This window comes from Glandiceps talaboti, chromosome 15 (genome assembly GCF_964340395.1).
Source record: "Glandiceps talaboti chromosome 15, keGlaTala1.1, whole genome shotgun sequence".
Taxonomy (NCBI): domain Eukaryota; kingdom Metazoa; phylum Hemichordata; class Enteropneusta; family Spengelidae; genus Glandiceps; species Glandiceps talaboti.
The window spans coordinates 7,984,568-8,123,654 of NC_135563.1; the positions used below are offsets into that span (position 1 = coordinate 7,984,568).

Consider the following 139,087-nt stretch of genomic DNA (forward strand, 5'->3'; position numbering starts at 1 on the left):
ATTGGTAGGTTTATCGTCTTTTGTCTGTATATAATCCTATTGATCAATACAATGGAAGTTAACCATAAAAAGGAAGAAACAAGATCACCACATCACTTTAAATTTGCATTTTTCGTTGAGTGAGAAATACAATATTTTTCCTTGGCCTTAGTAAGCACATGACGAAAGATATATAGATTTTGTGCAAAACAATTCTTTGAAAGGTGTCTATTGATACTTGCTATTACCCAAAAAACTTTGTGTCAAATTAGTAAATATTCATGTTAAAACCAAGTCCAGAAAACCTTTGCTTTTTGTTATTCATTTGAACAAAATCGAACATCAAAAGGTATAAAAGACAATACCCAACACTATAACTGAGAGACTTCAACAGTTTTAATATTATCTGAAGCGGTGAAGAGAGAGATTGTGTACAGAAATTCAGTCCAGTTTCAATTATCAATGACATATTGCATGGGGTTTTTTAAATTGAAAGAACATCATATGTAAAGTCAGTTCATTTCATATTTGATTTATGATACATAGACTAATGTGAAATATGAAAATATGAAAACGTGAAAACATAATCATTTCTACATTTCGAATAAACTTGTGATGTACAATTTAAGTGTATTTATGTAAAATGAGATGCTCAAACTCTTACACAGATCTACAATTCTAATCAACAAAAAATTAAAAAATACACTGTATTAATATGTATTATATTTGAGGTGGACCGTCCCACTCTGAGTAGGTGTACTACCAGCATTATCATTACCATTGAAAACATTATTAACATGCAGCATATGTTACAAAGACTAGTAAAAACCTGCTTAGTGTACCCTTGTCTTTTCAGAGATCGAAAATACTGTAATAACAATGAAAGCCGTCATTAGAACAGCATTACATTGAATTGGAGTGATAGAAACTTTTGATAAGTATCGCTGTGATGAATACGTGCTATTTTTCCATGAAAATGTCTAATCCTGCCCAGATGGTGAGATAATCCTTGTGATGGCAGGTCGATCTACTTTCAATCCCGGTCGGTTTACTTTCAACCCCAAATATATTGTGTATGTATGAAACCTTTTGAGTTTGATACCGCTTTGTGCTGAAGAGGTTTAGTGAGTTTTGTCATATAGGAAAAAAAAGGACTTTACTATGACTTTGCATTTCATTGGTGAATACTATGTACCAGTACACTACGCTGTACTGCCATCTGCATTGCGATCTGAACCAGTACACTACATGTATGTTGTCCTGCCATCTGCGTTGCAAACTGAACTAAAAGCAATGTGATACTTTTGTAAATGTATATGACAGTGAAGACCGGGATATGGTATGAATTGTTCAATATTACTTACATGTAGCTTTAACTCGTTGTGCAGTTTGAGATACTGTTCTATCAGTAACCTTCAAATGTTCTGGTGTGTATTTAGTATTAGAAATTCTATCACTTTCATTGGAGAGACAAGTAGAATCTAACACATGTCTGTTGTAGAGTAGACTTATTATAAACCTCTTTACAATCAATTATGATGTTTTCTTGTTTGATTATCAGAACAACTTAAGGAATTATAGTAGCTCTGTGTATGGGGTGGGATGGGGTGTGTGGGTATTCATGTATGTGTGTGTAGGTAGATGAGTTTGTATGTATGTATTGTATATATGTATGTATGTATGTATGTATGTATGTATGTATGTATGTATGTATGTAGGTACGTACGTACATACATACGTACGTACGTACGTACGTACGTACGTACGTACGTACATGTAATGTACAAGTATGTACCGGTCAAAGGACAAATTTCTTCTCACAATTAACCCAGCTCAACATACTTATGGAAAACGTGCGTTTGTTACTGCTGCACCAGAACTATGGAATAAATTACCACAGGAAATCAAACAATGTCAAACAGTGTCATCTTTTAAAGGGAGTATCAAGACTTACCTTTTTAGAGAAGCGTATTTCTAAGCGTATTATCTGAACTTAAACTTATTTTTGATATTTTTAGACATAAGGAACATTTTTGGAACATTTTCTTTTCCATTGCATAATTTAGACTTTGTGTATTTTATGGAAAGTTTCTTTTTTTTAAAAATATATTTTGTGAAGCGCCTCTGAACAATTTTTATTTTTGGATTTTGGTGCTATACAAATGTTTACTTTATCTTTTATCTTTATGTTTATTTGTGTGTGTATTTGTTTTGGGTTGTGCATGCACAGGGATATGTGTTTGTGTGAGGGATATTCAAAGTAAAAACAAAAACAAAACAGCTGTTCCAATTGCAATAATATTTAATATAAAGATGTTTTTTTGGATGTCTAGTTGGAAAATTGTTGAAGGCACGTAGAACCAACAGATCAGTGATTTGAAATTAGGTTATAAAAGTGATTTTTGATCGCAATATTATTCAAATGTTTGGCTGATTAGAGAATACATGTGGTGAGAGTGTTTTCAAAATTCAAGAAGTCAATATGAACTACAGTTAAAGGCAAGGTGCTCTGATCCATGTTATTATTATATTAATAAGTTTTTCAAATTGGATTTTTGGTCAAAAGAGGTGAATGAAGTCAGAAACAAGTTGACAAAGTGCAAAGTTATAATTTGTGCTAGGGATCTTGTTTTTAATGTGTGGTACAGGTATTGATTATTACTTGACCAGTTTCATGATATGGAAATTAGCTATGTTAGATTAAAACTGTTATTCCTGATTGGGAGAGTTAAATTTAGAAACTGCTAGGCAGATTGGTCTGTTGTGGGATGTTACTTTGAGTGTATAGATTTTCAATTTTTCCAAAACATTGTGTGAGTCAGATTGATTGTTTTACAAATTTTGGTAAAAAATTATCAAAGTTTTGCAAATTGGTACAATTTGTTTGTTCCTGATTATGAATACCTTGGGATGTTATTTACAATGTTATTATAAACTAAAGTATTAAACAAGCAGATAAAGTCTATGTATATATGTAGTTGAAATTTTAGGATGTGACACAGTCTTACTGCCCATTTCATTTAGTGTTCACTGTCTCTGTTTGATACAACCACACAGAAACCAATAAGAAACTGCAGATATGCTACACTTTAAGATAGCAAGATTGAATGAATACCGTTTCTTGCAACATTTTGTCTAAATGAAATAAAGTAATGTGCTACCATGCAGATATCAAATGCAGACATCAAAACCTTGGTGTCCAAGTGTCTGCAGCTAGTTGGAGTGCGTTGAAATGGTTTGTTTCATTTAGACAAAATGTAGCAAGCAATTGCAATCTTGCTATCCTAAAATTTAGAATGTGCAGTTTCTTATTGTTGGTTGTGTCAAACAGAGCCAGTGAACACTAACCTGAAGTGGGCTGTATGTACTGATGATAGGTAGTTTAAAAGACAAATAGAAAGTCTATAAAATGCAGAGATAACAAACACTTTCAGATATGATAAATAGATCTGTTTTTCACTTTGATCCGTCATGTCAGATGTTTAATGTGTAAATGTGATTTAGAGATTAGAATTGACTGGTACACTAGTGAGGATTAGCTTGCTAATATTGGAAACAGAAGGTGTACGTCATAGCAGGATTTCAAACAGTGTGCTGTGTAAAATGAGAATAAATCACCTGTATTTCACAAGGGTGTAATTTACAGTGTGATTTTGGATGACATTGATATGAGTTTTGGGCTTCATTAAATGAAAACGGATCGTGGCCCCGTTGAATGTACCGACTTATTATGGTCCATATGGATTTAGAAATCACACGTTTCATATTTCTTAATGATCTTCTGGATAGTGTACTGTTGTGTATGTCAGGGTAGCGAAATGATGTATGGCTGTGATTTGGGTATTCTTAAGCTGGCACCAAAATATGCATGTGCGAGAAAGAGAAGACACTGATTATTTAAGCTCCCATTGCTTGTACAACTGTCGCCTACATTTGTCTACCATCCTGTGTATCACTTGTGTAAACATTGCATTCATTACTTCAACAGATTTGTTTCCAGAGATCAAGCTGCAGAGTTTTAATACTGGGTATCATCAAACTGATTTTAAGGAATCCACAGATTTTAAAAAGCATCCTAACTGGAAGTCGCAGAAGCCCACAAAAATAATTTTTGATGTCAAGTCCTGTATGAATTTATACTTAACAGAATCATCTCACTTATTTGTTGATGATACTAAGTTCTGGCCATACAGATTGTAGGAATCCACAAAATAGAGTTGATTACCAACTTCTGTAAAAGTGATTGGTGGGGAAATCTGCAAACTAAATGACACAATATTTATGTTGTTTTTCCACTACCAGGAATCCTTGGCCAGGCACAAACAATATATTGACAACATGAGGGTCGCCAATAACAACCAGAAACCCTTTGTTTACTTGGAGTACATGCACCCTGATATCCTAAGAGGTGAGTACATGTTGTCTTGTTGTATAATAATAGTAACAGGATTTTAGCACAGCAGACCTATTGAGACTAAGGCATGGTAAATTGTCAGCCTGTCTGTCTGTCTATAGATAGGCGTGGATCTGGAAATGTGTGTGTGTGTGTGTGTGTGTGTGTGTGTGTGTGTGTGTGTGTGTGTGTGTGTGTGTGTTTTGGGGGGGGGGGGTGTATGTGTATGTGTATATGTCTTGTCTGTGTCTGTGTCTGTGTGTATATGTATATATGTATGTATATATATGTGTCTGTGTGTAAGTGTCTGTGTGACTGTCTTGTGTCTCTGTCTCTGTCTGTGTGTAATGTGTCTGTATATATATATGTGTGTAATGTGTAATTACTACATGTTACGATGTCTATATGTCTGTCTGTGTGTCTGTATGTATGTGTGAATGACTCAGTCAAACATTTTTGGGCCAGCTCAAGTGACATTTGATAGAGATATTATGTGTGTCTTGGTGGAGAATTGTACAAGGAAACCTGACTGAATAATTGATATTTTTTAAATATGATATCTGATTAAAAACTTCACAACTTTGAATTAAAACTATTTGTCTTATTACCTGATGTTCAGTCAGCATATTCATCGTAGAAATGAACTTATTTATGCTGTAATACAATTCAACTTTATTTTTAGTACTACCAAATGGGTATTTGTACAACAACAACACCCACCAAATACACAGGCAACTATTTTAAGCATATATTACTAACCTTGCTGGCATCCATCATCTATGCCTCAACAGGAAGTGAAAATTGGAGAGAAAAAAATCCAAATTCAATTTGTAAAGTCAGATATTGAATAGAGGATTTTGCATGTAGTTTTTGACAGACTCCTGAACTGGTGATTCATAATTTTTAGTTTTTTATGATAGATAATATACATATAGTTTACCAAGCGAAGCTGAAAGTTTCACTTCCAAAAAAAAATGCATATGCAAACACGTTTGCATGATATCTGATTATACCACACGCAAGCCAAGATGAACATATTTGAACAAAAAGTATGGGATTTATACCCTTGTCGTCCTGTGTGTATGTTCAAAACTAAAATGTGTTTTCCTTTACGTACATGTATACCATTTGATGTTAAACTACTTTTCATCAAACAGCCAAGGAAAATATGAATTACCTAAGGGGTTGTGTTACTTCGAGTCAAAGTTGACTGTTTTTACTGCACTGCGAAAGAAAAGCAATGCTTATCAGTGTTCAATGTGATTGGGCAAAGGATTCTGGTGTGTTTGTTGTGTCTCTATCATTGTTAGTCTAGAGTCGAAGTATGTCTATCTTTGTGTCAAAAACGTAATGTCCTATAAAGTGAAACACCACGCCTACATCATTTTAGCTGTAATGTCCCATGAGTGAAACACCAAGCCAACATCATTTTAGCTGTGATGTCCCATGAGTGAAACACCAAGCCTACACCATTTTAGCTATAAAATGTGAGAGACCAGTTTATCTGCCTCCAAAAGTCGAGTAAAATGTGTTTGATGTCTGAGGCTAAGGGGTCGGCTTCCATTGAAGTACCTCTGGCTTTAATTCAGAATTTTCTGTTGTGATAATTACCAGCTGGAAAGTAGACAAATTCATTTTATTTTAGGCTTTGTTAGGCCCCAAAGTAAAAATAAGCAGATGTTAGTATCTTGATAAAAAATATTACATAAAGCCTCAGTTACCCTAGTTACCCGACCCCATCTAAGTTTTTCCCTGCTGACCCTAAACTTTTTTTTTATGTATTCGAGAAAAAAATTAAAATAAAATCGCGAAAATTGTGAAACCTTCCGAGAAATAGTGGATGTAGAAACTGACATCAACTTGAAAAGACAATATAAAACTGTCCTTCCAATCTGTAATGGCTGTACATCTGATGAGAAGAAACCAATAACATGTTAAGAGACCATATGGAAAACAACTGAAAACATAACTACCTGAACTAGAAATGCACAAATGAAAAAATAAAAAAATGTTAAGATAAAAAATCTACCTATTCTAAAACTGGGCGTAATCGAAACCACACAAATGTTTTGTTTTTAGGCCTAAATAGTTCCTAAACATCTTTCAGACCAACTTTTGAAATGTTGAACATTTATTATAAGGAAGTTTCTAACTGTCAATCAGATGTACAATTTTGACATGTAGTTAATTCAGTGATATGAGACACGGTTTTCTACTTTACTAGCATCGGATTAATACTCAGTATTGTCCCCGTGATGCCATTATGTGTATTATCAGCAGTCGGAATTGTACCAAAACTCAATATGTACCAACAGATGGTGAAACAAAAAGTAAGACAGGCAGACTTGAGGGACAATAACATCCACACTATACAAACATATTTGCTATGAAATCCTAGCCAGCATTTTTAGATATTACATTCTTAACTGAAAAAGAGAGTCTGACATGCAATATCCTTGTTGTAATACGCCAAATTGAAAAACAGATTTGGGTTTTCTTCAGTGGTTAGTTTGAAATGATGTCAACGGCATTGATTTTGGTTCACGTTTTATTTCAAATTTCATATTTCATATCTTTCATATTTCATGAAACAGACGGAAATCAATAACAATGAGTTGGAAATCATTTCAGACACTGGAAATGCATATTTTTATTGATGAAATTGTCATGGATTTAGCACTTTCAATTTGTGGTTTTAAACATTTGGTCTTAGGCCAAAGAAAAAAAATTCTGTGGTTCCGATAACGCTCAATTTCAAAACAGGGTGGGTAGGTCTCGGAATTTTTTATTTTTTGTCTGGTTCAGGTTGTTACACTGTACATAGAGGTCAACAGAGATTTCTCATCAATGTGTTCACACTTTCCGTATGATACATGTATGTAGAAGACGTTATGTGCCACACTATACTGCAATGTTGTTTTAATCACAAGAAGATTACATCATGAAATCTCACTATTTCTCTTATATTACAAGTTTGAAGAAAAAAATTGATTTTTTTATTTTTTTATTTTTTTATTTTTTTTTAAATTTAATACCAAAAAACAAGTTTAGGGTCGGAAGTGAAAATCTAGTTTTGGTCAGGTTACTCTAAGACTCATTTTATTTTTGGCCTTAGCAACACAACTTTACAATCATTTATATGATATTCATGACATGGACAGAAATGTTTAGATTGATCAGCATGATTGTTTTACAAACCTAATACAGACAATAATTGCCAAAGTACACAATTTTTGTGTTGAAAGTACATTAGATTGTTATATTTTGAGTGCGTCAATAACTAATTTGTCATAAGTTATACAAGATTAAACTTATTTTTGTTCATGTAGTCTACAATCAAAATTGCACTTTTTTTCAGTAGATTTAAAGTATTTTCTAATTGCCATTGGTCTTACATGTAGCTACATGTATACAACATGTAGCCTTAAAGTGGCCATATGGATTTGGCATTTATTTTGGATTTTTTATTATAAAACATTTTTATCATGGCTTCCTACTTGAAAAACCTAAGTGAAACAACATTGACAACGCCTGTGTTTGTCACTCAATACATTGCAAAAAAGCTAATAAAAAAAGCATATGAAAAGTTTGTTATTGTACATATTAATAACAAACATTTTACACATTTATTAATCTTTTACAATTTATTGAGTTACAAACAAGGACTTGGCATATATTGTTTTACATAGATTTTTTAACTAGAAAACCATGATAAAATTGTTTCATAAGTTAAAAATCCACAATAAATACCCAATCCTCATCCATATGGCCACTTTTGATTTTTGCATATATTTTCTCATATATCGATTTCTTGGAATCTAAACTATACTTCAGTACATGATGTCTTTGAAAGAGGGGGTAAGTGAAATGATAAGCCTTTGCAATTATGACTTTACCCTTGATGGTATGTGCTAAATCTTTTCTGTCTTCAATACGTGGCCAGCATATAACATACAGAGCTATTTTCCTATAAGTGGCACATGCTCAAGTTTATATGCTATTTATTATTTATAATCAGACTATACCAATTCTGTCTCTTCACATTTCAAGGCTTACTACCGCCATCAATCCACAACTGCTAGCAGTAAAATTAGCTAGCTAGAATAAATCTAACATGAAAAAAAAATTTCGTTGTTGACTGCAATGTTGTTTGTTTCAACGTCAGAAACATGACCAATCGGCAATCAGACTATACTAGTATAATGTTATAATGAGAAAAAAACAAGAATGTTGAGATGCATGTCTTTGATGGCACTGAAATTGTATTCTGGCATTGTTTACCAATTGCACGTGATAGTTCATATGCGCATCAGTAATAGGAATACAACAAGTGTCTTTTGAACTTCAGCAAAATGTATGTCTCCCCCCCCCAAAAAAAAATAAATAAATAAATGAATAAAAAATATTGAACAACATAAATAGATAAAATAAATAAACTCGGTTTGTGCCCTTTCACTGTATATTGTTAAAACAAAATATGTATGCTAATGAGGCTCTATTGCATGAGAAGGAACAAAAGAAATGACACCAGGTATGCAAATGAAGCACCAACTGACCGGGGGGGGGGGGGGGGGGGGGTGGCTACTGACTACCTTCTGCCAAAAAAAACCAAATTTATGTATCTTTGTGCATCTTTGGCCAAAAACAAAGTTGGCAGAGCAATTGCTGTGTAATGACATGTATGTTATTTCTATTCTGTCATAGAACGTTGTGCTGACTTAAGTTACTAGGATGTACATGCTGTTTGTTATAATAATATTAATAATCTTTATTTGTCCAAATAAATGTAGACCAGAAATTATCGAATGAGAAACCATTGAACAAGACAAGTTGTATTTTGTACATTGACAGGCGAACTTTGAGTTTTTGTAGTGCACTAAAAATCATTGAATGAAATATTTTTATTTTGTACATTGACAGAAGCAGATTTCTTCATATCAGATTTTTTGTAGTGTACCAGAAATCATTGAATGAAATATTTTCATTTTGTACTTTGACAGAAGCAGATTTGTTCATATCAGATTTTTTGTAGTGTACCAGAAATCATTGAATGAAATATTTTCATTTTGTACATTGACAGAAGCGGATTTGTTCATATCAGAGAGTGCATCACAACCATCATCTCATCCACCAACTCCACTGCCAACACAAGTCTCCTTAGAATCAGGATCTCCACAACCACTAGATCTGAGTAAGAGATCGTCTTCACCTGATATTATCCAGAATGGCAAGAAGGATGGTAATTCCTTCCTTAGAGTTCCCTCTGTCAAATCAGCTGGGTAAGTAGACAAATACTACATGATTTCTTAAGCTCCATTTCTTATAAAGCGTGTTGCATTAAAATAATCACAACGTGGTTTACAAACGACAACAATAAAAAAGACAAAAATATACATTATTCGAAACTTTTAAAATGTCAAGATACCAGCAAAAACACAAGTAAAAAGGCATACATACACAAAGGTAAAACATACAAAGTGCCTAATGATAAGAGACGTAAAAAAGTATGTTTTCAAACCACTTTTAAAAGTGTCGAATGAAGGAACAGCTCAGAGCTGTGATGGCAAGGCATTACACAGAGGAGGGACACAGACTTAAAATGCTTGATTTGCCATTAACAAATGGTATTGCCACTAGGCTGGTGTAAATTTATGATTAACATTTAACCTGAAAATGAAGTGTATGACCAGTGGCTCATCTTGCCAGCAGTTCTCAGTGTGTCAAAGGCAAGTTAAAACTGAAAGATCCATCGATGTTCTATTCACCATAGCTGAACAAGTGATTGCCATGGCCACTGTCTTTTACATGAACATGAACATGAACTTGACCTGAACAACGATGAATATATCAGTGTAAAGTCAGATGTGTACTGTAAAAAATGAACTGCAAAGTAGCATTGCACTAACACCAGGCCATATAATCTCCAATTAAAACATAAATAGTGACTGGTTACATTTATAGGCTTAGAAGGCATGGTAAAAAACTAAGAAAGTGACGTGTTTTGTTTTAAAACGTATCCCCTCTAGTGTTATACATGTACGTAAAGATACATTTTGTAAGAATGTAAGTGATAGTTGATTTCATTATTGAGAGGCTGCAATGTAAGTTTGAAAATATTAAAGTAACTCTGAGAAGAAATTTGAAATGTTTGTTTGTATCTTTTTCTCCCACTGTCACATTGATGTTGACTGATGGATTTTTATTCTATTTATAGACATCCTGGTGAGGTCAGAAGAGGACGCCCTCCTTTCAAAAGTTCCTACAATAGCACCTATACGGAGTCTGACTTGCGACAAGCCATACGTGATGTACGCAGTGGTAAACTTGGAACACGGAGAGCAGCGATCTTGTATGGTATTCCAAGATCCACCATAAGAAACCATCTAAACAAGCCTAGTGTGTGGAAAGATGAAGTTCGAGCCAGCTCGCCGAGGGAGACCACCAACACCAACACCAACACCACCACCACCACCACCACCACCAGCAATTCTTCACTTGGTGATCTTTTGGATAAGCAGTCGACAGTCTCTAATGATGATAGTGTTGAAAGTGCAAGAACTGACGAAAAGGAATGGAATGGTGTAGCCAAAGATCTAGAGGATACAGAGGATTCTGAGTCGGGTATACATCCTATGGAAGTAAATGATCAGAAAGATGTAGATTCTAGATCGAAATTGACCGACAACTCATCAATACAGGACATGGAGGACGTTGATCCAGTAACTAAACTTAGAAACTTCCTGAAAGAAAAGCCAGATCCCGAAGCAATCTGCAAACGTAGACTGACCATGGGAGAGTTAATGAACGATAGTATTTATGCAGGAGTGACGGAAGCACTGTCTGAAAGTGACAGTGGTCTCAAGAATAAAAGAGGCTCTCTTACTTATGCAAATGAGATCAAGTTTCCATTCCCTCCTAATGTTTTCCGTCAGCTGATTGAGCAGAGAGTGTCAGAGAAACAAGAAATACAGCGTTCAGAACGAGGCAGTAATTCATCCACGCCTTTGAAAGTTCCAACTTACAAACCATTGAATCCACTCGCTAGCCAGTCAGAATCTGCAGAGAAGTCCAAACCAAGTTTATTAAAGGATTTTGGTGTGCGGAAAAATTCGTATGGCAGTGATATTGCATCTAATTCATCTAAAATGCACAGCCATTGTCTTAGTTCTGACGAGTGTTTTAAAAGAAGACACGATGAAGGAGACAGACCAAGCAAGCAATCTCGGCCAAAACGTGGCCGTTATAGGTGCTATGATAGGGATAACTTGGTTCAAGCTGTTGAAGCCGTACAGAGAGGTGAGATGACGGTTACGAGGGCAGGAAATGTCTTTGGGGTTCCCCATTCTACTCTGGAGTACAAAGTCAAAGAAAGACACCTTCAAAGACCAAGCAAAAGAGCCACCAGGCGACATAGAGATTTTTCAATGGATGGGTCGTCATCATCATCATCACCACCACCATCACTGACATCCAAGTCCTTATCCTCAGCATTGTCAGCCTCATCAGCGTTGTCAGCTTCAACATCTCTCGCGTCGTCCATGTCACCTTCTTCATTGATGGATAGAAATCTATCTGCGTGGTCATCATCTGACAGACCACGTTTGGTTCCAAGCATCCTGCGCAAAAACCGATCACAATCCATGGGTGGTATGTCATCTGGCATGTTTGCTTCACTGCTGGACAGGCCTCCATTGGTGACAGTTGCCAATATGGATGAAGCAAGGCGATTTCAGGAAGTCATGAGTGCTCTTCGTACTTCTGGACCTTCAGCAAGAGGTCTTGACTCTGCAACCGGACGTAGCACTGATCCTTCTGATTGTTACATTGTTGGGGAAATCAACCCAACTCCTGATGTCCAACCACGAAGTCTACGGGACCTGTTTGACAGACATTCATTCAGGCATGAAAAGTATCTCGCAGATTATGGACCTTTGAGTACAGTTTCCTTTGATAATGCTTTCAAAACTGGTTCGAATCTCTCTTCTGAGGGGTCACTGAGTAGTTTCCTACAAAAAGATAGTGCAACAGAAATTCCTGCAGCAAGGTCAGATGCAGACAAAGCTTTACAAGAAAGTGCAATAAAAACAGACACAAGTGCAATATATCAACAGAGCCTGAGTACAACTATTGACACAGCATTGCGGAATATTATGAACGCTTTCCACAAAGGTACATCACAGGAACAGGATGAAAAAGAAGACGCAGATGTTGATGACACTGAAGCCAACAAAAGAGAAGTTGAAGATGATGATGACAAGAAAGAAGCCAGTGGGTCAGGCAACAATAAGATTGTGCCAAAAGAAGAAGGTGAACTGAAATCTCAAGAATTCAAAGCTAAACTGAGACGCTCCTTTGCGAAGACAGCTCAAGACATTGGACATGACATGGTGTTGTTTGATGACAACCAAACCACTGGTGACAGCCATAGCCAGGATGACGAATCATCAGAGTACAACAGACTCCACAAACGACTGAAATCAAGTGACAAGTTCATGAATTAGACTGCCCTCTATAGTTGTAGACAAGGGCTGCTTTTGTTTTTTCATTGTTATCAGAGATTTACACATACTGGTTTGAGAAGTTCAACTCAGAGTCTGATACACAATCCAGAAACATGGCAGAGATAACCTGAACACAAAATCAAATGTGTGGTTCATCTTTCAAGGCCGTTTATCCTATTAACTGGACAGAAAAACTGCAAAGAAAAGTTGGAAACGTAAGATGCAACTCGATATCTCAACAACTTGGTGTGTGATGTAATTTTCCAGAAGGTCTTGTCACTAGTAGTTAAAAATTTAGAGTTTAGACAAGTTGTCTTCTGAATATCAGGACTTCACTAATTCAGTTAGAATTGCAAATGTACATTGATTTTAAAATTTAGTGAAACCTGGTATTTTTTCGGGTGTGATAAAAATGGACATTTTTCTTTGTATTTTATAAACTGTGCCTGAATAATTATAATGTATTGTGGTTGCATGTTGGATTGCAGGAATAGAGACGTAGTCGATTAACCTTTACATTGGGAAAAAGACAAAGATCAGCTTTACTAAATGCTAAAACCAAAGAGCTTAAACTTTGGCTTGTTGCAGATTTAGAGTATGGGTAGGTTTCATTTAGGAAGTGATGCTCAGGGTACTAAATCTTATACTGGTCTTGGTAGATTGGTTAGTAATCTTAAGTAGATTAGATCAGATCAGATTAGATTAGATCAGAATAGATGAGACATTCAGGAGAAATCTTTGTCAAATAAGGTTTGGATTAACCATGCACTTAGGAAAGTTGACCTACAAGGTAGATTTTTTAGTCAAATCAGTTCTGTTTTCTCTTTTCTTTTCATTAGCTCCCGAAAGGGAGCTTATGAAATGTCGGGTGTCTATCTATCTGTCTGTCTGTCCATCTGTCATGTGTCTGTATCATCAATATCTCAAAAAACACTGGCTGCTTTGAAATAACATTGAGTATAGAGATTCCAAGAGCTAATACAGAGAACTGATTACGTTTTGGTAAGCATCCTATGAATATTAATTTTGAATTTGCATAAATAGCGATTTCTTTTTTGGTAATTAGGCAATATCTTCAGAATGCAAGCTTTGAACTTCTTATAATGTAGTACAAATGCTAATGATAAACTACATGTCGTGTACAAACCTTGTTGTTGTAGCACTTAATTTATTAATTATTTGCAGGTAATTAGGCAATATTGTAAGTGTGCAAACTTCAAATATCAAACATTTTAAAGTTGAAAATAATAGCCAAAAGACATTCTGATATGCAAGTGAAAAATGTATTTGAGCTCGGTATGGTTATCGAGAAAAATACATAGTTATCAAAATGCTGCTTGTTTTTGACTGTTAAGACCTTTGTTAAAGTTTGCTAGCCTTAAAAATGTTTGCCAACAACGTATGTATCGGTATAATTCTGTTAGTCCTAAAGTCAGACAAATTTTGAGAAACAAACCCAAAGGGAGCACTTTCAGTTTACATCTTGTTCATGTAGAGAAATAAGTCATTGCTTTGTATGTTTATAGTAAATACATTCAGATATGCACGTGTCTTTTGAATTTGGTGATATCCAGTCAGACAGATTCTGGGAACATTTTTACAATTTTTTATTGCCTTGATGTTACACTCTCTCTCTTTCTCTCACTTTTGTGCAGTATGTATGTGTGTCTTGTGGTAGCTATGGAAACGCGTGACTTTTGTGATTATTACAGACTGTACGTATGTATGTATGTATGTATGTATGTATGTATGTATGTATGTATGTGTGTGTGTGTGTGTGTGGGTATGTGGAAAGATAAGTTTTAATTGGTAGCAACTTGCAATGCCATTGATCTCTTGCAACTCTGTATGTATGTATGTATGTGTGTGTGTGTGTGTGTGTGGGTATGTGGAAAGATAAGTTTTAATTGGTAGCAACTTGCAATGCCATTGATCTCTTGCAACTCTGGCAAACCAGCCTTCAGTATACTAAGAGAGGCGCAGACTAAGTCTGTTGTTCTTCAATATGGCAGATCACACAAGTGGGTGATATCAGTTCCTCTGAGGTGTGATTCTAATCAGCCTGTGATCAAGTTAGTGTAAACATTAGATGCACACTAAATTCTATTGTTCTTCAATGTGGTAGATCACACAAGTGGGTGATAGCGGTTCTTCTGTTGTGTGATTCTAATCACCCTGTGATCAACATAGTATAAACATTGGAAGTCCCAAAACACCACTGCTAGTTCATGTAACTCTCTACTGAGACTATAAATAAACCAGTCCATTCAATAGCTTATCACTGTTGTATCACGATATTGCGACAATAGTGTTAGTTTGTATCGATCTTAGAAAACTGAAGGCTCAACTTCCAGGGTAATAATTTCCTTGCATTCATCAAGCATTGGTATCAAGATTTTATTTCTTCAGCTAATTCAATGCAGAGCAAAGTCTGTAAACTTAAAACTGCCATTTTTACGGAATGAAAAGTGATAGAGCGGTGAGGTGCCGGCTGAATATCATCTCATCCGTATTAAAATATGGCGCTTGTTCAGTGAAAAGTGAACAGAATACAACATTTTACGCATATTTATTGCAAAAGAGTACAAAATAGAGATTTGATTGTCCTTTGAAAAACTTTTATTTGCCATAGATAATTTGAAAGTGAAGATATAAAAAAAAGCAGTCCATGACAAAACGTTGCCATGGAAATTTAACTTTTTTTTGTAATACATAAAGTACATTATGCATTTGATTAGTTTAATAATTGTTTCAGTATTGCTGTTCTATAGTATTGCTTTCTCATATGATATTGAGTTCTGGTGACTTCATGACAATTGTATATTCCGTGCATTGCGTGCAATCCTCAGCAAAACACATGCAAAATGGTTGTCGACAACTCTCCATTGACTTGAAATGTACCAGTATATAAGACGATGTGAAAATTAGTTGATGTTGTTGCTTAAAAGGGAGGGGGGAAGAAATAACTGGATTGACTGTATCACAGAAGGGGGTATTGCTAGAGGAAGAAATTACTTGAATGTTGTATGGGTTGGGGAGGAAGGCTTGAATGTTGCATTATGGGAGAAAGGGACTTCCGGGAATGTTGCATTATGGGTGGAAGTATATACATTGAATGTTGCACTATTGGAGGACATACCTTAAATGTTACACTGTGGAGGGAAATCATACAGTGAATATTGCATTGTGGGAGGAAGTTGATGTTGCATTGTGGGAGGGACGAACTAAATTTTTGGAGGTACTGAGCATTATGAGAGGAAGATGCAAAGCACAGGAGATAAGTCATCTGATATGTAGCAGAATGACATTTATAACTGTAACCACACTTCAGTGATACACAAGTTCAGTGACATTGTGTAGCAAAGAGACATTAAGTTGCGTCGACAAAATTTGCACATCCGTTCACATGGTTGTTTGGTTTGTACAGAACCACGTTAAGTGATGTGTATTAAATAAACAGCCTTTGAAATAGGTCTATTTTTTGACAAACATGATCATTACAGTAGAGTAGGGGTTGCCATGGTAACCTGTTGTCAATTCCAAACACTAATGCATCGCAAAGATTGTTCAAATACGGAGAAATGAACTGTTTGATATCATTCTTTATAAAATGTCTACCTTAAAAGATGATTTTATCTTTGTTTAGTACTTTGTAGAACCTTTTTTTTCACATTTCTTACTTAAAGATTTTAGTTTATGATTGAACACTTCAAGGTCTGTAAGTTTTTATCTTCTCATTTCTAGTTTCATCCCTGCTTCCTGAGAAATTTGGACCCTATGGTTACAAACTGCCATACCCATAGCTTTTATTTTGAAAAGATGTTTATTTTTGTGTTTTATGCATTTTATCGCATTTTGTGTATTTGCTTGGGCTGAGCAAAAATCCGTTACCGTTTTCACCTAGTTGGTATAGACTGCAAACAGAAAATTTAAACAAGTTTCGATGAAATATAATGCAATTTTTGAAAACTTAAATTAGTATATATGCTTAGACAAGTGTTGTGTATATAATGTTTTTAGTTAAATTGTGGTCTAAGAAGTCAGGTGAATTTGAATAAGGGTTGTGTTCACAAACAAAGTGCAGATGATTTTCTGTTGCCTTTTTCTTTTGCATTTGTTTTGTGCTCATTTCTGAATCACACTGGTACAGCACACAAAAAAGAAAGCTACTTAGTAGAAGGCAAAGGTGGCAACCCTCAAACTGTTAACATGTGTCTCCCTTTTTGGGTACCCTGGGTAAACATTTGAAACACTTTTTTCCAACTCAACAATAATAGAATGAGTGCTTGGGTCCTTGGGGTCAAAGGTTGAAGGCCACCAGTCAGTCATACATACATGATTGGTCAGCTACCAGGATGAAATTCTGAGATAGCACCTTGAAGAGTGAACACTCCCCTTGCATTTTGTAGGATAATTTTTTACCTCTCTATCCTCCTGTAATGGAATAACCCATTGATATACAATGAAATGGTTGACTACATTGCAAGGATATGGGTAGGGTGGTTTCATTTCACAGCAATGATGAAATGTTGGTTAGACTTAGTATTAGTAAGTTCCACTATGTACAGTATAAGTAGATTACTGCTGAGAAAGCACGAAAGTGGTCGTAATGTCATGTCTAAGTCTAAAGTTCCACTTGATAGTCCGTAGGCGATAGCAATTTAACGTTGAAGACCATGACAACTGTCACCTACGTAATCATGTATATGTAATCTCAATGAATTTCACTCTTTGCAATGTGTAAATTATGACGAAAGGCAAGATAGTCGAAATGAAAACCTGTAAACTATGGGTGTTGTGCTATCAAGGTAGTCAATTTCATACCATTACCTGGATTGTATTAATATAAATGCAATTTTTTTTGAGCGAGAAGATTGTAATATTTGATAGGAGAATGGAAGCAAAAATGAAGAAATGAAATATTTTGAAAATGGCTGACATTTTACTAGTAGAGATAATCATGTGATTAATAAATTGTGTGTGTGTGATATAGTCAAATCACAAGTAGTCATGACAACGATTATGGATGGCACATTTCTACACAGTTATTGTCCATTTCATAAACAGTCTGTGTAAAACTCACAAGCCAAATTGAACATGTTGGAACAAAAAACATGGTATTCGTACCCAGGTTATTTCGACAATGTGTATTTGCATCACTTCCTGAAATGCTCAAGATATGAGTCAGAAAGTTCAAACACACAAACCAAATTGCACACGTTTGAAAATATATATGGGATTTATACCCTTGTCACAAGAATGTGTGTCTACACCATTTGTTCTGTGTTTACTCAGAACACGAGTCCAAACATTCAGTCATTACTCCTGATTTTTTTTCTAATTTTACACATGCCCAGGTGGCTGTGGAACAGACTTAGACAAGACATACATGTTACTTGGTAGGGTAGGTCTCAGTGAATCTAAAACACAACTATCACAGACTACAGGGAGATGTATTTATCACTCATGACAAGAATTAGTATATGGTTAAGAAGTCGTAGTATTGTAAACTACATGTAGGGAACCGTTAGGTTTAGCTTAATGTGTTTTTTTAACAGTATGAACATCAAGTTTGTTTTTTTCTCCCTAAAACAATGCCAGCTGATGTAGGAATTTTATTTACAAAAGAAAAAAAGTATTGACAAATATAATAGCATTATTTGTTTTTTTTCCGCATTTTTTTTTTTTTTTTTTTTTCCCCTTTTCTGATCCATAAGTTGAAACATAGGGAAAGTAAAGCCATTTGGTAAAAGTCGTAATATAGTGGAGCTGACAGATTGTAGTATAGATATGGACTTTCATTGATCAACTGGTCTAGAAATACAGTGATTTCATTTTTATATGTGTACACTTTTTGCTGCCTGTGCAAAAAAAAAAAAAAAATTGTCTCCTGGCTTTGTTAACTTTAATGTAAGTTTGAACAGTGAAAAGAGCACAGAATGTTTTAGAAAAAGATTAGTGATATGAAAGTGATACGAAACGAAACGAAAAAGAAAAAAAATTAAAAAGTATAAACTATATGTATCCAGTGTTACAGTGTTAACCATGTGTAGCTGTATATTTCAATTAATTAAATTAATTAATTATGCTATTGTTTTTATTATTATATCTGGAAAAAATAAGAAAATATATTGTATGCTTCTATTTAATATTGTCACAGAATTAAAAAAAAAAACGGTGCTTGCTGAGGGCTTCGTAGTTAGCAACAGTAACCCCTGGCGGAGCTGTGTGGCCAACGAAAAGACAACTCTTCAAGTCTTTTGGTTATTTTAGAGAACTGACTTCTCAACTGAGTAAAGCATTTAAAGAATACAGTTTTTCTTAACAGAAACTTTTGTTTGTCATGTATGTGTGTATTTGCATAAAATATTTATTTCTCTCCTGTTTTACTATTGTATAATCTGTATTGACAGAAGTTGTATTAAGAATTGACTGCCTAATAAATTTGGTTTTGGATTGCAAGTAAATGGATGCCTGATAAGTGTATTGTTATTATTTACTGTCCACAGTATGAGTGTTTGTACATGAGGATTGGTGCCCGACATAACATGCATGTTAAACTTGTGTGTGGCTCTGGTATGTATGGCGCCCTCACAGTGGTGTTATTTTATGCCTTTGTTTTTATTTGAACTATGTATACATTGTACATTTTCTTCAGACTAGTGTCTGCCTTGGGGTACTTTGGTCTAAAATGAGGTCTGGGTTTTTTCGAGCTGGAGTCTAAAACGAGGCCCACCTAGCATTATTTTTCATTTTGCTTGGTCTTAAATGTGGTCCATTGTCTTTTACCAAATCATAACTGCCATTAATTATCTAAAATTGTTGCCTCCTAAGGAAAATGTATTTAGGTCTAAACTTTCATCTTTTAGAAACCTGTAATGGTCTAAAATGGGCTATTGACTTTTTGGTCAAAGTGGGTCTAAAATGAGGCCTGAAGTTTCCAGCACTGGCCACATGTCCCCACCAGAGCTGGCCACTAGTACTGTACAGACACACACACATTAATACATACATACATACGTATGTACGTACATACGTACGTACGTATGTACATACATACGTGCATACATACATACATACATACATACATACATACATACATACATACTTACATACATACATACATACATACATACATACATACATACATACATACGAGCACATTAATGCAGATATCATGCCTGCTAATCTTTGTGGTACCAGTCATGATTATCTTCCAGTAACCATGGTAATCAAGACTCCAGTGTCTTCCACTGCTTCCAAGACAGTCTGGGGATATCCTGTGAAAATGATTGAACATAAGATGGCGACGTCACTGGACTCTGATAATTTATCACACTGGATGAAAATGACTCCTAATTTTGATTTTCATCACCTCTATATATTTCATGGAAATAGTTAGAAAATGTAATTACTTTTCGAAAGTGTTGCCACAGTATGATTTACTACTACACAGGTCATGTTGTGGTTCAGTCCTTCTAAGCAGTCAACTTGTTCAAATCACTTGTGTAGCATTCTCCAAGACTTTCTGGCAATAGCAGAAGGCAGAAGAGTGTGGGCAAAGTGAGATTACATTGCCAAGTGACAAGGAATTCACCCAGTAACTCTTATTACCGGTCAAAAAGTAGTACGGAGGAATGTGTGTAACTCAAGCAAACACACAACTTATGTAAATGACCCAATTAATATGCATGTCACACAAAATATGTAAATTACCAAATTAACATGCATGTCACACAAAAACTCAAGCACACAATGTCATCACCTGTAGTGGACAACACAGAAAGAAGATATTCATTCGCCTCTTGTTGGGTTAAGGTACAAATAAATCGTCGACAAAGGAATCAGTGAATCTAACAATCATGGACACACAGTTCTTCAACAAGTGCTTTTATTGTCATTTCAAATATTCCATATATCTTGTTATATATACAAAAATATCTCCATGTACATTCGGCAGATGAAAAAATTACACAAAACTGATGTTCATCATTCCAAAAATTACAAGCAGACAATGATTATGTACATGTATAGTATATTATATACACTCAACACTAAAAGTTGAAACATCTTTCTATAGAATTATATTAATATTTCATAAACCTTTACACCACCAAAGTTTGAATATCTTTATATTGCTTTCATTCATTTGCATCCAATTATTTTTCAAGTTTTTTAATAACAATATATATGTGATATAAATTAAGGAGATGTGTACTCCTTAGCGTACATATTTTTAAGGATGAAAATATGGTAGGTAACTATAAAATACCTGGTTAGCAAACTTGAAACCAACTTTTTGTCAGGGATATTTTACATCACATAATAACAAATAGAGTGTATAATTTCATTCTTTCGTCAGCAAAATAAACATGCTGTCCTCTGCATAGGGTTTCCAGTAGTTTTGGAGAACTTCAAGTTTGAGATATCACAACACTGTGTAGGCCTGCTTTATTCTGTAAGGTAAGCTATGGTAGGGCGCCCTCGCACATCGTCACAAACCCCTTAGCTAGAGCAGGCTGGAGAGGGCGAGATGTCACAATGTATCTAACAGTCCAGCAAGGCCTTACTGTAGGCAGTAAAATGCCCACTGACCACTTCTGTTTCTATAAACCATTCATTATTTTTCTTAAAAGTAGCACTTGAAGTGATGACTTTTTGGTGGTTTTCTAGGTTTGAATTACTTTATTAGAGCATGAAAATAAATCTCTAAATTTTACACAGATATAAAATGATAGTTTCAATTTGCCGTAAAACGTAGCAATACTACCTCTAGACTAGAGTTGAAGTAAAAATTATAGCAGAATTCATTGAAAGATCTGAAAGCACAAATCCGTGTCCATAACTACAGATAGAACCATGATTGTAAATACATTTCCATTAACTGAATCTAAGTAACACTTGTCTAAGACAGACAAAACAGTCTATTATACAAGAATAACTTCCTTATACTAACAGTAAACAGGATATGCAAAATACGAAATTATCAGTGCACCACACATATTATTTCTATAGTGTGACCAGAGATAGGGATGAACATTGTGGCTCGCGGACACCGGCCTGGATGGGGTGGTAGTGCCTCCAGCTCATGTTCAGGAAATACTGGGTTCTTGTTCCTGACCCTACCAACCCTGGGGTCCCTACCCACTATGTCTCACTCCTCACTTTGCTACCCAGCTGGTAAAAAAATTGAGTTTCCTGGCCATTTTCTAAGCAAATTATGGTAGGACGCATTTTCCAAACTTCCCCCTTTCTGAAATTTTGATTTTGACACTGGCCAAGTCAATATACTGAACCAAAGTTAGTATAGTGCGACAAACCCTTTCACTGCTGTTGGTAAACCAATTCCGAACCACTCTCTTGATTAATATAGTAAACACAAAACATGTGCGAAAATAAACACCAAAACAACATGTACTTTTTCAAATCAAAACACATTCCTAACTTCCGTTTAAAGAAAATGTCTTTGATGGATGGCTGCAGGGATAATTGAGTTGTTTTGTCTAAAACAATAATAAAACTGGTACATAGTTGATTGTCTTCTATGAATCAGGTGAAATCTAACAAATTTCTTCAGGCCTTTTACTAGGGTTCCACACCAAAAGTAAGGTGTATGGTATGGTAATCCTACGCACAAGTACATTTCTCTTACCAGGGTTCCCAAATCTATCAGCACCAAACATTAGACTAGCATTTGAGATTTATAAAAGTATTTTCTTTAATACACTGGTACATAATATCCGTGAGGAAATGCACAAATATGCATACGACAGGTTTATGGTTGGTATCTGGACTGTGAATAGATATTTGTTTACATCTGAAATTGTGCTGTATGACCAATCAGAGCCTTCCACATGTATGTGTGTGGACAATCACATGCCCTAATCTACATATACTTGACCAATGACAGCCTTCTGTATATATGTGTTTGGCCAATCATAGGCTCTAATCCATTAATACTTGACCAACCAGACCCTTCCATATACATGTGTTTGGCCAATCATAGGGCTCTCACCTACATATACTTGACCAATCAGAGCCTTCCACATACATGCCCTTGACCAATCATAGGCTCTCATCTACATGTATTTGACCAATTAGAGCCTTCCATATACATGCACTTGACCAATCACAGGCTCTTATCTACAAATATGTACTTGATTGACCAATCAAATGCACCGCAAACACAATATGTCACATATCTAGTATCGTACACAACATAGAGCAGGATTTCCCTGAGACATCCAAACCAGAATTGAATACTATAGAAGTCATCTGTAATCTTTGATATGGTACCTGTGTATTGCAAATCTCTGCACGTATGCATAAAAATATCAACAGTCAACAGAATCATTGGTCTCTATAACTCCGAATCCCTGATAATATATTTCGCCGTGACTCATATAAACTCAACTGTTGGAAAAACAACTAGAACATATTTCTTGTTTCAAAACTTTTGTCTTTTGTAAATAGTTTCAATACATACATATCAATCATAAGCATGTTAAGAAAATATGAACGTTGTAAATTTTTTTTGGTCTTGAATTCATAAAATCTCTGTATATTATAAAATTTAGATACAGTATTATACCAGTTCATACTATGCAGACACTGTTGTTCCGTTTTGCATTTCGTTTATGTTTGCATGGGTGGTGCTGTGTTGGTGGTGTGCATGGGTGGTAGGATGCTGGTTACCATGGGTGGTAGTACCGTTTGCCGCTTCCATTTGACTTGCACAAGTGTTAGCACCATTAGGAGGGGCTTGTTGGTTTGTCGTCGTAGTAGTGGTACCTCTTAAAGATCCGCGCTGGTTCTGCTGTTTTCTTCTCCTGATACTGCCCCCTTTGTCTTTATTTTCTGGTATTTTCTTTGAATTGACTTGTACCAAGGCACTGCCGATTGCCATTCCATTGTATTCATCCGGCGAAAATCCTTTTTCTGTACAGGGTAACCGGATTATTAAATTGAGGACGGCTGCTTTGTCACCAGTGCATGGTTCTATTGCCACAGCGGAGGCTTTACCCTGAAGGAGAAAATATAAGATATGTTGGGGGTTTTCTTTCATTTTTTTTTTTAAAATTCAAACAAACAAAAATTTTGTGCTGGGAATTGCTCTCGGCGATTTTCTGTTATGCAGACATATACACATAATCACTTAATGTTATAGTACACAACTTCTTAGGATTTAGAAACAGACATGTTTTCCAACAAATCACCTAGACCTGTCTTTCTTCAGTGTCCACACTACGTAAGATATGTAAGATATGCCATGATGTCATTCCGCTCTCACCAGCCTGCTCTGAAAGGCGTTGTTGATGTGTGAGGGCGTCCTGTCATGGTGTACCTTACAGACTAACAGCTCTGAAAGGTGTTGTTGATGTGTGAGGGCGCCCTGTCATGGTGTACCTTACAGACTGACAGCTCTGAAAGGTGTTGTTGATGTGTGAGGGCGCCCTGTTATGGTGTACCTACAGACTAACACTAGATCTAATAGAATGAGCCAAATATGGTTATAATGTCATAAAGCTGCACTATCTGTAATTGGAACATTTTTAAAAAACTATTTTATTAGAGATAATGATTTATTCGTAATATTGTACATCCTGAACAGTACTGAATCACCTTTTGGGGTAAATGCAGCTGTAACCATAATATAATACAATAAATCCAATCAAAATTTATCTTTGAGTCCGTACCCTCAGTGTGACCACCATTTCAAACATATTACTGTACTACTTCTGGGTACAATTGACCTCTGAGTACAATTGACCTCTGAATACAATTTACCTCTGGGTACAATTGACCTCTGAATACAATTGACCTTTGAATACAATAGACCTCTGAATACAATTGACCTCTGGGTACAATTGACCTCTGAGTACAATTGACCTCTGAATACAATTGACCTCTGGGTACAATCGACCTCTGGGTACAATTGACTTCTGGGTGCACTCGACCTCTAAAAATATGTAGTATGTTGTTATTAATTCGTACAATAAGCTTTGCTCACATCTTACCTGAGTTTGATTGGGAGGCACATACGGTGAATTGACTTCTTTTTCTACATGTAGTCGCATCACTGCAAAAGGTCTGCTAGCCATTTGTTTCATCTCAACCACGCGGGCCTGTCGACAACAAACATTTCAACAAGGTTTTTAGTACTGGAAAAAAAAAATCCTGACACTATTTGGTATTGAACACTAGAGCCTTTCCCTGAAAATCAATAATCTTTTACCTTTCAATAGAGTTAATAGCACTCCTAGTGGTCATAATGTACAATCTTTTGTTTTTCTGATGAATGGAATATGGCATACTTAGCGTTATTCATTTGGCAGCCATATTGGATTCTAAAAATAGCAGCATTTTGACATCATTTTGACCTGTATTTAAAAAGTTTGTACAATGACCCCTAATTTTTGTTTTCTTTGAGAGATTTCAACTGAATATGACTGGATTTTCATAAATCTAAGTAAAAGCCAAAGTTTAAGATTTGAATTTCCAAGGGACATACAACCCACCTGTCTACGTCTGTAGCCATCATACCTCTGTTTGACTTTCCACACAATACCAGCTATTATCAGTAGACCAAGGAAACAGGTGAAGAAGGTGACAAAAAATAAGAGCAGATCTACCAGGTGTACGATACGCCATGAGAACGATATCTAGAGGAAAACACAGGAAGTGGACGCATGTAATCAGATTTCATTGTAAAATGTATATTGAAAACTGAGGTGTGATTACTTTTACATAGTACATATACCAGTATTTGGGTGACCTTTGACATTGAAATAGAATAAAAATTGGAAATGAAATCCTTGTCTGTTCTACAGGGATGTGTGATTCTAGGAAACATAGAAGTGTCATTGTCAATTCTACAGGACTGTGTGACTCTAGGAAAAATTTGTTGACTGGCTCCCAGTTCTACAGGGTTGTGTGATTCTAGGTTGACTGGCTCCCAGTTCTACAGGGTTGTGTGATTCTAGGAAAAATTGTTGACTGGCTCCCAGTTCTACAGGGTTGTGTGATTCTAGGTTGACTGGCTCCCAGTTCTACAGGGTTGTGTGATTCTAGGTTGACTGGCTCCCAGTACTACAGGGTTGTGTGATTCTAGGTTGACTGGCTCCCAGTTCTACAGGGTTGTGATTCTAGGAAACACTGTAGATTGACCGTCACTTCTACAGGACTGTATGAATATATGAAACACTGTAGACTGGCTCAGTCCAACATAAATCTAGGAAAAATTCTGGCCATGCAGCTCACCGCCAAACTGTTTCCACCTGCTCTAATCATGTGCAAACATATCAACAACTATTCAAAAAGTAATATGCAATAACAGATCAAATATCCAGAAAACTGTTGCCTTAAAGGTGATTCAAAATGCTCACATTCACTATCGCTAATTTGCTAGACGACATGTTTGTGAAATGCATTCTGGTTTTAAAACTTTTCAAAAGCGTCTGCAAACACCTTAAAATGACCCTTTTTCAGTCACTTCCCTTCAGATTTACCTCGAGAGTTTTCGGGTATTTCCGGTCCCACCTAGACCACGGGATTTTATGACGTCATAAGAGGTACACGTTAGCACTAAGACTATCACGAGCGTAGTCACTAGGTGAATAAAACTCAACAGCATTGAGAAAAAATACATTGCTAGTGGTTGTAACAGACATCAGTAAACAAAAACTACACTCTACATGTCTTATTAACCAACATTTACGATATTTACTCACATTTTCTCACTAATTGTGAGCATTTTGAATCACCTTTAATTAAAAGTGGTAACTTAAAGATATTTCATTGTTAATAGCACAGTGAGTATTTTGAACACATTCACTTTATATTTAGCAGGAACTAAGCAACTTTTACTTACATCAAATCCAAATGGCGTTGTAAAATTGTTAATGTAGGCATAAAAAGTAAAATTTTGTGACGGATTGAAATTGTATTCATTCCTGGAAAAGATAACTCTTTGGTTTTGCACTATTGATTCTTGAAAAGCTACACTCTCTGTCGGGCTTGATGCTGCAAGAAACAGAACTTCAAAGTTATTCCATATTTGAAGGGCAATGCCACGCCAGTAAAAATGAGACATTTTCATAAACTTTGTTTTCCGGCGAGTCACTTCATGATTTTACATCACCTACAACTACGTACGTGTGATTTCAGAGAAACATCAAGCTGATCTTGTGCCTTTAAAGGGTATCTCTGCTATGGACTATTGCATCATGGGAATCAGCAGAAATAAATATATTCAAATCACACAATGAATATTCATGAGTCCTCAGTGCTTATACCATATCACACTAAAAGTTACTTCATAGCAACTGGAATAAATCAAATTTATCTTTAACAGTTATATTTTTGCAGGTGTTTCTTTTTAGTTGAAACTAAAATTTTACAGAAAAAAAATTATACTACGCCGTAAAATCAACAAGGAGGATATGTGTACAGTTTACTTCCTAATAATCATAGTGTTTTCAACATGCCTACTTGCAGGATATCTGAAAATGGTGATCTATAATCAGGCTGGAGGAGGAGGAAATAAACCCCCCCCCCCCCTCCCCATCCTCACCCATCCCCCTCATATTATCATTATCTTATCAGTGGAGCCATAAGTATTACACAGGATTATTCTTTTTGTTCTGGACTAACTTTTTCTAAAGTTTTCGTTTTAATCCAAGCTGGGCCTTTAACTGTATCATTCACTTTGTCTTTCCTCTATGTCTTGTAAACTCAGTCACCTTGCCTCTACCTTGTAATGTCATCTTTTTTACTCAAAAGTCAGCTATTTCATTTTCTTAGGAACTATTTGTATAAACATCAACTTCTGCACCTTTTCATTATTGTACTATGCACTTACTAGATGTATAGGTAATTTTCAGTAGACATGGGTCATCTGTATAACTCACTAACTCTATACACTTATCTGATATATAACTCACTAACTCTATACTTATCTGATGTATAACTCACTAACTCTATACACTTATCTGATGTATAACTCACTAACTCTATACACTTACCTGATTATAACTCACTAACTCTATACACTTACCTGATGTATAACTCACTAACGCTATACATACATGTATCTGATGTATAACTCACTATAAACTCTATACACTTATCTGATGTATAACTCACTAACTCTATACACTTAACCTGATTATAACTCACTAACGCTATACATACACATATCTGATGTATAACTCACTCTATACACTTACCTGACGTATAGGTAATTTTCAGTAGACATGGGTAGTCTGCGTTAAGATTAAACTCGACATCTCGACTACTGCCATCAATGTGACATTTAAAGTTAATTGCCGTCACAAGTTCATCCTCGCTTTTACTTAGATTAAAGAGATACCTGTAATTCATTAACAGTTCATCTACAAAAGAAAACAGCGATAAATGATTACACTCGATCCACCCAGACTTTGAACGACCAACTTCATGTGAATATTGCGCAAGTCCATGAACTCATCATTGATAAGAAATGTTCATGAGTTGATACAAAAATACTTCCATTTTTCTCAAAAAAATTCCGCATTCAGGGGTACAAAACAGATCTGTTCAGAGTAAAATCATTTCTGTAGAATGAGAAACTAAAATGGTTCAAACCTCACCGCCTCACATCCCAAAAATAAAAGAATTTAGTTTTTTATGCTACGGTGATCTACTGATCTTGCCCCTTATTCATATGGAATGGGTAGAAAATTGGTTCACATATTTATGCTGTAATAGCTATGATTTGAACATTGAGCTATCGATTGATGAATCAGTAAGTTTTCAAGAGAAGAACATTTCTGAAAAGAAACATACACATACTTTTTGTGTGAAAAAAAGAACATTTTAGTTTATTAAATTTTCAGATTACAAAAAAGTATCAGTACTTACAGTAGCAAGTTCCGTTGGTGGGATCGCCGTAATATTTCCTAGTTTCATCACATCTACAAATAAACGTAAACAAATGAATTATTTGTCACAAAGTTATGACTTCACTGAATGTAAAATATCATAATTGTAAAAGTACTTGCAGAGGTGACACCTCCTAAAGTTGCCTGCTGTAGCAAGGAAATACAAAATGTAGCGCTTGGAGGTTGGTGGCAGGTTTCATATAAGTTGCCCACATTTTCATTTTTATCAGAATGTTTTCAGAGATTACAAGAGGGTACTCTCATTACTTTCATGGTTTCAGAAATTACAAGAGGGCGCCCTCTTACTTTCATTTCCAGGAAGGTTTCAGAAATTACAAAAGAATGCCTCACACCATTCAGGGTTCAAAAATTACAGAGGGCGCCCTCACTACTTTGTTCACAGAGAGCACAAGCAATGGTACAAAGATGGACACACAGACAAAGCCAACATTCTTGTAACCCTTCTGCATTACTTGCTGGGCTTGATCATACAATTAGATATATGACAACAGACCAATGTAGTAACAGTATATCCCTGATGAGTCATCATCGAAATCTGAAATTTGCTTCCAAAATATTATTTAACTCTGGATTTGTAGAATTTTGTTTGTAATATCTTGATAAGCTTTTCAGCTAAACAAACTATGACAGTATAGTCAGTCACCTTTCACATTCATTTCCTGTCATACCCTTGGTTGTACAAGAACACTCTCCAGACTTGTTATCGCAAATGTCAGCATTGCCATTACAGAAACACTTTGTACAGTTTCCACCATTCCTTGGGTCACCGTAGTAACTAGCTGAACATTCCTCACACTGCTCACCTGTACAGGCATGATGGAAAACAAAGGATTATTGCATGATACAGTGGTGACAAGCTAAGCATAGCATTTGCACTGTAGTCAAACACATTTCATTTCTACATTTCTACAGAAACAAAGAAATCACAGTTACTTCCATGTTTATTGTTGATTGTAGCGTGCACCCTATTGAGGTTCTCACGATATATATATATCTTTGATGCTAAGCACACAGCATCTACATCAGGCAATAACGTTCACCTTGTACATAGGATGTCATGTTTTAATTTTTATATCATGTACATATTGTATATAACACATGTACCCTATTTGTATTAAGTGGATCATGTACATTACAAAGTCCATTTCATGTTAACATTCACTGGGTCTGTTTGATACAACTGTGCAGAAACTAATAAGAAGCTACACATCCTACACTTTTCAGATAGCAAGATTGAATGACTACAGGTTACACAGGTTCTTCTGATGTTTTAACTATAAATGAAATGAACTAACATGCCACCATGCAGACATCAAATGCACACATCAAAACACCAGATATCTGTGTGTCTGTGTCTAGTTGCAGTATGGTTACATGGCTTTTATTTCATTTTAGACAAAACCTAGCAAATTGAAATCTTGCTATCTTGAAGTACAGAATGTGTAGTTTGTAACTCAGGTTTCTGCATGGTTGTATCAAATTGAGCTCATGAATACTTACATGAAATGGGCTGTACATATACATAGACACACACATAGGTATGGCAATGCATGCAAATACATACACATGTGCACAGACAGACAGACAGACAGACAGAGACAGACAGACAGACAGACAGACAGACAGACAGACAGACAGACACACATACATACATACATACATACATACATACATACATACATACATACATGCATGCATGCATACATACTTGTACATATATACACACATACACGCGTGCACTCACACACACACACACACACACACACACACACACACACACACACACACACACTATTCCTCACCTTCTGTATTGTGTTGACAATCTTCACATATAGTCTCATTAATACAATAACTATGTCCATTACACTGACAAGCTATCAAATAAAAAGACAGAATCTCATTTTTTAACAGACAACTTTGATCAACGTCATCACCAGAGGTTTTTGCCATAACCTCGAACATGAAATGCTGTGAAAAAGATGCTATTTTATCATCCAAAATCATATTGTTGATAGCAGTAATCAATACAAGTGTACTAAAGGCAGAAATAAGTCTGACTGGACTTTTACTTTAAGTTGATAGCAGTAATCAATACAAGTGTACTAAAGGCAGAAATAAGTCTGACTGGACTTTTACTTTAAGTTGATAGCAGTAATCAATACAAGTGTACTAAAGGTAGAAATAAGTCTGACTGGACTTTTACTTTAAGTTGATAGCAGTAATCAATACAAGTGTACTAAAGGTAGAAATAAATCTGACTGAACTTTTCCTTTAAGTTGATAGCAGTAATCAATACAAGTGTACTAAAGGTATAGAAATAAGTCTGACTGGACTTTTACTTTAAGTTGATAGCAGTAATCAATACAAGTGTACTAAAGGTAGAAATAAGTCTGACTGGACTTTTACTTTAAGTTGATAGCAGTAATCAATACAAGTGTACTAAAGGTAGAAATAAGTCTGACTGAACTTTTACTTTAAGTTGATAGCAGTAATCAATACAAGTGTACTAAAGGTATAGAAATAAGTCTGACTGGACTTTTCCTTTTAAAATAGTAAAATAAATACCTGGACATTCGATGAAGTACCACTGTTCGTTCGGACAACTGTTGCCTTGCTCTGGTTGTGAGTATGATCCTTCCATACATGTCCCTAGTCCTGTGTTACTTCCATCATCACACCAACCACAGCTTGGATTGTCATGGCATTCATCACAAGTATCATAATGAGAACAGTCAACACCTACAACATATCATTCAAAATATTCAATGTCAGCTACTACAGACAATATCAATATCTTATCGACCTATCATGGAGTCAATATGAGATTTATCAACCTTTACCGAATTCAATATGTGATTTATGAACCTGTACAAATAAAGTCAATATGTGATTTTAATATTAACATAAAATAATGGAGTCAATACGGAATTTATTGACATATACGAAGGAAGTCAATATGTGATTTATTACCTGAACAAATAGTTAATATTTGATTTACCAACTTTTACAAATGAAGTCTATATGTGATTTATCAACATTTATGAATGGAGCCAATACGAGATTTATGAACCTGTACAAAGAAAGTCAATACATGATTTATGAACCTGTACAAATGAAGTCAATATATGTGTGATTTATCAACCTTTACTGATTTGATGTGATTTATGGACCTGTACAAATGAAGTCAATATGTGATTTATCAACCATTAATGAATTCAACATGATATGAACCTGAACGAGCAGCGTCAATATGTGATTTATTCACCTTTACAAATGAAGTCAACATTTCATATATTGACCTAAACAACTTAGGGTAATAATGGATTTAATGACCCTTAACAAAATCAATCAATGGTTACTGACATGAAGTCATTATTATGATTTATTGACCGGTTACATGAATCTACTAGTTACTTATCAACCTGTAATAATTCAATGTGATATGTTGAGTTAGATGTACTTACCTGGACATCTGTCTCTACTGGTATACCAACCCATACATTGTCCGTAAGGAAATGATGTAGTGTATGAGTTGCTGTCTACACATCGTTGTGTACTACCACACCACATACAGTTATTATCAGTACAAGAACCACAATCTAACTGGTCTGAACAGGTCAAGTCACACGTAGAATTACGAGCAACTGTTTGGAGAAAATATGACATTTTCATTTTTAAAATTGTAATTATAGTATAACTTGTTTCAATTTTGTTATCATAACTAAAGGTATTTATGTAAGACAACACCAACAAAAATTAATTGATTGTGACATACAAACAGAGAGAGGGGCAGACAGACAGACAGACAGACACACCCACACACACACACCCACAGACAAATAGACTCATCAACAGATAGACACAGTGATGTGTGATTCTACATAGAAATACGAACATAAGTACAGACACAGACAGACAGAGACAGACAGACAGACAGACAGACAGACACAGACAAATACGGACACATGGAGACAGACTGTGACACATGATTCGGCACAGAAATACATACATACAGAAAGACAGACAGATGGCAGGTTGGGTGGACAGCTGGCCAGACAGACAGACAGACAGACAGACAGACAGACAGACAGACATACAGACAGACAGACAGTTGTATACACCTACATGCCGTATATCTGCAACTACTACCACTCCAATAACACTCTGGTTGTAAGGCACATGAACTACAAGTGTAGAATTTACTACATGGGTAATTACTTCCACTACAGGAATCACTACCATTCTGAAACAAAACAGAACAAAAAAATATTATCAAAAACACAAAGAAGAATTTGTAAATTGAAAATGTCTGCCATGTTATCTTTTTTGATAGACAATAATCACATCAATTTTTTTCATACATGGTAATCACTTCGAAAATAATATAAAATTTGCATAAAAGCCATTGTCGTGCAGAAATACAGTGAAACAATGGAACAGACACACAACAGACTCACACGTTATCAAGATTGTTAACATTTTTTTTTTTTTTTTTGAAAATGTTCGTTTTTGAAAATATCAAATAGTCAGACAGTAAACACTGGAAGTACGGCATATAAAACTTACATTAGTTGATGTGTAGTTAGAGGTACAGACACCGTCACTCCAAGTACAACCATAGGTCAACTCACAGTCATTACAGGTATTCATTGTGTCACATTTTGACGTAGAGTTCTCTGTTGACAAAAAAAAGAATGATGTAAGTTAGTTGCATTTTATGTTTCTTCTCACCAGATGTACAACCATTACAGAGATTGGAAGAACAGTTTTATATTGTCTTTTTAAGTTGATGTCAGTTTCCGAATCCACTATTTCTCGTGAGACTTCACAATTTTCATGATTTTATGATTTTTTTTGTCGACTACATTAAACAAATTTGGGGCTGGCAGTAAAAACACTAGGTGGGGGTTGACTCCAATAACCAGAACCAAGTAATTATTTTCAAGGCCTGTTACATCATCAGTGGAACCATGAGCATAAGTTTACAAATTGGGATTATTCTTTCGTGCTCAATAATATAACATTTACGTTACAGCTTTGAGGTTTTTTTTTCAATTTTGGTCAATTTGTCAAAAAAAAACACAGAAAACATGAACTTCAAAAAAATAGCCTGATACCCATTTCACATCCATAATGGTTCCATATAAGCATTCTGATTACCTGGTTTCTACAAATATTTTGAATACATCTTATTACCATTTTGGGTCACATGACTACTGGACATAAGCGATAATTAGTATGATGGATTGGGCATACTAAGACAGGTCTGCAAAGCCTGGACGAAAATTCTTGGCCAGAAACACTTTTGTGTTTATTCTATATGTTCAAGCTTAATGTTTCTATAAGCAGATACAGTATTTTTCACAGCACTACGATGATGACAAGTGAATGAGTTGATATATTTACCATCCGATTCTGGGCATTCTACCATTCCAATGACTTCAGCCACGTTATCACATCTGCCTTCTGAGGATATCCACGTACATGAAATACCAGAGCTTCCTGCTAGGCAGGGATCTTCCTGGTCAAAGGCAGAACAATTTCCTAGGAGAGAAGAAAAACGACACTGATCACTTTCTTGGATTTTAAAATGAATCAACTTGCTTGCCCTTTTGCTATCAGCCTGTTTCAAACACCATGTTCTATTTCTTTGAACCAAAGTAACAACGTTACTTCGCCCTGAATATTGTCAAGCCCTTTTGTAATTTCTCAGCGTCCTTTAGTATAGCTACAAACTCCTTCATTTTATGGGAAAATTGTGCCAAAACAGTTTTTGGACTCAAGATTCTCACTTCCTTGTATGTAACCGAAAAATATGAAAGACAATGTTACTGGTCTCAGAGCTCTCTTAGGAAAAGAAATTCTAAGAACATTCAATTAAAAGTTTGTGATTATGTCTAGTAGTGTACATAAGGGTAAATGTGTATTTCACAAGACATCCCCTCCTCTCATCCCACCCCCTCCCCTCCCCCTCTCCCACCCTATTTTATTCATGAATCCTTCTGTCAATGTTATTCACAAACAAACAAAGCATGGGTGAAATTCTTACCGGGTGTATAGACTGGGATATCCGTTACCATGACATTATTATATCCACTTATAACGTACATTTTTCCATCGTAACTGACAGCTCTGTGTCCATATCTACTAATGTCAGTGTAAATTTCATTTTCTAAAGGAACAAATGACCAAGTTTCACATCCTGTTGAAGGAAATGAAAAACACAGTGAATTACTAGGAAAGTTTAAGTATCACACAATATCGCATTCCAGCTTAAAGGAAAAAAGACAAAAGATTGTCTAATTTGGCCACTGGGGGCGCAATTCCATTGCATGCTTTGATCAGAATTAGAAATGTGTGCTCAAATCATTCAACACTACACAGTCCCTCCATGTGATAGAGGGATTGTGAGCATACTATGACTACTCAGAAAATCATGGAGTATGTATTGTTGTATAAAGTCAGCAGACATGAATTTGTTACTCACTTCTGCTATTCTCTCTCTACTGTTTATTTGCATTTACCAGTAATCAAACACATGCCCAAACCAATTTCCTCTTTTATGGAATGTTCTTACACACTCATTTTATTCCCTGCTTCAAGAATTGCGGCCATTTCCAGGGGCCCGGATGAACATTTTAACCCTCATTTTAGCAAAGATGGGGCACCATCTTGCAATACTTGCCTGTGAAGTGACCACAACTTTTGGGTTTAAACATGAACATAGCATACCAAAAACACAGTGTAGAATGACACCATTTCCTTCTGACTTTGCATGATAGTCAAAGCTCTGATACGTCACCTGAAATCATTAACTTATGATTCAATTCTGACTTACTTGTGTCGTACGCCAGCAAGTTTGAAGAAAAACACAAAGCACCAAAAGCCCCATACGTATCATTATGTGGATTTCCACCAAATGTATACATCATTCCATCAATCATTACTGAACTATGTAAATAGACGTGATGACCACCAGATGTTGGCAAAACAGACCTATATTGAAGTACAAAGATACACAGAGTGTCACATGGATGGCTAAAGTGTTCAATTCTTGCATATTCAAGCTGCAATAATAACAAGTGAAACAGTTGACTGTCATAACTGAATCTGAATGATTTTCAAAAACAGTTTTGCGTGAAATATTTTTTTCCTAACATTGACGATATTTGCAAAATAGAAATACAGTCTAAATTACATATTATGACAGAAGTCACATGATACACGAGTGCAAGTATGGCATACTCCGAGTATTTCCATGAGTGCTTGTAGCGTGCTCTTTGATTATAGTTTCACAAGCGTAGCAAGTGAAACTACAGCAGAAAAACACTGCGCAGCACACACAAGTGCAAATATCCCCGAGTATGTACACAGGCACTCGTGCAGCATGGGGTCCTATGATTACTACGTATGTTAAACCTAAACGACAAATTTTCATAAAATAAAAAACAACAACCATACAGCGCAACCACAAATGTACAACAAATGACCATGACCTAATTTGCATATCATTTGCATATCACTCACTTGCATAAAGGTATGCAATAATAATTTTTAGTGTTGGACTGCAGTGCAAATACCACTAGTATGCACACATGTAGACTGTAAGATACGTCATGTCATTCTGCCCTCACAGGCCTCCTTCTTGACCGATGTGTGAGGGCGCCCTGTCACGGCGTACCGTACCTTACAGACTAGCACACATATACACCAGTGCAAGTAATCTCTGGTACATAATTATACATTATACTTTACCAGTGTTGAAGTACAGGGTCATAGGTGTACAGTTCATCTGATAGATACGTAGCTCTTGACTTTGGTTTAATTCCACCATAGACATAGATCAAACCATAATTTTCATCATACACACTACTGTGTCCATATCCTCCGTTTACATTCACTCCATTAGTTTTCACAACTGACCACACTCCACTCACTGAAATATTGAACACAAATAACATTTAGCACTCTCATTGCATTATATAATGTGTTTATGTGGAAACTAAAAGCCTAGAAAATAATCATTTCGGAAGTGATATCACCAGTAAGGCCAAGAACACAGACTTAGTTCTTCTAGAAGATACGATATTCTACAAGGTATTCTCTCAAGGCTAGTATATGGATTATAATATCTTGAGATTTGTTTGGTGAAACCAGAATACTACAAACTATCTTAACATACTTGTATCAAACTCCTGTACTATGTTAGTGTAGCCATGTACAGGACACATAACATACCTGTATCAAACTCCTGTACTATGTTATTACAGCCATGTACAGGACACACAACATACCTGTATCAAACTCCTGTACTATGTTAGTGTAGCCATGTACAGGACACATAACATACCTGTATCAAACTCCTGTACTATATTAATACAGCCATGTACAGGACACATAACATACCTGTATCAAACTCCTGTACTATGTTAGTACAGCCATGTACAGGACACATAACATACCTGTATCAAACTCCTGTACTATGTTGGTACAGCCATGTACAGGACTCACAACATACCTGTATCAAACTCCTGTACTATGTTAGTATTGTTAGTATTGTTAGTATGGCCATATACAGGAACCACAACATACCTGTATCAAACTCCTGTACTATGATAGTACAGCCATGTACAGGACTCACAACATACCTGTATCAAACTCCTGTACCACATTAGTATACCCATGTTTTGGACTATAACCAAATATCACTATCATAGTTTTATACACCATATGTGCAGTATGGCCATCCACAGCAATTCTACTTTCAGTTGCAATATCATAAAACTCCCAGGATTCCATTGTGATATTAAAGAACCACAATTCATTGACCACTTTATTTTTGTTTGTTGTGACGGTCCCACCATACATGATAAGTCTATCCTGAAAATACAATAAAACAAACAGAGAGAAAGACTTATTGCATGTGGATCAATAGGCTGTAAGATACATTTGTACGTCGTGTTGTTCAGCCCTATCAGGCTTCTTAACCATGAGTGGTGCTGGCTGATAGCGTGGTATGAATGTTGGTATCTTACAGACTAGTGGGCAGTTTTTTGTAAGTTCACGATTGTTGGCTCACCAAATGTATAACAACCAACTGTAGAAAATATGTAATACATATAGGATGTCAAAATAATGCATACTGGGCTAAGATAGATTATGGCTGACTAACAGATTGAATTCATATATTAAATTTATCGACTACTAAAATTCACAAAAAGTAACCCAAAAAAGTGTTGTAAAATTGTTACTCCCATTACATTACATTATTTTGACACATACTTCCAGTTCTAAGCCTACCTGCCATCAACTGCATTAAAGGGGCACAAGCTGAGTTTATACAACTGTATGTTTCTGGGATGTCATTTTTTCTACATATTAAAAGGTACTCACAGTATTCTACTTACTGATGTATACTTAACTATCACTTGCAATTGACTGAACTCAAACCTGGTATTAAGATATGACATATAAACAATCCGATGACATAATTTTTCATATGCATAAAAAATGTACAGGAACTCCCTACTATGCAATTAACAGTTCTAACAATGCAAGAACACATATTGCAATGTCAACAAAGGCATACATTAACATTAACATTATACTAGAATAGTTTAATCAAAGATTTTTGCAAATATTTTTGCTTGAGTAAAAAGCTTACAAACTCAGCTTGTGCCACTTTAATTACACAGCAATATCATCCTATCAGGTACCCATTTGTATGTCTTGGGTAAAACAATACAGATTGGAACATATTTTGCCAAAGGACTTTACATACAGATGGCAACAGGAACAAATATTAGAACAGATTACGAATGAATAACTCTAACCATTCTACAAGTATTATGCAACAAAGTTATTCTGGGGAACTTTTGAGAATGTTCACTCCTTCAAGCACTATATACATAGCCTTACAAGCACTACGGCTATGATAAATACCCTGTTCTAGTAAAGTCATATACTGAATTACAATTCATGATTTTTATGACCAATCTTTTTCATTTTTTTTTGCTCCTATGAGGAAACCATTATAGGAGAAAACAGTACCTCTGTATGTTTACAAAAAAAATTGACAGATTTTTCTTCGACCCAGTATAAACCTGTGACATGTTTGTTTGCATTCTTTACGTCATTGAAGTACAAACATTCATACATTTGGAAAACACACTTGACATTCCATAACTGTCAGAACGTTCAACATATTTTGTAAACAAGAGATTTCATTGATTCATTTTAAACATCAAACTATGAAACTCAGCTGACCACTTTGGAATTGGCTTCAATAAAGTTGGCCCTATTTTCTGAGACAAGAAATGAGATGGCATCTACTTACCCTATCCAGAACTAAGGAGTGTCCATATCTTGGGTCAGGATTGATAGATGACTTGGGTACGACGGGTACCTCTGTACCTGATTCTATATCATATCTAAAAGAGAACATAATGGAGAAAATATACATGTAAACAAAATATAGTCACTTATTCACATAACATGCAAACCAAACTGTGCATGGTCAGATGATATTAGCTCACGCAGCGGCCGCAAAACGGCCGCGTAGTGGCTCAATGACTAGTACACATGCGCATCCTATATACTATGCAATGTTTTTTGGTGGTTTTACCCAAGAATGCATTGCGGTGCAATGACTTCGCATATGTGTTCGATATACTATGCACATTCTCCAAACAGAGGGCGCTATCTACAATATCATGAGGCAGCCACAAATGAATCTACCCTGCGCGAGCTTATGGGCTTTGCCTACCAGTAGTTATGATATTACAATATTTATGATACCCTTAGTCTAGAGGCTATCTGTGACTTCAAAAACCTCTCTTCACCCCATCTAGCTAAATGAGAAATCATGAACCAAAAGTTGTGCAAATGAGTAAATTCCTAACTGCAGTGGTGTAAACAATGTATAAGTACCATACTCCATAGTGATCTGACAAACATGAGGAGAGATTCATGCCAGGGGTAACAATTGTGAGCATCTTGAGCTCTCAGGAGGAAAGGTGAATCATAAATTTGCATAATTCGAAATTCGCATAATTATTAAATTCGCATTACTATATCACTTCAACATACAGACCCAAACTCCTTACTATTAACACATATTACAATAATCACTGCAAGTACAAGATCGATTATTTCAAATCTATGTTTTAAAACTACCAGCATAACATGACTTTGATCTTTATGTCTACAGAATTAGAGGTAAACGCACCTAATGATGTCATCATAGTTGGCCTGATTTGTAAATGGATAGCCACCAACAATCCATACAACGCTATCTTGTAGTACTGTAGCATGGGAAGCTCTGCCCTGATTGACCTTATCAACGTACACTTCCCAACTTCCACTGGTTGGTGGAACTTCACACCCATGACCTATATGCAAATATAGACATTTAAATATTACTAGCAGAGATAGACAACGTCCACTGGTTGGTGGAACTTCACACTCATGACCTATATGCAAATTTAGACATTTAAATATTACTAGCAGAGATAGACAACTTCCATTGGTTGGTGGAACTTCACACCCATGACCTATATGTAAATATAGACATTTAAATATCGACAACTTTCATTGGCTAAATAATTTAAACATTGATATAGAAGATATTGGTGAACATACAAAACTGAAGTTTTTTCTCATAACATGCAAACTACAGTGTAGTCTGGTTGATAGTAATCAGTTGAAAAGGTGGTAAATTTGAAAATACTGAATACATTACAATTAAATATATAAAGAACATGTACCTTATGTAGTATAGAGGTTCTAGTTGAAAGCTCTTGGGTAAAAAAGCTTGACGTGTAATTCTACTTGTAATGGAATTAATTTGAACAATTTTCAGCAAGTATTTTACCTCTAGGCTAGACATTCTACGAGTCAAGAGCTCCAAGTACTGTTTTCATAAATTTAGACAAAAACAGGCTTCACAATTTACCGCAAGTACTCACCTTTGTAATCATCTGTACATTGGCACAATTGAGAAGCACAGTTACCATGGTTACCACAGTCACTCTCACTAAGACACGCTGGAATGTTGCATCCTTCACCGGTCCATTCCGGATCACAGTCACACTGTGTACTGTTTAAACATATTCCATTATCTGAACAGTCTAGGGGACATGTATCAATACTGAAATAATAAAAAAACATAAAATATTAGGGATAAAATGTCCTTGTCCAAAGAAAGTTGAAAAATAGGTGACATTTCTAGAGTTATCCTTCACTCAGAGCCTAACACTTCTGAAATAATAATATCATTGGATAAGAATTATGGTACAAGATTTCACTGATAACCAAATGATTGTTCACAACATGTGAGAGATGAAGTTTTTCATTTTTTTGCCATTAAAGGGGCACAAGCCGAGTTTATATTTTTGGGGCGAGATTTATGCTGTATATTTAAAAGTCACTCACAGTATTCTACTTACTGATGTATACTTAAGTATCACTTGCAATTGACTGAATTCAAACTTGGTATTAAGATATAACATTAAACGATCCGATGACATAATTTATTATATGTATCAAAAAATGTCGTACAATACATACTAGGCAATCAACAATTCTAACAATGTCAGAACACAAATTGTAATGTGATAGAAACATGCATCGTCATTAACATTATACTAGAATTGTTTAATCGTGAGTTTTATGTAAATATTTTTCACATGAGTAAAAGGTTGATAAACTCAGCTTGTGCCACTTTAACATAACAGAAAGGAGCGTAGTAAACCCGACACTACTGATCTTTCGCAAGAGAACAAATAAGTCTATGTTATCTTTGTATACTACCACCCTCACCTCAGGTGGTGTCAGATGATGTAGAGTTTACAATGAAATGCAATTGACCAGCGTCAAAGGAATAGACACAACTGTGATTTTCAAGTTAAACTCAATTGATAAGACCCCTGTATATAAACAATCACACTCTTTTGGAAAGTTCAATTGCTTTCACGCTGGTCATGTGAATTTCATCGTATCAGTTCAGAGTGGCATATTTTACTTTTTTTTAAAAGCTTACCTATACGAGATATTAAAACCTGACATTGCGTATTCTGCATCACTGTAAAAATGAAGGTAGGCATAACCCGAAGATGTCGTCACTTCTGGATATGTCACATTTTCTTCATTTTCTGATAACATAGCACCACTGCAAGCAAAACAATGTACAAGACAGCATATTAGTCACTCCAACTTAATTCTGCATTTATGTTTTCCAGCGAATACGCAAAAATAAGTCTTAATGAAAATTTCCAGTTTTAGACGACATGACCTTTTCCATATTTTTTGAGGTCAGTGCACAGCGTTGTACAAAGTAGTCTTTATTTTCAATGACTCACTTAAATGTCCTTTGCAGGTGACAAGACAATGAGAACCCTGTCAATAATCCAATTATGGGTGTGTCCCAAAAGGTAGCCATTATTTCTAGGAGTCTAATTTAGTTGTAGCTAGAGCTCCCCTGATGTCTGTCTGTACAAGGCTAAAATCGGATAATTCAATTGATTGATTGACGACACAATATTTTAGAAAGAAATGATCGGTTTGAGGATAGCTCTGCTGTTTGGTTTACTTAATACAATAGAGAGGTTTAGATACATGTTAGAGCGCGTACATGTATACGAGCATTATCGTGCAGTGCCTGTAAGTGTACGGGAGCATTATCGTGCAGGCATACACGTCATTACGAGGACAGAGTTGTGTTTAGCTATGCATTCAGAGTACTAACTTGAAAGACAGTGGAATGCGTACACTTGCGTTGGCATCTTCTGTCTGGAAGGCCAAACACACATGACTTCGTTTTTAGGATCGTCTGATACAGAACATGTGGGTTGCTGCGAATCATGTGACTATATAACGTTACACGTAGCGAGTACACATACATGTCAATACATGCATCTGTTGTCCACTGATAAAGATTACACTAACACAAGAACTTGGGATTGAATCATGGGCCTTTAAGTAATATGGTTACATAATAAGATAAAAATAGACTTACCTAAATGTAGCTATCAGAGGATCATATACACTATCCCCATCATAAATATATAAATAATCCCACGCACACTCTGTTTCAAAATGCTCAAATTTTAGTCTAATAAGAGAACCTGATCTGAAAAGGGAACAGAACAACAAGAATAGCGTGAAATGAATGAATTAATACATTTATAATGTCTTATAAACAAACAAATACAACCCATGAAAAAACACCGATGTGTTTGCTTGAATGAAGTGCGCCAGGGAAAGACTTCGCGCAAAGACAAAATTATGTAAAGACAACAATATAACTGATACAAAAAGAATAGGGGGTGCCTTTGATGTAGGTTCACATGACACTTTTATCAATTTGTTTATATCTGTGGAAGTTATAAAGTATGTTTTAACGCGTAATGTTCTAGTATCAGTAAACAGAGTCATGGGATACAGGCTCCTAGTCTAGCAGTGGTGTTTATGTTTTGAAAAAATTCCCACACTTTATATTACATTGTATGTCTTTGCATGAATCTTGTCTCATTCCTGCTTACTACATTATCATGAATTTACCATGAATTTACTGGGAATTTTCATGGGGTAGGAAGCCACTGAGGCTTTTAAATACCCCTTTCTGTTCTCAGGTGGTTATCAACACATGCCTTTAAAATGATTAATTGACATACATGTAGCAGCAAAAATCCTTTCTGGTAAACTGTTCCAAATGTCTACAACATGTTGATTGAAAAATTATACACACATATCCAATCTGGATCTGTACTTAAAATAATTTCAAATAATTGCACGCAAGTGAACACACCAACGTTTTTTCATGGGTTGTATGGATATGGTCAGTTCACTGTTCAGAGGTTAAAAGGGATATAAACACTTTCAAAAGAGATTCTTTCAAAGATCCTCTTTGGTTTTATTACAATATTTGCTCTATACCTTAACCAACTAATCGCCAGACAGACTAAAAAGGAAAACAAAAGAAGTCAGCTACATGTATTATACATTGTACTTTTAATTCTATTTAGTGAAGGTTTTCATTTGATGCTGGGATTTAAATACACTAAATACAGTTGCAATGCAAACACTTTCTATTTTCATTGTTGCTGGGTGTGTACATGTATCTGCAATAAAGAAGCTGTCATTGCTACGGACTAAGGGTGCTAGTCGAGAGGCTGCAATCTCTCTTCTCAGTTCTTAAGATTCAAAGCCATGAATAGCCTTAAATTAGACCAGGGGTGTTCACCACAACACTTGTTTTGTCAGCTTGTCAGAAGTGGTGAACATGTCGTCTCTATTTTCTTACACCTACTAATTTTATCAACATATTACATGTATATACAAGGTGGATTCAGAGAAACAAGTCTCCATGCTGTGTCTGCTCAAACTTTTTGTTGTTCATCCATATTTTTGTAGATTTAGTTGTATGCAATTTCACTCCAAATGTATATAAATTATCATCAGATTATAATAATAATAATAATAATAATAATAATAATAATAATTTATTCCCACGTACAAAAAAAATGTGATACAGAGCAGAACTAAATATCCTTATGTATATACATAAACGTGTTATTCGGGAAAAGGGTGTGGAAGTAGTTGTTACACAACTAATCGAGTCCTCCCCTCACAAAACATATGACACTCATCATTTAATTTTGCCCTGTTTCAATCAAGACTATTTAACGTGGTAGATGATACATGGAAATACACTGAAATTACAAAATAAATTAAACATGAGCTCTAGATCCCGAAACAACCAGACTGTAACTCATTTCCAAATCCACTAGATTTCTATTTTTCAATTCAATAAACTATCATTGGACTCACGGTGTAAATAGTAACAGAAATACCACTGTTTGAAAACAAAATTATTACATCTGTACCTGTCATTACTTACACACCACTGCATGCACATACTAGTGGTATTTGCACTACAGTGCAATATGCAAATAAGGGCACAGTTGTTCGTGGTACATGAAAACATGTGACTGCTCAGTGTATTTTTTTCCTGAAATATGCTGTTTAGGATAAACAGAGCCCCATTCTGCGTGAGTTCTACTCGTATTTGTAGTGTTCCCTGCTGCACTTCATTTACTACGCTGGTGAAAGTACTGCAGCAGAGGACAGAGCAAGCACTGTATGCCACACTTGCACTCGTGCATCATGGTGTTCTTCCATATTATTCTATGTATATATACTTACAGTCCACTTTCTATTAACCAAGTACAGGAGTGAGACTTTTTGTATTCACTTGGACCATCTGCTATATAACCTGTGGGTGTGTCCAACCTGTAAGATAGAAAATGAGAATTGACTATATATGTACATTTGAACATGTAGCTGGAACCAGAGTTGACTCCATAGATGGAGACTAGGCCAACTGACAAGCTGGTTTTTGGTCACGTTCACACTAGATTTGCCAAATGTGTTACCTGACTTAATACTTTTATAGCCCTGTAATGGATGTCCAATTGCAAAGAATTATGATGTCATCATGATCAACTGGGACCAGACTCAGCCTAAATGTATTCACACTCAAAAGTTAATACCTCAACTTAAAACTAGTCTCGACCACCCTCCCACACTGTAATCTGACTGTGGGCCAACTTAAACTGTTCACATTTGAAGTTGGGCCAACTTAAACTGTTCATATTTGAAGTCGGCTTAAAACTAGAGTTAACTAGATGAGTCGGCATAAAGTGCCCAGTGTTGACTCCTTGTTTTCTACATGTATACTTGTACATATGTACATGTATGTATACTAGATTCACATCTACATGTACACAAAGTCTTGTATCAGTCTTTGAAATATTTTTATTTGGGTTTTATTCAGATCTTCTCACTTTAACCTGTATACTGTATAGATACGGCTAACCTGTAACATACAAGTTTGGAAGTAAACTTTAGTGCACATCGTCTCTAACCTGTGTGTCTGTGTGTCATCGGATCTATGACTATGTATTGTATGTTAACAAGTGCTAGCAAAGTCACCAATCCAGTGACACAGACAGACTTATCATTTTCAATACTGTATTCATACCAGTCCAAATCTTAAAAGCCTATCTATAAAATATTTTGAGTTTGGTTTTGTTGAGACCATTCAGTTTCTCCCTCTTTGTTCTTGAAATATGTACTTTGAAATATAGGAAGTCTAGTCTGGATGCCAACGTGGGGGTCACTTTGTTGTAAATGGTAACGATACTGTATACAATGTAGGAACTTGACTACAGGAAGTCATGTTTCATAAGATTGTACATTGTACATTGTACATTTCAAACTCTATGCATACATGTAGATTTCTTTTTCCTTGTTATACTCATATCGATAAATACATTACTATCAAACTTATTATGTGTATTATAAGGCATGTCGTTATCAATACATGTAGCTTACAGGGAAGCCTGACTACAATTTTTACAAGAATCCCCAGTTTTCAGGGACACAACTAACAAAATGTAATTATAACGCATCAATATTTTGTGAAAAACAATATTTTTTTTGAGTTATGGTATTAAACAAATTCTTTCTTTCCTTTCTGAGTGTGAGGGAAATATAAAATAATGCCAATGGCGTTGTAGCACAAATGTTACTGAAATCATAGAGTGTGGAGAAGCCACTGTCTATGTTGTTATTACAAATGTATAATAACAGGATGTTTCTTTCAGTATGTATAGATCTACCAAGTAGTTTTTTTAGTTTAAACTTTAAATAATCTGTGATTATATAAATGATAACATACAAATGTAATACATGCAGTTTACACTACTGAACACTTATTGATCTGATAGAAAATCACTCCTTTTGGACTTAACTTGTATTTCACCGTGATCTGATCACTTTCCTTTGGGCCTTGAACAAATTTACATCTACACAAAACTAGTGATATCCTCACCAAATATGGTAATTGGTCAAAAGATTTTTGACTAAAATTGTTCACATTTACATAGATTGCACAAGTACAATGTGCACACACACACACACACACACACACACACACACACACACACACACACACCCCCACACATACACACACAGCACACACACACTCACACACAGACATACACACAGCGCGCGCACACACACACACTCACACACACACACACTCACACACGCGCACGCACACGCACACACACACACACACACACACACACACACACACACACACACACATAAACACACACACACACACACATCACCACGCTTACAGGTACATGTATAGTACAACTTTGAGTACAACAAAAAAGATCGGTTTACAAGTCAACTGGAGAACTGTATTTATCATACTTGGTATAATGCATCATCATAAACCACAGCATCTTTTATGGCACCATCCAAGACACACTAACAGTTGCTTCAACAGACTAGAAATATGTGCTGTGGCTTGCCAGAATGGGTACAATGCTGTCAGACTATATCTGGGCAAATCATAAGGAGTAGGACTATAGTACAACATTGGAGAGATTTATTGAATATTCAATCATATTCTGAGTCTGGCTCTTGATTGCAGAGGTATCAAACTACCGGTACATGTAATGATGTATATTGACAGAGAGAAAAATATTGCTGTAACATTCACAGGACTGACACATGTAAAGGTCTTTGTTGTTGACTGAAGTATAACTTTAAACAAACAAAAGTGTTACATATAGTTGTACAAACAATGGAATCCTTGACAAGTAAGATATGTCAGATTAGAACACTGATCAGACAAAATGTCATAACATCATACTGTACTTATTAAAGATTATACGTAAGATTCATTTTTTTTTCTTCCATAAGGAAGAGATGTATTTAGTGGGTGGAAGTCTGTGTGTGTCTGTCTGTGTGTCTGTCTGTCTGTCTGTGTCATCGTTTTCTCCGTAACGGCTTGCTCAATTCAAACGAAATTTTGAAGACGTATTCCGTAGAGTAATGGCAAGACTTGATTAGGTTTTGGTAAAATTGTCGTGAATATTAATGAGCAATTGACGTAATTAATGGTTTTGGTAATTAGGCTATATCTCAAGAATGCTCGCTTCAAATTCATTATAACTTGGTACACACATTTGCGATACCAAAGCGCACCTGTCCTGAAAATATTACTGATGTGGCTTTTAGTTTTAATAAGTTATTCTTATTGGCATATTTTCGGTAGGCCACAAAAAGAAAAAAATAGTTTCTGGTCAGGAAATGTTGTCTAAAGTGGTGCGGCTTTATCACCATTTTCTAAAACACGACTGGCTCAATTCAAAACGAAATTTATTGCATGTGTTCTGTAGGGTAGTGACAAGAACTGATTAGGTGTCAGTAAACATCCATGAATATTAACAAGTAATTGACATAATTAATGGTTTTCGGTACTTAGGCTATATCTCAAGAATGCACGCTTTAAATTCAATATAATTTGATACATATGTATATTTGCAATACCAAAGCGCACATGTCCTAAAAATGTTATTGATGTAGCTTTTAGTTTTAATAAGTTATTGGCATATTTTTGTAGGCCACTAAAAAGGAAAAAATTGTTTCTTGTCAGGAAATGTTGTCTAAAGTGGTGCGACAATGCGTTTATTTTTTTTTTTACATCCACAACAAACGTTAATCAATCTACTTTAATATCATTACAGTTACTGTTCTTTTTATTTAGTACTTTACAGCAAGTGTGTATGTGGGGCAGATGTCAGGCTAGTTCATGATTAGTTTTCAGTTGTCTTCACTGGTGGCAATTAATGTAGGGTGAGTTACTTTTGTGTTTTCCCTTTCATCTGCAGACTGAATTGGCTTACGGAAGAAAAAATTAACGCAGGAAGGGGTGGGCGCTGACCAGAAACAATTTTTTTTGGCCTTTAAAACTCTTTCTACGGGTTTTTATGAATCATGACTTCTAGTGAATTGAGAGTGATGTATTGAAACTGAAAGTCAATGTATCAAAGCCATGGAGGACATATCAGTGTTTTGCTTAAGGGGTATTAAACTTTGTGAAATGTCCGCATTACACATATGCAACTAGGAAATTAGTTGCATACTGCATGTCCGTTTTTTCAAATTTTCAGGCTACAGACAACAGAAGAGTTTCAGACAACAATCCATTCTTGTCATACATAAATGCTATACAGCCATACAATGTATAGATGATGTAGGCTTGGTGTTTCACTCATGGGACATTATGCTTTTGACACAGAGCTAGACATATTTCGACTCTAGACTAACAATAACAGAGACACAATAAACATAGCAGGATCCTTTGCCCAATCACATCGAAACTGATTCTAATGAAAACATTTCACATGGACTTGATGATTTTGAATGGCTGCAATAGTTTATTTTCTAACTGATAATCACCATTTCAACTTTCCCCACTGTGCATGGCACCTATGCAATTGTTTCTTTTGCATTAGAAGTTGTCTGAGGGTGTGTAATAAATGTCATGCTGTATGAGTGAAAAACCAAGCCTACATCATTTTAGCTGTAAATGTCATGTTGTATGAGTGAAACACCAAGCCTACATCATTTTCGCTGTAAATGTCATGTTGTATGAGTGAAACACCAAGCCTACATCATTTTCGCTGTAAGAACTTACTGATTCATTCATTGCCATGACTCAAGCCTTTTCAAGTAAATATTTACTTCATGACTTAGCACACACCTTTCTTCTTGAAACACTTCAAAGAGGAAGTTATGTCAAACACTAAATACTTTACCTTCATAATCAATTACATAGTGATGTCATCGCAGCTAATTTGCATATCTGTGATGTCATCACTGTCATTTAACATATCAATTATAGAGTTATTTGTGATCATTTACATTTTTTTGTATTTCCATGTGCAGATGTGACATCGCTTTCCAGTCAGTATGTAGTTTTTATTTATAGAGTTACTATACAAGTTTGTTATTATTTACACTACTTTCAAAATTTTGGATTCTGTGTACTTTGGTGTCCAGTATGGAAACGGCCAACTTTGTGCGACTAAATATGTTATCAATGAAATAGAAACAAAAATACACACACAGAAAGACCAATAGTTTTTTTTGAAGTAGAGGATACCCTGATGGTTCTATGCAATTATTTTTACTGTTTTGACTAATTATTGCTTTTATAGTTTTTTCATTTGTCCAGAAACAGTGAAGGGAGTGTCCTCATGAATATTCTTCATTGATTGGTTTGTTTTTTTAATTATGCAATATTTTTCTGAGGTGTTATAAATTATTCATTTGCTTGCTATGCTTTGTTGAGCTTTGTTTCTATCAATTCCTTGCAACCTGCCTACCTCGCTATGTTTAAGCTTTGTTTTATATATATATATCAATCCATGCTATAATCGATTGCAGCAACACATCTGTAATGGAAATTAGAACCCAAGAACAATCTAAATTTATGAACGAAGATTTTCAAAATTACCTCAAAAAGAATATTTACAGTGAGTTCAAATGATGATTTTATTACTAATAGCTTTGGAAAATTCACTTAGACTAATTATCATCTTTGTATTCAATACAGTTTTTTTTACTGTAGTTTTGTGTTTTATATCTGATAGTTTTGTTTTCATTGTTTCTGTATGTTGTTTTTGATCCTAGATAATGAATTTTTGACATTATTTACCATGTCAAATAAAATATACTACATGTACGAATATATGCTATGCTATATGTATCTGCTATGCTATGCTATGACATGCTAGTGTAGTATAGTGTAGTGTAGTGTAGTGTAGTATGGTGTGGTGTGGCGTAGCATAGCAAAGCATACATGCTACGCTATGCCACACCACACCCCACCATGCCACACCACACCACACTACACTACCACTACACTACACTACACTACTACTACACTACACTAAACTAGCTACACTACACTACACTACACTAAACTACACTACACTACACTACACCATACCATACATGTACTATACAAAATGTACTACTATACTATTGTACATGTACATCATGTAATATTTTACTGTACTGTTCTGTACTGTACTAAACTGCACTATACTATACTTGCAACCTGTCATTATAGTAGATTCATATCTATAAATATTAATAAACCTGAACAGTTCATGACACATAGTCCTTCCTACATGTACCTCCATGCTGACACACACTGGTACACACACCTTTATCATTACTTCCTTGTCTAACCTTCTACATACATATACAGTACACTTTACAATCGTTTGTCTCTAACTCAACAGAATGTAATGATAACATTAGATAATACAATGTATATGATAACATCTTCCAAATAGCATAGATTTCACATTATCCCTACCCGTCAATATCAAATTTGAACACAGATATTATCACACATGTACTGCCATGAGAAAATCTCCCCACCTATGATTGCACTGGTGATGACGTACCATTGTACCAATACAATAAACAGACAGACACCTTGGTTTGTTTTGCCCAACATTATTAATCTCTAAGGTGCCAGTCACAGGTGTGTAAAAGTTCAAAGGTCAATCTTTTATAACAGGATTTGGTCTGACAGGTTTTAATGAGTGAAGGATATACACAGCATACATAGTGACAAAACATAAACATACCAGTACCATGCCCAGACTGGTGACTGAAAGGGCTGTACATTTTTAGGAAGGAACTACAGTTACTAATAAATAGAGCTTAAGTACAAATGTACTGGTAATGAATAAATGAAGTCATGTGAACAGAAATTCAAAAAATAATGATCTGAGAGACATGTGACAAATACAGAGTCTGTTTCTGAAATATTTAGACAGCCATGTTGTAATGATTTAAAACATTCTCCTTGGTATAAATAGATTTGGCATGACGTCAGGGATCTTCAAACGAGTACCGGTACACCCATACAGTGCCCGATCTTGTTCAATCCTATCTGGACATGTCAAATACCAAATATTAAACTTCAACAGTTCGCTGCAGCTATTCTGATATTCATGGGTTTTCATAACATTGACAGAATTATACACAAGGTTATTACCACGATTTTACTTATTTTTCTTTAAATCAAAGAAAACTTTCATATTTATAAGTTTTCATTTTTTCACTGACAAAACAGGCTGGCTGTTTTCTTAGGAGAAATATTTCAATGACTTTTACGGAGATGTAAGAATGTCATGCTCCACTTCATTTCAACTGAATGAGGGCTATCAACGACACTATTAAAGACAGTGAACAATTTAGTAAAGTACTGTTATACAATGTATTTACAGTATGGAGCCAATACTCTCCTGTTACATAAAATAAAACAATCAGGTTTCCGATAACCTGACTGATGCTAGTTTTAAGCCATGGATGATAAGGCAAAAAAGAAAGAAAAAGAATTGTTTCTGGTCATGACATTCGGTCTAAATTTGTGCAACGACACAATTTTTTTTTTAATTCTCAACAAACCTGTCTCTCAATCTACTATTTATGGCAGTTACTATTCTTTTTATTTAGACGTACAATGTACATGTACTTTGTAGCAAGTGTGTATGTGGGGCAGATGTCATTTGCTTGTTCATTTAATAATACATGTATCTCTGCGGTTGTCTTCACTCAGTGAAGTAGCAATTAATGTAGATTATGGGGGGGGGGGGGGGGGGGGGGGAGTGTATTTTTGTGTTTCCCCCTGGATCTGCAGACTGCATGGGCTAGACAAACACAAAACACACTACACAGAAGAAAAATTCTCTTTTTTGGGGCTATACATTTTTTAAACATTTGAAACAAAAAGTTCAGAAATTCTTTGTCTTCTTGACCTTCATGTATGTCTGTTTTCTTTCCTCTGCCATGTCTGTACATACATGTACATGTATACTATCACAGAAGGGGTATTCTGACCGACATTTCATTTGTTTTTGGGTCAAAGCAATATTTTCTAAAAATGAAAACAATTAAAAAGGTAAAGTTAAAGAAAATTTTAAAAATACAATCCCGACCTACTTACCCTATATCCTGAGGCCATGTTTTATTTCAGGAACACATAATTATTTTTTTCTTTTGCCTTTTGATACAGTTCTACAATATATATGAAGTACGTGTATACTAATATTGAGGACCCTGGCAACTGACAAGGGGAAGTCGGACAAAACTGGTACAGTTTCCCCGCACAACCTACATTTGTACAATAATACTGTTTTGGCAACCTGGTGACTGGGAAACTCCACAGGTTAATCCTTTCTCCCAAAGTGGTATTATTTTTAAAACTACACATGTACTACATTGGGAGAAAGAGGATTATATTTTACCTGTACGTGTACTGGAATACTGCCCTTGGAAAAGACAAAATTTAACACAGTACATATATATAGTACATATACATGCATTTTGTGGAAATTACTGGAATACAGGTAAATACTGTACTATCATTCGTAAGGAGGAAATATAAAAAAAAAAATATTTCACGGTCATATGCTAGTACACTTCCTTATTCATGAGACTGACAAACCTGACGACAGTACTTACAATAACTGAATTATGCCAATATATACAGACAGTGACTCCCATCGCCACCTTCTTCATTATAATTCCTATGATACATTCAAATCCCAGACTGTTTCTATTTTGCAGTCAGAATGAATCCTATTGAGTTCACGGCCAGTCTCTTAATTACTTCTGACTAACATCATTTTTGTAGACTTCTCATTAAAGCTTTTATGAATAGCAGGAATTACATAATAAAACGTACAAACCACAAAGGTGTTTCTAAAGTTAGACTATTGGCTTTGTTATATAAAAACGTTCGTGAGACTGCACTATTTATATCACAACGACACACGCTGCCTTTTATTTCTTCATAATGTTTATCAAGTATTTTTTTATAATGAGTCATTTTACAGAAAAAATATGTAGCTTTTTGTTTGTTAGTGTTCACAAACTTCGCATACTCCTCAAGTACATAACACACCTACCTGAAACACTGACATACAGCAAAACAAATATCTCTTTACTTCGAAGAGTTTGACTGCTGTATTTACATATATTTCAAAACTCACACTCATGTGATATTAAAATTAGAATTACGTGAAATAAAGTGTGTACTTACTTCACTCTGCCACCACAGTGTTCACAATTGTCCCCAGCCCAGCCTGGTTCACATTCACATAAATTATCAATACACTCCCCTTCATAGCAGTCCCAATCCCCTACACACTCCTCGGAATACACAATATTTACAATAGTAAACAACACAACTAAAACTGCTAATATTTTGGTCCAATTTATCCAATTTCTTGGTGTAATCCTCCGTAAAGTGTGATCAGATCTCAAGAAATGTAAGTTCGTCATGTCCGCCATGTCTGCTTTATCTCTGCTTTGAGGTTATCAGCTGTCCAATCTCATGCTCCACCAATAGAGGTCTCCGTAAAATACCATTATCGTCCAGTTCATGTACACCTTTTGTTTTGATGCTACGACCTTGAGAAGTTAATAAAATTAAAATAATATTAAAATTCACAATCCTCTCCAAAAAAAAAAATTCCTTCAATAAAACAAATTTAATAAAAGATAATTTCCTGATTGCAAGTCACACCAAAAAAAAAAAAAAAAAATATCAAAGAATAAAAACATAAAACATTAACTTAAGTTATGAGGAAGTTTTAACATTTTTTTTCTTACAGGTACTAAAAACATACTCAAAATCTAAAATGTCCGAATCTTGACTAATTTTTAAATGAACTAATTTCATCATTCCAAATCTATTAATAATTTTTTGACAATATGAATTCATAATCATAGAACGTAATGTGTGGAAATGTGCTCATGAGGAATCAACCATGAATGGTACAAAAGTTTCATGGAAAAAGTGAAAATAACAGTAAAAAATGTGACTGGCCATCTCTGAAAGGAGGTGTATCAGTGCAATATACTTAGTATTGATTATTAGTTGTACATGACATCAACAGAATTCAATCTATCATTCTATGGTTAATATTTAATCTAAGTTACATATAACTGTAATCCATTGATAGAGCTATGTCACCATGATTAGTATATACCAAAGTAGCATACAACATACATGTCACAGACCCTCTAATAAAGTAGTCTGTCAGGTACACTATGACGGCACGCCCTCAAACACCGGTCAACCGACTGGTGAAAGACAGAGCAACACAATATATCTTATGTACAGTCTATCTATAAAGGTATTCAGACTGTGTAACATTGGACTGTAAATTAATATATATATCAATTTGTGTCATTCTGTCCTCACTGGTCTGTTGCTGATGTCACAGGACAGCACAACACCCAAACATGTCTGACTAAAAATATCATTTGTTGTGACAGTACATATAGCTTAGACTGAACGATTTGTGTCATTGTTGGCACGCCTGGTAAACTGAAATGCTTACAAGTATGTACACAACGATGGGGGGGGGGGGGCAACAGGCTGGGGGCCATGGGCCTGCTCCTCTTGTACATACATGTAGCTACCACCGAACTAGATCTGAGCATGGAAATATAATGGCTGATACTTCCATGATCTAAGGTATGTGGTACATGTCAGTTTGGTGTCCTGTACCCCATAATCATTTGCCAAGCCATTGCAAAAATCTAACATTCTTGGGGGTGGGGTGGGGGGTGGGGTGTTCAAATTTTTGCATCACTATTTTATCATAGTGTATACTTTCATGAACCTGAGCCTGTACATGTACATGTATAACCACATAAAATATCATAATTTCTGTGTTTGGGATGTGATTTCTATTTTCACTTTAAAATAGTTGGATTTTGCACATATTAATAGTATTTGTTATTTGAAGAAAGTTTAAGTTCAAAGGTCACGTTGATCATCATCATCATATGACTTTGCTAGAGGCAGTAAGTACTTAAAATCTACCCAAATTCCTTAGTCATCCCCTCCACCTCCCCACAGAGGAGACAGTAGTAGACTGTATGTCAGCTTCTAATGCCTGATTTCCTGGAGGGTCTATGGTCAACTCTAGCAAAAACACAGATCATCATCATTAGTATTGTCATTGCCAATACCACCACCACCATCACCAAATCATGGATGTATTTGGTGAGATCAAATTCAACACAACACACAGTTGTCATCACCACTATTATTGTGACCGGTCTTTGTTGACACCATCATTATATAATCACTTTACCGTGGTCTGTGTCGAACTGTTGTTACACATCAGATCAGACTTCAGTACATATTCCCTCTACCATATTCACACAGAGTGACTGTACGTACATCATGTACATGTACCTCTGGTTTTAAACTCACCTTTACCACTGATGTGTTATGTACAACAACCATATAATACACCAGCAAAAGAGAGAGAGAGCACTCACACTCACGCCAAATATAACCACGATCACACAGTCAGTTACAGTCGCACTATATTGATTACGAACCATTGCCAGATATGGCACAGATGGTACCACTGTGTATCACCCCAGGAAATGTTTCCTGGAATATTTATAACCTATAAATAACACCTTTGAAAATGACTCGCAAATTTGAGTCCACTTCCGCGAGACAAACGCACGGAAAAACTACGATATCGTTGACTCTGGAACCGCGTACATTGTACATTGACACTGACATTGTCGTTTCTGACGGGCGGCGACGACGACAATGTCATTTCTCTTTAGACACTGGGGCTAATTTGTACCAAGTTTCAACAGGCACTCACAAATTTGTCGTAAAAATATTCCCAAGATATACGAGAGCGATTCGATTCATAATTATCTGTTGTGATGAGGTATAACATGGACAATCAGACGACTAACCCTCCCTAAACACCTTAATAGCAACAATCGATACTTACCTATCAGTGTCACAGTCACTGGCTATCACATCAACCTTACCGTCTAATAGTTCAACACGTGTTAAAAACGCGTTTTATCCTCGATCCTTCACAGCGGCTGCTATATACGATATACTACAATAACAATCAACTTCTCTCACGTGGCATTTTTCGCGGATTTCGACCTAAGTGTAATCAAAACATCGTAAACCCGACAGTCACTGGTCAACTGGCTAAACAAATTGCGTCTAAAATTGAAAGTAGCGCCCTCTTTAGCTAGCTTAACAACATTCACTTCCGGGTAATAAATTTATTGAAAGAGAATTTTTTTATGGTCTATAAATTCTATTGTGCTATCAGAATTTGAAGTACAAGATTTATTTGAATGATGTAGTCTTTATATAGAATAAGTATAAAGGTGAAAAGTTTATAGCAATGCTTATTAATTTTCCTAACAAGCTTTGATATTCAAGAACTGTAAGAAATTATGCATTTTGTTTACTAATATAAATGTACAATTTTAAACTCAGATTCTGTCTATAAATATATCTAATCGCAATTAAATAAATAGTCATGATAATATTGTTTAGTGATAATTTATATTTCAATATTAGGTAAATATTGAAGGAATCTACTAGTATCTGTTTCTTCAGAAAGGATGTCTGTTTTTATTTACATAAACCCCTACCACATATTCCGATTCCATACTTTCTATTCTTTTAAAATAGTTAATTTAACTTCTCCCATGCCACAGTACAGCATCTCTCTTTTGCCATGTACAGTGTTTTGAACAAAGCAGGTGATTGAAAACTGCGTGATGAAGTCATTTCATATCTAAAGTGCATTCTATAATTAAACCTTACAATAATACATCCTTGTTATGTGCCTAATCATAGGGCTATTTTGGGGTTCTGTGCATGACAGGTCGCGTCTTCCTCTGCACTGATGTACATCATTACACTTTGGCAATGATAGATCGTGCATGTATAGGTACCAAAAAAATAAAAGTAAAAATAAAAACGAAATTTGTAAATATGTGATCAGTACAGGCAAAATACAAAAGATTTAAGATGGTGAACCGTTCTGAAAATCAATCTAAATGTATAAATGATCATGATGGCAGTTTTTTGTAAACTTTCGAAAGTTATTCTGAGGTTATCGGAAGGTTTCGATAACGATCGGTTACTTTCGGATATGCAAATCGTGTAGGTAATATCCAACATGGCGGACGTGATGTACCTTGATTTCTTTCTAGCCAAGTCGAAATTTAGGCGAACACTAATAGAATTTAAAAGAATTTTTACAGTTTTAGTCATTTTTATCGTAGTTATAGACTCAACCTCTGCTAGTTCGTGTTCGAAAGACTCAGACTGTGACCGGGGAACGTGTGAATCAAGATCGTGTGTATGCGATCATGGATGGGGAGGCGACAAATGTGATCACTGTGGTGGCCGAGTCAAGTAAGTGATGAAACTCAAAATATAACGAAAAAAATGATGAAAAAAAATTGTACTTTGATCTTAAAAGTCGAAAAGAAATCAATATTACCTAAATTATTTTTGAGCAATTTATCATATGGAAAACTGTTCTGAAATTCATATATTTGTTTGTTATTGATGTTTTGTGCGACAAAATATTTTTTGAATGAATGTGATCGGAATATAATCAATAACAACACGATGCTAAAATCGCAAGTTAAAGTTACAGATTAATTCTGTGTATCTCTCTCCTGATAGTTTCATTGTTGCAGATCTTGACACATAGTTATGACATACTTTGTATATATTAACGCATTTCTTCACCGTGAAATCGTTATCTCGTACAGATCATTGTATATGCCATACTTTTGGTTACTTCCGGATTGAATTTGAGCGACAGAGCAATGTTTATTTACTTGTTGTAACATACTTTTTCACTTGACATGAATTTGTTTTTGAAAGAGTGTTATTTTATACGCCTCCACGTAATGATTATGTCTAGATAATTCTTGATTTATTTTCCCTACGATGAAATCATTATGTGTTGTTGTGTTTTTTTTTGAAACTTGTAAGTCACCAAAATATTCGGGTAACAGTACACTAGTCCTCCTTGCAGACGATGCACTCGCTCAAAAGGGACGACTTGCTCCGTTTACGTCTGCAAGCAGAACTAGGAGCAGGGTAACAGCAATTTTGTGTGTGCATCACTAGAAGTTGTTGTGCGTCATTGCCACATCAAATTACATGTAGTTAGTAGGTCACACTGATCTTGCTACCTTTTCCATGTCCTCAAAATCTGTGTCCATACCTGCGATAAATATTTCACAATATTATCAAATATTCATGCTCTTGTCCAAGTTGCAGCAATTTATGCTTCATAAATTCAATGCCACGATAATGTAATTTTCCATTATTAGCCCCACTTTATTGTTGTTACTTCCATGGTAATGCAAGTAAATACGTCATACTTGTCATTGCAAAGGCCCAATTGAGGTAGATAAAAGTATGTACACACCATCAGCAAATAGGGCTAAAATGTTATTATTAAAGTCTATCTGAAAAGGGAAGACATTTTATTGCTCTGTGTTAGTTTTTTTTAGTCCATTTAGTGATTTGTTAGAAAGTGTACCTGAGGTCCTTATATATTTTACTAAAGTTTCCCCCCCCCCCCCCAGTACAAGGAATATAAATCTACATGTATGCAAGTGTTACGAGAGACAATAATCTCTCTATTGTCAGTGTTTTTGCTAACATACATGTATTCAGGAACCCCAGTAACAGAAAAGGGGAAAAGTTGGTCTCAGATTCATCATCTTTATACTCATAAAGGGAAACAGGTAAATGTAGCATAGTTTCCCATAGGATCTACCATACCGTAACTCTTTGGGGAGTCAGGTAAAATGACTGGAGGTATACTCTTGTAGATTTTACCTATTTACCCCCTTAGCAAAAATACTGATTGTCTTTGGTTTTACCACAACAGTAGATTCCCTCTCAACTGTGTTTTAGTTTTCTGTGATTTCCTTAACTATATATGGTTCTAGCATTCCCCAAACTCTTGTTAAAACATTGTAATTTCATTCAAAGAAGGCTGATGACATTTGATTTGCTAATTACTAGTTGACAGTGGCATATCTTGAACAACTGATTGATGAATAAGATCAAAGTATTCAAAGATTACCTGAGTTTCAGTGATTTGGAACAGGTCACAGGTGTGAGTTTTATAGCAGGTATGAACTCCTACATTTACCTGTGTGTAAAGGATAATGTATGAGGAATAATCCCTTGAGCTCTAATGCATGCATGCTAGGTTGTGAACAGAATGAAGTGACATTATACAAAGAAATATAGATATTACCGGAATATACACATGAACTTATTAATGATGTATATAGTTCACAAAGTGTAATCCTTGTCTAACACTAATAGTAATATAGAAGGATGTCCTTGTCAAATATAGAAGTATGTATTAAATTGTATTGCCAGTTTCATACATATGTAAATACATATAAGTAAAACTTTAAAGCTACCCATTGTTATTGATGATCAAATCTAAATAAACACTTTAGATGGCATTATAAGTGTTAAGTTGCCACTCTAAAATATTCCTTTTAAGATGTATCATTAGTACATACCTGTTGGAGAGTGTTGCCTAATGCAGTATTTGACATCAAATTTAGAAGTCTGTCTACGAAAACCGACACGTTCAAATACTATTAGTATTTTCAAGGGATTTAAAGGAAAAGAGAATTCAGCTGTATTTCCTAGATCTAATTTTCACTGATTTAGGAAGCTATAGTTGCATTGTATGAATAAGAGTATTTTCAAGGGATTTTTTAAAGTTGAAAACCACGTCAATGAAAACAGTGTAATTAAGTATTTCACATTATGTAATTATAAATTATCTGTATTTTCATCCAGTATCAAATATGTGTTGTCATGTCATCAATATTCGACAAATACATAAATGTATATTACACAGGAGTAAAATGCTTTACAATATGTAAATTGTACAAATCTATGTTATCTAACAGTTTCTTGAGAAAAATAGTCATACATGTACATGATGTAGTCTTAGCATACACTGCCATCAGTATAATTATATTATTTCATTCACCAATGCCGTCAAATTAAATTTACTCACCAGTTTCATTCATGTCGATAAATATGTATATAAAGGCTATGTATTGATCATGATCAAACGCACATAAATCTATTGAGCAATATTTAAGTTTCCTTTCTAAAAATAAATCTGTTGAATGTATTATTACTTACATGTAGTTTTTGAGAGTGTATACATTTGTATCTGACAAAAATTGTAATATTCTATCATAGAAAATAGTTTGTTTTAATATTGTACTCTTATCTGATTAAAATCCGATGTAGTGGACACGGCACAATTTCTTTTGGCTGTTATGTTTACTGTCATTTGTTCTTTTGTGAGTGCTCATTACATACATCTGACAGTAAATTTGTACCATCGTTTTTTCCAAGCCACACGAGAGCTCTGAGTGAATTCACGCAATGAAAACTCTTAATGTACCAAAACATACAGGTACAGTACATGTACTTCACAGTGTTCTGTTCAAAAAGAGCACGGGTACAAAGTGCAGACAACGATGTTATCGTTATTGTTTGGTGGATCTTTTTCTTTCAATTTCAAATGTTGAGTGGTATAATTACTGTAAGATGGATTCTGGTTGGCTACTCGTAAGTATGAGATTGAGTGCGGGAAAACCTATGGTATCGTGTCAGATGTACATTGTAACGAGTGCTCACAAATGAACAAACGACAGTAAACACACCTGCCAAAAAGAAAGCGTGCCATGTACATTGTACACTACATCGGATTGTAATCAGATTGATACTGTAATGTGCAGTGTACTATGTGTTCCTATATCAACTGTTACATGTACAGTATGTGTCTGTGTCATCAGTACAACTTGGCACCACTGCCATTACAAATTAGCAATAGTTATAATGCACTGCAAAGTAAGTCTACAGAGCTAATCTCAAAATCTACCTATTATAACATTTTGTTAGATAAATCATAACACACACTTCATGGCTATAGTAACATTAATTTATTCAGCGTTGTATCTTTTTTCATTATCATATCTTTTTGTCCATGATATGAATTGGTTATTTTATCTATTTATTGCATCTTTTGGTCATGACCCTCATAAATATGATGGGAAAGCAGAGTCTTCGAAATTAAAGATGCACACGTCCAGAATTAGAAAAATATGAATAAACGTTACTGTGCGAGACAGGACTAAACATGTGAAGTGCAAAATTAGATGAGAAAAACACAATGAAGGGCACAGTTACACGGTTGCCCCTAGTAACAATTTGTAAATGGACTAACTGTGGTTATCCCAAGGTCTAGTATATAATGTGTCTTTAGAGTCTGTGCGATTTGCAATTGTAATGAACCAGCGGTACTTGTCTCCAACTACACACTGTATAAAAAATGACAAGGCCACTTGAGTGTCTTGAGATTTCCCGTGATGACTGAAGGAATAAAAACATTATAGATAATATCCTGCTGTGTCACTTCTGATGTGGGAAGTCGTTTTAACAATTTACCTCAGTCAAATTATTAATTAAGGCAAGGAGATAATGAGAAATGTACAGGAAGGAAGAAATGGAAATTTCAATTCCAATTATTTTTCAGAAGCTAATCTCAAATTTTCTGCCAATGTCTCATCATGAGCGTTGTCAGGAGGTGTACCACAATGCCAACAGGCTTCTGTTATGTTTTATTTGCACCCACGATGATGCTGATGAGATGTCAATGAAAGTTTGGGATTTGTTTCAAATGAGGTTAAATTTTCATTTGGATTGATGAACGATGAATGACAATATTCACGAACATTCAACAGTCATTCATTCATTCATTCATTCATTCATTTATTCATTCAACATTCATTCTCACAAGAAAGGAAGAAGCTAAAGTTCAAATTATTACTACAATTTACATACTGCCATCATGGAACCATGCATTTCTAACCCAAATATATATTTTGTGACGATCAGATACATATATTGTAGACAGAATCTGAGTAATAACAGTTTTATGCATTATTTACATAAACCATGTCTAAAAGTAAAAATATTACAATATTGATAAACTTTATTTTAATATTGGGTCTCACTGACTAGCAAAGCTGGAAAATGTCCAAAATGTACAGATCATTTTAAATTAACAAATGACTTTATTTTTAGAATAGCCCTTAGATTTATATTAGCTTTCCAAAGAGAGTGGTGATGTCAGGTATATCAGAAGTCAGATGTCAGATATTGCCATGCAGACATTGTTAGCATCCATTGTGCTACATACATGTATATCTGTTAGGGTTACCCTATTTTTATATTTCTCATTACTTTTTCATGGCAACTATGGGTCGGTCTGTCCTGCTAACAAGCCCTTACCCAGCTTCTCTACACAATTGTCATGTTTTCAGCCCCTCCCCTTCCCCCTCCCCCCTCCCACTTGAATACACATGTAACTTCCATCATGACAAAATTGCTCTGTTTTTGAACAAGTGTCGTCATCGCCACCATAACTGTACATGTAGATGTCAACCATAGTCCAGGCACTTGCTAAATTCTTGCTGTATCACAAAATATTAAGGGCGGACGCAAATAAAAAATTTTTTTTTGGTTTGATGTTGGAGCTGGAAATTTGGGTTGGTCGGGTAATGAGAAACAAGGAAAAAAATAGGGTCGCCCTTAGACGGCACTGACCTAATAGAACTTGCAACATCTGTTGCATAAAAATATCCTTTTGATATGTGTCTATTGTATTTTTCATTCATTGACACAGCCATCATATTTAGATTTATTTGTATATTTTGTAAAAAGTTCCATATTTGTGAATTCATTTTTCCTCAACACCTATCACCATCCTCAATACCTTTCCATACGTACATGTACCATACATGCACCCCAGATTCTTTGGTAATAGTAATATGTCTACTTCGTACTATAAATTCTGAAGTTTGGAAGCTTCATTACAATTTGTAGGTTTGATGGTAAAGAATAGAGAAATGTGACTTTTTTTATAATTATTTTTTCTTAGCCCTAACAAAAAAATGTGTGATTTCAGTTACCCAACCCCCACCTAATTTTTCACTGCCGACCCTAAAGTTTTTTTTATGTGTTCAGAAAAAATAAATAAAATCGCGAAAATTGTGAAGTTTCACGAGAAATAGTACAAATGTAGATGCAGAAACTGACATCAACTTAAGAGGACAGTATAAAACTGTTCTTCCAATCTGTAATGGCTGTATATCTGATGAGAAGAAACCAATAACACAGTGACCATATGGAAAACAATGGAAAACATAATTACCTGAACTAGACGTTCACATACAAAAAAAAAATAACTACATAAATAAAAAAAATCTACCTACCCCCACCTACATGTATTCTAAAATTGACCGTAATCGGAACCATATATTTTTTTAAGCCTTAGCAGTGATATGCGTATATTGATAGAGCAGACAACTCCTTTCCTCTGTATGATGTAGCTTTGTAGGTACATATACTGAATTGTTGTGTAGTGATTTTATTCTTTATTTTTAGTGGTGTTTTTAACTGCCATAAAAATTAGCTATGTCAATACTGAATGTTGTATTTGTTTATTAAAAAGTGACAGTCTGTTATGGTACACCCCTGACAATGATCAGCAAAAATTTGGCGATTCACCTTCCAAGAAATTTTTTAACTTGCTTCACCATTCCTCTTTGGAAAGCTGACATAAATATTTAAGGGTTACTCTAAGAATGAAATTTGTAGAGATAAATATTAAATAGTATTTGAATGCTAAGTTGATATTTTATTTGTATTTCAACCAAAGCAGAAAATATGTGGTTTTCCTTGCTTGAAATTATTTTCAGAGAGTCTGAGAGAAATGAAGAATTGGCACGTATCCATACCAACCAATATATTATTATATAGTACCAATCATAAAATAATATTGAATATGTATTATTAGCATTATCCATTATTATATTCTAGGCCTAATGAGGGGAAAGTATAATGCTACATCATGATATCGTGAGCTGCAATGATGACAGTGAGAATAAATTGTATAAGAACTAATCAGCAATTGTAATCTGGCATATAGCCAACGAAAGAAGTACTTGTTGTCGTAATCAGCCATTTTTCGAGTTGATGAAATGACATTTATTATTACATTTTCTGGTCATGAAATACTTACCAGCAATTGATCTGTGGTATGTGGGAGATCACTGCGTGTAAAAGCCTCACCAACATATCTCATACTTGTTGAAATTATATTATAGGAATATGATTTATGCATTTTATTTTTTTAAATAAAGAATTTGAAGGAAAGTTAATTCATAGCACCTGCTTGAACACAGGTATTACTGATATAGTTAATGGCTGACATACAAGGACATGATTTACAAGAATCAAGTGGGTAAATGTTTAGTACAAAATGTATGTACAAAATGTATATGAGAGCATACATCTACATATTTATATGCATGATTGTACAGATCTTTTTTTATGGTGATAAATACTGTAGGTGAAATATTTTCAAGTTCCCCCGGTATTTTACCTGCTTTCCCAATCAAATCATAGTACAAGGTACATGTATGTACATTTGTACATGTATGTAAATTTATGCAAGTTTTTGCCAGTTTGCCACACTCTGTTCCTAAGGTTCCGAAACCTTGACAGATATTGATGCATGTGTATACATGTACATGTACATCTAATTTCTTATTTCCAAACACTGAGTCTGTAGGTAAAATCTTTCAAGAGTTCCTGAGCAGAGGTATTGTATATTTACATATACCTACAATGTACATGTATCAGTGTTTTTGCTAAGGTTTGGGAACCCCGGTAACAGAAAGGGGGAAAGAGGTAAAACTGGTAGTGCTTCCGATGCAATGTATCATAGTTTAGGTGGGGAACCCCGGTAAAATGATGTGGGAACCCCGGTAGATTTTACCTACTTACCGCCCTTAAATAAAACACTGCATGTATGTTCCCCATCAAAATCGTTGTACAACTACTACAAGGCTCTCAAGGTATCATATATGCAAATCTATGCAGGTTTACGAGCTTTCTCAACCTCTGTTCCAAAGGTTCTGAAAACCATAGCAAAGACATAGTTGCATACAATGTATTTACATTTTAGAATACAAATGTACATACATTTGTACATGTACATGTATGTGCATGTACATCGGTACACTAATAATGTCATGTTTTCATATCTGCATGGATTTGTTTTCAAATCTGCACAGAATTTTCAGGATATCAGTGAAACTAAATATAGCAGAGACACGAATGAGTAGGCTACCATCTGGTCCAATTGCTAAGTTTGCACACATGAAATTTCTTGCCTAGACATGTTTACATGTAGCCTAGTTCCTGAAGACCGTGTTCTGATTTTACACTACGTTATCTTCACACATTATGTCTAGTCAATGTCGTTACTCTCACACAGAATTCTGTGCTCCCCCTCCTACAGCGTTCATATAAACATGATGGCGTTGTCATGTCCCCACATGATTTTACTTTCAGCAGATGGAGTTTGGTATTTACATTTTTACAGTTCACAGTAAACTGTTGATAGTACTTTTGGTGCCGAGATCATTTCATTACTTCATTTCCTATGGATATCGTTTCAAATGTTTTGATAAAAAACTAAAAGAATACCTGAAAGTCAAGGGGAATGAAGGAGAGTGGCATGTGCTGATGTTGCGCATGTCAAAAAACAACAACAACATCCAGCAACCCATCACATTTTAGAGACCTACAGTTGAAAATTTTCTATCTACCTCAGTATGCCTATTACTGTAATGGGATGTGTTGGTAAAAGTTGCATCCCCTCCAAGATCATCAATATTCTATATAGCGCGTTATTCCAATGAAAACATGAACAACAACTTGTTAAATTCCCACGATAGTCAAACAGCTGTACCAAATGAATATCAAATAGCACTGAAGACAGCCTGGTAATTTGTGAGGTATTACTACTGACATGCACCATTTGCGCTTTGCCCAGCATGGGGTTTAACCACATTCAACACCTAGAGTAACGACAATGACTATGCTTAATGTGTGAAGATAACATAGTGTAAAATCGGAACAAGGTCGTCAGGAACTAGACAAAAGACATGTACAATATATATCTACATTAGGGTATGTCATATCATACCATACCATTACGCCTGTGTGAATTTTCTATTTCAGCTCTCATAAGAATAATTAATAATTTTAATTAATGTGGACAAATATAGATTTTTGTGCATGATGTTTATTAATAAGTACTATTATTAAATATGTAAAATTCTGTAAAAGTATAGGAACTTATAAATATACTGTCGTTTGTTAGGATTTCAATTCCATCTTACATGTACTCTTGTTAAGAATTTCTTTTGCATACAAACTCTATATAACATGAACAGAATTAAAATTTTGTTAATACTGTATGTCTTGTTTCATTAAATTATATTAGGTAGATATTACTAGGTGGACAAAAATATATTTGTCTTCACTGAACTGGTCATGTTATGATGTACAGTGGTTTAATGTTTACGGTATGAACAAGTTTACAATTTCTTTTCTTAAAAATGTTTATAGATGAATTGCGAAAATATCTTTACATGTTTTCTATAAAAAAAAAAGATTTAAAAAAACACCCTGACTTATGATTATTGTCCTCAAAGTTAAAAGCAAAATTTGGCTGAGAAAAGAACCCAGTTATATTATTCTAATGTCTTAATTTACATAACATTACTCGTGCCATGAATTCATAATTCATAAATATTTTACAGTTTTCTATGTAGAACAGAAAAGCAGGGACATATGATTCCATATGTATGTATGTTTAGTTGCAAAGGAAGTTTGTAAGTTTGCTTGCAGGGCTGAAAGCACTCTATTTGCAAGTACCTGTTTTTGCTGCTGTGAGATGGTGAACAAAATATAACTGCTAAGTTGTATATCATGTATTTTAAGTAATAAAACAGTTTGCTTACTCGTATTTCAATACAGTCTTGTATATCTTAATAATATAAATGTGATATCTTGCCATTGTTTCAGACAGGAAAATCATGGGATCGTTTAATATATACATATACATTACATGTACGTGTACAGTATCCATTTGTTTTGAATCTGAAGATCTCACCACTCACATCTAGTCATGGCTCCAATCATTAAAGTGAAAATCTATCTTGACCACATGCTAACAAAAGTGTGAACCATCACACATTGCTAAGTGTTAAGTGCTTGTATTAAATTAGGAATTTTATTGAAAACACGATCTGATATACATGTACACATTACATCATAACACTACCTTCAAGTTTGAATGTACATGTAAGCCATGTATGGATGTGATAACACCAATTGGTTTCAATTGTTGGGCTTAAATATACACCTTTTTGTAATTTAAAATTTCGTATGGAATGTCATTCAGTATACAAATGTATATCCATTTGACTAGACGTGAGTGGTGAAATCTTCAGATTTAAAAGAAACATATAGCATCTATAGATACCTTAAGACATGTATGGTCCATCAGCAATATGCATGAACAAATGAATAAATGTAATACCGTGCTGAAATTATTATTTTTCTTAAGTTGCTTGGTGATCAGAGAGATGGCTGAATGAATGAATGAAGAAATATATTCAGGAATAAGTATACTCAGTCAAATAATATCTATTCAGGCCATGAGCAATGACTGTCGTCTGATAACTTTCACACCTCGCTTGTGGTTTAATAGTTTGTGTAACAGTTACACTCTTTGCATGCTGAAGTCAACGATAAATTGGTCAGCTGTGGCTAGTAGAACGGCAATCATACCAAAACGAAGTATTGATATTTTGCTCACAGCTTTATCAAAATACGATGTATGCTTGAACAAACATCAGTGTCACCTCTCATGGCACCATACAGTCTTTAGCCGAACCATCTCAATTATGTATGATTTCCTGTCAACCGTAATTGAATATTATATTCAGCTTTGCTATGTTTTAAGTTAGTCCCGTCCTTTTAAGAGGGTCGCTCTCGAATTTGTCAAATGATACCCTTTCGTGACTTTCGTTCTTATATTGATGGTGAAGGGATCAAGCTATGACTACACACCCATGCATTATGATTAACATGTACATTTTTTGTACACCCTGCTTTTGCCCTCACCTATGATATCTATCCATTTTGAAACCTTGGTCATGTCATACATATTAATCACTGCATCAATTTAAAATATGCCAGCATCAAATGATTATAAAATCTAATGTATGCACATGCTCAGATGGCTGGATAAATAGACCAATATGATACAAGTCACTAACAAGGTGGTTGTACATGTAGCTACTTTAATAGCCTTTTTATCTTTGCCAAAAAATTTAATTTTAAGCTGTTATGATTTTCTGGGGTGGATATTGTAATTGTGATTTGATGGATGATTTTGTTACAAACCAAGGTACTTGCACGTATGAGTCATTCATAGATCAGCAACGATCCCAAATTTTTTTGATGATCCATATTTAATAATAATATACATGTACTCCCTGTGAGGGGTGGGGGAGGTGTGGCATTTGATTCTGTACTCAAATTGACTGAATCAGTTGAGGGTCCAAAACTGCCAAACGGTTTCTGACGAGGCTTGTTTGATTAGGTTGTAAATTTGACAGTATATGCAGTCTATGTAGAGGCCTGGGGATGTGTGTTCTTGTACAATAGATAAAATAGGCATACATTTGTACATGTATAAATGTACACGTAGCGCCTTATGTGTGTAAGTGAGGCCTCTGGATATTTGTGTCAGAATAAGACAGGTTTGCAGTAAAATGATTTGTAGTATTGGATAAACAGCGTGTCAGAGTCTGATACTGTAATATATAAAGTATGAGGTGAAATCTACCTACTAGGCGTTTTAGTTTTAATACCAAAACTCCTCACGAAATTTTGTTCATCAAGGTGTGGAAATATTTGGATGCCTTTGACCTGGCTTTGTTACTATACATGTTTCAAAGCCTCAGTACATACATTTGTACAGGTACGTCACCAGGGTTCACAAGCCTTTAGAAGAAAAAGTGCTGTGTTAAAAGAATCTATTTCAGTTCATTTATGGGAAGTAATACTATGAAGCCGTAGTTTTTGTCATAGAAGTTACTAATTTTGTTCCATGTGAGTCACTTCGTTATTTTTCCTACATGGTACATTATACACTTCACATGTAATGTATGGAGATACATGTTACATGTAGTCGCCAGATGTTTGCCATATTTACATACATCTACCTGTCTCTGTAACTAGCCTAGAGTCCTAAATCTATAATAATCCTACAACACAAAAATGTTGTTCCAGGGAAATACGATGTAAAATATCAAGTGAAGCAAATTACAGGGAAGGTAATATTGAAATAAACATTTAGAAATCTTGTGTTCACCTCACGCAGCCCTTGCACTAAACTGATAATTCTCTTGATGGATGTTCTATCATGTTCTAATATTCATGAAATTGTTTCTTTTGCATGCCAGGGCTAGAATTTAGCCAAGTTGAACTGTTTCAGATTTAGCTCTATATTGATATTCTTCAGCCTAAAAATTGAAATAAAAAAGACTAATATCCTGTTCAGACATGCACGGTTACATTGGTGCTGCACCATTGTCGCATTGCCTGTCATATGCGAAATGTTAAAAGTATGTATAGTATGTGACAGGCAAACTTGGTAGCTTGCAAAAATTCAGTTGTAAACTTACATCGTGCAGCACCCAGTGTATATGTAACTGTGCATGTCTGAACAGGATATAAGTAACATGTAGATTTGTTAGTCTTGATGCAATGTTTAGTAGTCTAGACGTCTGTGCCTGAACTAGACGCATGTGCCTGAACTAGATGTCTGTGCCTGAACTAGACGTATGTGCCTAGACTACATGTACCACTAACTTCAAGCCCTGCATGCTGAAATGTTTCAGCTAAGCTGTGTTTTGTATAGGTGAAATAAAACTTTGTGTTATAGAGAGTATTGACGCCTGTACACATTAGAATTCTCATAAAGTAGTTATGTAATTTGTCACTAATTGAAGTGCTGACGACTGAAATCAAGGATTAGAAAGTAAATTGTAATTACTGCAACTTCTCTTGGTATGCACTTAAAACATAGAAGAGGCAATTTATATAATTGATTGAGTTTAGAGGAGCTAAAGATGGCAAGATTAAGAGATAACACTTTGTCCAGTTCAAAGAAGATTATTTTGTTGTTGCAAAAAGTATGGGTTACATGTATGTAACAAGCAATAGAACTCTGACACTGTAAATAGTATACAGGAAGAAACCCCATTTCTGTTTTTCTTTTTTTCAATTATATTACATTATATATAAACTTTATTTATTTTGTTTGTTTTTAGACTTGTTATAAACAATTAAAGTACTCATTTAAAATTTATAGGTGCAATGTGGTTGCTAAAATACACAGTTACTGTATCTTCTGTGTCTGTGCACTGATAATACTGTAATTTGAAGATGTGGCATAGACATCAAACTGTGACAAGTACATTATACATTTATTGTAATATATTTATTACTGTCAGTCTACTAAATATTCGGGCTGCAGAGTCTGAATGACTTCATTAATACATTTGTTGACTATGTTTTTGATTCAATCAGAGGTTTTTGTTAATGTAGGTGCATGTAAAATCTATGTGAGTTTGTACATTGTATTTTATCTGGGTTCTCACCAAAATCATTTTATTGTCGGTTACAGTTTGGCACCAGTTTCATTAGCACATAATTATTTTGCAATAGATGGGCAATTGCTGACATCAATTAATACCATAATGAAGATATTAGCACTTAATTGCTGGAATTGTTCTATCATAGAATGTAATTAAGTTCTCAACAATACAAATTATGATTTATAGCCGTCAAGGCTTCGTCAAGGTAACTTAGGTTATATACATCACTGTTGATTATTGACAAAATGGAGTCAAACTCAAGTATAGAGCTGTTAACATAATGATACCATGCTATTATAAATATGAAATAGCGATAATAGCAAAAATACATAGATCTATAATGCCACAACGGCCCCACATAACAGTAAAAATGTTCAGTGAATCATTGTAATACATGTTAGAATTCACTATGTTCCTTCAAGGACATTTAGCCTTCATAAAAAAGTCCAATTGATATCAAAACAATTATTTTCAGTCCAGTTGCAATCATTGATATTTTTTATGATTATCAAACAAAGAATATTCATACACAGTTATTGTTACTATTAAACAAGTTCTATTGTCAGTCCAACAACCTTTAAGTATATCATATATGAAACATAAATTACATTTTGTATTTTCATTCTGTTGGCTGCCTTGTATGTGTATCTGAAGCAGTTTTGTCCATTAGTAGAACAGTAACAGGTTGAAATTTTGATTCTGTTGAGAGCACTGATTTTGGGGTGTGGACTCAAAAATTAATTTCAGATTTATGAACCTATAGTGTGTACAATTTACACAAATATGTTTACCCACAGGTGAGTCTGATCATTAAAGTTCAGGGTGTCTATATTATGAGTAAATCATTATATTCTTATGAAGCAGTTTCAAAAAACACATTCCAGTTGCAGCTAGTGCAGCGTTAATGTTATTAGGCCAAAAAATGAAGAAGAGTTGTTTCTGGTCATCATGCGCATAACTTAAATACCCCCATCGATCTTTTCTTTTTACTTGTTCTTCCAGCCCATGCAGTCTGCAGATCCAGGGGGAAAACACAAGCATTACCCTCCGTACATGAATTGCTGCTTAAGTGAAGACAACTGCAGAGCTAATTGTGAACAAGCAAATGACATCAGCTCCACACTTGCTCTAAAATACTAAATAAAAAGAACAGTAAACAGCCATAAATACGGTACATGTAAATTAGATTGAGTGACTGGTTTGACAATTAAAAAAAAAATCGCATAATCACACCACTTTAGACAAAATGTCCTGACCAGAAACAATTCTTTCTTTCTTTCTTTCTTTTTGGCCTTATACTAGTATAATACAGAGAGATTTTTAAGATATATGTAGTGTATTCAATATAATTATTTCTGTAACGTTAATCAATATGAGGCCCATAAAAATAAGAATTGTTCCTGGTCAGGACAGTTTGTCTAAAATGGTGCGATGGTGTGATTTTTTTTTTAATATTCTTGACAAACTAATCAATCAATCTACTATTTATGGCAGTTACTGTTCTTTTTATTTAGTTCTTTAGAGCAAGTGTGTATGTGGGGCAGGTGTCATTTGCTTGTTCATGTTCAGTTGTCTCTGCAGTTGTCTTCACTGAAGTAGGGAGAGTTATCTTTGTGTTTCCCCCATGGATCTGCAGACTGCATGGGCTGGAGAAACACACACACACAAAAAAAAAAAAAAAGACTGATGCAGGGGGTATTTAAGTGATGTGTGCACTGACCAGAAACTATTCTCTCTTTTTTTTGGCCTACATTTGTAAGTATAGATGTAACACTACTGATAACTGTAAAGGTTAGTTGTACAGTAGTATATTCAATACATACATGACTGTACATTCTAACTGGTAATATAACATTATGGCAGAATGCATGTAATCTTTCAGCAATTTCCCCAATGGCTTGATGAGTTACCACAAAATCCTTTTATTTTCTAGCCAAGGGAAATGGTGTACAGTGTTATGGTAAAACTAACAAGCTGGATTGGGAAATAATCATGAAGGGATGTGCATGTACATGTACTATTGTAGTGTCTATAGAACATTTACATACTTAAAAGAGGCAATATAATCATTTCGTCTTTGAAAGTGCACTACACATGTATAAAAGTTGTTGATTTGGTTAACATGTATATCCAAAGAGATCGTTCATTGGAAAAAATGAATTTGTATGTTTGAATTGCTTATATCAGACATTAGCCTAGAATTTAGTGCAGGGATTTTATGCTTTTGCCTTTCCCCTAAATCCCAGCACAGCTGAATTCTAAGCTAATCAGACATTACAGTTCGCAGTAAGTGTAGGTTGTATATTTCTTGCATCCAAATTATGTAAAGGTACATCATTGCAGTCATGTTACAGAAGTGTATTTTCATTGTTGAAATCAGATATAAAATTATTATATGTGCATGTAGGTAACATGCATTTGTTCCATACAAATGAAATAGTGAATTTTTCATAGTTGAAATCTGACATAAAATTTTCAGTATTATATGTGCATGTACATGTAGGTATTAAACATGCATTTGTGCTATACAAATGGCAAAGCCGCATCAGTTGCAGTCAGGTCAAAGAAAATAGATTGACATGTACATGTAAATTTTCACCATTGAAATCACTATCAGACATTAAAGTTTGCATTACTGTTACATGCACATGTACTGGTAGGTTGCATATATTTTCTACGACAAAAGCTATGTCAGTTGCAGTCATGACAAAGAAATATATTGACATGTACAAAATATACAATGTATACACCTTATTTTCATCATAGACATAAAGTTTGTAGGTTGCATATATTTCTTCAATGCAAATGGCAGAGCGGTATCAATCACAATCATGTACAGTAAAGATTAGATTGGATATATTGAAGTACAATGTAAATGTATATGATTGTGTATATTTCATCGTTAAAATCAGACATTAAAGTTATATATATTCTTCCATGAAATGACAAGTTACAGTTGTACATATATACATGTACGTGTTCATCATGCCCAGACACAGCATGCGTATTTCTCCCCAGCAAAAGACATTAAAAAAAGTTGTCAATTTGAATTGACTTGTGAGTCATCTGATGGCTCAAAGGCATTCATTATGTTATTTCCCATATTAGCATACCCAGCCTATGAAACAGCATGACACATGAGGGCCTTTCGGCTATGGAAGGACTAATGCTATACTTTGACGTCACTTTATGGTGTATTATAATCTACTTTTGATAACGACATACTATTTTTGCATGCAATATTACTGCATCCTGTTCAATAGATGTTATAATATTGCTTGATGAGTTCACAATGACTAGTGCCAAATTTATGTCATTTTGGAATATTCAATATGCAAGAATCTAGTGAGTTTTATAAAATTTATATATTTATGTACCTGACTACATTTCAGGCCTTATTTGATATCAAGATTGCATACTTGTTATGTTAATTTCTTCTCACATTGTATGCCAACTAATAGGTATTAATCATTTCATGTCATTTCTGACTAACAAAAATATAAAATGTAATATTAACTTTTCAGCTTAAGCTGCTACATGTACATGTACGTATGTGCTGCGTATGTGCTGATGTTATATACTTACAGTGTGCCCTAACAAATTATTATATTATAACATCGATAGAAAAGTGTAGACAGGAGTTTTAATGTTGTGTTGTACATGTACATTGCTTAGTTATCAATACAGGTCTGTGAGTCGTGAACAATATTTTCGTTGTCATTTCATTTCCATCTCTAATGTGTGTGTGTGGGGGGGGGGGGGTCATTACATGAAATAAATGCACTTCTTAAGTTCTTATACACTGAATTCACTTTTGACATTGAAATCTGTAATTTGTACAATACCTCAGGAACCAATACATGTATCAAGTTGGCCTTTCCCTTGGCAATATTCAACATGACCTTGACCTCGATTTTCAAGGTCAAATGTCAAAATGAAGCCTTTCTTATCGAGTCATATCATACATAAGGAAAAAGATGAAATCAAGCAGAAAAGGTCTTTTTTATTTATGATAGTTGAAATGATAACGTATATATAGAAGAAAAAATGAGTGATTTCCAAGCAAAAAAATTATATCTACATAGTATGTGTATATATAGTAGAGACATGAGTTGTTCATTTATATCTACATGTATTAAAGTGGCCATATGGATGAGAATTTGGTATTTATTTTGGATTTTTATTTGATAAAACAGCTTCACCATGTTTTTCTACTTGAAAAAATAATGTGAAATAACATATACTAAGTCTATGTTCAAAACTCAATAAACGGCAAAACATTAAACAATGTGTAAAATGTTTGTTATTGTACGTACAATAACAAACTTTTTGCACTTTTTGCATCTTTTTGCAATGTATTGAGTTATGAACATGGACTTGGTATATGTTATTTCACATTATTTTTTCAAGTAGAAAAACTTAGTGAAGCTGTTTTATCAAATAAAAATCCAAAATAAATACCAAATTCTCATCCATATGGCCACTTTAATGGACATCAGTTCAATTAAAGGAATTCATTGAAACTCTGTTCAAATAGTACAGGAAAACTCATTTGAACCAAACGTACGTGTGCATTAACTATAATTAATAAGGCTGTCAGTTCCAGATGTTTCTAGTCAGTAGCATATCATGACAGAGGGTACTTTTACAGATCAACTACAGGTATATACTTACAGGAATATTCAAAGACTTACCAGTGAAATCTGAACAATGTCGTCAAACGTTGTTCTATATATGTTCTATTTGAACATTCAGTACAATACAAAGTTACATTTACGAACTTAATCTTCAAAGTAATAGTCTTCAAAGGTAACACATCTGGTTACATGTACATGTACAGATGTAGGTACTTACAACGAGAAAGTGGTTCCAATCTTGTATTTGCCAAAGCTGTAGCTTGTACAGATACATCATTTACATGTACTACATGTTGTACAAGTACAAGAAAATTGTTCTTATGTTCTTCAACATTTACAATTACATTCTTGAACACTTAAATGTCTAGATACATTTACTACATGTACATACATGTATACAAACAAGAAAATGGTTTGTGCATTCTTGAACACTTAAATGTCTAGATACACTATTACAAGAAAATGGGTCTTATATTCTTGAGTACTTAAATGTCTAGATACATTTACTACAAGAAAGTAGTTCTTATATTCTTCATCACTTATAAGTGTCTACATTGTAGATAAACAATAAGAAAATGGTTCATGTATTCTTCAACACTTACATCTCTATTATACTTGTATATTTATTACAAAAAAAATGGTTTGTGCATTCTTCAACACGTACATGTCTAGAGCCATTTTCTTGTAGAACAAGACTTCAAAAAAAATGGTTTATGTATTCTTCAATACTACACAATAAGAAAATGGTTTGTGTATTCTTCAACACTTTCAACTCTATTATACATTTACAATGTATTACAAGAAAATGGTTCTACTCTTATTATTCAACATTTAAATGTCTAGGTACATTTATATTTACTACAACAAAAATTGTTCATGTATTCTTCAACACTTAAATGTCTAGATCCATTTCCTACAAGAAAATGTGTATTAGTCATGTGTTAAGATGCATTACTACAGGTACAAGAAAGTTGTCTTTTTCAAATCAAGTCTGTAATTTATCACAGGAAAGAAAGGTCATGCAGATCTGACATTGAATGATCAAATCTAAAACAGTAATGTACATAAAATATACATGCAGTCATGCTTTCATGTGTCCTCTTGGGAAAATGAAACTGTCTTTATGTAGATTTATCTACCCTTTCTGACATTAAGAATGCAGATTTCCATCTAAAGTCATTGCTGTATTTTGATAAAGTGTTTTTCGCTACACATATACTAAAATGTGAAAGACCTGTACTTCAGTATACATTTCGATCGGCGCTAATTTAATAATGCTACCAACAGCCGTAGAAAATCAGTTTGGTGTTAGTTTCAATCTCATTATCGTGGATTGCCCGCAATCTATGCTGTGTCGTGTTCTTTGAGGAAATGAAATGCCTTAAAGTCAGAGTAGATTCCGTGATACGTTATGCTCTATTTAAAGCAGTGTATGAATAAATAAATACCAATCTCATCACAAATTGTGTGATTTTTTTTTCTATTTTTAAACTTTGATAAGTACTAGGGCACGTTAGTACTTCAAAATGTTTCTGAATCATATTTTTTCATTTTCATGCATTGTCTGTCGTATTCTTTAGGAAATGAAATGACCCTAAGACAAAATGGATTCCTGGATTCCGTGCTCTGTTGAAAGCTTATCGCATTGAACTAGTATGTGATTCTTCTATTTTTAGACAGCTACACACACTACATTTTAGGGCCAAGTTGAAACAGAAATTATTCCTCTAATCCACTATATTTTCTCCATTCAAGTGAGAAAATACACAATTATTATTCAGTAATCGTGTCATTTTTGCATTAAAACCAAGCACTGACAAGATCGTAATTCTGTTCCTCCCAAATGACAGAAAAAATGAGAATTATGTTGATTTGCATGATATGTACATGTATGTATGTAGCACAAACCATATTCTGATGTTTAAATAAAGATTTTCAAAGATATAACATAACTTATACCGTGCATACGTGAAAAATATTGAATTTATTATCTGGTTGTTCTATGTCACAACAACGCGCGTCTACGTCACTGGTTCTGTAGTAACCGAAATATTAGTCAAAATGTTCAAAATTGCCATTTTTATACATTCCCCACTTTTTCTTTGATATTACTGGCGCTGGCATAATTATGTTATTCTCCGATATTTTTCTTCATTCAGCCAGAAAATACTCATGAACTGGTTGTCACTACGAGTCTAGCGACTCGTAATGACGAAGGTCTCTTAGGCCACTCGTATATACCTTGACTGAACAAAGAGAAACATTGGGAAACAACATCTAATTATGTGATGTATATGGGGATTGTTACTGAACAGTTACATTACAAAAATAATGACAGAGATGTATTTTCAGGTCTGGGTACTTGTACAGCCAGAAACCATAATAAGATATTAATTATTATTCACAAATATCTTTTTGTAAGACGCGTACTGATAAACCCTTTGGTCATGCACATTTGCTGGCTGAACGAAGAAAAAGTATCCAAGCATAATTCATGAACTTTAAATTTGGAGGAAAATAATGGCATTTTGGAGCATAATTCAAGCACTACAGAATAAGTGACATGAACATGGGTTGTCGTGACGTAGAACCGCGACGATATATACATGACATAATCCATATTTTCTGTTCAGAGACAATATCTTGGCATGTACATTGTATAATATAATTCCTTTCATTAAAATGTACATTTATTCATGATTTGAATATTGCAATTTGAATTTGGTACATTCATGGTACATTTATATATAATTCTAATAACATCACAGAATAACAACAAAATGAAAAAAAAATAATCAAATAATCTCTATTTCTCCTATCTGTAATCTCATTTCTGATAAATTAACTGCATGACAGATTTCCAATTTAGTGTCGCTTTGGTTTTGAATAACAAATTTGTTACTGTGTAACATTTCTATTTTTGATAGCATGTATGTAATTGTATATGATAGTCATAATTCCCACATGCTTCTGTTTGAAAAAAATGTCTTGTGGTTGTGTCCTACTGATTCAATGATTGAATAATAAAGGTCCAAGGAGAAATCAGTTTATTGATTTTTTTCTAAATCCACATGTATGCGTTCATTCAACTATTAAAATAGACAAACACTATGAAAATTCATAGTAAAATTTTCATAGCGAGATGTTGACGTTGAATAATTAAATCATTGCGTAATCAATATCCGTAGTAGACAGATCGAAACGTCGCGTTCATTTCCAATTTACCGTCCCCCAAAGTAACTATTATACCATCCTATTGATTTTTGGAACCATGAACAATATATTCTCCATCACTAAATTCTAAATATCTAAATTCTGATTTTATAGAGAATATACATGTAATGTACATCTCATACCTATATAAGTAAAACATACCGGTGTATGTAAAGACATGGATTTCGACACTTTTTTGGATAAATTTTTGAATTCATTTATGTCATGAAATAATAAAATAAGAACACAGATTAAAATAGATTTCAAGTTTTTCAAATTTTTGGTTTACGTATCATATATTGTGTGCCATATTAATTTACTTAAGAAAAGGAAAATATTAGGATTAATATTTCACAGAATATTTTTGAAAAAATAGATGTGGGAATCAAAAATTGAAAAGCATGTTTCATGTAATCTTTTTTTTATCGTAAATTTAATGAGATAGAACTACATGTATTTAGGCCCCAGTCAAACAGGTAGCTTTTGCAGATTTACAATTTTAAACATGATCTCCGGAGGTGAACAGGCTTTGATATCAGATTACATCAATCTTGACTGCGTTGACTAGCTTTTACTTTTAAAATGCATGGTGTTTTATATACTATAATACTAGATTAGATCTTCAAAGGTTTGCATTTCATCATACCCAGACAATGTATTTGGTACAGTTGGGATTAGGATTTTAGAATATTTTTAGTGAATGCAAGTTGCACTGTGACAACTACACAACAAATTTTCATTTATATTATATTATATTATCTAAATCTGTGAATTTCTTTTTACGATATATTGTGTAATAATTGCATAAAAATACTAGAAAAATGATATTACTAAATTTTTGCATCATATGACACTTCAGATGAATGCACTGGGACAACTACAAGAAGCTGTGGTTTTAATATTTGCAATTTCTATATCTATGAATTGCATAAATTGTTTCATATATTGTGTAATAATTGAGTTTAAATATAGTGATATTTTTATAAAATTTTATACTATATGACACAAATGTACTTAAGATGAATGCACTACAACAACTACATTAGTACATGAAGCTTTTATTTACATTTTCCAAATCAGTGATTTTCATTGTACCATTAACATGTGTATGCATGTATACAGTGTACTGTGTCATAATTGAGCGTAAATACTATGACGATAGTATTTATACAATTTTACGCCATATGACACATCATTTCAGAGACCACAGCTGTAATTGTCATAATTATTAAAGTACATTATACTTTTACTCTGCTAACCAGATTTCACACAAGAGAACAAGATTTAAGCCGGTTTTGACTTAATATATAATTCCACTCTGGAAAGTTCAGAGTGTGAATTGTATAAGAAGCCGAAATGGTTCACTTAGTACACTGTGAAATTTGTCTTGATGTTATTCATTTAAACACTTTGCATTTATTTTAGTAATACTCCTTATTTGACATTTTAGAGTTTTGCCATTTGACTATATTTGTGTCTAAATCATGTTCTGATCTAAATTATAATTTAGAATAATTTTCAATTATCTGTATGGTCACAGGTTCTATCTCGATATTCATTTTTAATCACAAACACCACGAGGGAATATTTTTAATGAAAAATTGAAAGATTTGCATAAGTATGAATTATTCATTCAGATATATGTAAATTTGTTAGTTTGTCTGATAAACAAGAACAAGTACAGTGTTAAAAAAATGGTGTGATATTGAACAAATGTATATTTAACATTTGATGATAAAACAGGCACTTTTTGTCATTTTCTTCGTAAATACTTTAAATAAAGGACATGACCCATGGTCATACAATGTAATTCTCAGACTAACAATTTTAGATCTTTATAGTTATAAGCAAGATATGGTAATGAAGCACCAACATGCATAACAAGCAAAAGAAATGCCACTAAATATGTAAATTAAGCACCAACTGACAGAACTCCATTGAATGTCATCGACCAAAAAAAAGTCAGAAATTCACTTCTCGTCATAGGAAAGACATGCATCACAAAGTGAAAAACAACATTTTTCCTCAAGTTTATAACCTCATTTGTGTATTTAGTTCAAGCTACATTTTGTACAATGGTGTTAGTTACAATCAGTACTTGCAACTAGATAGTCTGTGGCATTTCAATTCCCCTTAAGAGTGGGCGTTGGGGTTAACATTGTCATTTCAGTGCTAATAATATTCCCATTTGACCTCATGACTTCATTAAACCGAATTCAGTTCAGGTAAATTTAACAGATTGCTATACACATGGGGATACCTGTAGGAAATCAATATATTTAGTGTATCAGGTGGAAAGTGATAGCCACCCACTCCTTGTATCTTATCTTACACCTATGTGTATTTTTTTCATTAACCATGTACATGTATGTCTGTTTATCTTGCCACTGAATGATATATGTAATGTGCGCATTGCATGTACTTATGTGTGCATATTCTAATTCTCAGTACCTGATATTGCTACCTACATGTAGCAGTGTGCCCTCTAATGATAGCCAAAATTTCATTGTTGTGGGTCAGTATGATAAAAACTGGCATTTCTTGTGAGTCACCACATAGTTAGTAAGAGATAGAAGAACACCAAATTTTGGTACATCACCAGGAATTGTATGCGTCAGTTGTATATCAAATTGGCTTAATGGGCACATTGCTACCTAGGCACATCATAAAAATAACAAACATTCAATTTCTTTATGGTCCACTCCGAAACATTTGCTGTTCATATGCATTATAGGGAATAAGTCGACCTTCTGGTTCTATTTTATGACCCTCTAGCATAATGTGAAAATTATAATGGTATAATGCAGGTACATGTACTCAGAAAAAGTCGACTTTCTTGTTCTATTTTGATCCTCTAGCATGAAATATGATGCTATTGCAGGTATTGAGAATACAATAAGTCAACCTTCTTGTTCTATTTTGACCCTCTAGCATGAGGTAATATGCTATTGCAGGTACTGAGAATAAGTCAACCTTCTTGTTCTATTTTGACCCTCTAGCATGAGGTAATATGCTATTGCAGGTACTGAGAATAAGTCAACCTTCTTGTTCTATTTTGACCCTCTAGCATGAGGTAATATGCTATTGCAGGTACTGAGAATAAGTCAACCTTCTTGTTCTATTTTGACCCTCTAGCATGAGGTAATATGCTATTGCAGGTACTGAGAATAAGTCAACCTTCTTGTTCTATTTTGACCCTCTAGCATGAGGTAATATGCTATTGCAGGTACTGAGAATAAGTCAACCTTCTTGTTCTATTTTGACCCTCTAGCATGAGGTAAACTGCTATTGCAGGTACTGAGAATTACCCATGGCATACGTTAGTAATTACCCTGTAACTTCATTAATGCCACTTTGCCCACGACAACTACCTGTGAATGTGACTGTGAGTGTATGTGTGAAATAAGAGATGGGGATATTGTTGTACAATGAATGTCACCTTTAAGTCATCACCTTAAGGAGATCGAGGCATGGTAGAAAATGCAACTGATCGGCGTGTTATCTCTGCACTAATGCACCTTAGTGTGTTTGTTTAAATTAATTTCAGTTTTACTACACATTATATGCTACATTTTGTTTCTGTAACTGTGTGTATTTAGGGATATTTCCAAAATGTACATCTGTAATTACTGACATAACTTCATTAATTTCAGTTTTAATAGTGTGTGTGTGTGCTTGTTTCTCTAGTAACAGCACTAGCTTGCATCCTGTAATTACTGCATAGCTTCTGATCATCAATTTCAGATTTAATAATATATGTGTTTGTATTACAAAGTTCGGACTGACAGGTTGTTGTGCACACAGCGATACATCAAGATATGTAACTGTAGAGTCAATCTGTGCTCTAGATACACATGTAGCCACCCACTGTACACTGTATTATTAACGATATATCCATAAACGTCAGATCAGTGTAGACGTCATCATTGTTCAAATCATAATGTCTTAATACACTGGGAATGTATGAGGGATAATGTTGGAGATTAATCCCGGAATTTATCCAATAATGTACTGTATTATCTCAATAAATGCTGGAAAGCTAGGATTTCTCATCATTTTACTTGAAATATGGACAATGAATGTTGACAATAAAAATATGAAGATATATGGAAGTAATTTATGGGTGTATTTTTTACATTGTACACAATTAATGATGTATAGAAGTGTATGAAGGTGGTGGACACGTTTCTCTTTCCATCTATAAATCACAGTTTTCAATAAGTATATTTGACAACTTTTTGCAATTTATGGATGTAGTTATTGTGACATTAGTTTACATTTTCATGACCAAAATACATTGAGTTCCTAGATGGGTACAGGTATACATTACATTTTATACACATATCAAACAAACAAACAAACAAATAAACAACAAAAAATATGAACACGAATTTATATTTTTTTGAAAAATAATTCTCATGCAACCATTCTTGTACATGTATGACTCTACAGTAGAATACATGCAATATATATACATTGTATGTAGAGAATTTGTTCATGGTCCCAAGAATAGGACAGTAAAAATATACATTGTAGAATGGTGAATTAGATTTTGAAATGAATATGATGTTTTCAATCCATTGTTTTGGAGAGACACATTAATTAACACTGAAGAACATAATCACGGAGCCCACAGGTGCTATGCTTGCCGGACCTAGGTGACTCTAGGATAGCCTGTGGACTGTCTGGGAAAGCCTTGACAGTTCTACAGCAGCAAATTTTAAAAATAGAGCATGCCACATACATTCTAGCCCTGTCCCAAACCTGAATAGATATCTGTAGCGTTATGTGTGTTTGTGTTTATATATGTCTGCGTAACAGAAAATTGCTGGGAGCAATTCCCAATGCAAAAAGAACAAAAACATAATCATTGCCCAATCAAGATCCATAGTTGACGGATTGAAACATGAAATTGTTTTCATTATATTTTACTGTCTTTGTATATTTATAATACATCATGAACTTCTGCTATTCTCACCAAATTATCGTTCTTTGAAGTGACCATAGTGATAAGAATTAGGTATTTATTTTGGATTTTTAATTTATAAAACAACTTTACTATGTTTTTCTACTTGAAAAAACAATGTGAAATAACATATACCAACTCTTTGTTAAATGACTCAGTAAATTGCAAAACATTAAAAATATCCGTAAAATGTTTGTTATTGTACGTACAATAACAAACTTTTTACACAGTTTGTATCTTTTATCATCTTACTATTAAATATGCATGTTACTATCATCATTTTATCATGGAAAAAAAGCAAAAGTTGAAAATCAATAGTCAAAAACCCACATGGCACCTTTTGATACTTTTTAAAAAAGGAAAATAATACATGCTATATACATTGTATATGACATCTGAAGTAGACAGTGATGTGTGCCAGCAGGTATGCATTTATTGAGAGCTGCTCATTATAATCTATAACAGGTAACACTTTACATTGCTCATTCAAGACACATAACTTCCACTTAAAGTTAAGTTTTATTGTCAGTTCTCTTTAACAACCAGCAGTAGCTGCAACTGGGACATTATTTTCATCAAATATCAACATGTTTACGAAAAATTAATGAATTATCTATAAAAAAAAACAACACTGTTAATCAGTGGTCAATATTATCTGTAGGTATACATGTAGTATAGTGGCAAGTTTGAATCTTGAGCGAAAGCTCGGTTTTGAATTCATCACCATGTTGAAACTATTATTTGTAATTGAAGTATCATTTTTTGATCCGACAACCAAAATATATTCACTGAATATTGTTAAAATATAAATAATTAGACATTGTACACGTTAACCAGTGGTCAATATTGTCCATAAGTAGTACAGAAACAGGTTGAAATCGTGATCACGATAGAGGGCGCTGTTTTTTGGGTGTGGACCTAAAAATTAATTTGATTTGATTTATCATGTAAAATGTATACAGCTACATAAAATATGTTTACTCACAGGTAATGCAATACAGTTCACGGTGTACAATATTATGAGCAAGTTGTTGTACCTACAAATTTAACCCCCCAAAAAATAATTTTTTAATGTTCCAGCCAGTCCAGCTTTCAGCACTTCTAATGTGTATTTTCGACAACACAGTGGTAATTCAACACTGTCAAACAGTATAGATTCCTAGTATGTGAGTCCGACAGTAAAATAAGAATTCAATTTAAATCGTACTTTTAACATTACATGTGTACTCCCCAGGTACTAAGAAATGTAGGCAAGGCAAGACAATTATCATTGGTGACAGTATACGTGTTGTAATCTGAAATTGACTTCTTTTGATGTAGGTTGTACTTACAATGAATAATGTATTTGTTGTTAATTTGTTGCTCTCATCAGATACTAAGTTAATTAATTTTTTTGAAAGAAGACGAATGTTGTATTGTCTACGTGCCCTACTTCTTATATTTAGAAATGTGATTAAGTAATATTTTAGACTTGAATCTATGTTGTGATAATCTACTATTAAAGTACATGTAGGAAAGAAAGTGAAATTATCTGAAGTAAGTGTGGGTTCCAAACTGCAATCTATACTGTATCTTTTCTACTAAATATGAAAGAAAATGAAATACCCTGAAGTAAGTGTGAGTTCCAGACTGACTGCAATCTATACTGTATCTTTTTTCTACTAAATATGAAAGAAAGTGAAATACCCTGAAGTAAGTGTGAGTTCCAGACTGCAATCTATACTGTATCTTTTTTCTACTAAATATGAAAGAAAGTGAAATACCCTGAAGTAAGTGTGAGTTCCAGACTGACTGCAATCCATACTGTATCTTTTCTCCTAAATATGAAAGAAAATGAAATACCCTGAAGTAAGTGTGAGTTCCAGACTGCTATCTACAGTCATGTATACTGTCTTGATGTACCATCATGAACGGGTTTGAAATGTACCTAATATATACTTAATATGAATTGAATGCCAGAAAGCCAGATTCTTTCAAGGTTTTGAGAAACTAACAGGTTGTTTATGTTAACCCCTACAAAACACTCTTACGTATTTCATGTTGTTGTTTTTTGTACTAAATTGTAGGGAAGGATGACATATAACCATGTTGTAAATCAATTCAATTTGTTTCAATATACAATCCCAACTGGGCAGTTCATTTTCGTGGAAGTAAACCTACACAAAGAGATAATGCCTCAAAAAACAACGATATTTAATACAGGAAATAAAAAAAACTAGGTACAAAGACAGCGCCGTGTTTGTATGTGTATGAATCAAAGAAGTGATTGAAATACTACGCCAGGTGTCCACAGTACATACATACTATTAAACTTTATGTTTTGTAACTTGGAGGCACGTATCCACTCTCTAAGTCGAAAGGTTTTTGCTATTTATAATTCTTAAACTTATGTGCTCAACAAGTGATATGTCACTGTGGAATTAAAATCTCCAGATAGTCTTTGTAATGGAAGAATTATAACAAAATCATAGGATACTTGAAAGAAAGTACTGGCCATCCTCAGAGACAACAAGTAAGAAAACGCCATTGATGGTGTTATTAACGGTACATATAGAATGTTCGTCATGGATGATTTTTGCTGAAAAATCAAACGTCTTGAATTTTCTGAAAATGTGGCTACATGTATATAGATGCTTGCTTCTGGTACCTTTGAAATAAGAATAGAAATTTAAGGATCTATCATCTTCTTTTTAAGGAAACCCGTCTCTCTTTCATTTAATACATTTAACACAGTAGTCAGCGGCCATATTGGATTCTAGAACGGCTTAATTTTGTGATATTGTTTTGACCTCTATGTATAATATTTGCATGGTGACCTTATTGTCTTTCATGATTTTGAATGAGAATGGGTTGGCGTTTTCTTGAGTAAAGTAACAGCGAACGTTTAAATAGTTTTTTTCTTGAGATACATTTCACGTTATGAATTATATACGTATACATATGATATAATAATACCTAAGATATATATATTTCTTTTCTAGCTTTGTTTCAGTACATTCTGTATGTTTTATCCACTGTATCTATCAAACACATTCTGTCACTAATGCATACAGTGCAGTGCTACAGTTGCCTTTCAGCTACACTGACGCCAAGCTATAAACGTAGTGTTAAATGCTATGCTGGCATCAACGCTTACATTTGTACATGCTTACATTAGCTACAGTTGCCTTTCAGCTACACTAACGCCAAGCTATAAATGTAGTTTTAAATATGCTATGCTGGCATCAACGCTTACATTTGTACGTGCTTACAATTACATTAGCTACAGTTGCCTTTCAGCTACACTGACGCCAAGCTATAAACGTAGTGTTAAATGCTATGCTGGCATCAACGCTTACATTTGTATGTGCTTACATTAGTTCAGCGTTAACTTAACACCACATTAATGCTGGAGACTAGCATATGGGAAGGTGACTCAAGTGCCGAACTGTATGAATGTGCAACCACATATATATACATTGTACATCTTGTTGACCGATGGCGCTCAATCATCGACAATGAAAGATAGTGTATTGTCACAATCAGTATCACATGTATTAAATGTAACAAACCAAAAATTACACGTAATATAAGAATTTGTAAAGATTGCTATCATGTAATTCTGAGAATTGACTCTTAATTATCCCATTCATGTTTGTATTTCAATTTCGTAATGTCCTCCTTTTTGAAGCATTCGAAGTACTCAAATATCAAATTCTTTCAGGACATGCAAACGTTTTGAATATCACAACAAAGACTTGATTTTTTTTTAAAAGTTCATACAAATCAAAAACATGAACACTAAATGGATAATATGATATGCAAACTGATTTATGCAAAGAAAGAACATTTATAAAATTAAGAATGTTCAGGATGACAGTCAGAATAAATTTGATAAATTTTTTTCGAATCATACAACAATTTCACATCAACTGTCAGTCCTGTTTTTCATCTGCCTGTATCATTATTTGAATGTTGAGGCTTCACAAAGAAATATCTGTCTAGACAGAGATTATAAAATGTCTCCAATGAAATCCCCACTAATGTTCATAAAAAGTCCAGTGACATTTTTTTGTTGGTTTCTGAACCACTCACCTTATCATTTAAAACCCATTAGTGTGAAGCGAAAAGGGTAAAATGAAAGAGTCAGCTGGTACATGTACATTTGTGTGTATGATGTGCATTTAAAGTTATATGGAAAGGTTCACCTACAGTCGTTTAACAAATACGCAATGTAATAGTTCACACGTCTGATTCAGGAAATATATTAAAATTAATGTACACATTATGGATACCAGTACTACAGTACAGATCACTAAAGATATCAAAATGAAACTGTATCTGAAGCTCATGGTTTGATATGAAATTGTTTTGCATTTTCAAGTAGAAATAGTTTGCACTGGTTGCATGAAATCAATCAGTTGAGTTGATTGACTTTAGAAATTAATATCGGCTGAAAAAAAAGTGCTATGGTGCGCACAAAATGAATAAAAACATACACATACTGTACATAAATGTAGCATGTTACATGTATTGTACAATGATTGATACGATATACATAATTATACAATACAATTATGTATATGGACATGTCTTTCTCGGGGGAGGGGGCAGATGTGACGTACAATCAATTTAGAAATTACATGTAAATGTGAAGATATTTACTGCACACTTTTCCATGAAACATCACATACATGGTACATATATTTTGTTTGTGAAAGTGAAAATGAAGTATTTGTCCACTGTCCTGTGGACGTTTGCACCACTGTGTTTAATATGTGCTGGTTTGGTCACATGACTGGAACGATGTGATATGAGAAAGTGACAGATAACCAGGATAGGCTTTGATATTCTGATTTGGTCACATGTGACTGATCACTGAAATCATGTAATATAAGAAATCGACAGGTAACATATGATAGGGTTTGATGTTTTGGGTTGCATGATCACATGACAGATTATTGAAATCATGTGACATACAAGAGACAGTTAACTGGATTGGGTTGATGTTTTGGGTTGGTCATGTGACTCATCACCGGTACAGGAATCCTAATATGATATAAAAAAAATAGAACATGTGACATGGATAGGGTTTGATTTGATGTGTTATGGGTGAATGTGTACAAATCCAAGGCTAGCAAAGAAATCGTAAACACCCATATAGTTACCTACATTGGCACTGACTGTTGTTATTCTTCTATATTAATTGCAGGTTAGATTCACCCAGTGGATACATCATAGATGGAGTAGAACATTATAAAGAATCAATTGAATGTACCTGGTTAATAGATAGTAGGCAGTAAGTATTATAATAAACTTTGTGCTTATCTTCCTGTATAAGTAGTCTGTAAGGTGCGCTGGTCGTCTATGTTTCTTTGCACAAGAGTGGACCATGATCAACAATGATCAGTGGACTTTATCGGTAGTAAAGGGGGTTACAGACTCCCCTTTTTGGACAAGTCCAATATACCCCTTTCTTGGACTTTTTTCCCCTGCCCTCTTCCCTGCCCATTCCCTGAAGCAAGTGGAGAAGGGAAAAAAATGGAAAGGTTGACATGGTGGCCACATTTGGTGGGGGGGGTGGTCCGGAAGAGGGTATCCCCTTTCACTCGAAGGCTGGAAGCAAAATCATATGTGTATTTGCAATATGAAGCCAACACTTTTTACCTGCTTTTGGATGCTGAATAGAGAGAAATAAAACTCTACGACAACATTTCATTTAATCATTAATTATACTTTATTTGTACATGTATTATATTTTCTGTTTCATTCTTGATGTATGGATATACAATGTACATGTAAGGTTGCGCAAAACATGAAATTTGACTGCGAGAGCTGAAATTTGACTGAGAGCAGATGGAGACCTTGCGCAAGTAGCACGCAAATAAGCCTTATCAGTAACACTACTTATACGTGAATATTCTGGCAGCATTATATATAAATTTTAACATGAATGTACTGTCATAAGAGGAGAAATGAACATCTTGTTGATGAGAACAATATACAATGTAAGATTGAAAACACTGTAAAGGCTATACTGTATAAGTGTACAAATGTTATGTATAAACCTATGAGCTGCGACTGGAGCACAATTTTTCGATCTGACAACCAACAATATATTCACTAAAAATTGTTAAATTACCAATAATTAGAGTAAATTAGACACTGTACGTGTTCATTAGAGATCTATTTTGTCCATAAGTAGTACAGTTGAAATTGTGAAATTTGAGTATTTAAAGTCATTACAAAACAATTTTAAAAAATGGTCCAGTCACAACTCGTGCTGCATCTTTAGAATCATCACCATTTCAAGTAAAGACTTCCTCTAAGTTGGAAATAAGATGTCTGTGTGTACATGTACTATTAGGCAACGGACACTAAGTAACATCATGTCTCCACCTTAGAAAAAGAGTCTATACCCTACTCTAAACGTTTGTGATTGTTAAAGCTTTTACAGGGACCATATAATCAAACACCATTATTGATAAGATCACACTGTACACTTAACTGTTGAGCAGAGTATGATCGTTAAAGCTATTAAGAAAACAGTAAAGTATGCTAAGATGTCAAAAGCCATATCTCCTACAGTATTAAAACACACATCCAAACTGAAAATAAAATGAACATGTATCCAAACTGAAAATATAATGAAGCGTAATATCAAAAAAATATTTTTTTTATATTTTTCTTCTCCAGACCAGGTTCTCTTATTAGACTAAAATTTGAACAGTTTGAAACAGAATGTGCGTGGGATTATTTATATATTTATGATGGGGATAGTGTATATGATCCTCTGATAGCTACATTTAGGTAAGTCTGGTTTTTTTATCTCATTATGTCACATTTGTAGAAAACAGGCATACAATGTACATGTACATGACAAAGGGTAATCCATTATCAGTGTGCCCTCTAAGCCAATTTGACGCGTCACTGATGCACACAATTTGCTAGTAACACACCAAAATTTGGTAATCCCCTATCTCTTACTATGTGGTGACGCACAAGAAATCCCAGTTTTTCTATTTTTGACTCACAACAACAAAATTTGGCTATCATTTTAAGAGGGCACACTGTCAGTTATCCCAGAGATGTGTCATTGTTATTGGCACAGAAATGTTTCACCTCAGCAGTTTGCACAAAAGTTAGCTAATCAATCAGTGTGTTGAAGATAGTACAAAGAATATTTTGCAGATTATGTATGTCTACAGACACACAAGTACTAATACAAAATGAAAGGGATACCGAGAAATAATTTGAATATATGGAAATTATGCAGACAGAAGAGAGAAGTACTATGTATGGAAATGAAATCTCAAAATACATTGTATACTATACTATAATGTTATCTTGTAACTTATGTCGTGTGTTCTTTTTTCAAAGTGGACTTTTGGTATCAGAAAATGAAGAAAATGTGACATATCCAGAAGTGACAACATCTTCAGGTTTTGCCTACCTTCATTTCTATAGTGATGCTGCTTTATCAATGGCAGGTTTTAATATCTCATATAGGTACGAACTAGAAATATGACTGCAAATAATTATGAATGTCATACATTGTATGAACTTAAACTTCCACCTTATATGAGTTAGTTTTCACTTTACTTCTGCTAACAAACAAAGTCCCACACTTACGACTACGGAAAGCAAGCTATCGTCTACACAAACTAAAACTATTGTTGTTGAATGTGGTAGAGTACATAAGTTGGTACTAAGGGTGCCTTGGTTATGTCTACTAGATGTAATTACCCTGTAATCAAGATAGTGTACACTCTGAATGATGTTGAATGTGTGACCACTTGAGGAAAACTTGCCATCAGAGACACCACCCTACTGTGAGCATAATAGGTCATTCCAGACTGCAAACAGGAAATTGAGAATGCAACATTCTCCCTCAAATTGGGGATATCATCACCTCATAGTACCGTTTCTTAAGAGCTTTGTCCCTTGGTATTCTGTAGAAGTGTAAATCAGGGATGTTTTTTGTATTGTTCAGACATCGAGGAAAGCAGCAGTGCTGTAGGATTAACCGAGTAACCTCTACCATGTATACCCCAAGGTACACACAGACAGGAAGTAGAGCGCCACCATGACAAATTTTGGAAAGGCCTATTACATCAACATTCATTGATAGCTGATATCAACATGTTGCAGTTATAGTGTTCATTTGTATCTATCCTCGTTTCCCAATAACTTGATTCTCACAGTAGTGAGCACACTAAATGAATGTTTTTATGATCATAATTTTAAAACTTTTCTTATGTTTTCAGTGTAAATACTTGTACAAGAGACTGCTCAGGGAATGGTATATGTTTGGAGTCACCAGTAGAATGTGACTGTGATCCTCGGTGGACAGGAGAAGGATGTAATATTCGGGAATGTCCCAATGATTGCGGAAATCATGGAGACTGTAATCTTGCCATTATGAGGTGTCAATGTAATGACGGGTACAAAGGTATCATTTCTTAGGTCTTTTATTTTGGTTTGTTTCTCAACTTTACATTTGCAGTAAAACATTTACAACATGTATATAATTAGATATTGTTCCCCAATGGAAGTTGTCTATCTATTCTACTAGTAATATTTAAATGTCTATATTTGCATATAGGTCATGGGTGTGAAGTTCCACCAACCAATGGAAGTTGTCTATCTCTTCTAGTAATATTTAAATGTCTATATTTGCATATAGGTCATGGGTGTGAAGTTCCACCAACCAGTGGAAGTTGGGAAGTGGACATTGATAAGTTCAGTCAGGGCAGAGCTTCCCATGCTACAGTACTACAAGATAGCGTTGTATGGATTGTTGGTGGCTATCCATTTACAAATCAGGCCAACTATGAAGACATCATTATTACGTGAGTTTACCTGTAATTCTAATAGTAACAGTAATACACAATTTATTAAAACTCCAAATTAAAATGAATGGTCAAATTGCTTGAGTTCACATATCAGTAAAATAAACATGTAGGTATTTCTACATCCAAATCAAAGTCTAGTGATGTTGGTAGTTTGCATATATTTGAAAAAGGTCTCACAAGAACTTAGGAAAAAGTCTCACTAGCGCAAAGGTGACGTGTACTGAATAATGGATCAATTCAAATTCATATGATGTGAAATCACGAAATGACTCTCAAAAACCCAATAAAAAATACTTGTTCTTTATTTTCCTGAGAGTGGTGTTCACCTTTAACACAGATAAATGAAATTCATGTGATAAACAAGAGAAATCAGTTGTCAATTGTGTTGTTCACATACAATAAGCATTTTTACCACAAACTCATACAAGATTCACACCTACAGTTTCTTTTACCATGTAATGTTTATAATATGTGTAATACTTTTTTTTCACCTTTTATTTGATTTGATTTATGTTTGTTTAAATTTGTTTTAAATTTTAATTTCTATTGCTGTATTTTAGTTACTTTTTTTTCATTCATAGGTTTGATATAGAAGCTGGTCCTCCAACACCCAAAATTCCCGTATCTTCTCTAAATCCAGAATCAAGATATGGACATTCTGTAGTTTTGGATAGAGTAAGTACTTTTAAAAGGCCACAAGCTGAGTTTATATGTCTTTAAGATTTAATTTTTTCTACATATTAAAATGTATTCACAGTATTCTACTTACTGATGTATACTTAGCCATCACTTGCAATTAACTGAACTCAAACCTGGTATTGAGATATAACTTATAAATGATCGGATGAGGTAATTTATCGTACGTATCAAAATATGTACAGGAACTCTCCCTACTATGCAATCAACAGTTCTAACAATGCCAGAACATAAATTGTAATGTCATAATAGACATGCATGGAGATGAACATTATAAGAATAATTTTATCGAAGTATTTTGTGAGTATTTTCACTTACGTGAAAACGCTTATAAATTCAGCTTGTGCCACTTTAATAAATTCAGCTTGTGCCACTTTAATTGTTCATCAATACTCAACTTGTCAAGTGAGACTAGAAGCTACATTGTCATATTGAAGGAGCAGCTGATTTTTATCCTAGCTGCATTACTTTGTGTGTTTGGACCCAGGAAGTCATATTCACCAATTCTGCCTTGTGCGACATCTCTATAGAGGTGTAAAAATTTGCAAATTTGGCGTTGAAGAGGTCTGCTGAACACTAGAAGTAGAACAAGGCATTCTGGGAAACAAACAAAGCAAGGAGCTCCTAATCTCTGAAAACGATATCTTTTTAGCATTCTTTGGTCAACCGCTATCCTACCAGGTCCCCATTTATACAGCTGGTTTGGTTGGGACACAATCATGGTTCAGATCTTGCCAAAGACTATTAAAATGGCAAGGTTCAAACCGACAATGTGCAGATTCCAAGTCCACCACTCTAACCATTCAACCATCATGAGAATACAACACACAGAAGATTTATTGAAAAAATCTTGTGTATTGAAACAGATCAATTGTTACTCACGCTCGTCCTCTTTGTTTGTTTATTGTGTCTTTTCAGGATAGACTTATCATGTATGGTGGGACCGTCACGGCAACCCAGCAAAATAAAGTGGTCAATGAATTGTGGTTCTTTAACATCACAACGGAATCCTGGGAGTTTTATGATATTGCAACTGAAAGTAGAATTGCTGTGGATGGCCATACTGCACATATGGTGTATAAAACTATGATAGTGATATTTGGTTATAGTCCAAAACATGGATATACTAATGTAGTACAGGAGTTTGATACAGGTATGTTATGTGTCCTGTACATGGATGTACTTACATAGTACAGGAGTTTGATACAGGTATGTTATGTGTCCTGTACATGGCTGTACTAACATAATACAGGAGTTTGATACAGGTATGTTATGTGTCCTGTACATGGCTGTACTAACATAGTACAGGAGTTTGATACAGGTATGTTATGTGTCCTGTACATGGCTGTACTAACACAGTACAGGAGTTTGATACAGGTATGTTATGTGTCCTGTACATGGCTGTACTAACATAATACAGGAGTTTCATACAGGTATGTAGTGAGTCCTGTATATGGCTGTACTAACATAGTATAGGAGTTTGATACAGGTATGTTGTGTGTCCTGTACATGGCTGTACTAACATAGTACAGGAGTTTCATACAGGTATGTTATGAGTCCTGTACATTGATGTACTAACATAGTACAGGAGTTTGATACAGGTATGTTATGTGTCCTGTACATGGCTGTACTAACACAGTACATGAGTTTGATACAGGTATGTAGTGAGTCCTATACATGGCTGTAATAACATAGTACAGGAGTTTGATACAGGTATGTTGTGAGTCCTATACATGGCTGTAATAACATAGTACAGGAGTTTGATACAGGTATGTTGTGAGTCCTGTACATGGCTGTACTAACATAGTACAAGAGTTTGATACAGGTATGTTGTGAGTCCTGTACATGGCTGTACTTACATAGTATAGGAGTTTGGTACAGGTATGTTAAGATAGCTTTGTAGTATTCTGGTTTCACCAAACAAATCTCAAAATATTATAATCCATATGCTAGCCTTGAGAGAATACCTTGTAGATATCGTATCTTCTAGAAGAACTAAGTTTGTGTTCATGGCCTTACTGGTGATATCACTTCTGAAATGATTATTTTCTAGGCTTTTAGTTTCAACATAAACACATTGTATAATGCAATGAGAGTGCTAAATGTTAATTATTTGTGTTCAATATTTCAGTGAGTGGAGTGTGGTCAGTTGTTAAAACTAATGGAGTGAATGTAAATGGAGGATATGGACACAGTAGTGTGTATGATGAAAATCATGGTTTGATCTATGTCTATGGTGGATTCAAAGCAATTATGGAACGCAAAGGCTACCTCTCAGATGAGCTGTACAGTTATGCACCAATTGGGAGACACTGGTAAGATAACGGAGAATGTACAAAATGTATAAATGTATTAAATTGTTTGATTCTTTGTTCCCAGAAGCAATTAGATAGTAAGATATACCCAATAGTTTTCTTAAATATGTTCATCACCTAACAATCGTGCCATCAATCGGACAGTTTGACAAAGCCTGCTCACCTGAACAGGTGAAACGTTACTTGCAAGAGTAATAAGAAAGCTTGGTCGTGATACAATAATTAATTATATACACAAGTAATTTGGGACAGTAAATTAGAAATGATTGCGATTTTACAATCTGTCAACTATTGGTCACTCATTCAGTAATAAAGTAAATATCATATTCGTGTCCAAGTGGTGTATTTTATTTTATGGACAGATATGGGCTTATCAAGCTAAGTTTGTAATCAACCCATTAATTTCAAACTCTGACTCAGACTCAGACTAATTTACCGTTCCGAAGTGAGTTTTACCGTCTAACTGATAGTTAGACTTCGGGCCTAAGCCTATGTAGTGGGTTCAACAGGACACTTTTGGTGGGGTAACCGCCTGTTATTTTGTCCCAAGACATTGTGGACAGTGTCATTGAAATGGTTAACAAACAACGAACAGTTTCATTGTTGGTGAATGAGCTTGAGGACAGTTTCATTGTGTAAAAAAACTGTCCTGTTAACAGTAAAGTATCCCATTACATGGAAATGGAGCACAGTTGAAACAATGGGAATGAGACAGGGGAGTATATCTGACAAGACACTACCCTGATTATAGCATGAATATAATCACTGTACTCCAATTACACTAGAGTTGCATCCTCGGCCCTTGACATTTTTTTAATACAAAAAGTGGTGTATATTAGTACACTTTAAAAGGTTTACAGGCAACATTATCCAGCAACACATTGAATCAATCAATCAAAGATTTATACCTAGCCATTTCGACTACGTTTCCATCGTGGCTGCCTTCAACACCAAAATTTAATTTCGAAGTATAAATTGTAGTTGAAAGATAGTTCAACATAGATGTTTTAAGAAAGCTTCAAATGTGAAAATAGGCCTACATTTTGTATGCCAATCAGCTGATGTAGGAGGGTTATTGTTTCAACGAGGTATGGGCAATGTCATCTTTAAAACTAAACACATCCCGGCATTCAGTCATCCCTGGAAGCCAATCAGGTTAACTGTTGTTGGGTGTAGTTAAGTACACCACTGTGTATTACATGATTTCACAGTATGAAGGAACAGTTCTAGTGTTGCCAGTATACCGTGATTATACGCAATCATGGCATGAAAATATATTTACAAGATGCAAGGCGAATGAATATTTTGTACTGTTAGCAAGTCATTTGTTTGAATACCAAAATAATACTCTGTCTCAGTAGTTGACATACATACACATTGATTAGCCCAGTGATTCAGCAGCAAATATGAAACTTTTTGACCAGATGTTACAGTAGTAAACTGTGCTTGAAGAGTTGCCTTGTTTGTGTTGACAGGTCTGTGTTACAGTCATCAGGACACAGAGTGTATTTACACAGTGCTGTAATGATGGGTGGAATGATGTATGTATTTTCTGGCAATCCTCATAATGACACACACTCCAGTTCTGATGCCAGATGCTTCTCTACAACTCTTCTTGCGTATGACTTACGTAAGTATTTTATTGCAGTATATATCATTTCCTCACATTCATCTTGCTCTCTGTCACAAAGTGGCGACATGTTGAGTAAAAGTATGTTAACCTGAAAACTGATCTTAGCTTGACCCCTGGTCAAAAGTGCTGATACAGTATGGGTGTTTACTTGATGTGTAAATCAGTTGGTGGTGAATTATCATGCAAGCTTACCAGATGGCTGGATGTGTACATGGAGAATTTAAGCATATTAGATTGACAGATGGCTTGCTTTTTATGGTAAACAAGTCAACTATAGAAGGAACAATGTAAACAGTCCAGGGACTGGAGAACTACGAGAGTTGAGAATTTATTGTGGGGTCCTGAAAGGAACAAACAAAACAAATTACCAACCAAACAAAAAATCGAAAATTGTGTAGAGTTGACCCCCATTTTAGACTACTTATCTCTAAAAAAAAAATGTAGTACCCATTTTAGACCAAAGGTTGAAAAACCCCACCCAAAGGGCGGCACATATACGTATATCCAAGAAGTGGGAGTTCAACCCCTGGGGTTCAACCATACATGTACATTTGTATGTACATGCGTCTACCTGTCCATCTGTTGTGAAAGCTTCACTACTAGACTGACAGCCATTGTGAAGGGTTGTCTATGAAGACTTACTCATTAACTTTTGATATAACAGATATAGTTGTTCAAGTGTTCTTCAGGCTTGATTTCTCAGTCTTTGTGAATATTAAATTCAAACGTTTATGTCGTGTGCATTTGATTAAAACCTTTCTCCTCGGTCATCATCGCACATTTTTTGTATGTCATGAAAAGCACAGAGGAAGAATTCACATATGAATTTCTTGTTAAACTTTTAAAGAAAGTAAAATGAAAAATAAGTTACTACTCTGCAATTAAGTGTATTTGTCAGTGTATTGGGAAATTCAAAATGGCGTCACATGACCTGCATAATTTATGGAAATCAATTAGATCTATAAGACTAAGTGTTCTCTTGTCATTCCCTCTATTGCTGCAGGCTGTGGAACGTGGTCAGTTGTACCGATTGAAAATGGAATTTACACAGATATAAATCGATATGGACACACTGCTGTGCGCTATGGCAATAAAATGTATATTATCAGTGGTTATAATAATATTATGTTGACTGATGTCCCAATATACACACCAGGTAAGGATTGTCAAGTCAGTTCATCAAAATAAATAATCTTTATTGATACTGGAGAATTCGCTTCAGTATATTAACCCTTATCCCAAGAAGTCCAGTGAGGGCCATCCCTCATGGGTTCATTGTTAGTGCAGAAGGAAACCAGAGTACCCGGGGGAAACCTGTCTTGTTTGGTCGAGTCAAACTGAACGACACTCTTCCTACTTACAGTGTGGAAAAATTTAATCAAACCCTGAATGGATTCAAACCCCAACCACAGTGGTACGAGGCAAGTGGTTAAACCACTCGGCCACTTAATATACAATAGATTTACAAATTCTGGAAAAACCAATTTAAACTCGAGGGGTAGATGTTGCTTACAAAATTGATTCTTCTGTGTCTTCAAATAAAAAGTTTTTAAGAAAAAGATGAACAAGGAACTAAAAAGAAAGAAATACTGAAAATTTATTTAAACAAAAAAGTAAATTGACTGCACTCTTGCAATGAGATTAGTATTGCTTACAAAGTGCTTCTTGTGTGCATTCAAATATGAAGTCAAATGTAAATTAATTCCATTCGAGTAGATGACAGCCTTCAGGCCCGTTGACTTTTATTTCCTCTTAATAGGTTTTATGACCCTCCAGGAATAACCTTACGTAGCCCTGATACACATGAGAAAATTAAAAGTCATTACTTTTTATAGTGTAAATTCCACAGCCTTTTAAAGGGTAACGTTTAATGAACTTTGGTCTTGAGGTGGCAAAATCACAATTTTGTAACATGTAGTAACCATTTCAGTTGTCTTATTTATTATCGTGTCAGACCACTGCATTTAACCTTATGACTGATCCCAACAGTATTAGTGCATGACTTGAGTCAACAATTGTTTTATTACGTACAGAGGGCTACAGAGGGTTCCTTGATTTGTATGTAACGTTTATGCTTACACACAATCCACTGCAGAGAAAAGGCAGAATATGTCGAGGGATAGACATTCTTCAATCATTTTGTGCTCTCGACAGCACACAGTGTTCAGGACCTAACAAAAAAAAATTTGTGATTTCGATTACTGTCAATTGTAGAATAGGTTGGGTAGGGAGATTTTTTATTTTATTTTTAATATATTATTTTTTCATACGCAAGTATGTAGTGCAAGTAGTTACCGGTATGTTTTCCGTTGTTTTCCATATGGTCTCTGTGTTATTGGTTTCTTCTCATCAGATGTACAGCCATTACAGATTGGAAAACCAGTTTTATATTGTCTTTTTAAGTTTATGTCAGTTTCTGCATCTACTGTTTCTTGCAAGACTTCACAATTTCCACTATTTTATTATCTTTTTCTTGGGGGTGGAGTGAAAAACTAGATGAGGTCAGGTAACCGGAACCAAACAATTTGATTTCTTAGGCCTTTACAATAATGACAGATGGACCATCTAGAGGCTATAAACACAAGACAAAAACTCTAATATAGTTTTGTGACAGATTGATTTGACTCACTATATTCTGACTTACAAAATGTGATTTTTTACTCAAGCAACACAAGTCATAAAACCGATCAACTGGATTTTGGGCCCCATTCGCGGTGTATCTTGTACATGACTTTAATAGTATCAACATAAATCACATGAAAATCATTAAAATAGCCTACCTTTGTTCCAATCATTTAGCAGTAACCCTGAACTCTGAATATTTGTTGTTGTTAAGTGATAGGACAGCATGCATTTTTTGATAGCGAGAGCTGCTTTACTGGCCAGGGGCACTCATATCCCCTGTGTTCAGCTTATATAATAGGGCACTTGCAAACCCGCCATGTTGAATGTTGCAACATGGGAAATGGGATAATAAATACTAATCAATTAGTATTGCAAACACTATTGTTATATTGTTTGTAACCACAAATAATCAATTCATAGTTACCCTGACAATTGTGGGAGGTTAATTTTATCGGTAGCTCCAAATTTAGGTATTACGATAACCACAGATAATCCCACATTCCTTTGCATCTGAGCATGCTCAGTCTGGATTGCAAGTTCCCTATTAGATGTTATTCCCCAATATTTTTCGCCATTCAGCCAAGGAAAACATGAGTGACCTAAGGGGCCCTTGTCATAATGAGTGGTTAGACAATCCCATCAGCAGTAATTTTTAAAAAAATATAAAGTAATAGGAATTTTCGAACATTTTGACTCATATTTCGAACACAGCAGAACCAGTGACGCTGTCGTGACAGAATACGCATCGTCATTACATAGAACGACCAGAGTAATATATATTCCATATTTTTTGTAGAACCTGGCCTGTGCATGGTATTAAGTTATGTTGTTTTCCTTGCTAGGTGATTGTACAGCATTTTTGGATAAAAAGAGCTGCTTTGCTGGAAGTACTGGTATCTCCTGTGTTTGGTTAACTTCAGATGACAAATGTGATTCTTTGGACAGTGTCAGTGAAAACTCATTGTATGAGCTACAACATTGCCCCGAACCAAAAGGTAACAAATAGAGTCACATTATCAGAACTCAATTACAGTAGTTTTAGAGATCACTATCAATGATTTTAAAAATTATCTGTTATTTGAACCCCCCCCCCCCCCAACAATATCTTTGAAAAACACATTTGTAGATTACATGGAGCCAACAGGATAGCAGTCTAGTTCCAATACAATCTGTGTTACGGTTTACACTACGTTTATCTTCACACATCACGTCTAGTCAATGTTGTTACTCTAGCACAGAAATCTGGGCTACCCCCAACAGCATTCACATAAACGTGATGATGTTTGCGTGTCCCTGCATGATTTTAGTTTCAGCAGACTGGAGGTGGAGTTCAGTTGGACATTTGCATGTAAGTCCTAGAAAGGTCAATAGCTACATTCCCATGATAGTCAAAACAGCTGTACCAAATGAATATTAATGAGCCAGACGAGAGCCTGTCAATTTGTGATGGATTACTACTGCATGCATCGTTTATGCTTCACCCAGGATGGGGTTTAGCCAGGCAAGGGTAACGGTAACATTGACTAGATGTGGGAAGATAAACGTAGTGTAAATAAATTGTAGCACGAATCGTATTGGAACTAGACTAACAGCATAGTGATTCTAGTTTTCATAAAAATACATTTCTTTTATAAGATAGTATGGTAAATAAATGTAAAAGTACACTTATACTTCACACTGACATGTCTACATTCCTAAGCCCCATGGTGTACGTTTGGTCTAGCTATGTATTAACAGAATGCCAACAATTTGTAGTGACTGAAATAATGTATTTTAGTTTCATATGAATGATAACATTGAGCTGCTCAACGTACTAAAATACATTTGGATTTGATCTGTGTCCTGGATGACATTCTTCTCCAGAGTACAATCGTCTATTCTGACAGATCAAAATCGTCTGTTTGGACTGATCAATATCGTATATTCGGACAGATAAAATAATCTATCAGGACAGATCAAAATCATTTATCAGGACAGATCAAATATAGTCTATCTGGACAGATCAAAATCTCCTATTTGGACCGATCAAAATCGTTTATCAGGACAGATCAATTATAATCTATCTGGACAGATAAAAAAAAATGTTTATCTGGACAGGTCAAAATCATCTATCTGGACAGGTCAAAATCATTTATCTGGACAGATCAAAAAAGGCGTTTATCTGGGCAGATCAAAATCTCCTATCTGGACAGGTCAAAATCCTTTATCTAGACAGATAAAACTCTCCAATCTGGACAGATCAAAATCTCCTATCTGGATAGGTCAAAATCATCTATCTGGACAGATCAAAATCATCTCTATCTGGACAGATCAAAATCTCCTATCTGGACAGATCAAAATCTCCTATCTGGACTGATCAGAGTCGTTTATCTGGACAGATCAAAATCTCCTATCTGGACTGATCAGAGTTGTTTATCTGGACAGACCAGCTGTCATGTATCTGGACAGATCAATATCATCTATCTGGACTGATCAGAGTCATTTATCTGGACTGATCACTTTGTCTGTCTGGATAGATCAAAGTCTATATGGACTGGTCAATTTAAAAAAAAAACATACCAAAAACTGTTTATTTAAAAAGTTTATAATTGTAAGTAATTTTTATAAACATTTTACACAGTTTTAAAAAAAAATATTTGCAATCAAGGACCTAGCCTTTGATACTTCACATTGTTGTTATTAAAAGTAAATGAAAGCTTTGTTAATTAAAATCCAAAATAATACCCATTTCTTAACCATGTGGCTGCTTTAATGTATGATTTGTTCTTTTTGTGTTGACAGAAAGCACACAATGTGCATACAAGACAAAATGCAATGAGTGTGTATTGACTCATGGATGTGGATGGTGTGGAGCTCAGTGTTCTGCCAACTGTGGCAGTGCTGTTGTAAGTGGGATATTATACAATCATGTATATTGATATCGTCTTACTTCCATGATTCAAAGACTTGCCTACCAGTATGTCCTCTATCAGCCAAATTGACATGTCACTGACACACAGCCTTTTCTTATGACATACCAGAATTTGGTGTTCCGCTATCTCTTACTATGTGTTGACACGCAAGAAAACCTACTTTTTACCATTTTCACCAACAGCATCAATTTTTGTTCCTCAGTTTCTTAAACACATCTGACCACAGGAATGACCTCAACAAGAATATATTTAATATATACACATGTTTTACTTCACTTTGTGTTATGTGTACACATGCAACAGCATTGTTATCGATTTCTTCCATCTTAGGTGTTCTCGTATAAACAGTCCAAAATTTTTTGTTGGCCTATCACATAAACACATGAAAATACATTAAATGAAAATGATATTAGCGTTTTTATTTGAAAACGTTGTGATGTGAGCGCAGCCTTAGAGGGGGGTGATTTGTCCTCTATGAAGACTTGTCTTTTTAAGAATTGAATTGTTAAAATGAGTGGTGGTGGTGGGTAAGTCTGATATAAGACACCAGCCAATTTGGTTTTAACGTGACTTTATTCAGCTTCAAGAACTGTTTATACACCACATGTCAATACACACATTGACATCAAAAGTTACTCACTTAGTATAGGGTATCTACTTAATGAGATGCATATTGGGGTTTCCCACCCTGTTGGGGAACGACCTCAACATACACTATTGCATTACTTTTGTTTGCTACAGATACATGCCAGGGGTACTGGTAGATTGGCCTTACTATATTAATAACCACCCATAACAAAAATCCTCTGTGCATATATTTGTTCCTTTGTAGAACCTTCAAGTTGGTACTGTCTGCACTGGCAATGACTACCCATGTGAAAAGTTCTACACGTGCGATTCTTGTAAATTATACTTAGAGCAATGTGTCTGGAATGGATCTTCATGTACAATGAGGGGAGAAGGTGAGTCTACTATCTGAGAACTTGTAATCATGTGTATATTAAAAAACCCTCTATCATACTGTACTAAAAAAAGTTGCAGTGTGTAATGTGTTAATTTTGAAGAATGACATCAGTAGTCTATCGGTAGTTCCTGACAGGGGCCGTATTTTTACGTACTACAATGTACTTCATCACTATTCCAGTCTAGTCAAGGTCCTGACGATCGCACAGATTTCTGTGCTCCCTGTCAGGAAGTAGACTAGACTGGAACAGTGAGGAAGTAGACTACGACATCAGTAACTGTGGGCCTCAGATAGGGCTGTCCCACTTCAAAGGGAGTTGATACCTTGTGAATTCGCTATGTTCAATATGTTAAACAAAATAAAATCTGTTAAATAGTTTCATTCACTTTCACTTTTACTTTTGGAGCTGGCATCGATCCGAACATAGGCAGAGGTTACACAGAGGTTCCTTTAGCAAGGCCCGTTCATCACTTCCACCTACGTTTGAAATCAGACAATGTCGTAAAAACGTCATTATCAAAGATACAAATTTGATAAGACAAGGTGGCAATGGTCTTGTTTCTATGTGTTTTCTATCTATCTTTTCTCATGACTGTTTTCATTTGCCGTAACGTTGTATTATTGCTTTGATAGGGGATGGTAATGGTACAAAATGTGATGCTTCATGTGCCGACATGACAGATTGTGTAACCTGTTCGAATGAAAATTGTATGTGGTGTTCTAATACACAAAGTTGTGTCGATAAAAATTCCTACGTAACGTCTTTCCCGTATGGACAATGCATGTCATGGCATAACAAAGCCAGTGACTGTCCAGGTAAGCACTGCTTATTAAGAGTTTACCAACTTTGATTATTTTTTTTTTTACATCTGTGAATAACTTATTTACACGCAACAATTCTTGGCAGATGTATGCACTACTGATTTGGTAATATACCATTAATGATTAATCCAAAATTTAGTCAATTTTCATGTATATGAGGGGTGTAGTTCATGAATTGGATGACATGCATTTGCATTCAAAATGCACATTAATTATAATAATTATAGATACTTCCAGGTTCTGTATACATTCCTTTTTGCTTCAGTGGCTTGTCCAAGTCCTACACAAACAATGTTAGCTGGGACAACATACAAAAGACTTTCCTTCCTTTCAATGTCCCAGTGGATTTAGGTTATATCTGGTAATCTTTATTTTGAAGGTTCTGGATGTTCTCAATACCGTACATGTGATGAATGCCATGAGAATCCAAGCTGTGGTTGGTGTGATGATGGAAGTAACACAGGACTAGGGACATGTATGGAAGGATCATACTCGCAACCAGAGCAAGGCAACAGTTGTCGCGAAAAGCGTTGGTTCTTCATTGGTTGTCCAGGTATATTTTGTTTGTTAACTATTGCAAAATATGATGTAGACGTAGACTATAGTTGTCCCAAAAGAAGCTGTGGTCCTTCACTGAATGTCCACGTATTTGTTTGCTCACTAAATCGCAACCAGAGCAACCAGGCAACATTTGTCCCACTGAACAGTAGTACTTCCTAAGTGCATTTGTTTGTTTGTTTACTACATGTAACTCGCAACCTGAACAACAAAAGTGAAACCATATATAACTGAATGTGCAGGGATTTGTTTGTTTACTAGATATTTCACAGTTAATGTCAGTGATGTAGAAGCCAAAGCAATATGTGGAATGAATGAAACAAGAACATCACTGGTTTGTGATACTGGTCAGGAGCATTGTCACAAGTTTTGGCATACTGCCAACTGAAGTCTCATATTTGGCACATTGCCAACTTACTGACCTACTTTGTAATACAGCCCTGAAATGCTGTAATGCTACTTTGTAATACAGCCCTGAAATGCTGTATGCTACTTTGTAATACAGCCCTGAAATGCTGTATGCTACTTTGTAATACAGACCTGAAATGATGTATGCTACTTTGTAATACAGCCCTGGAATGAGCATATCACTGTACAAATACATACTGATGCTTTGTTTGTGCGTTTGATCAGTTTTTAAACGTTAGATGTAGATATAAGACTATACGACTGCCAGTATTTCTTTGTATGAGTGATGATGATAGCTTATCAAATCAATCAATCAAATGCTGTTTTGTAGAAGAGATATTGAAGAAGACACTGTACAGGCACTTCATGTAAATCATCCGATGAGTGTTTTCCTTCCATAAATATGCAAACAAACAAACAAACAAACAAACAAAAAAGAACTTGATATCATTTGATATACCGGTATATCATGATGCCCAGTTCCGAAGCTATGTGGACTGTGCGTAATGATTTAAACAAAACATCATTGCAAGACACCAATCCCGAGACAATAAAATGATATATTTATTTGTGTACTTTGGTCACTGGCGTGTGTCACCTTGGCATAATAATAGTGATGAGCCTACGTCAGTAAAATGCTTTCAGTAGACATGGTGTCATCATAGTAGTTGGTGTTTAGTTTTATTTGTCCAGCGACAGTGACTGTTTGATGACACAAATAATGATGTTGTGATGAAGCTGACTATGCGATGAAAATGGTAATGTCATCACAGGGTTGAATTTGTGATGAATTAGTGGCTACTTGTCCAATCGATTTCAATGGCAAAGAAAGTGCTAAACAGAAAAAAATGGCAGACATATATCTTGTATCATCGGATGATATTTGTAAGAATAGTGCCTGACTCCATAAAGTCCATAATTATCTATTTGTTGAAATAGTACCAAAAAATAGTTTACTTGACCTCTCAGCAAGCCATCTTATCATCCTTACATTACCTTTGCCATGATAAATAAGAGAAGATCATCTACCAACATGAACACTTACTGAATTTCAAGTCCAAATCTATAACTGATTTAATGTTTGCATATACTTTGAACATATATCATTAAAAAAAGCATATATATTTAGTAGAATTCCTGTCCCCTTGAAGTAAACTTCACATATATGTATGTAAAAAAATAAAATGTGCTCAGTAGCTAGGTGATGCGCTTCTTTACCCATAAATTCAGAAGCTATCTCATAATCTGTTAAAATTTAATGATTTTGGACTGTTTTAAACATGAAATGTGTCCCGTATTTAGATTACTGTATGAGTCCCCACTGGCAGGCATTTTGTTTGTGAATTGCCATTACCACATACACTCTTATAGCTAAACTCCAAAAGTATTGTTACAAGAAAACACTTGGAGAATGACACGACATAGTCCCTTATATCTAGACTCCAAAAGTATTGTTACATGAAAACACTTGGAGAATGACACGACATAGTCCCTCATATCTAGACTCTAAAAGTATTGTTACATGAAAACACTTGGAGAATGACACATGTGACATAGACCCTTATATCTAGACTCCAAAAGCATTGTTTTCTACGTCACATCATTCCACAAGTGTTTTCAATGTAAAATACATGAAAACACTTGTAGAATGATGTGACATAGAAACTTATATATAGACCCTGAAGGCATTGTCACATGGAAACATTTACAAATCTGTATTTGTTGCACATTAATGTGATTCCATGTATTTGATTTGTCAGACATTATGCATACCATCACAACCAATGCACTTGTCATGTTTTTTTTATCTAGGACACCAAACTTAGCCAAACAGAGGACAAGATACTACTTTAAATTTGCAGTTCATTATTTTTATTATCCTTAGCAAGCTGTAATAGTTGTGATTTTAGTTTCCGTTTATCCTGCCCACACCCTCTCTATGTTACCAATTGTGTTTTTTTTTTAGTTGATTTACTTTCTCATTATTTTATCTTTTTTGTGTTCTTATTTCCATAGCTTGCCAATGCAATGGCCACAGCCAATGCATCAATCAAACCATATGTGAATCATGTGAAGATAATACCCAAGGTACAGACCAACAACAGATGATGACTGTCTTTTAAATGGCACATCGTTTTCTGTTTCTTCTTTTCATTTTACGTTTCTGGGTAAAACTGTAATCACCATCCTGTGCTTTTGAGTAACCCCTATTGTATATTGTAGCAAGTAGTGTTAATGCATCACACACATACCACACATTTGTTTGCATGTTTCTAGCCATCACACCTTGCATAGTTATAATTTTGATGTTTTTATTTTCATAAGCGTATGGCTTTCTTACTAATACTTGAACCTTAGTTCCTGTTAGCTGTTTATTTAGCAAACAACCTGGCTGAGAAATCAACAGAGGATATCAGAATTTCATGAATTCATCTGCAGTGTTTTTTCTTTCTCCCAACAGTTATAAAGCGTAATATTAGAATTCCTGCAACATGTAGTGTCAAAAGTACTATGTTACATTTTGAAATATCCATTTCACATATCCACATCAGAAAATAATGGAAATATAAAGAACATGAGGCCCACAATGTCTTTAAAAAAAGTAAATTTGTGCAAAAATATTATACGAAAAGTGATAATGATATCCTATCCATTCTGATCTCTAATACTAACCATGCAATATACTAATTACTCAAGTTGTGCCCACCAAGGTCACTGGAATTTATCAAGTCCAATGGAAGGGTACAACTTAAGCCGAAAAACACTTTCCATACCCTTTCTTAGCCAAAAAAAGTCAGAAGGGTAATATTAGTATCTATTTTTAGTCTCGGTTACCTGCACTCTCACTGCTTGGGCTCTTCTACGAGACCACCCAGACGAAAGTCTTGGGAAACCATGTTTCATTTCCCCTGCATGAGAGTCACACAGTACATGTCTTCTAAGTCATAAATATGGGCTTAGCAGTGATAACATGTTGCAAAAACACATAAATCGTTAAGCCTACAATGTTGGGCTCGAAGTATTCCCCAGCATGCACTGCTCTAGAAGCTACTTCCTGTGCAGGCGAGTTGGCATCTCGTTTCCCCAGACTCTTGCTTGGGGTGGTCTCCTAGGCAGAGTCCCCAGCAGTGAGAGTCTGGGTAACTGAAACTATCTCTATATTATGAAAGAAATGCTGAAATACCCTAACCTGAACAGAGGTACACTGTATTCATGTTGAGATATATGGCAATTTTTTTTAAAAAGGTTAGAAGTAGGTAAAATTTACCTGTATTCTCCAGGTATTTCAACTGCCTGTAGGTTTCCCCACACAAAAAATAGAGTACCACATTGCCAAATAGGGCATAGAGTACCACATTGCCAACTCTTTGCAAACACACAATGTATTGTCATCACATCATATTACTTGCTTTTCAGTAGAACTATATTTATAAATAGCTGCTTGTCAAATGCATGCACTGCAACAGTGAAATGCATTTAAAAGGAACATATATATTGTGAATTCACTGTGTTTAAATGAAAACTTGAGATATAAAATGCATAGTTGATTCACAATGTAGTCTTTTCCCTTTAAATAACTGTTATGAGTTGGACAGTTACTGTATCAAAACCATGTTCCAATAAAATATTATATGCATCAGAGGGTTGTGCCTAACACCTCACCTACTGGTATTAGCTCACATTTGTAAAGTCTATGCTGATTGGACAGTTGTGAGCCTCATTATCTAATCAGAAAATATGTGAATCAAAGTAATGGTATCAGCTCACATTTTTGTAAAGTCTATGCTGATTGGACAACAATGTGAGCCTCATTAGCTAATAGAATATGTAAATCAAAGTAATGGTATCAGCTCACATTTGTAAAATCTGTGCTGATTGGACAATAGTGTGAGCCTCTTTAGCTAATGAGAACACTTGTAAATCAAAACTTTAATGGTATCAGCTACCATTTGTAATGTCAATGCTGATTGGACGATAGTGTGAGCCTCTTTAGCTAATAAGAAAACACCACATGAATCAAAGTAATGATATCAGCTCACAATTGTAAAGTTAATGCTGAATGGACAATTGTGAGCCTCTTTAGCTAATCAGAAAATGCCACTTAAATCAAAGTACCAAGATTCTTTGCTTGGCATGCCAAGTGTTCATCTTTACAAAGATACACATCTAAATGTAAACTGAAAGATTAGTCATCATGGGTCTTCTTTTAAAGTAGTATGTTCCTCAGATATAAACATTTTAAACATATACTGTTAATTCGTTCAAGAAAACTCGACTCATTTTCAGTTAAAAAATGTAAAAAAAAATCAAAGGTCACCGGACAAATTTGTTCGATAGAGGTCAAAATGATATCAAAATTGAAGCATTTTAGAATCCAATATGGCCACCATCCAATATGGCCACCAGATACTGTATGAACTCATTGGGGAAAAGAAAGAAATTGATGATTTCCCTGAAAATGAAACTATGAAACCCCACATTTCTTTTATTATTTCCGGAACAAGCTTTCATATGGCAAAGTTTGGAGACATTTAAAAACTTCATAGACTTTCAGAGAAATTAGTCCCCATGATGCATTCTAATCTATCCTGAAAAAACTTGTTATGTGTCAGAAGTAATTGAATATCTCGTTTTGTACAGCCAGTGATTTGAAAGTTCACCCAGGATGGCGAATCTTACAGTGTAGTGTAGATTATGCAGACACTATTACTTCACCTGCATGACATCTTGCGACATCCAGATCATACATACTAATCATGGTGATGGGTTTTCATTCATCTCTTTTCATTGACCACTCGGACATGTGTATGCCTTCCAATCAATGGCTGTAGTGTAGCAAAAAACACACACAATACTACATGCAAAGTACTAACCCCCCCCCCCCCCTCCCCTTGCTGATCAGCACTGGTAGTTATGATCAACCAGATACTCTCAAAATGTAACCTTCAGAAATTCCTTTCGAATAGTCCAGTCATTTATGCAAATTATGCACTCTGTTTTTCCCCACTAATGACATACATGTATAATGTATTTTGCATGGTATTGATTAACTAGTTGATATTAATGCTAGTGAAAAATCAGTTTCTGACAAGCACTCCTTACATTGTGGGGTGAACCTTTCTCAGGTGATGTCAGGTCGGATCAGTCCTTTAAGTGCTCCGTGAGCATCAACAGCTGACCGATACTCATTTGAGGGTGGGGAGGACCCTTCACCCTTCACAAGTTACACCAGGCTGGATCAGTCAATTCAGAATGCCTGGAAAGTGATAAACACCAGATGAAGTCATATACTTACTTCGCATTGATTGTTGAGTGTTATACATGTATATGCAAACTGCTATGTTTTGCAACTCTATTCAGCCATTGATTAAACAAACAAACAAACAAACACAACTAACATAAAGTGTTACAGTTAGTATAATAACTGTGTTTAGGATAGAAACTCATTCAACATCGAACTGTCAATATTGTCTCTCTACTTCTAACCGTTACTCGACCTCAAAGTCTGCAAGAAGTGACGATACTACATCATGTGCATTTTACATGGTAGTTTTTCCTTGAATCGTTGTGACTACATGGTATAGGGATAAAGAGTGGCCTGATAAGGGCGCTCTGACATGGCGCATCGTACAGACAAATTCATTATGTACATTTTATATACATGCTAGGAAAGCATTGTGGTGGCTGTTCAGAGGGTTACTATGGTGATCCAACCAACGGTGGAAACTGTTCAGCATGCTTCTGTAATGGACATTCAGACACATGTGACAGCACGTCTGGTGTGTGCGCTTGTAGAAGCAAAGGTATAACAGGCAAGGAATGTGACAAGTGAGTTCTCTTTTGTTTGATACACTAAATAGGTTCAAAATAGAACTATGGGCATATTTTAAATTGCTTCATGCTGTTGTTTACAAATTAGCTCCCAATCAGCACAATAGAGAGGGAGCTATAGGAATAACTATTGTCCATCTGTCTGTTTGTCTGTGTGTGTGTGTGTGTGTGTCTGTCTGTCTCTGTCTGTGCATGTACAATCTTATTTTAGACACCAACTATTAGTGTTATGGAGTATATTTTCACTCATGGAAGACCTGTTATGCCCATATTTATAATGCAGAGCAACAGAATTCTGCCTATTCTATTTGTGTCCACCATAGCTTTGACATGCACACGCCAATCCTTTCTTGAAGATTATACAAAAAACAATGAATCTTAGTGCCAAACTCTTTGTGTATAAGCACCAATACATGTACGCAATGGAAGATGCATAGCACATGACCATGATATACTATCAATGGTTGCTGTAGATTTAGTGGATGTCCTTTTCTTTCTTACTATCTAACTAATTTGTGTGTACTACAAAACAGACAATGTATCCCAAAAGATGTGTTCACTCTTTGCAAGCTTTCTATCTAAAAGGTGTGATTGTGACAGTGAAAAATCTCAAAACAACCTTCATGAAGAATTGTAGTTAATGGGGGGCTGTTTCTTCCATGAAGACTTGTTTTTTATCATTATCATCATCCTCTTCATCTTCATCTACATCCGCATCATATTCATCCTCATCATCTTCATCATCATCATCTTCACCTTCATCTTCATCCACGTCATCTCCATCTTCATCTGCATCATCATCATCATTTTCATCCTCATCATCTTCATCATCAGCATTTTATTTTTCCTAAATCTATGTACATATTCTAATTTTTCTGTGCTCATTTCAAATTAATACCCATGGACAATTTGCAAATTAGAACTTTTAGTCACACAGTCATTGACTGACGTACAATGTTTGACTAATGCCAAGTCATTCATATTACAGATGTGAAGAAAGTAGGAAATACTTTGGTGACCCAACATCCAATGGTACATGTTACTGTAAGTCAAAATCTTTATATTTCACACACCTAGTTGGTTATAAATACATGTATTACTTTTGACACAAATCATAAAATTCATATTGCCGGTTTTGGTATAAGGCCTTATGTAGTTGTGATTACACTCAATTTTTGAATAGATAGGGTTGGTAGATTTATTTATTTATTTATTTTATGTGTGAGTGTCTAGTTCAGGTAGTTATGTTTTCTGTTGTTTTCCATATGGTCTCTGTGTTATCGGTTTCTTCTCATCAGATGTACAGCCATTACAGATTGGAAGAACACTTTTTATGTCTTTTTTAAGTCACTCTCAGTTTCTGCATCCAATAGTTCTCATGATTTTAATTAAGTTTTCTTGAATGCGTAAAAAAAGTTTAGGATGGGCAGTGAAAAACTAGGTGGGGTCGGGTAACCAGAACCAAACAATTTTTTTTTTTTTGATAAAGGTAATTCAAAAAAGTTAATAAAAAGTAGAAGACTGTTTTACACTTTTTGAGAAAACAGTCATTCAGGACAGACTAACAGCTGAGTTGTGACTAATTGTTGAGTTTCTTGTACATATTAGAGAGGTTTAGATGCATGTATCTGTGTTTTCTATACATGTAGCGTCATAGTCATGTGATTCGAAGCAATCCAAACATTCTGTATCAGATGGTGCTACATGAAATTGGCAGTCTACACGTAACTGTAAATACGTGTGAAGTTTTTGTCATTTCTCTTCTATTAGTTGTCATTTTTTTATCGAAGTTCAGAAGCAGAACTGTAAACTAATTGTTCGGTTTTTCGTTTGGATAGTTGCAGAAAAAATGGCAAAAATATCACTGTTTAAAAAACAAAGTCAACATGTATTTGGCCTTCTGGACAGAAGGTGTCAACGCATGCGTGCACCTTCCAATATCGTCCACTTTTGCGTTCAGAATGCGTAACTAAACACAACTTCGTACGCGTCATTACACGTATGCCTGCACGATAAAGCTCCCATAGGCGTACACATTCTAACATGTATCAAAACCTATCTAATAACTGCAACTATTGGTATATGTTTTATGACATATTCAGGGATCAAACTTTACATTTTGAACTGTCTGATATTTGTAGATGACTTGAATAAAGTTATTGAATTTTCAGTTAACTTTCTTATTTAACAGATGAATTGTTTTTTGATATTTACAGATGAATAGAATTTTCATTTTTAATTTTTAATTTTTCTTATTTTAAAAGATGAATATTTTTTTTATATTTGCAAATGAATTAAATGGTTATTGAATTTTCTGTTTATGTTTTAACTTTTTTATTTTGACAGATGAATTGTTGTTGAATTACGAGTTTACGTTCAACTTGACTCGGGATGAGGATAAACACATCACAGCTATCAATTTTAAATGTGTTATCAACAAAGGCAATAGAGATATTGACTTCAATCTACGTGCTGATAAACCATGTTCGTTTATGATCTTCTTCACTTCAAGTAAGTTCCCAGTAAAAGTCATAACACCCTTGGCAAGTAGGGACGATCACACAATGTCACACAAGCTATATAAGCAAACTTCATTCGTGTGGGTGGTCCTGGTGTCAGTGCAATTGCTGAACTTCATTTTCGACTACTAACCAAATTTTGAAATCTTTCACGCCTTCAATGATAACAGCTTCTGTATTTATTACCGAAATGTTGTGTTTATCATCATGATTTTACATTACATCGATCGTACATTGTAGTGATATGACCACTACAGTTTTCATCATATATAAACGTTTGATGTCGCACTTGTGAATGTTCGTTTAGGGGGAGGAAGGATGGGTTTTTTGACCTCAGCAAATGATGTTCTTTTGTTGAGCTTGTGCGACATTGTGTGATCATCCCTATAGCAATAGTACAATTTCAGAATGTTTTGTTGCTGATGTCACGCTCACTTTAGGCAGGTTATCGTCACTTCTGTTTTGCGGTTGCCGACAGTCGTGGTTTGCTGCAACACACGACTGTTAACTTTGTAAAACAGGTTCCTGTCTAGACTGGCATCAGTCCTGTGAGAGATTTTTTTTTTTTTTTTTAATTTTTAATTTTTTTTTTTTAATTTTTTTTAATTAAATTTTTTCTTAATTTTGTTTTTTAAGACTCATTTTCTTAAAATGCTTATAGTTTGTTTTTCACTTTTAGCTTTTTGAGGAGAACATTGTCCTCAACATTTGTTTATTTTAACCCAATTACTAGTCAGCTCGAGACTTACAATCACCAGACTGATTTGCGATTACTTTATACTCATGTTAGCCTGTCACACAAAAGAACACCACACAGGAAGTAGAGCGCCACCATATGGCAAATTTTGGAAAGGCCAGTAATTAGTAATAAGGATTACGCATAGGGTCATTCTTTTGTTCTGGGCCAACATTTTCTATAGCTTTGCCCAAACAACCATATCAGTCATATCAGTCCTAATTTGAAGTGTTCGTTAAGTTATTTCAACATTTAATCTTCAACTCTCTTTGTTTTCACAGGATCTAATCCAGTTGAAACTTTGTTAGTGAAGAAATCAATGGTTAAAAAATTCAAGATGGTATTTACAAGAAAAGAATTTAATTTCAATGCAATTGAGAATACCACCTTCTATGTGTACCTCAGTAACTTCACTACACCATTTTGGTTTCAGGTGAGTCGAATAATAATGATAATAATAGTAATAATAAAGTGAATTTATAATGTGCCTGTTCTCCGAAGAGCTCCAGGCACAGACTCTTAACTACTTAGAAAATGAAAGGATACAGAGAAACAATTTGAAAACATGGAAGGATGTAGAGAGAAGTGTGTATAAGTAAGTGAGTGAGAGTTAATATTGAAATAGGTAATCTCAATATTTCTTGCGCAACTTTGCAATTATTTTTTTTCGATTCTTTAATATTTTTTTTTCGAATTACCTAAAAAACAGTTTAGGGTCGACAGTAAAAAAAACTAGGTAGGGTGGGGTTGGCGGAATCAAATAATTTTTTTTAAATTTTTTGCCTGGTTGTGTTTCAAGAAAAGCAAACACGTGAAAATCTGGTGGTGTGGTTTTTTTATTGCAGATATCATTTTCATGGAGAGCTGTAATGATGCTGGACCTTCTGCAGTTCTTTGTGACTTTCTTTAGTTGTTTCCTATCATTACTGTTAATAGCTGCTATTGTATGGAAAATCAAACAACGGTATGACACGTATATACGTAGAAGGGTAAGTCAGCTCTTTTCGTGGACTGTTGTAGACACATTAGAGAGGTTTAGATGCACATATTTACATGTGTTCTATACGTGTAGCGTCATAGTCACGTGATTCAAAGCAACCCACGCGTTCTGTATCAGACACGCACATAACTAAACACAACTTCGTATGCATCATTACGTGTACGCCTGCACAATAATGCTCCTGTACGCATACGTGCTCTAACGTGTATCAAAACCACTCTGTTAATGCTATTAAACCTAGTGGTCAGCTGTAACTATGAAATTTGTCATTCTGATGAGGGCCGGTTGTCACACCAAGACAGATTGAAAGCGCAAAAAAGAAAAAACCACTTTGAACTGCTTGTGTGTTATAATCTATGTAACTCATTTGAAATTTGTACCCTGCTATTCTGTACAGCAAATTTTTCATGATATTATACCAGAGTTTAGAAGAGGGCCAGGGTTTTGATGTGATATTGATAATCAAAATTATTTTGTAATCTGTTGCTTTTCAAAATACACATGTTAAAGGACTATGGTGTGACAGTCTTGGAATATCAACACAAACACACCTAAAGAAAATCTTGGAATTGAAAAAAAACTTCAATCTGGAAAACACTTTATGAATTACATCAGCTCTTAAAAATTTCGGGAAATTTGAAATATGTGAAAAGATCAATAGGGAAACTTTGAAAATTGAACTTTTCTAGTACGTTTCAATTTATGGGCAATAGGGAACTTGCAAACCCGCCATGTTGAATGTTGCATCATGGGAAATGTTATAATAAAATTAATGCTAATCAAATAGTATTGTAAACAATAATGTTACATTGTTTTTAACCACAAATGATCAAATCATAGTTGCCCTGACCGTTGTAGGAGGGTTATTTTATCGGTAGCTCCAGATTAGGTATTATGATAACCACAGATAATCCCATAGTCCTTTGCATCTGAGCATGCTCAGTCTGGATTGCAAGTTCTCTATTGGTGAGATGTATAAATACTGCACGATGGTACCATAGAAGTTGACTATGGACACTCCTGTTCAGAACTCCAACACAGTTGGAAATTTGCCAACTTTATTGGACACTTATAATACTTTTATGCAGAGACTTATTACTAGTGTTTTTTTCCTATCATTAGGCCCATATAGTAGAGATGGCCCACTTAGCTAGCAGACCATTTGCTACGTGTTGTTTAGAACTAGAGAGAGAGGAGGCACCAGCAGACAATTCTCCAAGTAAACCAAAGGTAAGAACAAATGCCAGTCGATGTCAGTATTCCAGAGCCAAAAAAATCCTTCTTGACTTCTTCTGTAACGGGGATTTTTTTTATAGCCATGTGTAAGTGAAGTAAAGACATATCCTGATACAATGTCACGCCATCATAGTATGATTCACAGTTGTCATGTCACTTGAAACGCTCATCAAACCATAAATTTTTGTCTGTGAGAAACAACATGAAACCTCAAGGAAATATAAGTCGGGAAATAGCTTGATTAAGCAATATGAAATAATTCTAGCAGATTTGATTATGTTTATGTTGTAGTAATAATAATAATAGTAATAAATTATAATGCATCTGTTCCCCTGAGAACTCACAATTATTACCCCTTGGCACGGCTCTATAGCAGTGCAATGACCCTGTATACATCAACTCCCTGGGGAGCATACAATCCATTGCAGCCTCTATAAGCGCATAGGATCAAAGCATTCACATTACAACCTCTATCCTACTAGGTCCCCAGTTATACAGCTGGGTTGACTGAGGCACAATTGTGGTTCAGATCTTGCCCAAGGACTTTAAACCATTCAGAAACAATCAGGAGAGGCATGGCTCGAACCTTTAACCTGCAGATTCAAAGCCAGCCACTCTAACCATCTGGCAATCATGATTCCATTTAATATGTTGATGCTGTATGGTATATACGTTTATACATCTAGCTCTATCAAATAGCTAGTTATATATTAGTAGATATATACAACAGTGGAAATTGAGGTTTCGGTTTATCGAGATGGACATAAACTAAACAGTTACTATTGTTTTGAGAGGTTGATATAAGCTATTGAATGGACATTGGTGTAATTATACCCACAGTAGGCTGGTATTTCTGATGACTTCAATGATCTTACAGTGTACATTTTTGGGGGACTTCCTGTGTTTGCACTATCTTGATTAGAGGGTTAGTATAGCCACACAACAGAGGCACTGCTATCACCCACTTGTGTTAATCTACCACATTGAACAACAATAGTGCAGTGGGATTCGGCATTGCCTCCAAAACCCACCCAGTAACCAGACCAAAACCTTGATAACAAATATCGACTCTCTGGTATTTCCTGACACATTAAGAGTACAGCAGCTAACACTGTGAGTGTGAACTACCACCTTGAGACAACCCTTGTCCCTCACAAAATACAAGATCTTGGAATGAGATCTAAAAGAAATATGGACGATGTTGATCACACCAAAACTAACTACTCACAGTGTTAGCCACTGTATTCTAATGCATCAGGAAATACTAAGAGAGTCGACATTTGTCATCGAAGTTTAGCCTGATTACTGTGTGGGTTTTTGGCGTTACTGTATGGGTTTCAGTTTGTGGCTATCTTAATAAGCCGAAACCTCAATTGCCAAGGTAGTATTATTTATATAACAAGCATAGTCCCAGTTGATATAATAATCTGATCTCTCTAATTTTTTTTTTCATCAATAGGGTCCTTCAAGTGCTATAGCTATAGAACCATGTCGAGGAGGCCGAGCTGCTATCTTGAATTTATTCGTCCGACTGCCAGCATCGGGAGGTGGCTATTCACCTGCTGATTATAACGGTCTTGCCCTTGGCAGCGCTTTGGTTCAAGTGAACACCAAGAGACATACAGACAATAAAGACAAAGGAAGTATGAGGCAACGAAAACAACAACACCAAAGATCAATAGCAAATGGCGGTAATTGTGTATAGTTCAGGGTAAAAAATTAATAGTTATAATATGTATAAAAGAAGGTTTTTTTATATGAATTATTGATAATTTTTTTCTTAATTGTTATTTACTTCACTGAGTATTTGATTACGGTATACGTACACAGGACTGAGGATCAAAAGTTTTATGAATGTACCAGTGATCTTTCAACGAAACTGTTCAACACTCTTCCCTATCTCTCTAATATCTAGCAATTCTTCTATTTACATAACAATGAACATATTTGAATAACATTAGGAATGTGCCACTGTACAGAGGAGGCTTGGCTTTCTCACAAAGTATCTCTCGTTGTATTTAAATATCAATGGGTACATTTAAATGACAATAGGAATGTTCCATTCTACATAGGGGGCTAGACTTCCTCTCAAATATCTAACCTCTGTACTTAGATTACAATGGTACATTTAAATGACAAAAGGAATGCATCATTCTGTAGAGGCTTGGCTGTCAAATAACCATCATTGTATTTGAATATCAATGGTACATTTACATGACAATAGAACGGTTCCTATCTGGAGAGAAGGGGAGGCTTAACTTTCTCAAATATCTATCTTCGTATTTGAATAACAATGGAAACATTTAAATGACAATAGGACTGTTCTACTGCACAGAGGTGGCTTGCATTGTTAATTAAGAGGCTTTTACCCACTTTTCAGATTAAAAGTACTATTGACATACAATGCTAAGACATTTTGAACTAATGTATCGTTAGTTTTATTGTGAATAGTCCAACAATATGAAACTAACATACTCGTGAATTCATACACTCCTTCAAAATTCTGGATTTTCAGTCTATTCTTGGAGAGACCTTGACAACATTCAATTTACCTCTGGAAACTTGTCGTGCGGTTAGATTTGTCTTGATTGTCAGATCAGTTTCCTACAACAGCTCAGTAAAAATTAATCATGTGGCGAGACAGTCTGTACTTTGACGTCAATCTCCGAAAACAATTCGGTAAAAATAAATCATGTGGCAAGATTGTCGTTACTGTAACGTCAATCTACGAAAGCAACTCGATAAAAATTAATCATTTGGCAAGATTGTCGTTACTTTGACGTCAATCTACAAAAGCAACTCGATAAAAATTAATCATGTGGCAAGATTGTCGTTACCTTGACGTCAATCTACAAAGCAACTCAGTAAAAATTAATCATTTGGCAAGATTGTCGTTACTTTCTTGGTCAATTTCCTAAAAATCATGTGGCTAATTTCTTCTTATTGAAATAGTTAATCAATGCTTCAATTCTAATGTTGTCTATCCGACATGTTCAAGCAGGGATTTCCTTTCTACAATCCCTGACCATAACTGCAAGCTTGTAAAGCAGATTGAGTTGTGTTATTACGTGTATACTGCCCTCAACATTTCTTGTTATTTTTACTCCTTAGCAAACAACATGATCAACTATTCAGCATGGAGAATCTTGTATGAGTGTTATATAAAAAATATTCAGTGTCAGAGGCTGACAATATCATGCAGCATAATAATTAAGCAACTCATGCCGAAAACTTATGTTTCAAAATTAGAAATTTTGTGTACTTTTTAAGTCTATATCATCTCAAGAAATAAATAAAAAATAATATGAAACTTGCCAGGAATCAGATCAAAATGATATATGAAATTGAAAAGACATTTTTTATACAGAGCAAGGTGAAATTTCTATTCACCTTCATCTGAAAAGTGTAGAAGTTATACCATTAGTGTGTATTGTAGTGTCAAACAGGTATAAACTCAAATACATTACCTGCAGTCTAGTCATCAGTGGGAATACAGTTCCTTCATGCCTCATGTGGTCTATAGAGGGCGCTCTTCTGGAATAACATTGGTGTTGAATACATTAGTCTCTGCATTAGACTTTATTATTAGTTGCCCCAGACTTTGTTTTCAAAGTGTTTTTGAATGATTACTGCCAAATATGTATAAAGTTGGGTTCTGAATTCCAATTTTTTTTCCTTTGTGTGCGTACATGCACACACCCAATTCTCGGATCTCAGTAAGCCAACTTGTGTTCAAACTAGATACTGACCTTGATACTGATACCTTGGTATTGACCTTGACCTTGACATGTCCCTGTGAGGTCAAAGGTCAAGTCACAGCAAAAACTTGGATTTCTTATTAGTAATCAAACTTTTGAGTAAATTCTCAAGTGTTCTGGTACATATATTGTCAGTATTTGTCTTGAACCAAAAACCCTGTGCCGTGTTGTCCCTAAACACAAAAGTATGCATACTAAGTTTAAAGTTGCGTCCGCAAAATATTTTTGTTTACTTAAAAGTTACTGTTATTCAGATATTCTGTCAGAGTACTTAGGTGTTGTTTTTTTTACAGTTTTAAGAGAATGCTATTTACATTTACAATTTAATACGACTTGAAAGTAGAAACCAAAATGCATCTCAAAAAAAAAAAATTAATTTGTGCTTTCATTTACAAATACTGTTACTTTATCACCTGGATAGTAAGAAAAAAACGACTCAATGTTGTAGTTGCGATTTCAAGATTTTTCAGTGTAAAAAAACAACAATTTTTTTGTTCAATATTTATAGAAGTGGCATGTTTCTGTTAGAGCTTGATCTTTTTGAGTGTTTTCTTGTTGTTGTCCCCTGTACTGTGTAACTAGGCCGGTATATGTTTGTACTGTACACTAGCGTTGTATTTTTTGGAAAAGGTGGAGTATGCATTGAGACTGTCTTATTTCAGGTATTAATTAAAGTGGTCATATGGATGGATGACGATTCAGTATTTATTTTGGATTTTTAATTCACAAAATAATTGTATCATGGCTTCCTACTTGATAAATCAATGTGAAACAACACTGACCAAGTCTGTGTTTGTAACTCAATACATTGCCAAAAGCGAAAAAAAAAATGTTTTAAATTGTATGTACAATAACAAAGATTTTACATATTTATCAATCTTTAGCCATTTATTGAGTTACAAACAAGGACTTGGCATATGTTCTTTTGCTTTGATTTTTCAAGTAGGATGTCATGATAACATTGTTCTATAAATTAAAAATCCAAAATAAATACCAAATCCTCATCCACATGGCAACTTTAATGTGGGTAATGCCATATTTTCATATCCAACATACCAAAATCCAATGTTGATGGCTGAACTTTAGAAGTTTTTCATACATATTTATTTTTTCATAACCTACATGGCTGCAAGCCCTAGTGTAGGCACTCATCACTGAAGTATTTCAAATAACTTTAACACTCAAGTAAAGTAATTTTCACCATTTGTCACACTTGTTGATATCCAATCTGATCAAGGAGACTGTGAGATAGGTCATGTTGCTCTGCGCACACCAGCCTGCCTGAACCAAACTTATAAAAATCTGATGTAGTGAACTTGGTGCGATTTCTGTATTAACTTCGTACTTTTTATTGTCATTTGTTCTTTTTTGTCCCATGAGTGCCTTGTACCTACATCTGACACAATACAATAAGTGTTCTTGTACCAAATCTCGAACTTACGAGTAGCCAACCAGAATCCGTCTTACTTTATAACTCGCCGTTCAAAATTGAAACAAAGAGAAAAACCAAAGAGTAACAATAACATCATTGTCAAGTTCTTTTCAAACAGAGCGTTCTGAGGTACTGTGCCTGTATGTTTGCGACGCATTGTGCATTCTCATTGGTTGAGTAAATCCACTCAAGATTTGTACAAGAATTACTGTGGTATTGTGTCAGATGTAGGTAAAGAGACGCTCGCTCACAGAACAAAAAAGAATATAGGAATGAGCGGTAAATAAAGAAATCGCGCCAAGTTCACTTCATCACATATTAATCAGATTATACCTGACTCTTGATATCCTTTCATACAAGTTAACAATAACAAACTTACAATAGTATCAAACATTCTCCAAATAAGTCATATTCTCATATTTCCAGCTTTTAAAATTACTTCATAGGTAATCTAGTGCTTGGAATTGTATAAATGAAAACAGTAGCCTGTAAGATACGCCATGGTGGGGCGCCCTCACACATCAGTCAAGAGAAAGGAGGCCGGTGAGGGCAGAACAGCGCGATGTATACAGTCTAATGAAAACAGCTGATCTATCAAAGTTTTTATTATTCCATATTTAAACCTAAAGTGAATTTGATTTTATAACTTGACTTTGTCAGTATAGTTACTGAGTAATGTGCAATCACAGAAATCACTTTCAAATTGATAGACATGTATAATTAATGTGATAAAATTTTAGTGTAATTTTTTGACAAGAACCAGGGTAAGCATAACAAGGCATCATTTAAAGGTAGCCATGTCGTGTACTCATCTCATTACATGTAGTGGTCATCTAGCTCTTGACACTATTAAAATGCTTCAACTTATTTTACTTTTCTGGGTTGTTCCTGCCTCACCTGATAAGCCTTTCGAGTGAAGATACCGGGTGTATTGTCTTGTAATGTTTGAGCTACCTATGTGAGTCCTTATTGGCAAAGTTTGAGCTACCTATGTGAGTCTTTATTAGCAGAGTTTGAGCTACCTATGTGAGACATAACAACCAATGGTTGTGCCACCTATGAGGATCTCAAAAAACACAATTTGAGCTACCTATGTGAGTCCTTACTAGCAGAGTTTGAGCTACCTACACCAGTCCTTACTAGCAGAGTTTGAGCTACCTAGTCCTTACTGGCAGAGTTTTAATTTATCTATGTATGTCAGTCCTCTAATAGGAATATACTCTGTTATGTTAGTGTAAAGACAGTCATGTATTTCATAAACTCAGTCTTAATGGAAACTTAAATAACATACAATTTTTAGATACCAGGTAAATATTAAATACGACTTAATTTGAAATACAGATTTCATGTAAATAATATGCTGTACAGAATATTTGTGTCCACTTTTTGTTAATATGTGTATTTATTAGATATAGTGTCAGAAGTCTGAAAAAACTCATAACAATGTAATGTTTATGTGCTCACTCCAAACGGAAAGAAATGTTTTGTAAAAAAAATTTAAAAAAATATGTGCCAATATTGAAATAAAATATGTAAATGACTTTGCCTAGTGTTTGAATTTTGTGATGTAACATTTCACGCCCCTCTTTAACATCACAGCTGCATGACCTTTGACACTTTACTGCCCCCTTCCCTACACTGTCACAGCTGAGACCTTTGACATTTCACTCCCCTCTTGTACAAATCAAGTGTGCCCATGATGTACTAGACTGTCGACAGTCGCTCGCGCCTTTTTTCCCCCTACGTTTTATCTAAACTCCGATCCGGCACAACACTAGTCTAATCGCAAACTGATATCGAGGGCCGAAGGCCCGAGTGATCGAGGGCCGAAGGCCCTGAGGCAGACCACCTCCATCCCTGGCTAACGATCTCTCCAGAGTGTCAAAAACACAAACTGCAGCATATAAACATATTCGACTCTTTTGTTATAATTACATTAATTACAATATCGCATGCATGTTTAATTAGCGTCACTACTGTGATATGCAGGCAATCTACATCACAACAATACATAGCGTTATATACTAATAACTGAGCCATAACAGTAGGGGTCAGTCACTGCACTTGAAATAGACACATTGTCGGAAAAACTTGTACCCACTAAAATGGAAATTGTAGTTTCATGACATAGACGCCGTATTTGAACAAGATTTAAAAATGAATCAATAGTTGTAATGAACAAAATTTAATGGCATTATTTAGAGCTTTAATTAATAGTCATTTAAAGGTCGGATATTTACCAACAAATTACCGTTATGTAACTGACACACAATAGAACTAAGACATAGCAATTACAGTCCAAATATTAAAGATGGCGTTACAAAAACCTTTCTAAAATATATCTATATTTTTAATTATTTTTGTGTTGTAGATATCAGTGCCAAACGTTGTTAATACACCGAGTCTTGAATAACTTGCGTTTCAGGAGAATTTATGTTATTTCCTATCAATCGAGTTGTCCCTCTTTACATCGTATTACAACCTGAACACATACAGGAACACACACACACACGAGAGAGAGAGAGAGAGAGAGAGAGAGAGAGAGAGAGAGAGAGAGAGAGAGAGAACGAACCTATTGGTATACTATAAATCACGTGACCACATTGTTGTCTTTTCTCATAGCCACTTTTTTTTCAGAAACCAATCCATTTTACCACATCGGTCTTTCAGTTTCACTCACATTGTTACAAATCAAAGTCTTCCTAATTGTAAGGCGAGGCAGAGACTTAGAACGCTGTCATTCTTTGAACAATAAACGTGACTCCAATCAATAACAAGCCCATTTGTATTTTAAAAGTATTAGATTAAGTCCATGACAGCTTTTGTAGCAATTAATCTTTAGGATTTCCAATTAAAGTATTCTATATGTATACGTAGTTAATGTTCAAGTTCAATTGTAGATAATGTTACATAAAGGGCATAACATTAACTTTGCATTATGATTCTCGACTGCGTCATAATAGTTGGGAAATATTGTGTTGACAAAACTGTTTAGCTCATGAAAAGACTTTTTAGATAGATAAATAATATAAACCTTCACAAGGAATTCAAAGTAATCACATCTCAGAATGTCAAGGATGATGAGGAACACAATTGCCTTCATCATCATCATCACCATCTTCTACTTTCAAGGTAAGCATACTCGTTCTTCAATCCGAGCATCTCTCATTATCAGGGCCAAAGTACCGAATAAACCATATATATATGTGTGTATCTCTCATTACCTTCTGATGACCGTGATGTCTATTTTGCATCGCTCTTATGATTTCAAGTCAGAAACTTGAAACAAAACGTGATCTGGTTGTTCATTGCAACAAAATCATTAACAACGTTGCTGCAATTCTATCGCCTGGCTTAATAGAAATCCTACCAAACAGAGATATCTGTTGAGCCGGACGATAAAATGTAGCAATGTTAGTAAGATTTTTGTTGAGCCGGACAATAAAATGTAGCAAAGTTAGTAAGATTTTTGTTTGGCAAGGCGATAAAATGAAGCATTATATGTTAGTAAGATTTTTTGTCGAACCAGACGACATTTTGTTTCAGGTTTCCTGATATTAGTTGTATAACAGTCAACATGTCAAAAAAATGTAACTCATAGCATAGTTTTCAGCCCTAAATTTTGATTCTGAAAGAGTACAGCAGTGCCTCAACTGCAGTCTACACTACTAAGGCCATTTTACTACAGCCGGTACTGACATTTAGATTGGTCGTCCTTAATTTGTGACAAATTGCGTCCACCCATTCTCAAACCCTGAACAAGTGCATAAGACATTGAACAGTTACATCCTAATAAGAGGGTTGACGCAACTTGTCACGGATTGTCATTGTACAAAAAAAGTGAGAGATTTCTTTTTACTCTTTTTAAAATGCAGATGTTACGTATGCTTCGTCCATGGAAAAACAATTGCAACACCAGTTATTTGCAGACTATAGTGCACACGTTAGACCAGTGAAAAACTTTTCAGACGTACTAATGATAGGGTTTTCCTTTTCTCTCGTCGCGCTTATGGATGTGGTAAGTATTTTGCATAATCAGAACGTAAAAGTTATTGGAAATTATAATCTGTCTATGTGGAGTCGGGTAATTTCATAACTAGAGCCAAACAATATTTTTTAGGCCTAAGCTGAAGTATTTTACTCAAGTGAAGTCCTTAGACATAAAACCTCAGTTATTTTTTTCTAATAGGACATTTATGGAAACGCATACTTTTCATGACATTACAATTGTCTTCTGGCATTATTAGGACAGTTGACTGTATAATAAGGAGTTGCTATGCACGTATGATAAATTACGTCATCGGATATTTCGTAAGTTCAGGTTTGATTTCAGTCAATGCAAGTGATGGTTAAGTGTACATCAGCAGTAAGTAGAACACTGTGAATACCTTTTAAAATGTAGAAAAAAGTACACACCAAAAACATATAAACTCAACTTGTGTTCCCTTAATAATTAATATTAATTGTTCATTTGTTTGTTTGTTTGTTTGTTTGTTTGTTTGTTCGTTTGTTTGTTTGTTTGTCCGTTTGCTTGTTTGCTTGTTTGTTTGTTTGTTTGTTTGTTTGTTTCAGGATGAAAAAAACCAGATCGTTACATTAAGGGCTTTAATAAAACATGTAAGTGAATTCTAGTAATCATGCTATTAACTGTTTGACTCGAATATCAAAGAAATAACATTGCTATACAATATACAAAGACTAAATTTATGTAAATCTATATTGTCTCAAACCTAAAAATCACAGACTACTATAGAATTTATAGAGATCTGAACTAAAACAAAATTTGATAGATTTAAATCTAAAATGTCTTTGATGGTGAGTTTGGTGTTTTAAAAATAGTTTCTTTCATAAATGGAAAAAATGCGGAAAAATACCTAGAACATGTGTGTACTGCAGCTGTGTGTACATATGTGTGTGAGTGCATTTATTTGTATATGTGTGTGTGTGTGTGCGTGTGCATGCGTATGTATATGTGAATGTGTATTTATGTATGTATATATGTATGTGTGTGTATATATGCATGCATGCATGTATGTATGTATGTATGTATATTTGTATGTATGTATGTATGTATGTATGTATGTATGTATGTATATATGTATGTGTGTATGTATGTATGTATGTATGTATGTATGTATGTATGTATGTATGTATGTATGTATGTATGTGTATGTGTGTGTGTGTGTGTGTGTGTGTGTTCGTTTTATAGCATATGATTTGCTAAGACCTACCAAAGTTGGATCCAATAGCACACTTTCTCCTAAATATTGCTAGACCTGGCATGACTACCAATTACAATGGAATCCAGGAGATTATGACGGTATAGAAGAGGTTGTCATTCCTGAAGAATGGGTGTGGACACCAGATTTGGCTCTTGCTAATAGGTAAGCCAACCATTTCGTTTTCCTTCATTTTGACAAGTTAGCGCCTTCATTAACCGGCCATTTGACAATCAATGCTTCATTCCCAATATTGCATTATTATGGCCAGATTTCAACAAATCAAACACAACTAAAAAGAAACTTGATTTGGCTTCCCCTTTATTATAATTAATAGCTATTTCTACAAGACATGGAAGTTTCTTCAGCCCACAAAAAAGGAAATAGGTCCGAAAAGTGTCTTTTTTTGAAGATCTTTGAACTGTATGTAATGGCAATGTTTAGCTCCAAAAATGGATACAGGGCAATTCTATTGTGTGCCTACTTCTATCCAAGGGGACTTGAGCACAGGTTTTCTTTGTAATATCAGAATTTGTACCCAAGGTAGGCGTAACCAGTGTGACTAACATGTGCAAATGAGCGCATCATTCTTACACGAAACTTCCTGCGAAATATAAGCCATACCGCGGTCTGATCATCAACAGGTCTGTCGTATATTGGTTTTGTGTTACTGTTAGATGCTATGATACCACAAAATGGCTTGACAAGAGATTGCGACTACAACGGGGGGTTGTCCTAACAAACAGTGTTCGCTTATTGAGCTTGTGCGACTTTGTGCGATCGTCCCTTAGGTGCCCATACTTACTGTGTGCCATAAATTCTGATGTACGGTGTCCCACAAGTGACACCACAAACATGAACACACGTTTATTCAAAGCAATAGAGTTTTGTGGGTGTCCCTTGAGGTCAACTGTACTGATGGGTTATGTTGCGATATTGTAGTGTTCGTAACCTGTAATGTTTATAACACATATTGTGAGAAACACAAAGTACATATTAATCTGTTCATACTCAGAGTAGAACAATTGAGAAGTTAATCAACTTATTCCATGAACTACATATGCAGGGGGGGGGTTACTCTGAAGCACAGTCACTTGTGAGCTAATATTCTATTCACGGATGGTCATATTACAATCTAGTGACAGTATTAGTTATTCACGAATATTCTAAAAAGTACCATTTGTGATGGTATTTTTGAATATTCGTAAATTTGTGAAACAGTCGATTGCTACAGACATATAAAAAGTGTCTCATATATTTGATATTGCTCATTAATTAAGTAATCAGTCCCAATTAATTTGTTCATTATTCGTATTCTTGATGCATTGCAGTGCGACTGATAACATCATGTTCATATCAAGTTCAAGATCTGTCTCCGTATCTCATAATGGTAGTACCAGGGCCTTTTCACGTATGGTATTGGCCATACCCTGTGTAATGGACATCCGACTTTTTCCCTTCGACACCCAAACCTGCTCAGCGTACTTTTCGTTCTGGCAATACACTCACAACTTCGTACAAGCTGAATCACTAACAGACCAATCCATCATAAATGGAGCAATTGAAAATTCCGAATGGGCTGTTCTAAATGGCACGATTGATGTGATTGTTATGTACACATATTTTCCAGTAGAGGCGTGGTCATTGGTTGTCATGACACTGACATTTAAAAGGAAACCATCGTATTACGTCATGAATATAATTATACCTGCTACCTTGATGGCACTGTTAACACTCCTTGTACACATAATACCGTGCGACTGTGGTGAAAAGATGTCATTCAGCGTCTCTTTATTAATCTCGATGTCTGTCTTCAATTTGATGGTCGGTAATCTTTTGCCGGCAACCTCAGAGTCTGTTCCATTGCTTGCACAATATTTACTGTTCAACACTGTATTTGTATCGTTTTCCATATGTATGGCTGCCGTTGTCCTCCGTCTTCACCATCGTCAGAAGGGGAGCTTAGATATGAGTTTCCGGATAAGGAGGATTTTCATCGATATTTTGCCTCCTTTTCTGCTGATAAAGAAATACAAGTCACCGGGTATTAATAAATACGACACACAACTCCTGTGCAGCCGCTCGAATGTAACTTCACTTTCATCATCTGTCAATCAAGTGGATATAAGTGATGGAAATGATGCTGTGATGGAAGTGCTGGATGAGGCGAATGAGTGTCGCAATGGGAAAAACGAAAATTTCAACTATAGCAGTCATCTCCTGAAAACAAACGCATTACATGAAATGCTACAAGACATGAAACATCTTAGAAGGGAGGCAAAACACCAGGAAGTCGATCAATCGGTAAGTGGAGAGATTGTGTAGTAAATTTGATGAAGACAATATTCTTACAAGTTTAACTAGGTTTTATAATCGGTACTGTAAGCAGTGGCAATTCATGTTGTGTCTTGATGTCAGTCAGGGGTGTAGATAAGGGCTGGCAGCCGGAAAATTCAGCCGGCTACTCCATATTATTTTGCCGGCTATATTTTCAGGCAATTGGCGTTTAGACATTCTTGTTTAAACTACCATTCATCTGATGTTTGGCATATTCATCAGCCTCCCTCGTGGGTTTTGCCGCCCACTATTTCCACCTGCTTTATTAGCTACCTCCCTGTCAGTAAATTAATATGTAGATCAGATTTGGTAAAATTCACGGTCGAAGAATGGACAAGATGTCTTTTTATTTAGTCAAAAAAGAGATTGAACATTGAGTTTGAAAAAAAAACATAAACAAGCTTAGACGGTTTCATTCCACCACTTTGCTATTTCATAACACTTATTCTTCTCATTATTTTTTTCTTACAGATGTTAGAAGACTGGAAATATGTTGCTATGGTAATCGATCGTTTGTGTTTGTGGATTTCTGTGATCGTATTTACTGTCGGTACCATTGCTATGTTCTCACAAGTGTATGCTGATTGATAAATTGATGAATTGATATAACGAAGATGCATTTTTGCGTACTTATGGGATTTGTTCCGATCGATAACCCCTCGAGAATATGATCACTGCACGATGATATATTCAGGACCCGGGCAATAAAAACGTTGTCCGCTATATTCAAATTTTAAACTTTGCAATTAAATGTATGGCTTCTAGATTTACTTCGAAATCACAATAGTAATTTGAATGCATGTACATATTTGTTTAGGCCAGTCTGCGCCAACTTGTTGACAACACATTTCCGTAGCAATGTTTTTCGTAGAGACGGAAATGTACACTGTACACACCTCATAATACTCTGTATGTTCATCACGGAAGCACTAAGATTCATACACAAGATTTCTTCCACGTTTGACTGAGAGACAGACATGTTTCAAACAAATCACTTGTCCTTTTTCAATGTCTACCTGGATCTGACAAAATGATCCAAATTTACTGGAGATGTTAAGTAAACTGGTGATGTGAAAAGGAGGTTTGCTTCAATATATGTAAATTCTGGTGTGAAAGTACTTTGTCAGTTATGTACATCTGACTGTTCACCTTTTGTGATAATGTAACTATATACCTAATGTATGTATCTTATACGTTTACAATGTATCTTTATCTAGGAACTCAAGCAATCGGTACAAGTTACTGTAGTTATGGATCAGAACTTTTGTTAAAGTGGTCATGTGGATGAGGATTGGGTATTTGTTTTTAATTTATCAAATAATTTTTATCATGGTTTCTTACTTGAAAAGTCAATATGAAACAACATAGACCAGGTCCTTGTTTGTAAGTCAATAAATTGCAAAAGATTATATGTATAAAATGTTTATTCAGGGCAGGCTGATGAGCCCTGACTGATGACGTCATTGCAGTCCAAAATGTACCATACCAATAAACATCACAGTCAGTATTCTGTACTAGTGTGATTCCAAGTACTAGTACAATTTACTTCACAAATGAACTTTAAAAGATCAATCCTAAAAATAGGTTTGACAAAGTTACAGGGCACAAATTTAGTGGTCAAAATATCTATGTTATATCCTTTGCTTGTTCATGATTGGCTCAGTAGATGTCTTCACTGAAGTGGAGAGGGTTATTTTTGTGTTTTCCCTGCATCTGAAGACTACACGGGCTGGACAAACATGCACAAGACCGACGCGGGGGTATTTAAGTGATACGCTCGGTGACCAGAAACAATTATTTTTGCCGTGTGAAATTGTCTGTTGTACATTGGTTTTATTTCATATTTTCTTTTGATATTTAGTTTCAGCGATTCCCCGGGTGAATGACAACAAAAACAATTGAAGGGGTAGGGGTATTCTAAAAAAAATGAAGATTTTGTAGTGGAAACTCGTTCATATGCCACCCACACAAGTACAAGTGAAAACATCAAAGCTTTAACTTGAACACATGCATATTTACATGTATTTCCCATGATGCACTTCAAATAAGGTCACCATGCATTGTACCCGAGACCTTAATATACACTCACTTCACTCTAACGAATATTTGACTCGCAGCACTCTCTATACGTGTAGACATTTTTGACATCGTCCACAGGTACGTCGTTATATGAATATGTGAGATAAACTTCTAACAACCCGAGTGGTATTTATAAATATAGTTAGTAAGAGTATATACTGAAGTGTATGTGGTAGAACGAATAATATACTCTCTACATTCTGTACATACTCTAGTATGTCAAAGAATGGATATTTAAATATGTAATTATGTCAAGGTGACCGTTTTCAGACACATTTCGAGTTTAAAAATTCCCCCTTGATAGCGTACCACAATGCATCCTGTCTGTCTGTCTGTCTGTCTGTCTGTCTGTCTGTCTGTCTGTCTGTCTGTCTGTATGTATGTATGTATGTATGTATGTATGTATGTATGTATGTATGTATGTATGTATGTATGTATATTTGCATATGAGTGTGTACATTTGTGTTGTGTTGTGTTGTGTTGGGTTGTGTTGTGTTGTGTTGTGTTGTGTTGTGTTGTGTTGTGTTGTGTTGTGTTGTGTTGTGTCGTGTCGTGTCGTGTCGTGTCGTGTCGTGTCGTGTCGGTGTCGTTGTGTTGTGTTGTGTTGTGTTGTGTTGTGTTGTGTTGTGTTGTGTTGTGTTGTGTTGTGTTGTGTGTGCTCGTACACGAGCGCTAGAATACACTCATGACATACATTTTTCCTACAGTTAAAGGCCTCATGTAAAACGTTTGCAGTACAAATAGGAAATTTTATTTGATATTCTTTGTGTCCTATAAGCCAAAGGGCTGTATGTGGCTTTTTGTTGTAAATTTTATTTAAATACTGTATAATTTCATTTCTTAAGTCCAGATAGGGCACATTAATAAACAATAACATAACATAACATAACATAACATAACATAACATAACATAACATAACATAACATAACATAACATAACATAACATAACATAACATAACAACACATAACAACACATAACATAACATAACAACACATAACATAACAACACATAACAACACATAACATAACATAACAACACATAACATAACATAACATAACATAACATAACATAACATAACATAACATAACATAACATAACGTAATATAACATAACATAACATAACATAACAAGGGCAATGAATGTGAAACACGTTTACTTTATTTCCTGGCGTGGCGTACCCCTTTCACATTAGACTATTTGTTGTACACAGTCGACAGTCCATTCTTTTCTTGTCTTATTCATAGTTTCAACAACTATTATGTTTAGTAAGTAAATAAATGTATAAATAGATAAATAAAAAGATGAATAGCTGGATAGATAGATAGATAGATAGATAGATAGATAGATATATAGATAGATAGATAGATAGATAGATAGATAGATAGATAGATAGATAGATAGATAGATAGATAGATGGATGGATGGATGGATGGATGGATGGATGGATGGATGGATGGATGGATGGATGGATGGATGGATGGATGGATGGATGGATGGATGGATGGATAATAGATAGATAGATAGATAGATAGATAGATAGATAGATAGATAGATAGATAGATAGATAGATAGATAGATAGATAGATAGATAGATAGATAGATAGATAGATAGATAGATAGATAGATAGATAGATAGATAGATAGATAGATTATAGAAATATTTATAGAAAATGGTGACGAATACGAAGATTTACACAGACAAGTTCCATCCTCGATCCTCCCTAGTGGCCTAGAGGGTCAGATACCTGACTATGACAACACAGAATGGGTGAATAAAACACTCGCAACAGAAGAAGAATTCATTTACAATGAACAATTCGGTTTTATTAAATCTAAAAAGAAATATGGTTTCAGAGAAATAAAGAAGCTGGAACAAAATAAATGACAGGGTGTTTACAGTAACTATTGTATATGGCATGGTGACAACTGATGACACTCGTGATGTCACACACCGTAGCTGAAGACATATCCATAGTTGATGAAATGCACTCGTGATTTTCACACACAACTCAAGACATGTCCATACCATATAGTGGATGAAATGCACTCGTGATTTTCACACAAAACCGAAGACATTTCCATAGTTGATGAAATGCACGCATTATGCACTATTACTTAATCGATACATTATCGGTTTGTTTTGTTACGTTATCGGGTTGGTACGTTATCGGGCTGTTACGTATTTGGGTTGGTGTGTGTAAAACAGGCCTACAAAGGGCCAGAAATCCTGCCTAATGAGTAGTACTGCTTATTCGTTTAATTTATAACTTTTGTGTTGTTTGTTCATCATGATAATGTTTATATATCTATACCACAGGTGTTCGTTAAGTTGCCATAATACAGAGAGATGCACTCATGTGAGATTGTCAGGACGATTCTGTCAAAAATGCTGCGTTTTATAACTTCGTGCATATATTTGTTGTATTTTAATTATTAGATTGTTTGCACTGTGGTCTTGTTTCATCTTTTCTTTTACCCTTCATAGTTTCATGAGATCCCGGGAATGAATTTAGAATAAAGAAGATAATTAATTATTCTCAATAAAAGTGAATTTTTAGTTGGGACTCGTTCACTTGCCACTCACTATTTTTCTTTTTGAACAGGTACATTTTGTCTCCCATGATGCACTAGTACAAATAAGTTCGTCACCCATTGGACTCGAGACCTCGGGCCTTGATATACACGTACATATATACTCTCCGCAAGCAGACATTTTAACACCGTCCACAGGTATGTCGTTGTGTTAAGTAATACTATGTTTTGATGTGATAAATTTCTACCACTTCGAATTGGATTCGTGTACCAAGTAATTAGGAAGTAGAGTTATGCTGAAGTGTAAGTGTTAGGCCGTAACATTCTAGATAGAAGAGAAGTATGTCGCTTGTCGGTGGTATTAAGTAATACCACCGATGATATGTAAGTACGGGTCCAGATCAATAGTACAATGTAGAATGATATAACAATAACGTTTAATGTTCAATGTATATAACTAATTAAGGCTGGGATCAGAATTTACTGCATGTAAAGGTTAACAACCGAATTTGTGTTGGACCCACCTTTATTAATTCTAGTGACTTACTTTCAAATGTGTCTGTGACAAACGGAACGTTCGTGCACTTTATTGCATCACGTGTGTGTATATATAGTTCTTGACGATGGCCGTGTGTCATGGGCAGTTTCTGTGTTCTCTTTAGTCAATTTCAGTGTTTGCCATTTTCAGATTGTGTTTGTTTGTTTGTTTGTTTGTTTGTTTGTTTGTATATTCCCCTTTATGGTGCCGTAAAAATTATTTTCCTGTTATGATAAATATGTGATATGTGCCCCTAGCAACCAAAGGCTGAACTATCGATAATACGAACAGAAACTGTGTGTATATATTTGATATGGTATTTATACTTCATTGATGTATGTACACATGACAACTTCGTCCATTCATGTTAGAAAAATATAAAACACTTTGAATGACCAAATCTTTGCAGCAAATCAATGTGAACAAGTCCGTCTCAATATCCCGCGTTTCTCTTTCAGTTACCATGGCAGAACAAGCCAGCCAACCCTACAAATGTACACTCAGTGAGGCGACATTAAAGAAAGCCAAAGAAGAGTTGAATGAAGATCCTTTGACTAGAGAAGAGAAAATAAATGATTTGATAGAAATGTTTAAAACCAGACCAGACATAAAATTCCGTCAAGATGATGCATTCTTGTTGCGATTTCTCAGGAACAAAAAGTTTGAGGTTGATAGGGCATTTAAATCATTGGTTCACCATTATCAAGTTAGACGAGATTATGGAGAAATATTTACAAATTATCGACCATCCTTTATAAAACAGTATTATGAAATGAAACATGAAATGGTTTGCCCTGGTAAAGACTCGGACGGAAGAACTATCATCGCAATCAGGCCAAGTAAGTTGATATTTATATTAAGTACATATATAGTTTACAGACATTTTTTGACATTTTGTCGTCTGCCATGACAAAAATCTCACTAATATTGCTTCATTCAAACGATAAATGTATTTGTCTTGCCATACGATAAAGGGTAGTTGTGTTAGTAAGATATTTGTCAACTTATAACCAGACAATATGAGGTTATTACCCGATATCACTTCTTCGTACGTCGTATCGCCGTGGGTGGCCGTTTCTGCATCGTGACACGAGTCGTTAGACGGCGTGTACTACCAGGGACGTATAAACTGTTTATACGTCCCTGGTACTACGGAATTTGCACGAAGGGTGATAAGACGACCGAAGAGGTGATATCGTGTACTAACCGATTTATAATGTGTTTATGCCCGGTAATTCAAAGAAAATACACGAAAAATACAAAAGAGCACGGCCTATAGTATGGGCCATGTGAATCGCGCGACTCTTATCAGGTGATATTCACGTGCACAGCTGTCTGCTAACCCTGTCAACCTGTTTCGGGTGGTTGTCAATATAATTTATTTCGAAATACAATTTCGGTAGTAGTGTAGGTTCTCTAAAAATATCAGAAAATTCTTTAGTTTGCGTGTTTGGATAGACCGGGTGGATGGCTATAGGGATGGTTATGCGCCTTCCGCACGCCGAGCGTGTAATATATTACCATCCGAGCCGCCAAAAAATTCATCCAAAGTTTATAAGACTGATTTCAAAAATTGGTCTCCTTAGTCGTCGACGCAAATGCATATTGATCCTTAAATACTTTTAATCTAGGTATGGTAAACAATTGTTGTACTGTGCTCGACTGTGCAAGAGCCATTTTAATGCTGTTAGAAGCACTGCTACAAGATGAAGATATGCAGGTGAATGGTATTGTCTACGTCATCGATTGTGAGGGATTTGATTGGCGGTTACTGAAACAAGCCAGTCCATGGGTAATGAAGAAAATAGTGGATTCATATGTGGTAGGCATACATGAAAACATCCGACGCATATTCTGATAAACATATCAAACGTTGCTCATCACAGATACAATTATTGTCACAATTTTAGTTCAGTAAATTACCCAAAGAGGTGTGCTATGTCCGTTGTCATCCATATTCTTTGACCATAAGACTTGAAGATTGGGCATTATTTCAAAGCTTATAAAAATAGTACTTATATACTGAACGTATTTCAATCTTTGTATTACACGATTTGAATTAAACATGTTCATATAAAGATTAACGTTATTTTCCCTGTTAACTTATAAATAATTATGAAAATTGTTTTTTTAGAATCATGATAATCATCATGTCATAACCAGACTTCAAACAGACTGATCACTACCTCACTTAATGTTTTGAAGTTCTTAGTAGTGATCTAAATCTCCTTCCACCAACAGAACTCCGTTCCTATAAGAATCAAAGGAGCCCACTTTATTCGACCGTCAGGGATTTTCAAGGCTTTCTACACCATAATAAGACCGTTTATCCCAGAGAAGATAAAACGAAGGGTATGTATTTATGGTAATAATCATCATAACATTTTTCGTTATCTAAACCAGATTTAAAGTGAATGCCCTTCCGTAAGAGTAAAGCCTTTAGATTTTGTTCCCAAACACAGTATTTGTTGAAATGTGAAATTCTTAGCTGTGGCTATCATGATATGACATGACAAACCACAACCTCTTTTACGGCATTCTTCAAGACACACCGTCAAGATGTATCACAGAAGAAAAATAAGTTCTGGTTTGCAAGAATATACCAAAGTATATGAAATTTGAAGCTTCCATGCTGAAGATATTGCCTAATTACCGAAAATCATTAATTATGCAAATGAACCATTAAGATAGCTATATCAGCAAGCTTTGTATGACATCTACGCTTTGTTACTATTTTCACAGAGTAAATGTTGTCATTCATTTTCCGCCATTTCTGTTGTCAGTCGTTTTAGTGTCTCCCTTGCTTCTTGTACTACCATTTGATTGGCATTCTTGACCTGAAAGATACCATACTCATTTCCCAATAAATGCGTGTGGTGCCATCTTGTGGCGTTCTTTGAACAATGGCAGAAGTGAAATGCGGCCTGGTGTTACTGCAATACGTGCGTTACTGTTTCGAATTCCCCCATAATTGTTGAATCGGAGAGCATTTTGGAAATAATAGTCAGGACAAAAGTATATCTTTGAAGGTAATGCCTTTAATAGAACCAAAGAGGATAAATATATCCCATCACCAGCTAAAGTATAACATTCAAGTACATATCATTTTAACTCGTGAATGTCAGATAGTAGCTTCCATACAAGAAGGTAGCAGCAACTGTACGATAATATGTTAGTCGGAATCTGCAGCATGATCGACTACACGTACTGTAGAATATCTCCTTAAAATACAACCTCTTCTGCAATGAAAAATAAAATACACGATGACTAACCATCCACGTGATTGACAAATCGCATGCATTGTTATTATAATGAAGGGTATAAGATGAATTTTATGTTTCTGTGGGGGGGGGGAGTGGAGTGGGGTGGGGTTATTTTTACTGCTTATTCAAACTTACCTGTCGTATTCTGCACACTTAGGCATAGTACACAAATGAGCAGATGACCTTATTTAAACTATTTAATTTGGCTTGTATGTCGTATCTCTCGTGTCACTCATTCTTATTTACGATGACGTCATTTTATGTATATCTTATTTGCACACCTTCGCTTTCTGACTTTCACTTTTAACTATCCATTTCCACCATGTCTCAGACCACTATAGAAAATCCTATAGTGGTCTGAGTCCACGTGCTTCAGTCATCGACTTTTTTTCTCAAATTCTAGCTGCACCACACAATGTTCAATCTCTGCATTTGGTCTAGTATCCATTTATATAACAAACTCAAACTTATTTTCTCATGCTTTTGCCGCAACCTTCAAAAATTTCGCTGTAATATCTCTGACATTAATACCCCTATCCGCCCCCCCCCCCTCCCCCACGCCAAGGACAGGAATAGTCATTTTTTGAGTTTAACGTCGATACTTGCATAGTATCTTGTTTTTGCTATGACGCTTATGCCCACTTTCACTCGTGTTTCTATTCGGTGATTCACAGTGAACTCACCATCCATATAACCGCTAACAAATCCCTGTTTGGATTTTTCCGGGTCGTCCTCCAACACATCTTTCAAGAAACACTTTGTTACATCCTCTTTAAAGACCCACGCTACA

At 35.0% G+C, this 139,087-nt stretch overlaps 4 protein-coding genes across 6 annotated transcripts in view; 3 read left to right on the forward strand and 1 right to left on the reverse strand.

The window, feature by feature from the left end:
- Window positions 1-20,785: 20,785 nt before the first annotated feature.
- On the reverse strand, window positions 20,786-56,746 carry LOC144446423 (attractin-like protein 1). 3 transcript variants are annotated; one of them, XM_078136182.1, is made up of 25 exons: window positions 56,583-56,746; window positions 53,806-54,176; window positions 45,018-45,104; window positions 42,829-42,942; window positions 41,854-41,982; window positions 40,781-40,962; window positions 40,042-40,204; window positions 39,151-39,244; window positions 37,463-37,694; window positions 36,570-36,750; window positions 35,653-35,810; window positions 34,864-35,016; window positions 34,221-34,358; window positions 33,381-33,490; window positions 32,940-33,057; window positions 32,279-32,458; window positions 31,380-31,553; window positions 30,617-30,688; window positions 29,458-29,617; window positions 28,774-28,826; window positions 28,101-28,265; window positions 26,744-26,895; window positions 25,392-25,535; window positions 24,891-24,998; window positions 20,786-23,896 (listed from the first exon to the last, which is right to left on the reverse strand). In XM_078136182.1, the coding sequence occupies exons 2-25, from the start codon at window positions 54,054-54,056 to the stop codon at window positions 23,474-23,476; spliced, it is 3,741 nt and encodes a 1,246-aa protein (XP_077992308.1). In that variant the 5' UTR covers window positions 54,057-54,176; window positions 56,583-56,746; the 3' UTR covers window positions 20,786-23,473. The 3 variants fall into 3 exon arrangements, with proteins under 3 accessions (XP_077992308.1, XP_077992307.1, XP_077992309.1); XM_078136181.1 differs by having other exon boundaries at window positions 56,543-56,746; XM_078136183.1 differs by lacking the exon at window positions 56,583-56,746 and adding an exon at window positions 55,996-56,126.
- A 996-nt stretch (window positions 56,747-57,742) lies between these two features.
- On the forward strand, window positions 57,743-118,950 carry LOC144446791 (attractin-like protein 1). Its single transcript, XM_078136626.1, has 24 exons — window positions 57,743-57,981; window positions 89,239-89,325; window positions 90,723-90,836; window positions 91,407-91,535; window positions 92,294-92,478; window positions 92,713-92,878; window positions 93,463-93,556; window positions 94,496-94,730; window positions 95,709-95,892; window positions 97,368-97,522; window positions 98,529-98,681; window positions 100,993-101,145; window positions 102,932-103,035; window positions 103,895-104,024; window positions 104,660-104,842; window positions 105,228-105,401; window positions 107,831-107,902; window positions 111,484-111,643; window positions 112,635-112,690; window positions 113,993-114,157; window positions 115,183-115,334; window positions 115,747-115,890; window positions 117,024-117,131; window positions 118,597-118,950. The coding sequence occupies exons 1-24, from the start codon at window positions 57,743-57,745 to the stop codon at window positions 118,840-118,842; spliced, it is 3,588 nt and encodes a 1,195-aa protein (XP_077992752.1). The 3' UTR covers window positions 118,843-118,950.
- Window positions 118,951-125,395: 6,445 nt separating this feature from the next.
- Window positions 125,396-130,471, forward strand: LOC144446911 (acetylcholine receptor subunit alpha-like). The gene is made up of 6 exons (XM_078136757.1): window positions 125,396-125,459; window positions 126,203-126,345; window positions 126,900-126,944; window positions 127,602-127,711; window positions 128,878-129,850; window positions 130,355-130,471. The coding sequence occupies exons 1-6, from the start codon at window positions 125,396-125,398 to the stop codon at window positions 130,469-130,471; spliced, it is 1,452 nt and encodes a 483-aa protein (XP_077992883.1).
- A 1,506-nt stretch (window positions 130,472-131,977) lies between these two features.
- Window positions 131,978-139,087, forward strand: part of LOC144446913 (alpha-tocopherol transfer protein-like) — a 13,809-nt gene continuing 6,699 nt past the window's right edge. Inside the window, exons 1-5 of the mRNA XM_078136758.1 lie at window positions 131,978-132,040; window positions 134,568-134,694; window positions 135,493-135,873; window positions 136,666-136,856; window positions 137,276-137,386. Of these exons, the coding sequence (XP_077992884.1) occupies window positions 135,498-135,873; window positions 136,666-136,856; window positions 137,276-137,386 (678 nt within the window). The 5' untranslated portion in view covers window positions 131,978-132,040; window positions 134,568-134,694; window positions 135,493-135,497. The remainder of the gene's footprint in view (window positions 132,041-134,567; window positions 134,695-135,492; window positions 135,874-136,665; window positions 136,857-137,275; window positions 137,387-139,087) is intronic.

What these genes read in the sequence shown, in the direction of transcription:
- LOC144446911 (XM_078136757.1), top strand. Translation starts at nt 125,396, where the DNA reads ATGTCAAGGATGATGAGGAACACAATTGCCTTCATCATCATCATCACC. An exon ending in TAAGGGCTTTAATAAAACAT is followed by an intron (nt 126,945 to 127,601) that starts GTAAGTGAATTC and finishes AAATATTGCTAG; the next exon opens with ACCTGGCATGACTACCAATT. An exon ending in ACCAGGAAGTCGATCAATCG is followed by an intron (nt 129,851 to 130,354) that starts GTAAGTGGAGAG and finishes TTTTTCTTACAG; the next exon opens with ATGTTAGAAGACTGGAAATA.
- LOC144446423 (XM_078136182.1), bottom strand. Translation starts at nt 54,056, where the DNA reads ATGGCGGACATGACGAACTTACATTTCTTGAGATCTGATCACACTTTA. An exon ending in ACTCCTTAGTTCTGGATAGG is followed by an intron (nt 37,695 to 39,150) that starts GTAAGTAGATGC and finishes TTGTATTTTCAG; the next exon opens with GATAGACTTATCATGTATGG. An exon ending in ATGGCTACAGACGTAGACAG is followed by an intron (nt 24,999 to 25,391) that starts GTGGGTTGTATG and finishes TGTTGTCGACAG; the next exon opens with GCCCGCGTGGTTGAGATGAA.
- LOC144446791 (XM_078136626.1), top strand. Translation starts at nt 57,743, where the DNA reads ATGGCGGACGTGATGTACCTTGATTTCTTTCTAGCCAAGTCGAAATTT. An exon ending in TATGAAGACATCATTATTAC is followed by an intron (nt 92,879 to 93,462) that starts GTGAGTTTACCT and finishes TTTCATTCATAG; the next exon opens with GTTTGATATAGAAGCTGGTC. An exon ending in ACAGGCAAGGAATGTGACAA is followed by an intron (nt 111,644 to 112,634) that starts GTGAGTTCTCTT and finishes TTCATATTACAG; the next exon opens with ATGTGAAGAAAGTAGGAAAT.